Source organism: Dipteris shenzhenensis, chromosome 2, assembly GCF_047967505.1.
Source record: "Dipteris shenzhenensis isolate YYH24624 ecotype China chromosome 2, Dip_SZ_1.0, whole genome shotgun sequence".
Lineage (NCBI taxonomy): Eukaryota > Viridiplantae > Streptophyta > Polypodiopsida > Gleicheniales > Dipteridaceae > Dipteris > Dipteris shenzhenensis.
This window is the reverse complement of record NC_141597.1, coordinates 59,592,718-59,736,896: the sequence shown is the minus strand read 5'-3', so window position 1 is coordinate 59,736,896 and position 144,179 is coordinate 59,592,718. Positions and strand designations below refer to the sequence as shown.

The following is a 144,179-nucleotide window of genomic DNA, read 5'->3' as shown; positions in this document are numbered from 1 at the left end:
AATCATTATGTCCATGGAAAGCATAAGATATCCTCAACATCAAAAGTCTTATAGAAGGCAAGGGTTATATGGACAACATTTGGTTCTCCAAATCCTGATTTGAAGCGAAAGGTCACAAAAGCAGACGCCGACACACTCACGACTTCTATACTTCTTTGAGTGTAGTTGTGCCTAGGGGAACTCAAGAGCGAGAAGAAAGTATGACAAGCCTCAAGGTGGTGAGGGACAGATATGCCGACTACACTTCTATCATATTTCGTCCTGTTGAAGTGTTCAATGAGATGCTTGAAACGTGCATTGCTTGTGAGCGTGGACAGTTGACCTATGAAGCTCCTTTGTTTATCTCTGGAAAGTCAAAGGTAATGGATAAGAAGGAGTTGACGGCAAGGATGTGGAGGCCTATAAAGTACTTACCTGACAAGTATGCATCCATGGCAACACAAAAAATTTTAAATAAAGAATAGTTTTTTCGAAAAAAAGACAAAGACCACTGCATGGAAGAATGCATCAATGTACAGGTGAGGCGTGATGCAGTGCATAGTGCCATTAAGTATTTGTTGTCAGAGAAACAAATTCCACTTACTCATTGTAACATTGACTATAATGTGGTGAAGCATATAGCTTATTTGTCAACACCCAAGGTAAAGCTATGGCCAAATAGGTGGATTAAAAAGGATGAAGATGGGTCAGAAATAGTAACCTCTTATATGAGAAAAGAAATCCCACAACAGGTGGTTGCATATGTGGAAAGATTAATCAGCAAGATAAGGATGCCAACAGATATGCACCAAAGCTTTCAATTCAATGTAGAGGTTACGGTAGAGTCTGGAAAGCTTGTGAACTTTAGGGGAGTCTCAGAAGATGACTTCTTCAAGAATGAGACAGCATGGGATAAGCCACAACTATTCTTTATCAATGAAGTTTCTAGCAATGATATCCATAACTTCATTGATAGAATAGTATATACCACCATTAGCAAAGTGGCAATTTGCAACATTGTCATTTTTGTTGATAAAAAAGACAAAGAACCCATGCAGGCTACTCTAGAGCGAGCATATTCATCAGATTTGAAGATCTATAGTGGTGTTTATGCAGCAAAGAGAGGCCAGAGAGAATGTGGCATAGCGATTCAATCTCTTGAATCATTCTTTTTGTGTATGCGGAGTCCCAACCCTAATCACTCCTTACAAAAGAACATAAGAGGGAATTCAAATAATCTGAGATTGATGCTAGAAGAGCAAGATATTCCGAGATCCATACATTATCAAAAAAACAACCATGGAAGTCCCACAAAAAGTGGGAGTCTCTTGCTTACCATGATGGAGAATTTGCTACCGGCAGGTTGGGAGGTCACCTTGTGCAGGATAGGATATTTATTTGAGGATCTTCTCAGAAAAGGCAACTCCACAAATATTATTGAAAATAAACATTTCATGGCTTATTTTCAGCTTCAAGCAGATCTAACAGAGATAGACCACAAGGACACCGATGACATGGATGATTACCTTGAAGATCATAATGTCCCAGTTGATGATGATGAAAAGATGGACTTACATGACCCGTTCAGAGAGAGGTTGGTGGATGAAGACAAACATGATGATGCCTTCTTTGATAATTATGGCTCGCAGGGTTATGAAAAAAGGCCACTACGACAATACTTAGCGGTATGAACCTCTATTTCTCAACTAAATACAATTTTTTAAATAAGATTTAAATTTAAAGATAATGAATCTAATCTCTCATATTTGTTTATAGGCAATAGAGGGAGAAGAAATGGATGAAGTCAATATGGAGGCACTCCCTTCTACTTCAACAATGCAACCACCTCTAAATTTGATTGAAGAATCCCATGAGCACAAGAGCTTTAAAGACACCATGGAAAAGCAGAATGACCCCAAACATAGAATACAAGCTATGACAGAGACCCATTCTGCAAATTTAGCTGCATTGGATAAAATGGAGAGCTCATTTGAAGTTAGAATCGTTTTGAAACGAGAACCTCAGTATTTGAGCTTTAGTAGAGAGGAGGTTTCAATCCTCTCCAATCCTTTAAAAGAGGTTAATGACAATGTTATCTTGGCCATTCTCAGGTAACATTTGCTTATTTGTTGCTACTTCAATGAGCTAACATTTGTTTATTTATTTACAGTGTAGTTATATATCAGTTTTCTAGTGCAGAATGCAAGTCAATTCTATGAGCTAACGTTTGTTTATTTCTTGGTGCAGTGTAGTTATTTCTCAGCTTCCTAGTGCAGTGCAGCATCGTGTCTACATGCTCGATTCTCTCCTTTCTTCTATTCTTAGCTCTCCTCAAAAGACTATAGAAGATGTTTGTACCTGGTTAAGCCCTTTGAATTTAGATGGGGTGCGAGTCATCTTTATGCCTTATCATGAGGTGTAAGTATCAACTCTAACCTTATTTTTACTATTTCTTTGGCAAGTTTGTGTAAAACAATAATCCTTTTTATTCTAGTCGTGTAGCTCACATTGGAATCTGATCGTCTAGGACCTTAAACTCAATCGTTTGTGGTTTGTGAATTCAATGGAAGGCTATGATGCCAAATCCCCAAGGTAATTATTCTCTTAATATTTTTGATACTTTCTTATTTTGTATCTTATGATCATGACATATTAATATATTTAATATGTCATGATGGATAGTGCTGATGTATGAAACCTTATCTATTTGGGATGTGTACATCACATAACTTTTTTATATTTTTATAGCAGAAGGAGGATGTAGAAGACATAGCAAGTGAAGAAGAATATGATGTAGACTACTCTCTCAATAAGATGAGTCATGAAAATATGAATCTATTGGAGCAGATTGATCTGTTGTTACTTCTATATTATGTACCTTATGTAATAGACACACTAAGTTTTTTTAATATGTCATGATGAGCAGGTCGATTGAGAAGTTGGTATCTACTATCAGAGAAACAAGACTGTACAAAGACTCGGTAGACTTCCAAAAGTGTTTAGTAGTAGAGCAAGAAGATGGGCATAGTTGTGGGTGGAGAGTTGCCTACAACTACGTGTTGATTTTCAAAGAAATTTTCTCACTTAAGCCATAGATCTCATCAGAAGACTCTTTGGAGCTCAAATATTCAAAGGAGGATATACAATTGTTTAGGGCTGAAATCATTCGAGACCTAATTGCTGCCGTTAGAATACAACGTGCAACTAAAGCAATATCAGAGCTTGCATTTAAGGAAGAGGAGATTGAGTCTACTATGAAAGCACTGCACACTACAGAAGAAGTAGAGACTCAGTGTACACCTACAGCACCACAGCCTCCACTGGAAGCATCAGAAGAGTTGCCATAGACTCCACTTGCATTTAAGGAAGAGGATACTGAGTCTACTCCAAAAGCACTACATACTACAGAAGAAGTAGAGACTGAGTGTACATCTAGAGCACCATAGCCTCCATTGGAAGCATTAGAAGAGTTGCCACAGTCTCCACTAGAAGCATCAGAGGAGTTGTGATGCATGTATGATGTTGTGTTTGTATATATGCATGAGGAGCATATTCTCATGATGTTGTTTACTCCATGAATATTATGGTTGACATTTATTTGTTGCAATGTATGAACCATGATGTAGTTTTTGTTGATTATACACCAATTTCTAACTTATTACTTAAGTGGCATTTAGTCATGATATTTATATATTTATTTCATGCACACAATTTTATGATAAAAATGTGTGATGATGTGATTATTAGGAAATATAACCTTCTGTGATGAGAATTTTGATATGAATATGTGATGATATAATATTTGTAATATATTTCATAGCAAAGTATCAATTCCCAATGCTCCACTCACTTAAAGTACAGCATTCCCAATGCTCTGCAAAATTTTATTCAGTTGGACAGTCTCCACTCACTTAAAGTAGAGCATTTCCAATGCTTCTCTCACTTTATTCCAATCCTTATTCTTATCATAGCAAACACATCGTGCCTTAGTGCACTTGTAATCTTCCATCGTAGTCCTTCCACAAACACTCTCTTATTTCTTACATCCTAGTCCTTCTGATTAACTTGTATTCAGCTTTCACTTTATGTCTTCCCTCACTTTCTATCACTCTTGAAGGAGGGGCAGCTCACTGTGCATCCCTTGCTATTGCTCCCTCACTCTCCTTCTCCCACTTTCCCTCTACGACAATGACTAGTTACTACCCGACTTCATTTACTGAACTTAAATTCTGTCTTAGATCTCTTTTGTATGGACCAATGAAGGGAAAATCATTCAAGGAGGATATGTTACGCACATGGCTGCTTGATTTGAACTCAACAGAAGAGGTGAATATCCTTAGCTTTCTTTTTCGCTTCTTTTAATCATGTACTTCTTATGCGAATGAGTTAAATTTTTGTACAGGATATGGCGGTGGCTAGAAGCTATATTGAAAAAAATGGTGAAGATGAGGAAAGCTAAGAGAGAAAAGAAGAGTTGTTGAATGCTTACAAGTCAGTGGAAGATTCGAAACAAGTTGTGAGGAGAGTCTGTGAGGAGATTTGCAATGCCATCCCTGGTTATGCATGCCTGCAAGTTTAAAGTCTACTTGTTTTCATGAAGCCAATGCCATAGTAGGCACTTTCGAGGACATATGCTCTCTCTAATGACTTAATAGTCAAGTGATGGAAATTTAATTCCATAGAAATTTAAAGTAACTGTGAAATTTAATTCCATAGACTTATGTGTTTTCTAAAGTAACTGTAATAGACAAGAAATGAAACTACAGTTCCACAAAGACTTTTTAGTTCTCTAATGTAAAGTTTTAATAGACAAGAGAGACAAAGATGACATCTTCTAGGCTGAGCTAATGGAAGGTGTTTTTTAACACCATATGGCTTTGAGTTATATGATCTACTTCTTGTACAAATGTGTCATGCTTTTTTTTAAATGTACTCTAGTTTTTTAAATGTACTCTAGTTTTTTTCTAATTTGATTTTTTAAATTCTTACTTTTTGTCTCTTTTAACAACATGAAGTCCTCTTTTTTAAATGTACTCTAGTTTTAATAACATGTCACGTCATTTTTTCTAATTTGCTTTTTTAAAATCTTACTTTTTGACTCAAAGTTTTGTTTTATAAGAGCCTCTTTTTTTGAAATGCTTTATCCAAAATTATCTCACAAAACGAATTTGGATAGTGCACTAGTCAAAATTAATGAAATAGGTGTTGTATTGTTCTATTTGTTTTACTACATATTGCATGCACTTTATCTAACTCTCATAAATTGGGCCCACAGCAAGCTACGATGGGTCGCCTTCCTACAGATGCAGAGACAAGACACGCATTTCACATAGGAACAAAGCCATGGTTTATTGAGCAAGAGGCAATGGGAGCAATGGTCGATTGGGTTGAGGTGGCTGCTCGCACGGTATAAGTCTACTCCTACTTGTAATCTCAATTTTTAAACTGTTTTATTCTTTAAGTTCCAATCTAAGTTCCAATTAATATGATTTCACTCTTAGAATCAAAGCTCGAATGTCCCATCAACGGAGGTGAGCGGTGATGATGAGGGATTAGGCTTACATGGCTTCGACGAGGGCTAGGGATTAGGTATAGCTCACGAGGGCTAGGGAGCAGACACAACTCACAAGGGTCAAGGAGCAGGCCAGCAAGACGAGGACGAGGACGATGACAACAATTCGGATGAGCAGTAGTAGTAGTAGTAGTAGTAGTTTGCATATACTTCGCCATATATATGCTTTTGTATATCAGCTTGGTTGAGCGATTTTGTATCACCCACTAATGCTTTTTTTAAGCTTCTATTAATCATCACTATATAGTGACGTTTACTAGTGTCGCTATATAGCGACGTTTACCAGTGTTGCTATATAGTGACTTTTATTAGTGTCACTATATAGCGATATTTATTAGTGTTGCTATATAGCGATGCTTATATAGCGACTGTTCTTTTTTGATGTTTATCATGACATAAATAATGACCTTTACGCCCATCAAAAAAAAACTTTTTAGTGTAAAAAAGGTCAGTATTTTCATCGGAAAAGGACCTATGCCTTGTAGTGTGCTTTCCATGGCAGATATGAAAGTGGAGTTTGAGAAGGGTGTGGAAAACAAATACAAGCTCAATAGTTGTGCCAGTTTGTCATTACAAGGAAGGTTATTGCTAGGTGTTGGAGGCAATTTTTCATAGGCAAAGACTTACATATTACTATTTCCACTTGGGAATTGATTACTATGGTGGAGAGGCAAACTGGTGTTTGGGCATGGGTGATTAATAATCAATTACATGTAGAAACTCAAAGTGTGGCCATAGCAGTGTCGAAGGGGCAATTAGCGAACTAATCCAAAGTGGGATAAGTTGTGGGGTTGCTCTTCCTTTTACCAATTTGAATCAGGCTCCACTTCGAGCAGAGGTACAGATCGTGGCATTAGTCCCAAATGGACCTCAAGTGGAAGCAAAGAAGTAATCCTCAAGATGTCCTAGGAAGAGATAGTGAAAGAGAGGAGGATGGGTGACAGCTCTTTAGAGACAAAGGCACCAACATTGCTGGGTCCTATACCAGTAACTACCTGCTACTTTGATCACTCTAGTGGTTTTGGTGGTTGCAAGTTCAAAGGAAACACAAGTGGTGGTGACTCAAAAACTCACCGATGTGTGGTTTTGGTGGTTATAATTTTAGAGGTGATGCTAGGGTGACTTAGGAGCCCACCAATGTGGCTAGTTAGAAGGTGGAAGTGTAAAAGGGATTAGCAGTTCGATTATCATCTCGAGTTTGCAATAAAGGATAGATTGTGTTCAATTCTCTACATCATCAAGCACGATGGCAGTGTCTTCTACAACCAAAGCAATCAATTTGGTTATAGCTCATATAGCTAGTGGCCTATGTCCAATTTCTTTTACAAATGGAAAATTATTTATCGATTGTCTAAGAGTCCTAGTAGAGAGTGGCGTCGACCATCGCCAAAATGGTACCCCACCAACCATCGCCATCGACTTACCCCATCAGCTGAAATGCCCTTGAGAAGATCATCTAGAGTGTCTAGACCTCCTCATTAGTTCAACAATATCAAGCACATCAGTACATCGAGCACTGCGATTGAACTATTCTAGACAAAGAAGAAGCACATCTGGGCTAGAGAGCGCAAGTCGATCGAAGGGATTATAACCCAAAAGGAAACCGTTTGGGTCTCTCTCTCTCTCTCTCTCTCTCTCTCTCTCTCTCTCTCTCTCTCTCTCTCTCCCTCTCCCTCCCTCTATCACTCTCTCTTTCTTCTTCTTTTTTGACTTTTACCTCTGCATCCAACTTTTGCGAACTAAAAAATGTGGATAGATAGTATGGTAATAGGGAACATCAGGGACGTGAGTGTAGCAATCAGATGCTGTATGAGGTGGAAGGAGGCTAGAACAAGTAAGTTCCCTCGTATTAATTTGTTTGGTTGCTTCACATAGATTGCAGCGATAGTCAATCGGAAGCTCCTCTTCTTCTTTTTTGAATTTTTCCTTTACATACAACTATTACATATGGCTGAGCCGTAACATTGTTTGCAAATAGAAGCAAACATTGTACATAGAAGCAAACATGTCTCCAAAGAAAGAGCTTCAAATCCTCTCTCCTTATCTATTAATTTTTCATTAACAAAACCTTTTCTTACTCAATCCCCAAATATATTTTTGGCACCCTTTTGTCTATGACAATGTGAGAACAAATGGAATTAAATATTCCCTTATGTTGAACTCACGTGATAGTCACATAATTTATTGAGTGAACCCCCCTCTTGCTAAGGAGTTTAGAATACCAATAACATTTAGAGAATATTACTTAGTGAAAAGCTGCAAGGATGTAGTTCAAAAAGGGCATTATCTATATGGAATGAGTTTTATTCTTAAGTAAGTATGAATATATGTCAATTGAAAATTATTCTCTAATTCATGAAGCCAGGTAGGATACCAAAATAAATTGGGTAGGGATTGTACATGATCAAATTATGGGGAACAAAAAGAGGAATACTATCTCCTCTCTTAACACATGCTATATTGGCTAGTGCATCAACTAAAGGACCTTTGTAGTAGTTGAGAGATGCATCAAGATCATTACTTCTTCTTGATAAATGAATTGCAATGGATCCACTCAATGCAGGATCTATAGAGGATGACCTTATTTTTGTTTTGTTACAAGCTGGTAGAAGAGATTGAGGAACCTCTTCCTCCTATTTCAACAACATCTTTGAGTCAAGAGGCACCAAAGAAGGGTAGAGGTATTAGATTGAACCTTAGGAAATTCCAATGGGATAAGAAGGAAGATGTGGTAGAGAATAGGAAGTAGTAGCACCAATGATGGATGCACCAATTTGACGAGCAAAAACCTATGAGTAGGTTTATCCAAGCATGTGTTTCAAGAGATTTAAAAATTTATATTTCTTTAGGAAACATGGTTTTTACATGTTTATTTTCACTAGAACTAGATCCCTTTATCATAAAAATATACAGACTAGTCACTCATTCATTTTTACATAACATAAATTTTCTTATTCATAGACATCCCTTTGTACCCTTCTTATTACCTTAAAAAAGTGATGAAAAATAATTCCTTTAAGAAACATCCCTCATAATCACTCTCAATGTAATAATATTATACATATATAATTACTTATTAAACACATTTATATCATATGGCAATATCTTTCTAGTGTTTTTATAGCATAAATAACAAGATATTTATGCACATGTTTCTAAAGAAGTTTAAATTACTATAAATAAGTATTAACTTGGGCTTATATATCACTCTCATAAAATACACTTAATATTTAATACTATATATGCAAGCTATAACCCCATAGATGTGCCTAAATGGGATTTTCCAATCAATTTGAGTGGTTGAATGACTATATTTGGACATTGGATGGAAAGTTATGCTACTTTTAAAAGTGTTGTCCAAGGTAGTTTTGCCAATGAAACTACCTTAGAAGACCTACTTAAAAGGGGTTTCGCTAGCGAAACTACCTTGATGGCTTGCTTTAATGAGTTTTCTTTAGAGAAACCCTTTCATGAAGATCGGTTGAGAAAGTTCCCCCCCCCCCATTAAGTAAAAGTTGTAAGAAGGATCATAAGGAAATTTTCATAGAGAAATGTACTCTACATGTGGGTTTCTTCAAAATACATCCCATTATGTTCTCACCATTCCTAAAGATTCACATAAAGATTTGTGTATAAAATAGGCATTGCTATAATACTTTGCATATTTCTAAGTGAAACTATGTTTTTTTTCGATCCATTTTTGCCATATTTTTGCATAGTTGGAAGGTTTTTTATTCCTTCGCTCGGATGCTCGGAAGATTTCGCTCAAAAAATGCTCGTCCCCCACCAATGACAAACCAAACATAGGAAATATAGTGTTTGGGACCTCTATGCCTATAAATGTAGAGAAGCTCGATGTGTAGGTGATTGGAATCCTTTCACCAGTTAAAAAATCAGCAAACATACTTGCATAATTAAGTCGAATGCCATCAAGGGAACAAGAATAGGATATTTGAGAATCATAAAGTATTGTGGGAGAGGAGAAATCATTGGTGGAAGCTAAGATGCTGAAAAGAGAAACTCAAACCAAAGTGTAGGAAGTATAGGCAATGGCTCATTAGATGGAAGGGAGATGGTGAGAGTGCTCTCAACAGAAGCAAGAATGGAAGAAGGAGAGAGAGAGACAAAGAGCCACACAAGTTTTGGTGGGTGCAGAAACCACCCTAATCTTCTTTTTCATTCATTTATATATGTGTTTGAGTATTGTACATAACTGGGGTAAAGGCACAGTGACCTTTAACCCCCACAACCTCCCACTTAAAGGACAATGTGCCTTTAAGCGAGAACAACCAGTGAGCATACTATCCAATGCCCATCAATACACGACAATACTCAAACCGCTGACTAGGTAGACTCTTCGTCAGCATATCTACAAGGTTATCATCTGTATGAACCTTGACAAGCTCTATGCGCTTGTCCTCAAGTACCTCCCTAATGAAATGGTACCTGACCTCAATGTGTTTGGTCTTTGCATGAAAGACCAGATTCCGTGCTAGCTGAATAGCACTCATGCTATGCAATGTCGGTACACCTGTATGAATCCCCAAATCTCCCACTAGCCGATCAAGCCATATAGCCTCCTTGCAACCCTTTGTGGCTGCAACATACTCAGCCTGTGTGGTAGACAAAGCAACGCACTTCTGTGCACGAGACATCCACGACACTACACCACCTGCAAAGGTGATCACATAACCAAAAGTGGATCTCCTACTATCCACATGCCCTGCATAGTCTGAATCTGTGTACCCAAGTACATGCATGTCTCCTTTACCAAAGTAGATGCACATCTCCTTGGTACCCTTGATGTACCTCATGATGCACTTAACTGCCTCCCAATGCCTCTTTCCTGGATTAGCCATATACCGGCTAACAACTCCCATTGCAAATGCAATGTCTGGTCTAGTAGCTATCATAGCATACATAAGACTCCCAACCACTCATGCATAAGGAACCTTGGCCATCAATTCATGGCTTGTAACTATGGAAGAATCCCTCAACATTGCATCATGGTACTAAAACAATTAAAAAAGCATGACAAAAAGTGTACTAAACTAGTTGTGTCCAAGTTACACTCGCATATGGTTCTCTTTACCATCATGCAGACCTCACAACAAAATGTTTCCCAATATCTCTTCATGCACCTCTAGGGGGACATGGTATAGTGTTCTTTTGCCTTTAACCTTATGCTTTACTTGTAGCATTTGGAACTTGATTGCCAACACTGCATCATCATGCACTATAGCAAGTGGTTCCTCATCACATAGGAAATAACTAGTTCTTCTAGTAGGTAGCTTAGCATAGAAGATACCATATGCGAATTCATCTCCTATGTTGAGCTCATTTCCCCAACCATGCTTGACTTTTTTTTATAGGACTATTTTGGGTTGCTTGCATAACACCATGTAATAATACTCATCATCATCATTTAGAGGGGACGTGAGCACTATAAAATGGCCACCCAATCTCAAGCATGTCTGCCACCTATCTCAATCCATTGAGTATGCTATATCATCCTCTATGGCTCTTGAATTTAATCCATTGATGGGCTCAAGCATGTTCAAGGTCCATGTAACTGCATGAGATAAATTGGTGCACTCATCCCATGATTCATCCATGCAGAATGAGAAAAATAATGATAAACCTATGATCAAGTCTTGTGTAGGATCTTTGCAACTAATATGCAATGTCTTGATTGAGTCCCTTTGATGGTCTGGCAATTCCATGCTTTAGTTCTATCTACATCACCCACCTTTACTTCCACAAAGAGTCTTTTCTTCACATCTTCTCCCATCTTCCAAGTCAACCAGTCTATAACCTCATGAGCATTTTGTAGCTTCACACCATTTGCATCCAATTGTTCAATAGATAATGCACACTTTATCACACTGCACTAGGACCATCATGTTCTCCCTTGTCATGTCCACTATTAAAAAAACTATCATTCGAATACCAGCCAAAGAGCAGTACCTAGTACAACCAAAAGAAATAGAAGTTTGTTATCTAGCAGTTCAAAATATGTAGCATCTCATAGTGATGTAGAAAACAACAAGGAACCTAATACTAATGCCTTACCTTGCAACAAAGTATAACGGGTGTGCTGCCTTGAACTCGGATGTTGCCCCATCTAACAAAACCCGATTTCTTTTCAACTTCAAGACTTTGGAGAAAGCCATTGGTAGAGGAGCATTTAGCAGTGTTGCATGAATAGTGTGTCATGATGTTTGTCATCTAAAATGTAAAAGATGGATTGCTTTATAATCTCTCCCATCCCCCAATAATAGCAAATCTAAACCATGATGGTACATTGGTCATTTTGAAAATGCATTGATAGGATTTTATTCTACACTCTAAAAGTTATAGTTCTCTACAAAATTAACTACTGACACCACCACATCCTTTGGAAATTTTTTGATACACTCTTTATATTGAAAGTTCTTCCCAGTAACTATAGAAGTTGTGCATGATAAAGGCTTTTAAGTGGTGCTTGAATTGTTAGATGATGGTGGATGGAGTTGTTTACTTGTATACAAGTTTGATTCTTGTCTTTTGATTCTTAATTACATACTTGTATGTCTTCCACCTTATCAATGCCTGCATCATTCAACTCACGTGGGCAAAAGAAAGGTTTTGGGCATTGTTCACATTTGTGATGAAAGTAGTCAAGATTATGCCATTTAGTATCCTCTTTCTTTAAACATACTACTGACCTCCACATTTCAGATATAGAAGAGTAGGTGCTAGTGTAGGCAACACATGTTTCTTCTCGCATTGGCCTACAAACCTTGCATAATGCAATCACACATAGGCCCTTGCAAAGACATCATATCTTGTCTTAAGGCACTCAGTAATCTATCATGTTCCAACATATTACTATCATCCATTCTATCTTGGGTATTGGGGGAAATTCCCATTCTTTGAACACTATAAAGTAATTGTGTCAAGATTTGATTCATCAATAGAAAATAAATTGAATTAACTCTCATTTTAATGTAAGTACAACAGAAGTAGTGGATGATTTTGGGAGGTTGACACTATAAAAATCTATTTCTAATAAATTTGGAGATCATCTAGAGCATCTTTTCTATACTAATACAATCATGGAATTAGTGAGCATTAAAACTAATTTCATTGAAACCTTCCAAGTTTCTTTGATGGCAAAGTTGATCATGTTTCTATGTTTACTATTGGGTGGGGATATGATAGCACCCATTAGTTCTCTTATTCTTACTAGCATGAAGGTGTTTATAGATTTTTTATGGATAAATATTCATGAAAAATGTGAATGTGAGCACTTCAAGAGACTTTAATCTTTTCTAGATTTCATCTCTTCAAATAATGTACCATATGCAATCTCTCTCTCTCTCTCTCTCTCTCTCTCTCTCTCTCTCTCTCTCTCTCTCTCTCTCTCTCTCACACACACACACACACACACACACACGTATGCATGCACGCATGCTCACTCACTCGCTCACGTGTCTGCATATAGCTATCACCTATTGATTTTTTACTTTTGTTAGTAAGATTTCTAATTGGTCTATTGATTAAGCCTTTTCTTGCTCCTAGATAATTAGCAAGTAACTTCATTTGATTGATATTGAAATAAATTTATAGCACAATAAGTCTATTAATTTGTTTAATAATGGATTTTGTTTATAATAGAACTTGTAGATTCTGAAGGCTAAGAAATGTTATGTAGTACTATCTTGGGAACTTATGTTTAGCCTATGGTGACAATGATATGCTAAGTTCTTAATAATTCCTTATGGATACTTTCACATCATTATGCTCAATTTGTGATTCTTTTTATAATTCTATGACTCCATTCCTGGGTTAATGACTCTTTGGCACGTTGTTCATCTCCTTAATGGAAATGAAGAGATACTTTTAGTTCATTCCTTGGCTAGTTGAATAGCAATATGCTTCTATAAATTAACATGAAATATGGTTATTACAATTAGTATCGTTTTAAAATTTCCTATCCGTTCCATCTCTATACTTGAGCCTAGTTGTGGGGAATTAATAATGGCTTCCCATGTTACCCCTAATCTAGATTCCCCTACTACAAAAGCTACAGTATACTTGCCATCATGTATACTTGCCATCTACATATTCTAATTTGGTAGTGACAAAATCTAGGGTGAATCTACACTATTTCTTATGACTTAAAGTTTGTAGTATGTAGTAGCTTTTAGTTCCATGTGACTTAGGTATTAGCTCATAGTATAACCAAAGCTTCCACTCTCCAAATATATCAGATATTTTCTAGCTTATTCATTTTGATAGGAGGCGAATCCTCCCATTTTCTTTGGATCCCCTTTAAATGAAGCACATAAGGACAATTTTAGGTGGATTCCAAATGCATTACATTAAATATTTTATTTGAAATAATAGACTTGATCACATGTGACATCTCTCCTTAGCATATCTTCACCATCATTTTGTTGCTATATATTCATGCATGTGTGCATACATAAATGTATGTACATACACACACACACTCATACACACATGCATACATACATATAAACAAAAAGAGCAAATTATATATTGTCATTTATTAGGACTTACACATGGATATGTAAAGCCTCCATGGAGTTCTCCATTAGCCTTTGGAAAAGACATCACACATTGTTGCGCCTGATATAACATTGCATTATAAAAATATTCCATTGAGGGAAAGTGACGATCTTCTCAAAAATGCACAAGAACGTTTTAGTTCTATGTGAACTATATGTGAAGAGAGTGGGAGAGAAGTAAGGAGTCTCACTTGCGGCTTTCTCACATACACAGTGGGGCAATATACACAAAGGTGGAGGCTAAAAACAGTTTTCCTCTTCTTAGTTGTGAAAGCCAAAAGAACTCTCTCTAAGTACAAAAGAATAGGTGAACCCTATATATGGGTCTCAAACCAAACTCAACTAACTAAGGTGGCATACTAACTAAGCCACTAACTAGAGTACATAAAGATAGCCGTCATCCAGCTATTATACATGAGCGGTGTACCAACTACATCTGCAGCTAACAAGTCGGTGACATAAATGCACAACGGTCACCCTGGCATATCACGACTGGAGCTCGATATCTAAACACTCCACCTCAAGCTCAATCCCAATTCTTGCACACCAAGCAATTCTCTGAACTTGCATAGCTTCTCTGCACCCAATGCCTTCGTGAATATGTCAGCTACCTGATCCTCTGTGCTAACATAGACTAGATCAATAAAACCTACTAGAACCTTCTCCCACGCATAGTGATAATGCACCTCAATGTGCTTTGTTCTAGCATGATAGTCTGGGTTATTTGTGCCAAGTGTATACTGCTCATGTTATCACAATAAATGACAACTGTCCCATCTGTAGACTGATGCATATCATAAAGTAGCTTACGCAACCAAGCTACCTCACATGTAGCCATTGCTGCACCCCTATACTCAGCCTCTATGCTTGACAAGGCAACTGTAGTCTATTTCTTGCTGCTCCAAGTGACTGCAACACTCCCAAAAGAGAACACATATCCACTGGTAGATCATCTATCAGAAATACTACCAGCCCAATCAGCATCAGTGTATCCATGCAATTGTATCTGAACCCCAGTCTCATAAAATAGTCCATACTACAATGTGGACTTCACATACCTCGGTATGCATCTGGCCGCATCCAAATGTGGTTTCCTTGGAGCTTGCATAAGTTGACTTACCAACCCAACAGCATAGCTCAAATTTGGCCTGGTAATAGTCATATAAATCAAACTTCCTACTATGCGTCTGTACATAGTAGGGTCTTCCAGAAGCTCACCTACATCTATGCTCAACTTCACATTTCGCTCCAAAGGAACTGAAATAGGCTTACAGCCTCTCATTCCATATTTAAATAGCATGTCCAATCCATACTGCCTCTGCAAGAGCCATATCGCACTTGTGGATCTAATCACCTCAATGCCCAAGAAGTAACGCAGCTCTCCCAAATCCTTCATCTCAAAATTTCGCTTCAATAGCATTTTCACATGAAGGATATCTTCATCACTATCACCTGTGATGATCAAATCATCAACATAAATGACAAGTAGCATAATGCCTTTCTCTATTTTTCTCACATAAAGTGAGAAATCTACCTTGGAAATTTGAATGCCAATAGTGACAAGATACTGTCCTATCTTGTCAGACCATGCTCTAGGTGCTTGCTTCAAGCCATACAAGGCTTTCTTCAACCTACAAACAACAGCATGCACATAACCTAGTGGCTACTCCATATAGACCTCTTCTTGCAAATCACCATGCAAGAAGGCATTCTTTACATCCATATGATGTAAATACCATCCCTTTGATGCAGCCATAGCAATGACTGCTCTTATGGTTGCCATCCTTGTAATCAGACTGAATGTTTCTTCATAATCAATGCCATATGTCTATGCATACCCCTTGACAACTAATCTTGCCTTGTATCTATTCATAGAACCATCTGCATTGTGCTTCACCTTATAAACCCATTTGTAGCCAATTGCATTCTTGTCTTTAGGCAAAGGCACCAATTCCCATGTAGCATTTGCTTCCAAGGCATCCATTTTTTCATCCATGGCTTTCTCCCATTTTTCTTTTCCCATGGCTTGCTTAAAAGAAGTGGGTTTTGGTTCATGTATCACTTTGACTGTATAGGCATAGTGAATGGCTGTAAATCCATCATATTTCAGCCTATCCACAAGATACTTAACTCTGGTAGACCTGTGCAAAATAGGCTCACTACTAGGTGCTCTCAAAACATCCCTTGTCTTCATCCTTATACTAGATCACCTTTTTTGTAAAAGGATTTTCAATTCCTAGTGTTTATGAAAATGCATCAATTTATTGAGACTAGTACATTCCCAAGATTAACATGGAATAAAGGCCTCTTACTTCTCATTGTCTTAGACAATTACCCTAGTTATTCAACTTTAAACATCAATGCATCATTTTTCACTTGTGATTACCTTTAACTAAAGATGATACTATTATGATTACGTTAATCTTCCTCAAAATGGCCTCCAATTGAAGAAGAGACCAATTAATTTTAGTAGAGTGGATTTAATATAGTGGTTATAAGGTACCCTTGAGGATCATGCTAAGAAAAAAGCTCCATTGGCTACTCTCGTAAACAAATTGCATTAAGCATTCTAGAAAGTTAGTTTTTAAAGGCAACAAGAGATTCATCGTTGACATGGCTACGTACGGAGTTCAGTTTATTGAAAGATGTACGGGTGGTGGAGTTATGAAGCCAGATTTTCTATTTCAACGGACGAGCTATATACGTGCCAGTAGGCAGCGCTACAGCTGCCACTTGGACTCTGGTTTTTGTGATACTAAAACTGACTTCAAAATCTTATACAGCCAAAGAAATCTGGAAACAAATTAGCATATATAGAACCCTAGCTGGATTCTCATTCCTCAAAGCCTCAGACAGTTACTAAGTTTTTGACCTCCATGCAGGTAAATCCGTAAAGCCTGCGAAAACTCATACGGTGTTACTCCAAAATTTGTACCACCTCAAAAGCAGACAAGTTGAGCACTAGTACCGCGGGTTGTATACCTGGTCATTCGTAAAAAACAAAACGGACATCATTGCATGATATGTTCTCTTCTCCTCGTTCCTTGTTCAAAGAAGCGATTTCGATTTGATGGCCAAGCACCACATTATCAATGTCCCGATCAAGAGTTTCAATATCAGCGTCAGTTAACATCGTGGATTGCCAAACCCTTGGGGTTGTCGGCAGATGTAAGGGTTCTGTAGATTTGTCAAAGTGCTCCAGAAGCTCTCGCATATCTATTCGAACAAGATAGACAAACGTTTGAGATACATCCATGGGCTACCGAATAACATACAGCTCCGTGATACGTTAAAAGTAAGAATACTACAAAACTGCAGGCTTAGATACATGAAGGTGGGGAGCTGGAGAGACTGCCCCAAGCCATTAGGCGTGCCAGCTCATCAGAATCACAAGAGTCATGCCGTCGTTTCTCCAGAGTCCCTTGTACGGAGTCGCCCTGCAGAAGAGAACGTTACGCAGACAGTCAAGACATTTCTGCAATACACATTACATTGTGATTATGTTTGATAAATCTTCACGATGCCAGGCCGAGTAGAATAACTTCTCCATTGATTGTAGTAGTTTCGCAGGCAGAAATGAAATGCAACGTTACGTAATCAGAAAACCGGTCACGAGCAACTGTACTTGAATTTGCCCCGGGATATCTATAACTTAGACTTCCAGGATTTTTGGGTCATTTAGTTTTCGGAGAGAAGAACGTGGCATTCAGCCTACCTGGAAGGTATCAATCACATCATCAACATTGTGACTCTTGTTTGATTTAGTATAAGATTCTCCGGAATCATCCAGAAATAAAACACCTAATTCCTCAGAGAATCCATTCGCCATAGTCTCATTAGGAGCCCCTTCTGTGCTCGACAATCGAGATACGAAAGATAGATTAAAGCAAGCCCGAGAGGCTATTATCGTACATACTCTGGTTGCATCACAATAACATGTACTTAGAATCATGCACACTTTCCGTCATATATTTCAGATTTCTTTATCGTTGGGACTATTTGCCACTTTATCACTGGAGACCAAAGGCTCTTTGATGCATACCTGTGAATGTAACATCCTCGACCATGTTTGCGTTCTTAGCCGATAGCTCAGTAGCCTTAAAAGGTTTCTTAATTCCATTGGGAATCCATGCTTGCATGGGTGAGTGCGGTTTTACCCGATCGATGTGCAGAGGAGAACGCGTCACTGACGGCTTTACTTTTGGCGTGTGTGCAGAGGCGCGAGAAGAGTCTCTACCAGGATTTGCTGAAGTAGAAATGGATAAACCGCTAGAAACTGCGCTAAAGCTGTCCTTACTATGGAGGTTGCCATTGGAAGACATGGGGAGCTCCATACGAGGAGATTTCCTGCCATAATGAACCTGCACGGGAGGCAAAGGGAAAGCACCTTGGAGCGGTGGCCGATTTTCAACCTCACGGGAAGCTTCGATGCTGGGCTCTGCTGCATTATGCGATTGTGGAGAGATAATGGGTTTGGCCTGTTCTGCCATAGCCAGATGCAGTTGCTCTCGGCATGATTGGATGAGTCTTTTTTTGGTGGAGAGGCCAAGTCTCGTCTGATCGGTGATGCAATCCTTGGAGACCCCGCAGCCCATGGCTGCTAAAATCTAGATGCAGCTCGTGTAAATTTGTGGCGTCAGGAGAGGCAGAAAAGAGATGGAGAGCCGGAGGAATAGATGGAAATGCGTCGATGTCGATGGATTTGGGATGGTAGCAGAGAGCAGGGCTCGGGATGAGCTTCCATGGTGATGATCTAGGTGATGGGGAGATTGCAATAGCGAAGAAGAAATGGAGTGCGCGCGCTAGTGTAACTGGTCTGGAGAACGTTCCCATGAAGAAAACATCCATCGGCCAACCTGCATCGTTATGATCCCCATGCAACGTACCTCCATCCGCAATCCTTCACCCTTGGATCCACACCCAGGTGCACAATCATTCAAGGCCACATAAAATCATGTAGATAGCTACGTCGACTCTTGTGATAGAGGTTTTTGTAATCCATAGTTTGTTGGCCTATGGTGAATTAATTTAGAAATGCTAGAAAAGTTATAATCAAGGATTCACTTGTTTCTCTTTTTTAATGGGAGATGAAATACATGATTTTTCTTTTTCAAGATCCAATCATGGAACTTAGGCCAAAACTTTCAATAACTAGCTTTGAGTTCTCATGGGTGCCATACCACCAAGGTGCAACCATTCAGTCCCCATACTAAAAAACTGTAATGTAACGAAAGTTATCAAATACTAAATGAACCTTAAGTATAATTAGGGTAATGTCAACCACTTTAAATAGGATTAGTTTGACCTAATAATGATGAAAAAGGGCCATTAGCCTTGATTAGCAGAAGAGCTAGCATGAATCCACAATCCCTTATGAGACAAAAAGTGAAATGTGCCATCAAGAAATGTCCCTCTTATGTCCGATGGATCATAGTCATGCTTCTAAGGATATGTGGCCTCTTCGACTTGCTATGATATAGAATCATAAACTTAGCATCTTCTACACTTTGTGGAACACAGAGCATTGCCAACTTAAAAATGATTCACAATGGGATGTTAGAGTTTCCATACTACAACATGCCATGCCTTCTTCGACAATTCTTTTAGATGCAGGCTTTGAAATAAGCCCATCCCATAAGTACTTGTTCGGATAACACACCTCCAAACGTATTTTATGACGATTGTGCATAACACTAGGAACAAAATGGTGTATAATGTGCGATCGACTATGCAAAGCATATCCAATGGACACAAGACTTTGCACGTTCCTCAACCTAGGCAGTATTGACTTGTGTGCAAAGTGGCATCCCCATCCAATAAGTACTTGTTTGAAAAATACACCTAGGATCGTGTTTTTTGATGGTTGTACATGACACCAAGTCTCCACCAAGTCCAAAAACGGTATTTAATACTCAATCTACCATGTAAAGCATATCCGATGGGCATAATACTTTGCACGTGCCTCAAAAGTAGTGGTATGGTATTCCATGCAAAGTGGAACACCCATTCAATAAGTACTTGGTATGCTAATATACTTATTAAGAGCGTGTTCTTTGACGAATGTGTATAACACTAGGGGAAAAATGGTGTATAATGTGTGATCCCCCATGCAAAGCATAACCGATAGACAAAATACTGTGCACACACATCAACCTAATTGAAATTGACTTTCTTGCAAAGTGGCTCCCACATCTGACAAGTACTTTTTAGAATATCACACCTAGGACCATGTTTTTTATTGGTTGTTGTCCATGACACTAAGGCAAAAATGCTGATTTATGCTTAATCGACAATGCAACGCATATGCAATCATCACAATACTTTGCACACATCTCAACCTAGGTATTATTGACTTACATGCAAAGTGGTGTGCCCATCCCATAAGTACTTAGTCTAATAACACATCTAGGATTGCGTTTTTTGACGGTTGTGCATGAGACTAAGGCCAAAACAGTGTTTAATGCTTGTTCGACAATGCAAAGCATATCCAATGGTCACAATACTTTGTATGAGTCTCAACAATTGTGGTATTGCATTGCATGCAAAGTGGTACACCCATCTAATAAGCAGTTGGTCGGATAACACACCTAAAAGCGTATTTTTTAATGGTTGTGCATGACATTGAGGCACAAACGGAGTTTAATACGTGATATATCATGTAAAGTACATCCAATGGGCACAATACTTTGCACCCACCTCAACCTAGGTGTTATTGAGTTGCATGAAAAGTGGCGTGTCGGTTAGATAAGTACTTGATCCGATACCACACCTAGGACCGTGTTTTTTTACAAATGTGCTTGACACTAAGGCAAATATGGTGTTTTATGATTGATCAACAATGCAAAGCATATTCGATGGGCACAATACTTTGCACACACCTTCAACTAGGTGGAATTGACTTACATGCAAAGTGGCACGCCCATCCCATAAGTGCTTGATCGGATAATATACCTAGCAACGTGTTTTTTTACGGATGTGCATGACACTAGAGAAAAAATAGTATTTAATGCTCGATCGACCATGAAAAGGATATCCAATGGGCACAACACTTTTCCTACACTGCAACCTAGGTGGTATTAAAATGTTCTCAAAGAGGCACACCCATCCGATAAGTACTTGGTCAGATAACACACCTAAGGGCGTGTTTTTTTACGGATGTGCATATCACTAGGGAAAAAACGCTGTATAATGCGTGATCGACCATGCAAAGCATATCCTATGGTGACAATACTTTGCATGCACCTCAACGTAGTTAAAACAGACTTGTGTGCAAAGTGGAGCCCCCATCCGATAAGTACTTGGTTGATTAACACACCTAGGACTGTGTTTTTTCATGGTTGTGCATGACACTAAGGCAAAAACGATGTTTTATGCTTGATCGACAATGCAAAGCATATTTGATGGGCACAATACTTTGCACACAACTTCAACTAAGTGGAATTGACTTACATGCAAAGTGGCACTCCCATACCATAAGTGCTTGATAACATACCTAGCAGCGTGTTTTTTAACGGATGTGCATGACACTAGAGCAAAAATAGTATTTAATGCTCGATCAACCATGCAAAGGATATCCGATGGGCACAACACTTTTTGTACGCCTCAACCTAGGTGGTATTGAAATGTTCTCAAAGAGGGACACCCATCCGATAAGTACCTGGTCAGATAACACACCTAAGGGCATGTTTTTTACGGATGTGCATATCACTAGAGAAAAAATGGTGTATAATGCATGATCAACCATCCAAAGCATATCCGATGGTAACAATACTTTGCACGCACCTCAACGTAGTTAAAACGGACTTGCGTGCAAAGTGGAGCCCCCATCAGATAAGTACTTGTTTGAATAACACACTTGCGGCCGTGTTTTTATATGGTTGTGCATGACATTAAGGCAAAAACAGTGTTTTATGCTTGATCGACAATGAAAAGCATATCAGATGGACTCAATACCTTGAAAATACCTTTAACTAGGTGGAATTGACTTACATGCAAAGTGGCATTCCCAAAATATCACTTTTTGACCTCGGGTGTGTATACAGATCATTTGACACCCAAATCATGTCAACTTCAAGAAACATGTATTTCATAGACACAATGTATTTCACATGCACACTTTAAATGGGATAGGAAGGACAAATACAATTACCATTTAAGAAAGCAAAATGTAGAAGATATTGTGCTTGGATAGTTAAATACAATGAAAACATTAAAAAAGGTGTGAGATATGTTTGCAACTTTATATGAGGCAAATGAATACCTAGGATCTTGATGAAGAGAAAGCAAATCAATAAAAGCTTTTGACATGCGTATATAGTGAGATTCATAGGCATTAATATACAACTTGCAGCCATATGAGGGACTATGAAATATCAATAAATTGCATGCAACAATTAGCACCGAGCAACATAAAAGAAATCAAACCTTGCGTTCAAGCAATCGGAAGAGTAAAGGGGAGATAAAGGGCCAACTAAGAAGAGATAGGAGCAGGCAACAAGTGCAAACAGAGAAGAAAACCAGGAAGGAGGGTAAAAGGAGGTAGAAGAAGGTTGAGATAAGTCACGTGCACAAGCTCACTCTGAGCCATCTTTCCATTTTTTTTTAAAAAGCTCACTCTGAGCCAACAATGCTAATAATTAAGAGATGTCAAATTAGTGAACCAAGTCCACAAGCTTGCAAACCGTGAAAGAAAACGTAAGAGACCATGAAGAAATACTACAAAACCACATAACAGTCAAGACGGGACTCCACGGAGAGTAGTTAAGCTAGGCTGGCTATCGTAAAAGTGAACACCATGCTTGGATGTCTATCACTACGACCAACTAGTAGAAAAAAATCATGCAACGTAAGAAAGGAGACTTGAGAGGCGTAATGAACGAATCAAAGTCGTACATGAGCTTAGGAAAGCACCGAATCTAGTAAGAATGTTTATAAGTGCTTGAGCCACAGCAAAAACTTGTAAAAGAAGAATGGGAGCTTTGTATTAGCTCCTACCACCTGAAGCAGCGGCCACACACCATAGTAGATTGTGTAAAAGGATTCAGTGAGCAGCTCGAACAGTCGTGTCCACCAAAGGGTGTGCGAAAAGCTACAAGAACAACTCTTGCAAAAGAAACTGTGAAGCTGCTGCATTGTAGAAGACACCCGTGGCAATGAGCAAGCTATGAAAGAGCAGCTTGGAGCAACCGCCAACAAGGAGTTACTTAGATAGCTTCAAATTGACCGTCGTGAACGAAAGATAAGCCTACGTAAAGTTCCTACGTTTTGTAGATCTTGGCATACGGCAAACATGCAAATGAGGCCAAGGGGTAGAGTATGAGGCAAGAAGGGGTCATGAGGTCCAAAAAACTGCAGCAAAGGGAAAGCCGATCACCACTATGAGAAGAATGTTCATGATAAAGCTCGTGCTACAAGATTCAAATGAACGAGAGAAGAAACGAAACCTCTGAGGCTGCCAAGGTGAAGTGACGTTACTAAAGAAGAGGAGCTGCGGCATCAGTAGGGAGTAAGAGCCATCCAACACAATGTAAACCCAATGAGGAAGGCATAGCAAGGGCCAACACTCCAAGCTCCCTTTGGATTTGGGTCTACTTCTTCTTGACTTGTCGTGATGTCATAGGCTCTTTCCTCTCTCCCTTTGCCTACCCTTATTCTCAAGATTCAAAGCATTATCTGATGTTTCACCTGTGCACCAGCAACATCATCAAACTCTAAATTTTTTGACCTTGAATCAAAGCTACTCACAGCCATGACGAAGCTATCCCAACTTTCTAGCAATGAGCACAAAATCAAGAGAGCTCAAACCTCATCATCAAAGTTTACTCCTACAAAAATTAGTTGCCTTGTATTCTTTTTAAACTGATTCAAATGATCAAGTTAAATTAGCAATAAGCTTAGTTAAGTAATCTTGGAAAGTTTCCACCATAAATTTCTACACTGTTGAGGATACGTTAAGTAGATCAAATGTCATAACTTTGCAAGCATATGCACCCCACTCCATAGTCTTTTGTTGATGTATGGATTCCAATTATATTTGATTGTACCCACTATAACTATACATAAATGACTACATCTTGTATCTTGCAACTTGATTGGAAATGGATCCGGCACTATTAGACCATTGAGCTTGATTTGGCACTATCTTGTATCTTGCAACTTGATGGATCCAGCACTATTTGATTGGAAATGGATCCGCACTATTTAACCATTGAGCTTCCTATAATCAACACATCTTTAGAGCTTTCCATTCTTCTTGGGGACCACCATGATTGGAAATAGCCGCCAATTGGTCTAACAACCAAATGTAGGCAACAAATGGCATGCAACGACATGACCAGTGCAACAAACAATAGGATGACATAAATGACACAAATATGAAAATGGACGGTGATGCAGAAGCTCACTATAAAAAACCCACAGCAAGCCACATTTGACTAGAGAGAAGGAGCTTTGAATAGAATTGAGTTCTGCCTTCACTAACAATTTTCATAGTCAAAAGTGATTCTCAAGAAATTTTGAGATTTTTGGTACCTTCTTGGATATCATTATTCAAAAATATCACTTTTTGACCTCTTTGATTTGTATCTCAGTCATTTTATACCGAAATCATGTCAACCATAAGAAAAATTGATATCAAGGCTTTAGCAAAGCTAGAGACCTCAGATTGTGGTACATGAAAATATGGAATGGAAACAATTTTTTATTAATCATAACCGATGGCGGTAAAATGCTAAGGTTACATTATGTAGACCAACTACTATTGATAAAACATCAACACAAGGTATTGCAGAAGCACAATTTTGCATGGGATAAGAAGGAAAAATATGCCCATGATTTGATAAGCAAATTGCAAACTGTTATGTTTGGACACATCAAAAGATACTTGTGGAATGTTTGTAACTTTAGAGTTAAAGACATCAATTATGGACTTGCAGGTCTACAAGAGACTATGGAGTTTGAAGAAATGGTGCAAGTACTATTCAACGGACTTGGTGAAGGATATGAGAATTTACTTCAAAGCATAGCAATCCAAAAGCAAGTTCCAACATTGAAAGAAATTCAATTAGTTTAGTTGAGGACACAAGCAATACAAGCTACAAAAGAGGAGGAAAAAAATAATTATCTTTTATAACCTCTAGAGCTTGCTCATTTATGGGATGTTCCACTAGACATATGCCACATCAAATTTTGTTGGCTCTAGATGCCAAGCCAATTTGTCAAAAAAGATACAAGATGAATCCAAATTATGCCAAGAAAGTTCAAGCCAAGCTTGATCAACTAATCCAAGAAGGATTAATTTATGCAATCGATTTTATTCTTGGTTGTAATGGTACATAATACGTTGGTTTCATGAGAAATTTTTTCTTCCTCTTGGAATAGATGCATTCCTTTTTTGGGAAGTGGTTGTCCATTTCTTGATGTAGAGACCTTGAACACATAACGAAAAGCAACAACATACTAGTATTTTGATGAGGGATGCTTGCCAAGTGGTCATTATTCTACTTTATACATGTTAGGAGGTTTTTCCTAGGGTTATGATGGCTAAGACTATATTATCACTATTTCATGATGAAGCTATGATGCACTCTTTTTTTAGGTGTGGGTGTCCATTATTTGATGTCTTGTGAATTAGGAAGGGTATCAACTTTATACTAAGTTAGATCCCATGATAATTAGGTAATTGGCATCATGAAGTCTATCAATATCCCCTCGTGCATTGCACAAGCTTGGGCATCATGACATATATGTACAAGCACATATTTTTACTTCACAATGCACCAATGGACCCTATGGATATGATTTATTATAAAAATTTCTTTATTTTACAAAGCTGATATTTTGCTAGGGTGAGAATTTAAATGCTATGTTTGTGTAGTAGGTCCTTTTGCTTTTCCTAACAGCCTCATGAGTTTGGAAAGATATTTCACTTGAGGACTTGCACTTGTCCATTTTTATTTTAAAAATTCCAACTTGGTGGTCTATATGGATAGACACTTGAACCCCTAGTCTCTTTGGAATTTCTCCAGTACTCATAGAATATTTTCCTTTACAAATACTTTCAAGGGCACAAGATATGGAATTATTTGGAGGGCATGTCTTAAATGTAGATCTTTGGGGACAAGAGAGCTTCAATGGAATTCATATAATTTATAGATTCAATGATCATTGTAGGGTTTACTACCTCATGGGTAGTCTAAGAGATCCACCTCATTGATTTAACATGTGAAGGATAACTAATCTATCTCTTGCTAGGTACTCTTTTCTTTTACAATTCTCTCTTTAAATCTTAGCTTTTTGATGGCTGCACACACTAAGAAATAGAATACACTTCACATATCCAATCCATGTGTAGGAATGCCTGCTAGATGCGTTTTACTATGCTTTCCTACAATTGTTTGACATATATAAATTTGTACAATTGTTTGTAAAATTATGTCAAGATCTTCTAAAGATTTTTAAATTCATACAATCTACCTAAACTGATCATCTACTCTGATCACATGGCAAAGAATGGTTGTCTACAAAAAGTAGCCAGTTGATGCCCTTGCTATTGGAAGCAACACGTATTTCTTTATTGTACAAGAGTTTTGATCCTTTTTAAGAAAATGGAGTTTATAATCCCTTTTTCCAATTTGAAGTTGGGAGCCTTCTATACAGCATATTGTTGATAGAATTATATTAGACAATGAAAACAAGCTCTCTCGAATACAAGAGCAAAGGAACAGAATAGCGGTACCGTTTAGCAGAAGATGTAGAGGAATAGAACCTATAGAGTGAATGACGAAAAAAATGACTACATAATGGTGTTGTGCGGTGGCAATAAAGCAATAGACCTTTGCATCCCATTTCCTACCTTTGATACTAACTTCAAAACTTTCCCTTCACTGAATCATTTCCCTGGCGGGTTCCCAAGCGTTTTTAGCGAGTTTTCGAGCTTTTTTTGATGAATGGTTGTTTTTGGGATCAACTAACGAAATGGATTTGTAAACCATGCAAAATCATTATCCACTAGAATGGGATAAGTAATTCATTTATGTAATCTCTCTGAGAGAGTAGAATCCACCAGGAGTACAATAGGTATTCATGATCAATTAGCTTCAAGTATAGCTTTATGAAATATTTATGTGCATTCAGTACAACTAAACCATCCGGAATTCAGCATTTAGATCTTGTATTGGCATGCTTGAAGGGTAAGATTTTTTATGAGTAATCTTCTTTAACTTGACTCAAATTTTTTGTGAGTAATTGCTACTTTCTCTAAATAAATATTGCATATATCGTGATTAAAATGTTCTTATTTTTTAAACAAAAAATATTGGTAGTGATATGTCTGTTTTGTTAGGTTTTCACCTATATTGCTCATTAGGTGTAAATCAAGTAGTTGCAAGCTTATTTTGTTTCTAAAGGATAAAGATATTGTGGAAACTACCCTTAAGCATTGTCCAAAGCATTTGTGGCAAGGTTCAGCATGCCTTTGTTATTTGGTAGGAAAAAGAAGTACATGCTAACTTCTAGGACCAACTTCAAATCGAGTCAAGGAGGTATACATCACTTAATATAATTAAATCTATTGCAGAATGTAACAATTTGAAGTTAGGGTTAGAGGAAGCTCAAACATGAAACATAGCCTCTATCATTTGGATATCTAGGAAGTTATTAAACTAGAAGATGTCCAAATATCATGTCCAACCTTGTTTAAAACTACTTATGTAGCCTTATCCACACTGTCCTTCAAGGTCAACTTAAGTTGGCAATAGGGAAACTCCCATGGAATAACCTTCAAAAGTTCAACTTAAGTTGGCAATATGGTAGGTCACATGGAATAACATTCAAAAGGATACCATTCTTTATATGCTAGCTAATATTCTCTTGTTATACCACAAGAAATTCCACAAGTATTTGGGGGCATGCTCTTATTTTAAAAATGCCTAGAGAGAACCACTCTCTCCATATAAAAGAGTTAAACTGGGCATGTGTCATTACATGGAATCATGGAAGATCAATTATAGATGGTGCACAATCGATGAGTAATTTTTTAGGCACCCTCAAGGATCAAACATGAAAGGCTACAAGCTAGCTTGCTAGCTTGACATGGGTAGAGTTCAAGAGACTTTTCTAAGCTAAATCTACTCCTTGATTCTAATACATGGATAAATTTAGCCGAATCAGAGACTACTCCTATAGAAAGTGTTGGAATATGGGCCAATCCCCTTGTGTGGAGTGGACTCGATGTAAATTGCAACATTAAAAATGCCCCTTGGTGCTAAATAAAATGTGGCATTGGAAGCTTGAAATATTCCCATAAACAAATGTGTAGTTGGTTAATACTAGGATATATGGGCTGTAGGAAACACTTAGATGATCATTCTTTTTATAGGGCCAGGTACACACAGCCAACCAAAGATTTCCAATTGTCACAAAATGACTGAGTGTTGGGGGCCCAATCCCTTTCCTCTTAGCCATGAATTCCTCCAAGTCTCCCAAGATATCCCAGGAGGAATACTCCTGACAGCCCATATATCCAAGTTGCACATTTGCTTATGGGACTATTTCAACACCCCAATGCCATGTCATTTAGTGCCAAGGACCAGTTTTACCCTTTCCATCAAGTCCCCTCCACACAAGTGGGTTGGACCATGTTCCAAAATCCCCCCATGGCCCAAGCACCATGAACAAATACTAGCCAAACACAAAAGCTAGCACAAACACATAAGGTTCAAGGAAGACAAATCGCACGAGGTACGATAACCAAGATGTCCCAAAGTGCACACCCAAGTCCACATCACACTAAATGAGCTGACAGGCAATCACCCATGCAAGCAGCTTTCACTGCCAAAATCAAGTCTCACTTAAGCATTGCCACAGATCATGACAACTCTATAATAGACCAAGACGACCGCCACTACATAATCTGCCATGGGTCTATGGGGATTAAAGTCCAATGTACCTTAACCCCAGTTATGTACAATATTCAAACACATATATATATGGATGACATAGAAGATTAGGGTGTTCTGCACCCACCAGAACTTGTGTTGCTCTCTCTTATGGCTCTCCCTCTCTCTCATCTGCTTCCATTTGCTGAGATCTCTAAACTGGTATCAGAGCGCAGGTGTTCTAGTTAAGCCCGAGTATGGGTTTGCATTTGTTTTAAAAAATGTGACATGTGCATAAGCTGACCAAGTCTTATTTTAGTGGGTCAGCTAGATGATGCTGGTTTTCTGACCACCTTTGGCTTTCAGAGTTGGAAAATTCAGAAGGGCTCTATGGTTTTGGCAAGGGGTCCAAGTGTGGGACATTGTATCCCTTACATGTATCATGAGTGTCTAATCATGTTGTTGCAATAACCAAGCAGCTAAGTACTTCTTTGTGGCATTTCCAGTTGGGGCACATGAGCCAGAATGGAATGAAACTCTTATGCCATTTGGATTATGTACTGTATTTGAGTTTTTTTACTTTGAATTTTGTGAGCATTGTCTCTATGGGAAAAGTAGACTAAATTTGCCCATAAAAGAAGGGTGGAAAAAGAGCTTGTAAAGCTTGATTTGGTGCATTCAGACATATGTGGTCGCATGCCTACACGGTTACTAGGCAGGGCTGAATACTATGTGATATTCATTGATGATGCAACTAGGAAAGTGTGGGCTTATGCTATAGCTCAAAAGAGTGATGTTTCCACGTATTTCAAAAATAGCTAGCTTTGGTTGAAAATCATTTAGGGAGAATGCTTAAATGCCTACGGTTTGACAATGGTGGAGAGTATCTCTCTTATGACTTTCAGCAATTCTATGATACACGTGGGATCAAGGGGGACCTCACGTCAGGAAACTCCTTTGGCTTTCACAGAAGAAGTATGTTGCAAAAGTGGTACAATGTTTCAATATGAAGGGAGGGAAGGTAGTAAGTACTCCATTGCCTCCATATGTGAAACGGAGGAGACAGTCATGATGGCAAAGGTTCCTTATTCATCATCGGTTGGGAGTCTTATGTATGCTATGATAGGTACTAGATTGGACATTGCATTTGTAGTGGGAGTTGCTAGCCAGTATATGGCTAATCGAGAAAAGAGGCGTTGGGAGGCAGTTAAGTGCATCATGAGCTACATGAATGGTACCAAGGAGATGTGTATCTGCTTTGGCAAAAGAGAGATGTGTACTTGGGTACACAGATTCAGACTATGCAGGCATATGGATAGCAGGAGATCCACTTCTGGTTATGTGTTCACCTTTGCAGGTGGTGCAGTCGTGGATGTCTTATGCATAGAAGTGCGTTTCTTTGTCTACCACAGAGGCTGAGTATGTTGCAATCATAGAGGGTTGCAAGGAGGCTATATGGCTTGATTGGCTAGTGGTAGATTTGGGGATTCATTCAGGTGTACCGACATTGCATAGTGATTCCATGAGTGCTATTTGAGTGCTATTCAGCTAGCACAGAATCCGGTCTTTCATGCAAAGACCAAATACATTGAGGTCAGGTACCATTTTATCAGGGAGATACTTGAGGACAAGTGCATAGAACTTGACAGGGTTCATACAAATGATAACCCTGTAAATATGCTGACAAAGAGTCTACCTAGCCAACGGTTTGAGTATTGTTGTGTATTGATGGGCATTGGATAGTATGTCCATTGGTTGTTCTCCCTTAAAGGCAAATTGGCCTTTAAGTGGGAGGTTGTGGGGGTTAAGGGACAATGTACCTTAACCCCAGTTACGTACAATACTCAAACACATATATATACGGATGACATAAAGGATTAGGGTGTTCTACACTTGGCAAAACTTGTGTGGCTCTCTCTTCTAGCTCTCCCTCTCTCTCGCCTTCTTCCATTCCACTTTTGTTATTGAGATCTCTCTGGGTCACCGCATCTTGATGGACTTGATCAATCCAGTCGATCTAGAGACAGTCGCTATGTGTCAGTCACATGACAAGCTGCCACACAATCCATGAACAGTTCCCCCATAGCTCTGATACCATTGATAGGGCTGGACACAAGCAGCTACCAAAGACTACCAAGTGTCACAAAATGTGCCAAGTGCAAAGGGTCCAAATACCCTACTTCCTAGCCATGCAACCCTCTAAAGTCTTCCAAAAAAGTCTAGGAGGGATACTTTGGATTTTGAAGATATATCACAAAATCAAACCTAGACAATGGAGCCAAGTTGGAGACTTCTTGAGAGGATTGGAGATGATACAATAATCTTCACGAGACAAAAAAACCTCACATTGGGTCCTAAACAAATAAAAAATAATGGATTGGCCATACGTCATGCCTTTTTTGCCAATTCCACTCCTTGATTCTAATTATGATACATTGATGGATTTAGCTGGATTGAATACATTGATGGATACATTGATACATTGATGGATTTAGCTGAATTAAAGACTTTTTTTATAAGAAAAAATGATGATTTATGGAGATATATCACAACGTCAAATCTAGATGAAGGAGCCGAGTTGGAGATTTTCTTGACAAGATTGAAGGCCATACGATAATCTTCATGAGAGAAAAAAACCTCACTTTTGGAACAAAAAATAATGGAGTGGCCACGTCTAGACCATCATAGGTTGTTTCAACTTCTATCATGAATACAACAATAAATGTTCATGATTCAATTAACAAGAGTTGTTGGGTTGGTCTACTCACCCAATATATATATATATTATATATATATATATATATATATATATCGATGATATCATCATAACATGATCAACAATTCATTTTGAAAAATTAAAGAGCTCAATTAGTGTGAATAGCTACCACAAGAAGTCAACAACAAGATGGTATGAGAAAGATCTGAACAAGTTACTACAACCTTAGTGCGAGAAAGATGAGAACGAGTACTATAACCTTAGTGCAACACCTAGAAAAGAAACTATTCTTGATGAGGGTTCTACATCCTTTATGGATATTGCAAATAGCCATGCCATACAAAAGATACAATTTGGACCACAATCACTATTGGGCAAAGAATACCGGCCCAAGTCAATAAAGTTTGGCCAAACTCAATACTAGGCAAAGAACACAGCCCCAACTAGAAATCAATAGTTGTGAACCTGGCATACTTACATGTTTAGATACTTGGGGAAAAAAGAGTATGTTGATATAATCTACACCTCTTTAATGGGCAACCTGATGTCATTTAAGGAGGATCAATGTCAAATGTTTTTTTTAGTGTTGATCTTAATCATTGTATATTCAAATGTCACACAAAGTGGGTCTATTGTGTGTGTTCCATATTCATTTTGTTCAAATTATGGATCACTCTCTAATGAACACTTTACTTAAATTTGACGATGATAAAAGCAAACCACTCCATATTAGTAGATTGGGGAAAATCTAAAAGATTTTATGTGTTCTTAGTAGGAGAAGAATGGATGATTCGGTATTGTGTATCTCAAATTGGAGCAAGATCAAAGATTTCTTTTCATGATGTTCAGCATTAAAAAAACATACATGAGTTATGCAAAATTTTGTAGCCATGATACACGTGCCACAAAAGCTTAGACCAAAAGCTCATTATACTCAGTAGGAGGGATTTGTCCAATGATGAACAAATGCAAGACAGTTCTCAACCAACGATACGGAAGGCAAATCTATAGGAATTCAAATACGAATAAAGATCAAGTCTCCTAATGTCGGACAGATTACACAATGTTGGGTCTTAGCATGTGCACAACAATTATATTTGAAATAATGGTGGGCATTAGTATGTACACAACCATTACATTTAAAATATATGTTAACACAGCACACAAAGATATACTATATATTTAGTGCTAACATGTTAATCTTAATAGTTTATTTAGGTAGTCATACGTGAGGAAGCACCGTAGCATGGACCATGAAGTATTGTTCATGATAATGCTTTGTTCAGTGCTTTTAAGCACTTTCCTTGTTAACAGGTTTGTTGTCCAATGTTACTACTTGCTCTCGTTACTACAACTTCAGTATTTCAGCTCTCTCTCTCTCTCTCTCTCTCTCTCTCTCTCTCTCTTTGTGGCAACTTTTGTACTCCAACACTAACCAAGGGCACTGACACAAGACTTGGAAAGAGTATTGGCATCTAGTGTGACTTAACAAGCAATACTCTCTTGCTCATCATGAAGAGGACCTCTTAAGTTTCCTACATAGCACTAATTGCAAAGAAGTCAAGTTGAAACTATTAGAAAGAAGGTCCCCATGTCCTATCAAGAGCCCCAACCTAGGAAAACTACGTGGACACACTCTATAATGTTGTTAACTAGCCCTTACATGACCCAGAGACATCTCATGTCCCTCCACTTCCACGCTCTTCACCATAGCCCTTCTAAAAGAAGCCATCGAGAAGCCCAAGAGTGGCAAATCCAAGGATCAAGGGAGCCTCCAAGTAGAACTCCTCATTCATGGGTGGGAAGTGCATGCTCCTCACTCAAGGGTGGGAACTACTTGCTCTAGTCTTAGCCAAGCTATTGTTCAGGCCTCCCAACTTGGACCATGATCACCATCATACTTATTCACAAGGCAACGGATCCCATCATATGAGTCATCTTTGGAGATACACATCAATGAAGAGTGTGTGGTTTCAAGTGATGGGACAAGGACTCAGCCGAGATCACGCCACTCTAGATCACATCCCATTGAGAGCCCTCATTACAAAAGACCAAATTCTGAAAACATGGTATATGTTGTTGCTTTGCAAACTTTTGGAAGGCCTTTGATTTTGTACCATGACCTCGACTATGCTTTGAGCCCTGAATGCACCAAAGATGCAGTGGGTTTCATCTGTAGTCATGCTTTCACCACATGACATTATATAAGCAATCACGGCCTTATATTAGAGGATTATAAGCAAAGTGTGCACCATGAGGATATCGGAAGAGGTGAGTAGCACCATTTTGGTGAAGCAAGGTTGCCCCCCTCTCCTCCACCATCTTTCACCTTTTAGTGCCCGCCTCTCCTCCACCCTCTTTCACCTTTACGAGACAACCTCCTTTGTGGACTATCAAGAGATCGACACGAAATATTGTACCCATCTTGTTATACATAGATGATGTGGTGATTATATCATACAAAAAGCAAAGACTAAATATACATTCGAAAGCCTTGGATGAGAGGCCTTCACACTTATACTTAGTGCATTTTCATGTGCCGCAAGTTTGCCATGAAACAAAATTTGGTAGCACAAGCAACACCGCTTACAAGAGGGTTGCTTGTTTGTCAAGGCTAGAGAGACAATGTTTCCAAGTACACTTCCAATACATGAACAAGCTCACTCCTCTTTGACTCTACAGTGGAACACAATGCTTTACATGCAAGTGCACTTCGAGTAGTAGGTCTCCACAAAGATGACTGATTGAATTTGTGAGGATATAAGTCATGATTCTATCACATGTGATTGAAAGGACTAGATATAGTCCAAATCTTAAGCATGTTGGACTCCTAATGAGACCCTAGTCGAGCCCACTTGGAGCTTAAAATACCCAATATGAGGACAAACACAAGATAGGACAATACACGACAAGCTTCACCCAACACTAAAAGCTCTCGCTTGCTCGTGTTCCTAGTTTTTATTTCATTTACCAGCAGTTTTGGGAGATGAGATACACATCCCAAGTTCGTCCCCAAGGAGGGGGTACTCTCATTTTGGATCTAGTTTTCTTTGGTCATATAGGCTTTTCTTGGCCTTCAATAAATATTATTATTGTGTGTGCACACATGTGCACATGTGCACGCCCACGCATGCATGTGCTCATCTCATTACAGAGTCTAGCCTATGTTTTGTAATGTCTAATTGCACTCTCTCCCCTTTTACTTCATCAAAATACATATTGTAACCTATGTTTTTTAAAATCTCCACACAATGTCTCAATGGAGTGGCTTGGGACTAAGTGTTTCTCTACCTATATTAATTTTGATGGTGTTGAATCTTTTAGATAATAGTAAGCACAATGCCCAACTAAGGATGCTTTCTTTAGTCATCTCTTATTAATGTGCACTTAAGAGTATCCCTTAAGATTTAAAGTTTAGCTTGTAAATGCAATTCTTGTGTGATTCCCCACTCCAAAGTGATGAAGAGTGCTCCCCAATGATGAAGGTGATACTTGAATGAATCATTGTTTCAATGGAGTAGCCATTTAACTTTGGACTAATGTTCTCTACCTAAGGTTGTTAACCATGCATCTTGTGCACTAGCAATCTTATTACTAGTAAAGGCACAATTGTTCGTATATTTCCAATTATGCACTCACCCTAAAAGGGGAAACTGAGTGACAGAACACTATAGGAAGAAACACATACTTTTGTTCATAGAATGCCCCTTATAAAAAGAACATATTATCACAAGTAGCCCCTTGATTTCATGCCTTACACCTGCACCATCAACCCAACCATCAATCCAACAACTCCTTTTACTCGAAAAGCACTTGAAGACTTTGATCCCCTCATCTATCACAACCAACCTTGATGTGATTACACAATGTAAAGGCATTATATATCAACAATCCTATAGGAAAAACATTTAAGTTACACCACACTATGTATAATAATGCAAGGTTAGGTTTAGTGAATGAAGTCTAATAAGTTGGGAGAATTTGTAGGATTTAGGGTTTAAGTATTCCATGGGTTACCTTCACGAATTTGAGAGATCATCTCTTTAAACGTTCTAGCAATGGAAGCAAAAGGTATTTCACATTCACATCACCCAGGTAGAAATTAACCCCATAAAAACTTTTATCTTTTGTGCGCTTTGACTTGCTATTCCCAAGCCACATTCAATTTGAAGCTTTCTATAGGGCTTCCGAAGTACATCAACTTGTGGAAGTTTAGAGATTAAACATGGTGAAGATTTCAAAGCAAGAAATTCAACGAATCCTAAGTATAGCAACATACAATTAAAGGTGGTTTCAAGTTATTGTGGAACATGGTAAAAGTACTGTGGACTATTGGTTGTGTATATGTAGTAATCACATTGCTAAAAAGATTGTAGATGTCTAACCAAGAAGCCAGAAAACAAAAATATAGTGAAATGTGGATAAGGGCTCACACATCAGAGTGCTAAAAAGGAAAAAGGGTTGAAAACCCCAACCGTAACCCTAAAGGGTTTGTATATATCGATTCTTTACAACAAATCTAGTGTACAGTTAGTCATTTGTGGTGTGTTTCTAACTATGCCCTCTCTCCTAATCTCCACTCTTCTCGCCCTCTTCATATTTTATCATGGTATCAAAGCTATCTCTTGCTTTCAATGAGGCATTGTCATTATGGAGGAAGAAGATCTTCCTTCATTTTTCGATTTGCTTCAGAAAGCTCCTAGACCTGACATTTGGAACTCGAGTCATCAAATGTTGAAGCTTCATATGATTTAAGAGCATCTTTGAGTGAGAGATTGAGTGATTTGTCAAGGTATTTTCTTTGCGAGTGTTTTTAGTGTTTACTAAATGCTTTGAGGTTCGTGAACGATTCGTGAACAGCTCCGTGTATTATGCAAATTCTGCATTCTTTTTCAACCTGGTAGGAGTGACCTGAGGTCAGAACCTGTGCTATCTTCTAGCTGCCTCTGAACCCATACTGTTACTCTATATTCTAGTCTACTCAGACTTACAGCCTACAATTAGTTGTAGCTAGCAGACTACTCCAATGCAGACCCTTACATAGATGTGCTACTCAGCTGCTGTAGCAACTACCGACAAATGCGAGCAGTGATGCACTCACATGCAAGGAACAGCAACACAAGCAATAAGCACTCAACATACAGCCTCCAGCTCAAACTTTTTCCATGAGGATTCAAACACATTCGGGGTAGCAAGGCAGGCCAACCAGACAACCACAACAAGCAGCACGCGAGACACGATTACTCAAGACGCAAGCAACATACAGCCTCCAGCTTAACCTTTTCCCAGGAGGAGTCGATTGATCTATAAGAACATGTGACAACGATGATGCCAGCATATAATTATATTGCACACCGTAGTTTGTCTTTTCAGAGAAATAACAGACCCACTAAAAGACCAAAACAGTGATCCACACAAATCAAAACCACCCTCCCCCCCCCTCAATCTTTAAAAAGAGCGCATCATCTCCTACACATAGTTTCCTTGTTGGTTTGCCATCTCTTGGGTGCCTCCACTTACGTCCAAGAAACCTAGAAATGAGAATGCCAAGCGATGATGAGCATAAAACCTAGATACTATTATTTCACAATCCGCCACTTCTCTATGATGGGTAGTTGTCCCCACCTTTAAGTACCTCCGAGATGCCCATTCCGTACTCCTCTTCTAGCCCATAATCCTCTCCAAAATACTTATCTATTAATTCATTTGCCATACATCTCAGCTCCTCATTCTCATGGTACTCCAAGAACTCCAAAGCTGTTATCCCGTCCTCTTTCTCCACTAGCTTTTGACCTTGGCCGTTTGGCAATCCCCTCATGACCTGAGAGTGTGAACAATTGTCATGAAATCTCTCTCTCTCTCTCTCTCTCTCTCTCTCTCACACACACAAACACACACGCGCGCACCCTGTCACTATGGTCAGTTCCATGTGCCATAGGCATGCTCACTTTATGCTGAACTCCAGTTTCTCTTTCTGTCGATCTTTTTTGTAAAAGTCACTCACAAACAATATTCCCTCTCTCAAAACAATTGAGCCATACATTTACTTGGATCTCTAAGGGATCCCTATGTTGTGTTGACCTTAATCCTTGTTAGAATTATAAATTGCAGATAAACTTTGTAAGGCCTAAGGTTCTAGAGTGGTTGGTGTATTTCTACATTTGCATGCATGATAGGACGTGGTAACTTCAGGCTGCATTTCCCTGTGCTTTCTCATTTCCTCGGCTTCTTTCCATCAGAGCTGGAGACTAGATCACTTGCAGCAGCCAGGAGGAGGCTTCTGGCATAGAGATAGAGCCGCCGAGGTCTTCTCTGATAACCACCACCAGTGATAGATGTTGTGACACAGATTATGCCTATTAAGTTTTGGTGTGCTAGCAATTTTTGTGGTAAGACATTAGTAGACTTTGCTTGGGCTTGACAGTATTGAGTTGACAATTTTGGTTTGTCCTCTACCCATTTAGTTTATGGGCAGGTGTTAGAATTATAGGTTGCAGACAAACTTCGTGGGGTCTAAGGTTCTAGAGTGGTTGGGGGATTTTGACATTTGGCATCTTTGCATGCATGGTACGACGTGGTAACGTCGAGGGGCATTTCCTTGTGCTTTCTCCTTCCCCCCCGGATCTTCTTTCCATGAGAGTCGGAGGCAAGATCACTTGCAGCAGCCAGGCATAGAGATGGGTCGCCAAGATCTTCTCTGATTGGTACATGCTGCTGGCAACACTTTTGGATTGGCAGGAGAGACCTGCATGTTGCTGACATCCTCTACCCTTGATATACAAGGAGAGTCATGGCGTTTTTATCTAGTTCTCAGCTGTGTGTGTCATGGCTATGCTTTTGTAGGCCTATGTGGTGATCTACATCGATTGTGTGTCAGTCCATGGGTTATCTCCGTCATTTTATGCAGCATTGTGACTGTGTGTAGTCGAGAGCCTTTGTGGCTAGTCTTGTCTACTTGTTAACCTCCACAACAAGCCCCGTAGGTATGCGAGGAGGTCATTTCGTCCCATATCAATAAAGTCGATCACCTTGCATAGCTTTATATTTTATGTCCAAGTTCTTCCTCAAACCGAGAACTATTGCGTGATATTCAAGTCTTTGAATCTTCTAAATCCTAACAATCCTTCAACTGATTTCTCAGGTATATTATTTGCTGGGGCTTCTCTCCTCTAGAAAATCAGTCAATGCAAAATACTATGCTCTGAAGCAATGAGCTTTCGTGAGGATAAGCAGTTGGAGAGAATAATGACTCAGCCTAAAATTCTGATTGCTGTTGAGTAAAGAGGCATATACAGTGTATCATTGCATAGACGCTTAAGTATTTTAGCAATTTTCCGTCGTTCATTATGTGGAATGCTTTCTGAGGTCCACTACACAAGAATATACTTTCTGTCCACTTGAAATTATTTTTCTTCTCGATCAAAATGAAAGCCCTTCAAGACAAGTTTCTTCTTTAAACCAGGTTGCCCTGTGGTGTAAATTGCTCTCCTTCCCTTGTTTAGTCCCTAAAGTCCAAACAACTTCACTTTGTATGCCCAATCATCATAGAGCAACAGGTTGAGTTTTCAGGGATCTCCTGTGCTAACACAGAATTCATAAATTCAGGATTGGAAAAGAGGCTTGTTAAGAAACAGTTTCAGGGAAAGAAGAGTCACACGTGTCAGAAAATGTGGATCAATACTAAACTTGTAAGCCCCAAATGAGGAGAGCAATGTTTGCTGGCGCCATCATCACACAGAAGGAGCCTTGCTGTCAATCTTCACCCATCTTGGTGGAGACCTGTTGACCTGTCAGCAGTCGTTCAGAACAGCAGTTGTCACTGTCGTCTTGCTTTGAGTTATTCTGCTCTTGGAAGACTGAGTTTTGCTGCAGGTCGCTGACAAGTACACCTGACAGCATTCAATTCATGCAGATGGCAGCAGTCATCTGTCAGTTTGGAAGCCTTGCAAAGGAGTTGTGTGGACATCATTTCTTGCAGGAGACTTTTGTTTCAGTCAAGGTTTTCTGTGCATAGGAATCTGAGTCTTGAATCTTGTTGCATTTGCTGCACTTCCTGTGCAAGCCTTATTGGGCCTGGCTTGAACTATTTTTGGTACATTTTCCTTCTGCAAATTGGAGCTTCTGTTATCTCTGCTTTCGTGTTAGACCCTCATGCCTTGGGGTTTATTTGCAGGCTATTTCAGTTGTAGCATTGTGCAGGCCATTGACCTTGTGTGGTCAGAATCAGACATTTGCACTTGCCATAGTGCAGTCATTTGATCCAGTCAGATTTCTTTTGGTTCTTTGCATTTGTGCATTAGCTACAATGGCAAACAATGACCTCTTTGGCATGCTTGCTCCTAAAGACAAGCTTGATGGCACCAACTACCCCACGTGGTCATACATGATGCAACATGTGTTGTGAAATATCATTGCAGGTTTTGAGGTGAGACCTCCATCACAAGCAATTGCCACTGCACCTGCCTCTATGGGTGGTGGCGACGTTGTTGACTCTTCATCTTCTGCCCTTACTGCCCCAATGCATTCAAATCAAGAACCGTCCAGATGGGGTGGTAAAGATCCTCACACTTATGCCTTAATTGCATTGTCAGTCAATAGAGTGATAATCGTCACATCAGGTCTTGCAGGACTGTGGTGCCTTGAAGATGGATGAAAGGCAAAGCATGGATGCCTATCTGACTAAGGTCAAGGAATTAAAGAGTAATTGGCCAACCTTGATGAGGTTGTGCCAGATAAGATTGTATTCACAATAGTTAGTAGACTTCCTGACTCTTATCTAAGGTTTGCAACCATAGTGAGGCTGGAGGATCCCAACCATTACAACTTTGATTAGCTGGTCACTTTATTGTTGCAGGAAGAGCAAAGCCATGCTAATCAGAATGTCTCTACTTCAGGTGATAAGGCCTTTGCTACCCATCATAAGGGTAATGTAATAATGCAAAGCATTCTAGGAAACCCAAGCACAATTGTGAAGTATTTCGGATGCCAGCAAGAATGCAGATAAGAAAAAGAAGAGATACGACTATTGGAGAAAGACAAGTCATGATATTTCTGAATGCCAAAAGAACATAGAATCAGAGAAGCAGCAGCATCATCCTAGCCTTGCCAATACAATACTTCTCATGCATTCAGCACTTGATATTTTTGACAGTATGCTTCTAAGCACATTACTTCTTGGCAGAAGTTGTTTATTTCTTTGCATGATGCATCGAAGAGGGGCACTATGACTTGTGACCATAATGCATCTTATGCCATGAAGGCCATTGGCCAATTGAGCTTACTGTAACATCAAATGATCTTGTATGTTCAGAGAATTCAAAAGAATCTCATATCCATTTCAGCCATTGCTATTTCAGGATATAGCGTTATCCTTGATGGTTATCTATGTGCCGTCTATGATTTCAAAAATGGAAATACCATTTTAACACTGGAACATTGACTCGGGGTCAAAATAGACTTGATGCCTATGACAAAGAGAGCGACACTACAGCACTCACAATAGAGGATTATGTGGTTGCAGATACTCATTTGTGGCAACGCTTTGGGCATCTGAATTATGGCAGCCTGGTCAGATTGCATTCGCAGAATATGGTTGTTGATCTCCAAAGATGCATGCATATGAGTGACCATGTTAGAGTTTAGGGCTACTCTCCATAGCCTAGTACTTGCACTTCTGTAGCATACTTTTTTACTGTTGTTGCAACAAGACAAACTGCACAGTTTGCCTCCATTGCTGCTCCACCTTCCAGTTACTTATCAATTCCACTGAAGCATCTAAAGGCACACAGGACAGCGATAGCAGCTAGAGTAGAGCTATCATTGACAGTTAGTTTTGCTGCCAGTCAGGGCTGTAGATAGAGCGCCTACATGTGCACTTCTGTACTAGATCATCAGTCCAGTGTTTGTGGAGCATCATTGGCCTATCTTGTTGCATAATCTCCAGATCTGAGTCTTATCTTCTTCTGCTTACTTGTGAGCACATGTTGTGAATGAGAAGAAAAGTGAGGATCCTCAAGACTAATATTATGCTGCAAGGATACGTAGTGGTTTGATATCTATGTCACCGACATCGTACCAGAGCCTAGAGATTCTACTCGGAGGCAAGTTGGATGGAATCAACTATCTTTTGTCAAAGGTATAAATACAGAGCTACTTAGTGACCAGGCAGCTTTGGTACGTCACTACGCACATGGAGCTAAACCACAGATGTCAGTTGTTGGGAAGAAATGGAGCAGGAGGAACTGAAACTAGAGAGCAAACTATGAGCTTGTAAGTTATTGCAGTGGCGCAAGAGTGCAAGAGAAGTTCAAGTGACGTGATGGTACTGTTAGAAACCAGAGGTGGAGATTGTTTGCTATAGTCAACATTCCCCACAGCAGAAGATAAACAAAGATATAGTGCCCAGGAATCACAGTCATAATTTCAAATCCAACTTCTTTCCTTAGTGTGTACTAATTCACAGAGAGAGAGAGAGAGAGAGAGAGATGTGTGCAGACAGTAGTTGAACAATGCAGTGGGAGTAGAAACAGTGAGATGTACTTGTCCAAAGATGGACCAGATCATGTGCAAAATGTGGACACAATCTGCCACCATCTATCTGCATGGTGCTGCCAAGATGTGGACCCCTGCGGCTCCCAAAATCTGTTCTCCTACCTCCCGTGGCATCTTCAAAACACTTCAGCCTGCATTGCTCCCCTAGAGCTTCTGTGGGCTTCGTAGTGGTCCCCACAAACACTTCTTCCAGCCACTCCCTTGGCCAACCACAGCCCATGCAGGCAGCCACGTCAGCAACTCCATGTGGGACTGCCACGCAGTCAGCCAACAAGGACAGGGTGCAGGAACAACCATAGCAAAGGCGCCAGTTCAGCAGCCAGTCGGCTGCCACGTTGACTGGTCAGTGCCGCGTCAGCAGTCAGTCGGCCATATCAGCCCCAATCGGTGGTGCAGTAGCAAGGTTGGCCCAATTGGTCAGTATTTTGGAGCCCAAGGGGGCCTATAAAAGCAGCCGCCTTGGCCCTCATTCTCCATCCACTCCTCAGGCCTTCAAGCCTTCAAAGCAGAAGAGCCAGGCCTCCAAGCAGCAGACCAGCAGGGTAGCCTCAACCTCTTCAGGGATCTAGTGAGGATTCACCTCCTCTAGGTAGTCTAGTTTCTTTCAAGTTTTGCAGTTGAGGGTTTCAGCCCCTCCATACAATTCTATTCAGCCCTTTGGGCATTTATACATTTCATTTATATTCTCTCCTGCTCACTAACTGCAAACTGCAAGATGATGCACTCAATCCACACAAGTGTAAAAGCCCAGCTTTTTGGGAAAGCTCTTGTGAGAGCCAGTTCTACAAAAGTCTATTTCTATTGCAATAAAGACCTTCGGGGGGGTCCAGCCCTTTTTTTGGGCCCTAATGCAATGTGATGCTTCTACCCCTGTTCTCGCAGCACTCTTTCTTGAAGGCAACTGAGTCCTCATAGCTTCTTCCTATAATCCAAGCAATCCCAATGCTAGGCTTCTTCCCCAGATGATTGCGATTTGTTCCAGAGTATTCCTGTTGTGATTGCAATTCAATTGTTGGCTTCTAGGAGCTGCCCTAGTGCTGTGATTTCATGCCAGGTGACCTTGTTTGCTGCGATTTGTGCTTTTGGCTGTGTACTATGCCCGGAGGTGCTCAAGAAATATTCCCAGAGTACCCAGAGACTCTAGCGGTTTGATTGGGAAGGTGATCCTTTGCTGCCCTTTGCTGTCCAGCCAGTCCAAAGCATCCATAGTTGCTGAAATATTGTTCCTTGGTCGCTCCCACTGGAAAACTACCACGGGGTAGTTGTTGTTTTCTTCAGATGATACTACTTTGATACTTGCTAGTTCACAAGTATTACTAAATCATTTGAGTTTGGCCAAATCAAGAGTAGTTATCCAATCAAATGGTGATATGCCAAGATGGGATGTTCATTTGATGACTTGGTGATAGTAAGTATATCTCTATTAGCAATATTCATCAAGGTTTGTGATGATCAATACCCTAAAGACCATGGGTGGAGTGACAAGGAACCTACTAAATGATTTTGGTGATCATTATTGATCCAATACAAATCGATAGATTTGGTAAGATTGTTAGATGTTTACTCACCTCTATGGTCACACAGTTAGTAATGGCAAGCATGTTTCCTAAAGCTACTCAATGGATTCTAGATTGATACTCCTTATAATACCTCAAAGGGAAATTGGATAGATTCCTTAGTTTTTAACAAATACTACTTTACGAATGCTACCTCGACATCTAGTTCATGATGAGAATATAGTCAAAGAATCATTGAACACATGTTGAAAGATATTACATCTCTTGTTTTGTGCCGCCTACCTTGATTTATAACTAACCATTGGATAATCTAGGCTAAGGGCCATGTTAACCTAAGATCTGAATTGAACCTAGGAATAATTATACTCTAACTCAGTGGTGACAATGGCCACGGTTAAGATTCCAAGAAACCCAAAGATAATCCTGGAAAAGCAAGATATTCTCGAAAAATCTTGGCTTTATTGGAAAGCAAAGGCCTTTGTGGACAGTGGAGTTACTATGGGCACGGCTTCTAAAAGTTAGAGCCAAATGCTAACACTAATTAGGCTAGGCGTATCCAAGGGCTTAGTATCTAGGACGTCTAAGAATCTTGCATTTCCTAGGGACGTGGATCTATTGGCCTAGAGCAATACTTAACAAGAGCGGCATGTGGTGTGTGACGCATGACCTGACCTTCGAGTCGACTAGCTTCCACATGGTCTAGGCCTCATGCTCGAGGGTGGTGCCACGTAACGCGGCTGTAATTTACGTAGCTAGATTTCTTGTTGCGGCTGCCATGATTTATGCACCGACTCCCCTTAAACACTTGCGAGGTTTCTTGCTGTATGATGATTAGCAAAAAATCGCCAGCTAAAAATAAAAACTTGCAACATTTCTTGCTACATAAAGAAGCTAATTTGGTGCCAAGAGGAGCGGCTGTGAAAGCGTAGGTAGATTTCAGGCGAGGTGGCTGCGGCAAATTGCACACAACTCGATGAATGTGATGTCGTAAGATGCAACTGAATCGAAATTGAAGATAAAGTGTTAAATTTGAGATGAAAAAGTAGTGACACTGGTCCACAGAAACCATAGGCTGTGTGGTTACTATTGCAAGTATAGTACATGCATTGACAAATCCATAATAGCATGTGTGACGAGGCGATTTTGCCCATACATCATAGTGACTGTAGAATTTCCCGTTTCCAATCTACTTTTGAGCCTAGAAATTGATATAGTACCCTTTTTCCAGAGGACATCATCGTGAAGACATGCTGTGCTATGTAGTGGACAGTTATGAGGTTTTTAATGAAGACTGGTTGTTTTCAGATAGTGGACAGTTTGGCTAGAGGCGAGCTCACCAGCTTCAACACCTATGAGGTAATTTTCTGTGTTACTTAGACTAGTCAAATAATTCCCTTACATAACAACTCTTTATACTGTTGCACTCATAAGCTCATGCGAACTCACACTCCCTTTTCTCCAACTGCAACTGGAACATAAAGATATCACACCACGCTCCCAACTCGACCCCCTACCAACCTCCCTATCACAAACTGCTTGATGAGATTATCCTCTAGGATCTCCAACCCCACCATCCAGCAGCCTATACACTCTCCATCACCTGAAACCCCTCTTAACCCAAATCTCCAATGAAATCCCTCTTAAACCCAATTCCCCTCCTAAACCCAACTCCCCAGCAATCCTCACATGTACCTGACTTACTGGTTATAAGAAGGATGCAACCCCCTGTAGCCCCAAGCCTTGCACACTCTTTGCATGCCCTCTCCAAGGACCTAACAATGACAACTGCCCAAAGTGCAAGGTTCACCGGCACTGAGCTGTAGAACACGACTAATTTTCAAAAGCACTAACAGGGCAATATTGCCACTTATCAGTTGGCAGTCACTTGTGTATTAAGTACACAAATAATAAAATCACAAATTATGACAAAATTTAAAGTCTGAGAAGCACCAAAAGAGCTGGACACGAGAGATGGGATGCTTAAATTACACTTTTCCGCACATTTACTTACAAACGCTTGGCAGGCAACCATGAGGTGCAGCCTGTACTGTTCATAGTATTCGCTGATTTTACAAGTTACTAGGTAAGCGATCCCAAACCCAGTTCCACTCCCTGTTTGCATCAATCTCAGGTTGGATCTGGACTGATTTCTTGTTCATGTGATCTTGCATTTTGAATGATAAGAAACAAAAAACTCTTTTGTTATTGAAAGGCGTCCGCTAATCTCTGGCAAGGATGAACAGTCCTCAGCCAGCACGCATAGTGCGGCAAGCTGCAGGTCTAACATGTAGATATTTAGTCTGTGGTGCACAAAGATTGTGGAAGGCCTCCACATTCACCGAGCAATTTGAGAGATTACACACCTTCACAAAGCATTCCCTCCATCATCCTTGTCCAGAACACTCTTTAGAGTACTATTTTCTCAATTCAAGGTATGCTTAAGCTCTGAAACCAATACAATAAATGCACTCCCTGCTCCTTGATTTACAAAAACAGAACAAATCTGTCAACTATCAATCCTAGCAGAATGCAATCACAGAAACAGGACATACCAGAAACTTTACAGAGTTTGCATACACCAACTTGCTAGGTGAAGTACAGTCCCATTGATCTAATGCAGCTGGATCCATGCCTGGGCCATGAGTCCCCCTGTCCAAATTAGATGCTATCCCTACACAATTTTTATGAATCCCCATCATTGGGAACCTAGAATACATCAGTCCCATGCATCTAGCTCCAGTTCAGCTAACATTAGTGCTTTGGTCCCCAACAGCAGAGTAGTCTCTTTTCCTTTCCCTGGTCTAACAATTGGACAAATATAGTTGAGTGCCAATGCACATGTCTAATGCCTATCATAACAAATTCCTTTTTTCCACAGCTACAATAATCATCATTGCAGGATGGGGGAGAGAAAAACATAATAGACCTCATTCTAAAAAAATTCATCTCAGATTATTGCCAAAACAATCTCCAATACCCCTCTTCTTTTCATAAACATAGGAGCCAGAAGTATGTCAATTAGCTCTGATATCTTTCCTGCAGCATAAAATCATACTTCTACCCGATTGCAAAATCACATTAAGCATTATAGCATAGGACTCATGACCATTTTCAAATTCCACACATGCATACCTCAGGTGCTACAAAATCCTGCAAAATTTGTCTTTTTTATTATGAGATAATGCATTGAACAATATTTGCAGATACTGACAGGAGAGGAGACCGTTACTCTCAACATATGAAAACTTGAAACACAGATCCTTGAACAGTCTTACACCAGAATTCATGTGATCGACAACTTGCTGTAAGAAATAACCTGATAATAGAACTTACCAGTTCCAAAAACTGCAAGCCCAATCGTACGGCTTCCAAGTCAGGCGACTTGACCAGACTGATGAAGCCAGGTAAACATCCTCTGTCCACCAGGACAGTTAAGTGCTCCAAGATGGGTTGTGGTGCCTTAGAATTATCAACTGGCATCACTGACAAATTTCCTAAACAGTATGCAATCTCCTTCCTCACATCAAAAGATGAAGTTTCCAGCAAATGAAGCAAAGGTGGAATGGCTCCCCCAGAGAACACAAGGTGCTTGTGTTGCAAGGAACCAACTGCAATGTTTGAGATCGCCCATGCTGCTTCCTAGACCAACAAAAATCACCTGCTTTAACCAACCGTATGGTAAAGCAGTGCCAGTAATAACAGTCCAGCAAGTGCACATGCATAAACTACTACATAGAGAGGGAAAAGACAACAAATTCAAACCTTTTTCAGAGTACGGTGCTGACTTTCCAAACAACGTACTAGAACCCCAACTATTCCTCCTGGAATCAAGGAAATATACAGTACGGGCAACTCAATGTAGATGCCTCAGTGGTACTTTATTACTCTTAGACATATAAGCTTCATTGACACTCTAACTAAACAGTTTTCATTTCTGTTTTTCAAAAGAACTAATGTAATATTGGGACAAGTCATCTAAATGTATTGGATATACTCTATGAGCTTTTATACAAAAATTTGTGAAAGATTTTTCAAAGACAAAAAAAGGCTTGTTCACTGGTTCAAGTTCATCATCCGCCCTCAAAGAGCTTTCAGTGCCCACCATATATAGAAAAAGACCACAAGGATCACTAAACATATAACTTAATATACCCAGAGATTTCAAGAAGCAAGATCTTTTGCTGCCATGACTTGCAAACACGAAATTGCACTACCCAAAAGATGTGCTTTCAAGAAGTTATGAGAATCCGGTGGCTTCAACATCCAGGTTATTTACTTTCAAGTGAAAAAACTACTATCTCAAGGGTTGAGAGATAAAAAGCATGAATAAGTCGATACTTAGCAAACATCCAAGCTCAACAGATCAGCGGTGTTAAAACGAATACAAGTGAGATGTCTGGCTCAATCCACTGGGCCACACACAAGAGAGAGTAGCCTACAATGCACTATTTGTTAGAAAATGGAGTCAAGATGAATCAGTTTGGTGTGTTCTAGTGTGAGTTCTAGTCTAGTGTGTCCTATGGATGCCACGTGTCACATTGGGAGTTATCCCATATGCATTGGTGTTCATATGTGTGTGAGTGTGCTCTATGTAAGAGCTGTACTCAAATCAATCAAGCATCAAACCTACAAGCTCTTTGGTCTACATGTTAGTACTTTCATTTTGTTCATTGCTCTTGCTATTTCATTTCCATTTCATTATTCTCTCTTTGAGTATTATTCTCTCTCCCTAGCCTACCCTCTCTCTCCTCTCCACCATGCACCTTCATGTGGTATGAGAGGCTCCTTTCCTACCTTTCCCTTCTGCATGCTCAATCTAGAGGATGAAGGAAGCCCCCAAATGGAAGCCATCCTCTCCTCCATGATTGAGCTCCCTTCCACTCCTTTCTCCCCATCTTGTTCTCTTCTCCTACCTTAGCTTCACCTTCGGAAGCTATGGAGCATGGTTTGCTGCCCACGTGAAAAGCAGCAACTCGGTCACCATTCTTGTGGACATTAGTGGGTGTCTTCGTAGAGGAAAAAGACAGCTCCTTTTTTGCTCAAAAACAGCTCGTTTTTGTTATTTTGGGGCGTTTTTGTGAAGGAAATAGTTGCTTACTGTTGTGGAGATGTTTCTACTACTATTCGCCCTAAAAACAACCTCATTTCAAGCCTGTTTTTGAAGAAACAACCCCGTTTTTTAAGAAAGCTGCTGCTACATCGACCATTGGCTTCATTATGTGTGCCATTGCTGCTCATTGCCTCTTCTCCTCCACATGAGCTGAGCTATCCTCATTTTGCCCACAAATTGCTGCTTCATCTCCCGCATGACGACAGGTCTATCCTCCGCCACCTCTTCTGCCTTCAGTTCCAACCCTCAATTTCATCTCTTTTCCTGCTCCTAAAGTGTTAAAGACTGAAGTTGCCATTTCTCGAGGTATACAATGAGTTCTCTCTCTTCAAACTCATTGCTCGTGGAGCTAGAGCACAGGGAAATAATGATCTCAGCAAGAGCCATACAATTGGTACGGAGAGGGAGATCTCTAACCTCGCAAGTTCAAGGGGGAAGGATTCCCTACTTGGCAAACTAAGGTTCAGTTGCTCCTCATAGTAGAAAATGTATGGAATGCTATTGAGGAAGATGCTCCCACAACGGATCCTGAACAACTCAAGACATGGAAGCTAAAGGATAAATTGATGTAATGGGGTGTACCTAGGGGTACAAAGTTTGTGTGAGTTTGTGTGTACACTGTAACCACATGGTGGTTAGTGTGACTAGGTTAGGTGGTAGAAGGTTCTAGTAGGTATGATTGAGAGAATCATGGACCTGATTGAGAAATATTGGGAGAAATTTGTGGATCTAGATGCTCTAGTGAGCTCACATATGATGTCACTCTTGGATGTAACTTATGCCTATATATTAGGCATATCTCTCATGAATAAACTCTCTCTTTTCATCATCTTGGTATCTCCATCTTGTCTCCATGCTACAGAAGCAACACAACTCGAAAGCTATTGCTATCATCAGACTTTGCCTCCATGATACTTTGATTCATTACATCGACTTCAAATCAACGGCCAAGGCGATATGGGCACGTCTCAAGAATCCTTTTGATAACAAAATCACAAACTCCAAGGTTTTTTTAAAAATTATTTAAGATTACTTCATTGAAAACCGCAAGAGCAAGTTCAAATTCGGGAGTACATCATGCCATGCATGAGGGAAAAAAACCACCTCAAAAAGAGCTACCAAAATCCAAGGTGGAGCCTGAAAGTGTCACCTCAACCCTGAACCGAGTCCCAAACACCCTGCAAGGCTGAGATAATGCCGTCCCCAATCTGATCCCAAAATGAAATAAAATAAGGAGTAAGCCCATCTGAGCCACGGCACTTGCCCTTGTGAAGAGCAGATAGAGCAGCCCTGAACTCTATGTTGGTGAAGGGTGCATCAAGTGAGACTATCATATCTCCTATCACCAACATATGCATGACTAAGAAAGCAGCTCCTTCCATAGAAGGACACGGTCCCCTCTTGAACTGGGAGCATATAGGTTTAAGAAAACAACCTTACGTCCACCAATCAAAAGAATGATCCACTGAGCTCTAGAGGAAACTAAGATCCCATGTCCAATCACCAAGGGTAGCATCGAAGAAGAAACAAAAATGCAAGTACCTAGCTGACAATCCTCATCACGAGAGGAAGAGGCCGGATGCAAAACCCTACCCAACCTGGTAGTGGAGATATCCCTCTCCTGGGAAAAAGTATTCCTATCAACAGGAGGGAAGTCAACTGGGAAAAGCACTCCCACACCTGCAAAAGGGGAAGCTCTATCCACGGTGATCTGAGCAAGGTCCTTCCCAAGGGTAGAGAGTACAAACTACTACTCTAACTCAAACTCTGCCATGTCTGCCATAATTGCAAAAGAATTCCTGAATGATGCTCCTGGTGCAAGTGTGTGGAGGATCCCTGCGGATGAAGGAGTAGAAGCGATAATCCCCTTGCCTCTGTCAAGAGGTGAAGAAGTAGGAGAAAGAGAGAGGAGGCTGCTGATCGAGTTCGTCCATAAAAGTAGCATTAGCCTGGAGTAAGGTGCGGAGTTCAGCAATGGCTTGCTCCATAGGAGAAAGCTCCTTCACATGAACATCTGAAGGGACATCAACAACCTCATTAGCACAAGGAACTAGGACAGGAATATCTCATGCCTGTAAGGGAGGGTCTGTGGCGCCATCAATAGCCTCCTAACGTGGAACTGGCTCAACAACTCTGACTGGCACCCACGGGTATGACTACAACAGGACGTGCTGAAGGTCCTGTTCGCACTGTAAACGAAGGTCCAAGACCGAGAGGCTGTAGCCGACAGTCCTGGGCAAGAGATGGAAGATCCAAGAAAGAGAAAAAAGAAAAGGCCATCTCTTCCTTGGGCAATCTCTAACAAATTGCCCAGGGGTCCTGCAAATCCTACAGTGATCCTGTCTCCCAGCAATCTTGACTCTCTGCCTGAAGAATGAACCATCTGGACGCTCGAGCATGATGTGGTCATCCGTGATGTTAGGGTCAGAGACAATGATCCGAACACGTGGTACCCCATCCGACCTAACTGCCTCTGCTGCCGAAGAAGGCGTCCCAGGGAGAGGTGGGATCCCGAAAGCGGCTCCAATGAAAGATAAGAGTCAATAGTACACCTGAGGGACGCCAGGGAATTTGAGGAAGAGTGAAAACGTCCGGCCATCCAAAACCCGACGAGAAGGGTTTCAAGAAAATGCTCCTGGAGCACAGTGCCAAAGGATTGGCCTGAAGCATTGTACCTGCTACATCCGGGGAATCGAAAACCTAGACCAAGGAGACGAACATCTGTGAGGTGCACTGCAAGATCTCCAAGTAAAGCAACGAGCATTTAGTACCTGCCTTGTAACCTAGAAGGGTGGGACCCATAAATGCAGTCACAGAGCGTATGCAAATGGGCTACACAATCAGGTAAGGTCTGATAGGAGAGGTCAATGGAGGATCATGCAATCGGATTACATGTGCTCGTAACTTTGGTAGGGTCCAACAAGATTCTAACAAACTTAGCTTGCATGTGCCCCTGATTTTGATAACTCCAGCCTTAACGGATTGCAATAAAAAACTTCTCATGTGCCCAACCTATGTCAACAATCAAGGAGGATGCCTTAGTGCTAGGTTACACTCACTTCATGGTTTGAGCGGCCGGAGGTATGAATGAGATTGAGTGACAGGTTAATATGCCAGGTATAAGCCACGCATGACCTCTCTTTTGGAAACGCATGGTTCTAGCCTTGATTGATTTTTCATTTGATAGCATAAATTCGGAGCTAGGCATGCCGATTTAAACGTTCCCTACTAGTTCTAATTGCTTGCATTTCCCTACGGCTCTCCTACAGATTTAGAAAAAATGCAATCTCTTGTGCAACAACTTTCTAGCCTGAAGTGTTCCCCGGACAACGAGGACAAAATGGATGTCCTCATGAAGAGTATGGAATGACTCACTCGTTTTGAGCTCACTCTTGAAATACTTAGACTTGCCATGACTATCTTTGATGATATGGTGACTCTTCTTCTCGAAAAAGATCGCTGGAACAATGAATCTCCAATCTCTTCTTCAGATACTACAAAGGCTCTTGCCTCCACCAGCAAATGGAAACCCAGGCCTACACCAGCACATGGAAAGACAAAGCCATTCAAGCCTCTCCAGTGCACCTTTTTTAACAAGCTTGGTCATACGGAAGACAAATGCTACCAGAAGCTTACCAAACAAGGAACTAAGGACCATGCCAGTTGGGTTACAGCAGCCACGAGTAACGATGAAGATAACGATCTCCGACACAAGTTTATGCTCGTACTGCTAAAATCTGACATCTCTCTTTCCCTGCAAAGGACGATGGAGATGATGATCCATATATTTTCTAAGCATGTTCTATTTGGGTACTCTGCTCTGGAATGTTTCCTGAAAATGAATGCAATAAATCGTGTGTTGAGTCAATAAAGGTCCTTTACCTTGGATAGTCCTCCTAAAATGATGTATTGCTTTTATATTCATGGTGTATGGCTCCATGTCCCTACTTAGTCTTTGGAGCGAGGAGGGGGAAGTACTGTGGGAGCCATGTATTGGCTTTGATAGGTCTATTTATCAAGCCTGGCATGTGAGTTCCAGGATGTTGGTGCATTGGTCTCCTAGACCTCTGAGTTGGTCATGCATCCATGCATGATGAGCCTCTGAGCCATGCTAGGTGAGCCTCTAAGTCTATACCATGCTCACTAGCCTCTGAGCCATACTCACTTGCTTCCAAGTTAGCATGGGAGCCATGTCTAGTTCTAAACAGTCATTGCACAGTTCGATGACCTTCATTGTCATGTTCTTGGTTCCATTCCAATAGTCACTCACCTTTTCTCCATGGGGGGTGTTAGGAAATGAAGTCAAGATGAGTCAGTTTGGTGTGTTTTAGTGTGAGTTCTAGTCTAGTGTGTCCTATGGATGCCACGTGTAACATTGGGAGTCATCCCACATGCATTGGTGTTCATATGTGTGTGTGTGCTTTATATAAGAGCTGCACTTGTCTAGTGTCAAATCAACCAAGTATCAAGTGTCTCTCTTTGACTATTATTATCTCTCTCCCTAGCCTACCCTTTCTCTCTCCTCTCCACCATGCACCTTCACTATTGCATTATATTGGGTATATGTACACAAACTCTAAATGACAAAAACCTTATCAGAGTCAGGCTAAGCTTAGCCATGGTTAGGTTATGCAGTTTTTAATCTTGGGTTAATGTATGATGTTACAGCCCAATAAATTTCCAACCACCCACACTCTATAAGGTGTTGCATGTTTTGTGACATACTCAAAGCATGTCTTTGAAATAAGAGAACTTTTAAAGGTCGAGGGGCTTGGTAAAGATATTTGCTACTTGATCATGAGTCAAGAAGTAGACCAAGTCTATCCCACCATTTTAAAAGCTAAGTGCTGCACATGTCGCCTAAATAAGGAATCATGGGATCTCCTGTAAGAACTTCAAGTTCTGATAAAAGCCTCATAAAGCATATGCTTCACATGTGGCATTAGTAGAACCTCTACATTTCGCTCCTGTAGACAAAGTAAACACGATAGGGTGCTTTTTACTTTGCCATGAGATGGTTCTCAAACCAAGAATGAGCATACCATTTAAATTGACTTAGAAATCCTATAGCAAAAGAGATGACGGACCTTAGGGTAGTCAAATAGATCAACTACCAACCAATTAACTATGATGTGTAGTATCCAGTGCTTTCAAATTATCATGTTGTGAAAATGTTGCATTAACTTCCATTGGAATATTTATAGCGGCCACCGTTGGGGGGGCTGGCTGAGGGAGGGGCCAGGGGTAAGGGGGGGCTTCTTCTATGCATTTGAATTGGGGGAGAGGGACATTGAGAGACAGAGAGAGGGGGAGGGAGAGGGAGAGGTACAATGTACTAGAGATTTAAAGAAAATGACCAGCTAATTTAGCTTGGTAAGCTGAATCTGGACCCTCTACCAAAAGAAAGAAAAATTCATGCTCAGTCATGGAATGGCTCTCCTGAAAAGAGAATCTAGGGCCCTAATTCAGCGCTAACTTTATTTCAGCCATCTACTCTTGACTTAGTTCGAGAATGGATCTTACTCTAGCTTTATAAGCCACCAACTCAGTCAAAGCCATAAATAGCACTACTAATGGTAAATACATTGCAGGCGCCATAAATTGGCATCTGCCAATAAAATCATCCCCAAAAGAAACTGTGAAATCCTCTAGTTCCCCTCCCATACTGATTGCAGCAATCGTAGGCTGTTTTTGCCTCATCCTGGCAATTCACATCTAGTTCCTCTAGGCTGTAACACCTCCATCATTGATCAATCCCTCTACCATCTATATAGGCCTATTAGCTAGCTTGGGACATAACATCCTTTCACTAGAGCAAAGCTAATCCCAAACTTGCCACATCGTGCATTTGAGGACCATCTTATCCGTGTATTACAGCCACCTGGCTTCTTATGGCCTGCCTCTTGTCATATTTGGTACCTAAAGCTCCGCTCCCATCCGTACACAACTTCTTTGCCTCTCCCTTGCCAACTACCTCAAACTCATAGTCCAATATGAAAACATCTGCCTCTAAAGAAAAACGGTACCTATCCCATTTCCTCATGCAAGGAACCTTGATCTCCTCAAACCTAGAGGGATCTATCTCAACTTCTCTACGGCAGGCAGCTTAGGGAGATGTTGGATTTTCTCACACCCCCTTGAGCCACGTGTCATGAATCTAAGCCCTTGATCTGGTTTCATCTTATGCCCTTGATTTCGTTTGATGTAAAAGCTAAGCTTTTGAATAAAGCCCTAAAAGCATATACGTGCTTTTCACAATAAAAAGACTATATAAACGTATCAAACCTATTCGATTTAAAGAGATGGTCTACTTGATTTGCAAGTTTGGGCTTATTGGCATGTGAAGCTTTGGGGAGCCTCGCAATGACCTTAGGCTCTACACTCACAAGCCTAAAAGCTCGACTTACTATAGTGATCAAACTCCCCTTTTCTCGAGGTTGGAGAGGCACGTAACGCTAGCTAAGTTGAGAGTGAGAATGCTACGTGCTCTACTTCGGACATCCTCTAATGATAGTTGTCTTTTTGTGCTGTCCAGAGTCTACTGAACGATCTGAGAACGTTGGAATCATCCCGCTCAAGGACACAGAGAGATCCTCTCAAGGTCACATTGGCAACTTTTTCGGGTATTGTCTCTTGACATTCGACTACGATTACAACTATTGACATTCGAGTAATATGCCAGTTTCTTATCCATTCGCGAGACTTATCCTCAACGCTAATATTCTCGACGTTTATATTCTCGGCCTTATCTCGGCACCCAAGGGCTCGTTCCCTCGGATTATAACTCTTTGCGGAAGGAAACGCGCCACCTCCCCACCCACACTATGTGTGGTTATATATTATATATTATATATTATAATATAACTATTTTCAATTATTGATCCATTCAAAATTTCTTGTTTTCAATCTGAATTCTTACAACATTTCTCTCGTTTAATGCATGTTATCGATGCGAGGAGCAAGGAAATCCAAGATAGATGCAAGATTGAATGATGAATACACCTTTATTCATATGGTTGCAGTCAATGTGACAATATTGTAAAAACTACAACAAGGATTAGTTATTGTATCGCCTTATTCATGTATTTGTTGAACTTCAACTTCCAAAATATGGACATCATAAAATCAATAATAAATCACCACCCCTGACATCTACAAGGAGGATCGGGTCCTTACGGACCATGTGTCGCGCCTCATGTCCACTATTACTCATTCACTTTTTTCCTTAAACAATTGATAAAATAGTAGGATTCAACTTCAATTTCGAGCTAGTAGTTACTTTCTCCATGATGGAAAGACTGCCTGCTGCAAATCTAGTTTGGTCTCCACTATTTTACCAAATCCATAATAAATCTCACCAATGCAAGCATCATCTCTACCCACAACCTCAACATCTTCACGATGATTTTTGAAGGCAAGTGGAAGCAATGGAAGTGGAGAAGATGGAAGCCAACGTGCTGAAATCTTACTGTTGTAAATGAATGAATGAAAGGTACGAAGTACACAAAATAAAGAAACCCTAGGACAGGGTGTCCTAGTAGTACCTACTGTACTAAATGGCACGTCATAAGTGCCCTAACTATCCCAAACTACAAGGCACATACCAGGGAACAAAAGGCACCAATGGATAGCCCATGAAACGGCCTACAAACCCCCCTCCATGATATGGGCTGAAGTATCTTGGACACGTCTCAGAATACCTGAAGAACTAAAGTCATGGTTGCACATGTTTATCCTGTATGGATAAAGCAACCTATGACTGTACCGAGCAAAATATATCAACTTACAAAAGATACTAAGTTCAAAGCTTGCCGGAAAGCTTCAAACTTATGTCGAGGAAGAGCTTTCGTAAAGAGATCTACCAACTTGTCTTCAGTGGGAACATAAGACAATTGGATATCACCTACTGACAATCTCTCTCTGACATAGTGATAATGAACCTCAATATGCTTTGTGCGGGCATGGAACATTGGATTTGGTGCAATAACCAAAGCACTCGACTGTCAGGAAGATGATGGTAGGAGCTGTCTGACATACATGAAGATCTGCAAGCAACTTCCGGAGACAAACACACTCCACTGTAGCCACAGTCGGAAGTAGCAATTGTAGTCTGCTTCTTGCTGAGCCAAGAGATGCATTAAGTACCAAGCATGAAACACTTGCCACTATGTGAAACACGGGTGTCGTAACAGCCAGCCCAATCACTATCAGTGAATCCATGCATGACAAGTGAATTGGCCTTGTAAAGAAGGCCCAAAAGATGAGTGCCTTTGAGGTACCTAAAGACACGGTTCACGGCCTACCAATGGTGTGTAGAGAGGATGTGCATATATCTACTCAACTGTGAGACAGCATAATGAAGATCTGGTTTGGCATAAATATATCAAACAACCAACTGCCTGCTGATAGAGAGTGATATCACATACACCATTGTCATCATCAGATGAGAAATGAAAACCAGGCTCTAATGGTGTGGATACTGGCTTGCAATCCTTAAACTAAAAACGTTGCAAAAGCTGTCCAATGTACTAGGATGTCACATCAAAATACCCCCCTCACTACTAGCAAATTGAATGCCCAAATAATAACGCAAAGGACCAAAATCTGACATAGCAGATGACTTCTGCAAGTCAAGCTTAAATGCTGCAATTTGCTCAGCATGTGTCCCAGTAACAAGCATGTCATCCACATAGAGTATTAAAATAAGCAAATATGTCCCACTCGTGTGGATGTACTTTGTAGGGCTATTCTGAAAGCCAAGACTTGGTAAATGAGCATGTATCCTTGCATACCAAGCCCAGGGTTTTTCAATCCATAAAAGTCTTTTCACTCCAAATAGTGGTGATCCTAGAAGTGGGGGAAAAAGTTTCTTCAAAGTCAATCTATGCATAACCCTTTACAACAAGATAGGCTTTGTAACGGTCCACTGAACTATCAGCTTTCCGTTTGACCTTGTATACCCACTTAGTTCCAACGGCATTCTTGTCAGGAGGCAAGTCACACAAGATCCAAGAGTCATTCTGATGGATTGAATCCAATTCAGCTTGCATGGCCTGCAACCAACAAAATTAAACTATTGAAAAGTACAGCTGTTTCAACCATCAAGCTGGTTGAAAAAGCAAGTTGGGCAAAGGTAATAACATTCATTAAGCTATAACAAAACATAGTACATAGGAAATCACCGGGTGGTTCAGAACAATCACATTTGCCTGATGGAAAATAAACATTTGGGCACACAAACAACATCAATTGAACTAAAACAAAACACAATACATGTGAAATATATAGCTGTATATTTCTGTAGGTAAATGATCTCATCAGGACATATGTTAATATGGCCCTTGAGAAAGGGCCATATTAACTTTCGCCCTATGTGAAACACATCACATGATGCAAAATATATGTGAAATATGCATACATGTGGCTTGTGTGTGGCAACATGTGTACCATTAAGACCGATTCTCCTTCAATCATGCAGTTGTTTCAATTCTCGATCAAGAATTGGATATGTCTAAAAGTCTTCCCAATGTCCATCCAAAGATGCTCTTTTCCTTCCGATTATTGGATGTGTGTAAAAGTAATCATTTTCAAAGGCATCCTTATGGCATAGTGGCTCTTCATTGCATGTTGTAGCAACCAAATGACCATATTCTTTTCTAACAGCTGCTCTAGTATGGGCTGGCAAAGAACATCTTATTTGCTGTCTTTGAGAGTGTCAAACAGCCAACGGGGAAGTCTTTTGGGTTCCTGAATTTTAGCTCGCTCTTGGTCAATTGTTCTCTGCATAGCATCCTAATCAATCTGAGGCATATCAAGCTGTAAAATGTTGCTGATTTTCAGACTGCACAATTGGCTGTAAATGACCATTAGAACAAAGAAGAGGAACCTCAGATGTAGCATCATTATGTGGGTCTGATAGAAACAAAGGAATCAAGCTGTCAAAAATTATCTGATGCATCAACTATGGGCTGTTTTTTACAGTCCAGCAAAGGCATGGATGACGACTCACGTCTCTACTAACAAAAACTTTGCCCGTGCGGGGCTGATAGAGCTTTTAGCCCTTGCTTTCTGAGCTGTACCTAATTAAAATGCATTTGACAACTTCGTCATGCAGCTTTGTCCGTGTCTATAAGGGAACATGTGCATATGCCAAGCAACCAAAAGTCCTCATGTGAGAAATCCTGGGCTTATGGCCTATCTAAGCCTCATAAGGTGTGATGGTTTTCAATGCCCACATGACTGCATCCATCCACAATTTATTAGACAAGTGCTTTCCTTTGAGCATACACATGCCTATCTCCATGACTGATCTGTTTTTCCTTTCAGCCACATGAGGGTGTAAGGCACAGTGCATTGATGATGTATGCCACGTGATGCCAAATAATCAGCAAATTCATTTGACATGTATTCCACCCCCCCGTCCGTATTTATGTTGGCAATTTTCAGCCCACTTTCATTCTCTACCAAAGCAATAAAATGCTTAAAGCATGTGAAGACTTGAGATTTGGGCTTTAGAGCAAAAATCCAGGTGTACTTGGTGAAGCAAAATAGTAAAATCCCCCTATGGCTGCAACTCTCATGGGGCCACAAACATCACTCTGAACCAAGTACAACTTGCGGGGTGCACCAACTCTCCCATCCTTGGGAAATGCAAAACGGTGCATCTTTCCCACTAAGCATGCTTCACAGACATGCTTTGAAGGCATATGCATCTTAGTAAGATCAGCAACCATTTCCTACTTATGTAACTTCACAAGTGCTCCATAATTGAGGTGTCCAAACCTCTAATGCCATAAATGTGTGTCTGCCAAGGTAGAATCATCAACAGCATATGCATCAATAAGTCCACCATCCTCTAGACATATGTCATAACCATCAAGTCTGTAAAGTCCTCTAAGCTATGTGCCAGTCAAACAACATGGTACAGGCATGTGTAACGTCATAGACTACACACCTAACACCAATAAAAAGAACCTGATATCCACAAGTAGCTATAGCTGAAATGGATATGAGGTTTTTGCGGATGCCTAGTACATATAGTACATTGTCTAGAGTGACTAGACCACCAGATACTAAAGTAATAGCAACTTGCCCAATGCCTTTTACTGAATAAGATGCATTATTTGCACATGTGACTGATCCCCCCTTTAGTGCATTTGAAAGTGAGCTGAACGCAGGAAGTGATGTGCTTACTAGCACCATTCCGGATATCAGCTTTACGACCTCCACAATCATTTCTTTCTTAAGTGTTTGCACTTCCATATGAACCAAAAAACTTTGACTATAGAAAATAGTTGGGGAGTAGGGGAACAAGCCTTACAAGACCTCACCACTTCATCAATTATTGCCTGCTTGTCAAGCCCCTTGAGAACTTGAAGTCTAGCTGTTACTTCTGCCAATTGCATTGTTAACTCTCTCTCACCTATTACTGTCAATAAAAAATCTGTTCATGGTGCCCAATGATGAGCCAATTCAGACCTGTATGTGTGCACGTATCCTGGCTGTAACTGTAGCATATCTGGTCCCAGTGGTTGAAGTTGCAAGGGTTGAGGAAGATTTCGAAGAAAGAGTCAGCCATTCCATGCTGGCCATATCTGTAGGTACCCCGGATTGAACCTAACCCCTTGGGCTGGGCTGGGGATTCAGCCAAGCTCAAGTTTAGAAGAACGATGGAAATGCCACTTTGCATGTAAGTCAATTCCACCTAGATGAAGGTGTGTGCAAAGTATTGTGCCCATCAGATATGCTTTGCATTGTCGATCAAGCATAAAATGCCGTTTTGGCCTTTGTGTCATGCACAACCATATAAAAACACGGCCGTAGGTGTGTTATTCAAATAAGTACTTATTGGATGGGGGCTCCACTTTGCATGCAAGTCTGTTTCAACTACTTTGAGGTGCGTGCAAAGTATTGTCACCATCGGATATGCTTTGCATGGTCGATCACGCATTATACACCATTTTTTCCCTAGTGATATGGACATCCGCAAAAAAACCCGCCATTAGGTGTGTTATCTGACCAAGTACTTATCGGATGGGTGTGCCTCATTGAGAACATTTCAATACCACCTAGGTTGAGGTGTACGAAAAGTGTTGTGCCCATCGGATATCCCTTGCATACCTCCATGACCTGAGTTTTGGGCTGAGCAAACTTGTGCAGCTTGTCTTCTAGGTGGCATGAGCTGTCGTCTAGCTGTCTTCTAGGTGGAGTGCTATGCAGGAGCCTGAGGTGATGAGAAGAGGGCTAAGGTGAGGGGAGAGATCGATATCTTGATGCTTGGTACGGAGGGAGAGAGATGGAGGGGGAGATAGCTTGAGCCTTGTCACCTTAGCCCTTGGGTCCTCTTGTGGTGATGAGAGGAGGGCTAAGGTGACGGGCTTGAGCCTTGTCACCTTAGCCCTCCTCTCATCACCTCAAGAGGGGGAGACTCGTCACTCAAGAGTCAAGAGTCAAGAGGTAGAGATCAAAGCGAGGAGAGAGAGGGTTTATATGGAACTTTGTCATTTGGGAGGCCCAAATGGTCAGATAACCGTCCGTTTGGTGCAAAGAAAAAAATAATACCGGTCGGGATAGGAGGGACATGACGGATCGTACAAAACATTTCGTTTGACAAACGAGGGCAACCCTGACCCCAAGAACCACCTGGATTATGGCAGAGCTAGTGATGGGGCAGCTCAAAAGGAGCAGAGGCAAGGCGGGATCACTATAAGCTGTCAAACAGGGAAGGGAAGCAAAGGGAGTACAACTGGGAGAAACCGCCTAGCAGCGGCAGCCTCGACAGGTAGGAAAGGAGGATTGAGAAGCAGGCATAGGAGGAGAGAGGGGGCAAGTGACATGGGCACAAGGGGAAGGGTGGGGCTAGCAGGCCTTCAAGCAGCAGATTGTAGGTCATATGTCAGCTTATTAAAGACCTGAGCTAGCGACGGGGCGGCTGAAAAAGAGCAGAGGCAGGCTGATCATTGCAAGCTTCCAAACAGGGAAAGGGAGGAGTTGAGCTGGAAGGAGCCACCTGCCAGTGGCAGCTCGGACGGGCAGGAAAGGAAGGATTGAGAAGGAAACAGAGGAGGGAGGGGCCGAATGAGGACAGGCATACGAGGGAGGGCAGGGCTGCCAGGTTGTCAAGCAGCAGGTTGTAGGTTGTATATCAGCTTCTTAAAGGACATTACATTAATTATGTACCAATTCAATCCTCTCCTAAACCTCACTAATGTATTAGAAAGGTGGGGCAAGTGGCTCTAGCTAAAAATCTGCAATCATGCCTGCTGTCTGAACTATCGCATTGCTTACTAAGGGCACTCTCTGCATAACCTAATACTGGTTGACTTGAAACCAAAACAACCATACGGTAGAATTTCATCTCCATCAATTTTGCAGACATCGATGGAATCTGTATCTTACATACTTAAAAAATGGACTGGAAAACCACATTGAAAGTGCAAAGGTCTAAAAGGTATTGCCACACACCAGGAATGGTTTTCGCTGCATCAAAGACTTCGTCAGTATTTGCATTATCACCTGCTACAAAGTTCCCTATACTCCGCAAAATCTGCACATATTGATGAATTTCAAATGTGTACAACAAAGAAGTAATTAAGTATCTCGGCAATGTCCAATGATGTGACTTGCACATATCCCCAAAAGTCAGCTAAAGAAAAGAAAATGTAATTTTATATGTTCTAATTAAAGCTTTCCCCACATCTTAACATCATTAATTTCAGAATTTCCAATGCAACCTACTGCATGCCTTCTGTATCCACGAATTTGCAAGTGGGATTGTGTATTGTTTAGGGTCAAACCAGACATGGCTTTTCTCGACATTGAAGCAGCAACACAGGCTCACAGTGACAAGGATAGATGCTTAGTTACCAACATATCTGAGGGTGAATCGCAGAAAAACAAATTTTCCAACACAAAAGAGATTTGTAGAAAGGATATAAATGATAAGATGGTTGTCTCTACTTATTTCTATTAACAAATAAGTACAAGGAGGGTCTCTAACCGGTGTCAGCAAGGAAAGATTCTCTGAAGAAGCTAGCCAGCCGATAAGCGGTGGAAGAAGACCAGCTCTGATAAGTACCCCTGAATGTGTATCTACAAGAGAGGTGAGGTACACCACCACCCATGCAACCTCCACTGCAAGGTCTACATCCCTGCAGCAATATCATTAACTTAAAAACTCACTTACCATTATAATGCAGAAGTGTCTGCTTCAACAGGTGACAATTTTCAATATGGTATAGCACCACCACCCCCTTTAGTAAACGATACTTTAGAATTCATGTTTTTTTTTCTAAAACCCACGACAGCAAAAAATCAAGGCGGAAATACATCATGCGGTGCATGATAAAACCCTCCTCAGAAGGAGATAGAAAACAACCAAGGTTGAGGTTGAAAAGCCATCTCAACCCTGTAGTAGTCTCAGAGAAGAAAGGGAAGCCCCCCCACTCTAAAAAATATAGCTCTCCTAGCAGAGGCTACACATGAGGACCCTTGCATGGTCGCCCAGATGGCCATCAATGTATGTATGTATCTGTCCATATAAGGCCAAGGTATAAGAAGGGTGGACCTGGGACTTGGGACCCATCCAAAGCCACTGTGCATCTAGCTCTCTAGATATGCCAGAATTCATGTTTGTATAATCCTCCCTTGCTAATTCAGCAAGCACAGATACATAGCATATAGAAGAGGAGATGTAAATAATCTCCGATGACTCCATAACCATATTTCTATCATCTCCTTTCTAAGCCTCTCGAACATGGTGACTGAATTTCAATAAATCGTGTGAGAGTGCCATCAAACTTTTCAGCAGCATCATGCTTACTCAACTTCAGTCCCTTTTCCAATGGAGTAGTCACAAGCTTACAGTTCTCCATCTTAAATTTCTGCAACAACCCCTTCGAATACTTTGTCTGTGACATAGAAATCCCATCATGGGTCTGCCAAAACTCAATGCCAAGACAATAATGCAATAGGCCCAAATCTGTCATGTCAAAGTTGTGACATAAAGCTGACTGCACTACTGTGATTTGCTGCAAATTGCTGCCAATGAGTATGATGTCATCCACATATAGTACCAACATGACCAATTCTGCTGCAGAACATACAGATTTGGCTCTATATGAGTGTTTACGAAGCCCTGTGACATCAAAAACTGATGTATCTTCTGATACCACGCACGAGGTGCTTGCTTCAGCCCATATAGAGCCTTCCTGAGCTTGCATACCTTGTGCTCTTGTCCCTTTACCTCAAAACCTTGGGGCTTATGTAAATAGACGACCTCTTTAAGATCTCCATTGAGGAAAGCGGTCTTGACATCCATCCGGTACACTAACCAACCATAAAACGCAGCAAAAGAGATGACAGAACGAATGGTGGTCATCTTGGCCACTGGAGCAAAAGTCTTCTCATAATCTATCCCCTCCTCTTGTGCATACCCCTTGGCAACCAAAAGGGCTTTGTATTTCTCAATTGTGCCATCTAAATGGTATTTCACCTTATAAATCCATTTCGTGCCAAACCACATTTTTTCCAATGGGCGCATCAACCAAGTCCCATGTGGCATTTTTCTCAATGGATTTAATCTCAGCTTCCATAGCTTTCTACCATGCCAGATTATGCTGAGCATCCTTGAAGCTCTAAGGCTCATTTTCAGCTTCCATCACTGAGGTCATCAAAGAAAAATTGACCTTTTTTCAATTTTTCTGAGTGCTGGCCTTGGTTTTCCCCAAAGTAGGCTGATCCTTAGCATCTTGAATGGTCAACCTTACCCAACGTGGAATAGATTTCTCTGCTGTACCACTCATGGCTGCATCAACATCTTTAGTGGTCTCACGACGTTGATAATGCCTCCAAACATGAGGCTAGCCGTCTATTCTCATTAATTGGCTGCAAATCTGAAACATTTGAGGGAGAGCCATCCTCAACATGTGGCAAGCCATTTGAACTATGAGAAGTAGAAGGGGAAGCATCAAGAGAGTCCATCTCATCATCCTCAAACTGGATGATGTCCAAAGGGGTGTCATTGTATGGTGGCAAGTCTGCACTAGCGGGCTGCATGCACTCATTCTCAGCAAAGAGAACATCTCTACTGATTAATACCTTCCTAGTAGCGGGATTATAAAGCCTAAATCCCTTGCTTTCAGTGCTATACCCCACAAAAATGCATTTGACACTCGTCATCAAGCTTTGTCCGATGTGCATCTTGAACCAAAGCATATGCCATTGAGGCAAAAACTCTGAAATGACTAACCTTTGGCTTAAAGCCATACAAAGCCTCAAATGGAGTCACATTAACCAAAGCTTTGGTAGGGCATCTGTTCTGGATGTAAGTGGTTGTCACAACTGCTTCTCCCCAAAAAGCCTTTGAGACTCTCTTGAATTTCAGCATGCATCTCGTCATCTCCATGAGAGTACGATTCGTCCTCTCAGAGAGTGGATTATGCTGTGGTGTGTAAGGGCATGTCAAGTGATGTTTAATCCCATGCTGCTTCAAAAATCCCTGGAATGCATGTGACATGTACTCTCCCCCTCTATCTGAGTTGAGTGTTCCAATTCTAGAATTGGTTTGGTTCTCAGCCATAGCTTTGAACTCCTGAAACCAATAGAACACCTCACATTTTTTCTTCATGAGGAAAAGCCATGTGAACCTGAAGAAGTCATCTATAAAGGTCACAAAGTACCTTGCTCCTCTATGCGTGCGTATAGTCATGGGGCCACATACATCACTGTGCACTATCTGCAACACTCTAGTTCCCTTGACCCAATTCCTGCCTTGTTTACTAAATGGCAAGCGATGCAATTTGCCAAGTGCACACCCCTCACAGACTTCATTTGCTGGTTGCTGCAATTTTGGCATTCCCTGAGTCATATTATTGTTATACAAGTAGGACAATGCCCTGTGATGGACATGTCCAAACCTAGCATGCCATAAATCAGCCTGGAAAGTGTTTGCTACAGCCAATACCTTCTGATCATAAGGCTGAGCATCAAGCTTGTATAAGCCGCTGTCATATGTGCTTGTTGCTACAACCTCATATACTTTCTTTGGATCCTTGATCCTGCATTGGTTATCCTGACCAACATATGTTGATCATGGGCAATGTTTGAAACTGAAATCAAATTTTGCCTCGAATCTGGAACATACCAAACATCTCGGATATACTTAACTTTCCCATTATCAAGCTGAAAGGGAATGTACCCAACTCCGATGATGTCTTGAGAAGCATCATTGGCACATGCAACCTGTCTGCCATGAACAGGTGTGATGCTCTCAAACCACTCCTAGTGGAGTCATGTGCTTAGTAGCACCACTGTCGATATACCATGTATCACTTGCAACAAGGGAAGCATCCCTTGTTTGATTTTCAGCATTCAAATCCCCCCCTGGCATCCATCTTCTCATTAAATGCAGCAAACACAAAATCTCTATCACCTTGGGTAAGATGAGCTCCACCATGTGCATCTGAAGCACGAGTTTCAGTGGAGGCAACAAATTACTGCTAAAGCTGTAAAGGCCTTTTCTTTTCATTGGCAATCCTTTTCTGACACTCTGCAATGTAATGTCCTTGCTTCTTGCAATAGTTGCATTTGTCCTTTTTCTGATTTTTACTTGAACTACTTGCATTCCCCTCCTTGGGCTGAGTTGTATCGCTGAAACCGGCCTCTAATCATTCAGAGGCCAGTGGAACTAAACCTTTAATCACTTCAGCACTTATTTACATCTCACAAATCATATACCACGACCATTAACTATTGCATGATGACCATTTGGCATTTACCCATTTGTTTACAAACAAAACCACTGAAAAAGGGATGGAGGCTAGAATGCCCTTGCTCAACAAACATAGACAAGTGCACCCGATTGGCCCCAAACACCATGGCGCCCCTTTCGGTATTTCTTTATATTTCACAGTAAAATGATTACAAGTTGCATCTGGGAGACCTTCCCTGCAACTGAGCAAGCAGCCCCAATTCACTAAGCCTTCGCAAGGCTTTCAAGCATAGAACACCATCACATAAGTGCACTTGACCCATAGGCTCAATCCAAAGGCATTCTATGTGACACGATGTTTCTCGTGTCAAGTAAGTAAGACCGAGCAGGTGAAGCCACCCGGACTTTTACAGCCCTTGGAAATACCATTGAGTAAGTGGGAGAGCATTTCCATGGACTTTATTGTAGGGCTGCCTACAACCCAAGGACGGTATGATTCTATCCTTGTGGTGGTTGATCATCTAACCAAGATGGCTCGCTTCATTCCGACTAGAGAGTCTGTTACTACCCCGCAAGTGGCGGATTTGTTTATTAGACATATATTTCGTCTGCATGGATTGCCTAAATCCATAGTGTCAGACAGAGATGTCAGATTTACCGATCATTTTTGGACAGCGGTATTTGAGACACCAAGGACTGAGTTGCGAATGAGTAGTGGGGATCATCCTGAGACGGATGGTCAGACGGAAAGAGTCAACCAGACTTTAGAGGATATGCTGAGAGCATATGTGTCATTGAGGCAACATACATGGGACAAGTGGTTGCCATTGTTAGAGTTTGCCTACAATGATAGAAAACATTCCTCTACGGGGTTCAGTCCGTTTGAGCTGAACTATGGTTATAGACCAGCAAATCCAACTATTGTTGGAGTACCTTAGAAAGTGCCTAGTGCCGCGAACTTTGTGGTTCACATGCGGGAGATGCTAGCAATTGCGATAGCTAATATCCGCCAGGCTATGGATAGAGCCAAGGTGTATGCGGATGAAAACCGGTCTATAAGAGTATTTAAGGAAGGAGAAAAAGTTTTTCTCAGAGTTCCTTCGCACTCGAAGTCGTTAACTTCAGGAGAGTGTGCTAAGTTATCACCTTGATACTGTGGGCCGTGGTTAATTCTAAAGAGAATAGGCAAGGTAGCCTATATATTAGAATTACAACAGGGGTGTAAGGAGATAGAGGATAATGTGAGGCGCAAACCAACAAGAATCCTGGTGTCATGTGCACGGATTGGTATCTGACGTGTACTAGGTACACAGAACTAGCTCAGGTTAGCCTTGGGAGGCTTAGAGCTAGGCAGGCTTGATTCTCGGGTTGAGTGGCAAGGGTACGAACTATTTATAGGTCTTCGCTATTTTTGGCGCCGGGGCCCAAGTCTATAAAAGAGGCCCAGGGGGTTCAGTTCTCAGTGTGCAGTTGGGAGCAAGTCTCGTTCCCAGGTGCCAGGTCTGATCCTGGATTGAGTCGCGGACGCGCGCCTGCATCTTAGCGTAGCCCAAGGCCCAGTGGCAGATCCAGGGCTTCACAGCGCCACCTGGTGGTATGGGACACCACGCTGGTTTGGATCTGATTGGGAGTTCGTGCCAGTAGCTCAGCTCGTGGCTCGGAGGGGACATCTTCTGATTCGAGATCACATCCCGTAGATGTCACGGTTGGGTGGTGAGCAGCCTGCTCAGTTCTGATGTTGTGTGTGGTTGTTTTGCAGATCAGGGGTTTCAGGAGTGCTGGGACGTGTCAGTTGGTATCAGAGCCAACTCCTGAGGTAGGAACTTCTGATGCGAGAATTTTTGACGGATTTCTCCTCCAGGTATGCCCTAAATTTCGAAATCTGTTGCTGCGTTTTTGCTGGCTACCTGGGATAGAAGGGGTGGAGAGATATCTAAGAAGAATAGGAGAGAGAGAAAATCGAGATCCCTGAAGGCCTGTGAGAGAAGTCTAGAGGAAGGGGAGAGAGAGCAGAAAAGCAGGAGAGAGGGGCGGAAAAGAGCAGCAAGGGAGGCGTGGAAGTGGCGCCTGTGATGGTACGGAGTAGGCAGGGGCAAAGAGAGGCTTGTCAGCCTGCGCAATAGGCTGAGTACAGCCTGCGCAATAGGCTGTGTACAGCCTGCACAACAGGCTGCGAACAGCCTGCGCATAGGGCTGCCTGCAGCCTGCGCAGGGGGTGCTTTTTTCGAAAAAAGCACCCCTCCAAAGCTAGAGGGGCTTGGCCTTTTTTGGAAGCTCAGCTTCCAAATAAGGCTGCCCTGCACCCTATATAGGTGGGGGCAGGGTACCAGCCTACTCACAAGTCAGCCTACAGATTCGAGGCAGTACCTCGATTTCAGCGCCAGCCTGCCTCATCCGACCCTGCCTGCGCCAGCACTGCTCTGCATCGAGCAGACTGCAGCACTCGTACCTTGCCTGCGTCAGCCTGCGCAGCCATCGAAGGCTCTGCATCAGCCCCGTGCAGACTGTACGGAATATCTGTGTCAGCCCTGCACCTGCTGCTGCGTACCCCGACTGTGCACCTGTACCTGCAGACTGTACGGACGCCATACAGTTACGTCAGCACTGTACGGCCTCCGTCAGCATCTGTACGGTCTGCGTCAGCAGCCGTACAGCCTGCGTCAGCAGACCGTACAGCTACTCCAGCAGCACGCGCATCCGGTTGCGGGTTCGGAGAGGTCCCGGGATTCGTGGGCTTCCAATTCGCCAGGTTCCAGCATCTCCTTCCGTCAGCATCATTCGGGACGGTTTTCTTCTGCTCCATCCTCCTCTGTGCTTTGTTGCAGTCAGTTATTTCTCTCAGTTTGTATTCAAATCAGATTTCAACCATGTCTGATGCTCAAAATCCCGAGTTCACCATGGGAGAGCAGGACTTGGATTACACTCCTGTGGGAGAGGAGGATCAGGGTCTCTATGACGACCTGATAACTAAAAAAGCCTTCAGTGAATTTACGACTGCTCTTGATGGCAAATTCGAGCAGGTCAATGCTAATCAATCGGGGTTGACACAACAACTCCAGGGGATACAAGCAACTCTCACTCTTCTGGCTAGCACTGTACAGGCACTCACGCATGTGGATGCCATGGCTTCAGTGCTAGGCCCGAATATAACTCCAGATCCTTTTCCGGGTGACCAAAAGTCAAGAACAAAGCAGGTAGTTGACACTTGGTTGCACAAGTGGCAGGTACACTTCCAATTCCACCCCTATCCAGATGAGAAAAAGATTCAGCTTGCAGCAGGGTTTATGTCAGGTAAAGCCTTGCTATGGTGGAAAGAACTCCAGCCTAAGCCTGATACTTGGACAGATTTTGAGGGCATCTTCAGGAAGGAGTTCCTGAAGAAGGAGGATGACTACGATATCGTTGGCAAGCTCAAGGCCCTCGATATGTCAAAATTAAACTTGACCTTTGAAGTTTATCTTCAAAGATTTAGGGATCTGCAAACCAGGGCCACTAAAATGGATCCAGTGACCTTGTTAGGTTTCTTCGTGGATGGTTTGCCAGACTCCTATAAGTTGCAGATAAAGAACAACAAGTGCACAACGTTGCAGGAGGCCATGACATATGCACGCATATATGATGATACCATGGCCGGTACCAAGGCAACCACAGTTACCGATACGAGTGGAAAGAACAAACGCAAGTTCTTTCAGCATACGACTGGTATTGCGGAGACGAAGTCTACGGACAACGCCTCCACGAAAAGCTTAACTCCAGCAAAGAATGGTAAGGCCCGTTTCCTTCGCACTCTCAGGCTCAAGAAAGAAGGCCGATGCTTCTATTGCGAGGAGCGGGGCCACACAAAGAATGAGTGTCCTAAGCGGAAGAACCAAAAGTTGGTGCTAGGACTGAAGCTCGAGGCGGGTCCACGTACCGCAGCCAAGGGAGCGAACCAAGTCGCGATGACAGGTATTTCAGTAAATGTCATTACCTGCCCACTTTCTTGTAATTGTACTTTCAATACTTCGTTGTTTGGTTCCCATGATCTTTTCCGAGTTTATGGAGGACCAATAGGTTCACATTCTCTTTGATCCGGGCAGCTCTCACAATTTTGTTAATTACAAATTTGTGCAGAAGATGGGGCTGTCCACAGTACCTAGCGACCACACCTACAAGGTGCAGCTTCCAGCTGGGAAGCAGTTTTGGGATCGCAAGGTTGAAGCGCTTCCTATCCGGATTCAGGCCTACACGGGAGCTCTTACATGTTATGTTATGCATCTGGAGCATGTAGACTTGCTGATCGGGATAGAGTGATTTAAAACCCACAATATTCAGATCGGATGGACGGAGCACACGCTTTCTTTTGTAGATAAGGACATCCAATTTTGTATTCAGTGTGATCAAATTCCCCCTTCTCAGGGGCCTATTGTATCTGCGATGCAGCTTCGGAATATATTAAACGATTCTCATTATGATGTCTATCAGTGTGTTTTGATTCCACTTTCTTCATTTGTTGTTTCGGTAATTAACAAGAATGTGAACACCGGGAATTGAGAATGTTGTTAGATAATTTTAAGGACGTATTCCCAGCTCAACTACCGGAAGGTTTACCTCCAGAACGGGCAGTAGATCATCGCATAGACTTAGTCCCAGGGGCTCAACCTATCAGTGTACCACCTTATAGGATGAGCCAGGTAGAGGAGGATGAGTTAGCTATCCAGCTTCAGGATTACCTGAATATGGGCTATATCCGCCCAAGTAAATCATCTTGGGGTGCACCTGTCCTCTTAAGAAAGAAGAAAGATTCTTCCTGGAGAATGTGTATAGATTATAAACGATTAAATAAAGTCACAATTAAGAACCGCTATCCTTTACCTCATTCCGATGATTTGATAGACCGTTTGGTCGGAGCGAAGTATTTCACTAAGATTGATTTACGTACGGGTTATCACCAAATCCGTATCTATGCTAAACACATAGATAGGACCGCATTCCGGACTAGGTATGGTCATTACGAGTTCCTCGTATTACCTTTTGGTTTGACCAATGCTCCTACTACTTTTCAGCAGATGATGAACGATTTGTTCAGGGATTTTGTGGGCAAATTTGTTGTAGTGTTCTTAGATGATATCTTGGTATATAGTAAAACGCTTGAGGATCATATAGGACACCTCCGGGTTGTCTTAGTTGTTCTAAGACAGCATAAACTTTATGCCAAGATGAGTAAATATGACTTCTTTATGAAGGAGATCATTTACTTAGGACACAAGATTTCTTCTGAAGGTATTAGCATTGATTTGGATCGTATCCAGAAGGTTTTAGAATGGCCTATCCCTCAGACTGTGAAACAACTTCGTTCTTTCCTAGGATTTACGGTATTTCTTCGGAAGTCAGTGCGTGATTATTCACATATCACGGCACCCTTGACCAACATATTGAAAGGTCGTGGACGCAGGTCTACCCAGCCGATTTCTTGGAATGATGCAATGAACAAGGCTTTTGAAACCTTGAAGTTTTCTATCAAGGAAGCACCCGTTCTTGCATTACCCGATCCTACCCGGCCTTATGTTTTGGAGGCCGATGCGAGTGATTATGCGATTGGGGCAGCTCTATTCCAAGAGGGCAGACCTGTAGCTTTCGAGAGTAAGAAGCTAGACGACACTCAGTATCGATGGCCCACACTCGAGAATGAACTTTATGCTGTAGTGTATGCTCTTAAGGTTTGGAGACACTGCTTGTATGGTTCAAAGTTCCTTGTATTGACTGATCATCAGACAATTAAGTATGTGTGTGATGGATCAGAATTGAGGGGAAGGAAAGCTAGATGGGCAGAACTAATGCAGGATTTTGATTTCGAAATACGTTATCGTAAGGGTTCGTTGAATGGTGTGGCGGATGCCTTAAGTCGAGTTAAGTTTGTAAATGCTTTATCATTTACGGAAATATCCTCAGACCTATTTCAATCCTTGAGAGGGCTATACGCAACTGATAGTCATTTCAGTTCTTATTGGCAGAGAGTCCAGGATGGGAGCTCCATGGTTGACCAGGACTCAGGGATTGTGCCACCTAGGATACAGGCGGCGAGAGGTCAGTGGATGATTAGGAACGGCTTGCTGTTCCGGAATGAAAAGATTTGTGTGCCTGATGTTCTGGACCTTAAATCCAAGATTCTCTGGGAGTGTCATGATGCTCCTAGTGCGGGACATCCAGGTATACATAGGACTCTGTCTCTTGTGAAGCATACCTTTTATTGGCTTAAGATGCGTGCATTTATAGAGAACTATGTAGTAGGTTGCCGGATTTGTCAAGTTACTAAGGTTGAACGCCTTAGAAGCGCGGGCTTATTACAGCCTTTACAGATTCCAGGTAATAAATGGGAAAGTATTTCCATGGATTTTATTACTGGTTTACCTCGAACGCGCAAGGGTCATGACTCTATTTGGGTCATAGTCGACCGTTTGACAAAAATGGCTAGATTCCTACCTACTAGAACAACTATTTCAGCTGTTCAGCTGGCTCACGAGTTTGTGGACCACTTGTTTAAGCTGTATGGTTTGCCATCTGACATAGTCAGTGACAGGGACTCAAAGTTTACAAGTAACTTTTGGACACTTGTATTTGAGACGTTGGAAACTACTCTAAGTATGAGTTCCTCGGATCATGCACAAATCGATGGCAGTACAGAGAAGGTCAACCAGTTGGTTGAAGACATGCTTCGGGCATATGTATCTAAGAGACAGTCTTCATGGGAAGATTATCTACCTATGATTGAATTTGCTTACAACAGTGCAAAGCATTCTAGTACGGGTTACAGTCCTTTTATGCTTATGTACGGGTTTCAACCTAAGTCACCAGTTATGGTTGGATTAAAAGGGATTCAAAATGATGCTGCTAAGAATTTCTTGCTAGATATGCAAGAAATGTTGCAGTTTGCCAAGGAGTCTATTAGAAGTGCCCAAGATCGAGACAGATTTTATGCTAATAGACATCGTTCACCCAGAGGCGTTCACCCAGAGAGTTCTCTGTAGGAACGATGGTATATTTGAGAATTCCTAAGGAATCCAAGAGCCTAAGTACTAGTTTGGTTCCGAAATTATCCCCCAGATACTGTGGTCCTTTCAAGGTCATTAAAAGAATTAGACCAGTTGCATATCGACTAGAATTGCCTCCTGATGTTAAAATACATCCAGTCTTTCATGTCAGTAGACTGAAAGAAGTCTTGGGTACAGATGATCAACTTGTTTCTCCTCATGAGATTATAGAAGTTACAGATTTAACTTTTATTCCTCACGAACCTGAATGTATTCTTGAATTTCGTGAAAGATAGATTCGTAATCGTACTATCACGGAATACAAGATCAAGTGGAAGGATCGTGTTGAGGAGGATGCAACATGGGAGACATTACAAAACCTCCAAAGAACATTTCCGGATTTCTTAGCGAACTCAGGAGTGAGTTCTTAGAGGAGGGGGAGTATGTCATGTGCACGGATTGGTATCTGACGTGTACTAGGTACACAGAACTAGCTCAGGTTAGCCTTGGGAGGCTTAGAGCTAGGCAGGCTTGATTCTCGGGTTGAGTGGCAAGGGTACGAACTATTTATAGGTCTTCGCTATTTTTGGCGCCGGGGCCCAAGTCTATAAAAGAGGCCCAGGGGGGTCAGTTCTCAGTGTGCAGTTGGGAGCAAGTCTCGTTCCCAGGTGCCAGGTCTGATCCTAGATTGAGTCGCGGACGCGCGCCTGCATCTTAGCGTAGCCCAAGGCCCAGTGGCAGATCCAGGGCTTCACAGCGCCACCTGGTGGTATGGGACACCACGCTGGTTTGGATCTGATTGGGAGTTCGTGCCAGTAGCTCAGCTCGTGGCTCGGAGGGGACATCTTCTGATTCGGGATCACATCCCGTAGATGTCACGGTTGGGTGGTGAGCAGCCTGCTCAGTTCTGATGTTGTGTGTGGTTGTTTTGCAGATCAGGGGTTTCAGGAGTGCTGGGACGTGTCACCTCGACCGAGGAACAATGCAGATACGAAATCGGAAGATACCCACGGTGTTGGTTGCATGGCATGGTCAGCCTCTATCCGAAGCTACCTGGGAATCCGTGTAGTTGCGGAGAGTGTTCCCAGACTTTATCATCGAGGACGCTGATGTCTGAAGAGGGAAGGAATGTTACGCTCTAGCCGAGGTAGCATGACCTCGGAAGAATCAACCGACATTTCCCTTAAAGAATCTATGTTTGTAATTATTTGTTTGCGCTTCATGTAAATGATCGGGAGGGAATTAATGTCAAGGTCCTAGGTGAGGGCTGATAGCACCAGACTAGGTGGATCTAAGGCTAAGGGCCTAATGCAAGGAATGTGCCTAGGGGCAAAGGATATTAAAGCATCCCAAGAGAGGGGTGAAATGTTGCATTAGGAAGGCCCTATGATGATGACATGTGGCATCTAGATCCATCTAGGGAGATGGGGCTTGTTGAAGCTAGAGAGAGAAGAGAATGAAGTGTTCACGTATGTTTTTTTCAGATTCGAATTCTCTGTTAGCTCTCCCGTTTTCAACAAGGTTGGCTGGGTGGAATAACATCGGTGCTTCTCCCGTGATTCGCCAGTAGATAGAAGTTAGTGTTTAACACACATCTTTGTCTGAGAAAGCCAAGGATGCAAGGAGTAATCCATGGATTTTGTTTCACATAATCTCTCCGCCTACTCAAGCTCAATGTTTTTTTTTTCCAAAGACCCCTAAGTAGGCTATCCTACCATCCTCACTCTTGAGAATTGATAGCCTAAAATGGGCGACCGTGCTCTAAACATGGTAGAGAAAATTAGCCATACTTCATAAACTGCTTATTTTGATGCATGTAGCTGGAATTATCAATTAAAAAAAACACTGCTCACGCTTCTAGAGATATACTGATATTGAAAGAAAGAAAAGGGACTAGCTACTGAGAGGCACATACCCTTTTGTCATATGCCGCGTGATGATCTCCGGGATACTTTCCAGCTTCAAGAGCTCCATGGCTGCTTTTGGACTTGGCCCCTGAAATAGCACGTGCCCATGTTTTGAGACACAAAATCTAGCTTATGAATGACCATGAATTACATAACTCTCCCTGATGTTGAATTTAAGCATAATTAGGCGGTACTGTATTTCTGTAGCCAAGTACAGCAAAAACAAATCACATGACTACCTTCGCTATGATATTCAAACAATCCCAAACTTATAGTAAATAAGACAGGTTAATGACAGTACCTCAGCCTAAATTAGCAGCACCTGACCAAAGCATTGGTCATTAAAGCAAAACTCTTGCAAAATATTTGTGTAAGACTCTGACGTTAGAATTGTTCCCAATTGCATAATGCCTTTAAAACAGGCATTGCAGCACATATCCATAGGAAAGATTTTGTTTCCCCATTGCCCTTGGGGATTATATCATGATAATAACTTTTACGAACACCAGGAGAACGTGATTGGCACCTGCCTGCCCCTCTGATGTGCATTCAGACTCCATGGCAAACTCTATATACTCATCTAAAGTTGTCTATAGACACACCCCCTTTTGCAAAGGACATATCATAATGCCACACAGAAAATGTTGTACTACCGTCAGCCATTAGCATAACATCCCTTTAAGGCATGACACAACTTGAATAAAAAAGGTGTACAATAGCTGACAGTTCAGAGAACCTCCTACCTTCTTTAGATCTGTGACTGGTGCTAGGAGTAACATTGAATCTAGAACAGCAATCATTCATGTAAGTGCAATGATACATGTTTTGTAGAACGTACAAATTCACTGGACAATACCTTATCTCATTTCTCATGATCTAATTATAAACCGTCATAAATCCTGTGATAAGCAGTAAATTACAGCAACAGGACTGGAAGAAGAAAACTATCCTTTTTAAACAGGCACTATTGAATGGTTGTGACAAAGAGAGGAAGAACCCAGAGATATTTGGATATGATTCCTCCCAGGTGTGTCAACAAGGCATAGTGTCCCCTGGAAAGGCCACCTGTCTTGCCAAGTGGTGGGCATGCCTTCTCATGAGTGGATACAATTCCCCACAAGGGCCTCTGCATGTATACACCTTCCAAGGCAGACACACCTGTTCCTATTGTCACATTTATTCCAAATAGGGGAAAAAAACGATCAGCTCGCTCTTTCATTTTGTAGTTCTTTTGCTTTTCATTGCCTGCATATAATCTTTCTTCTTGAAACTGAATCTTGCTAGGTGTATCTGCACATACTAGTTCCTGATAAAATAAAGATGCAAGCATAGAGCTCTCTCATGGTAGGCCAAGCCACAAGCCACCTATGTTCCCTAACCCAAGCCTACAATATTTGGACTACTATGTCGCGTCGAGTACGGTCTCTATGTCCCTCGTCTAGCAATGCTATGTCGGGGCTCTCCACCGATCCATGTATCTCTCATGTCGGCTAGCTCCTCCTCCTCTACCCCAGAGTGCCTTGGAGCCGAGTGAAATGCATAGAAATCTGTGACCTATCTATGCGCTCGGTCTACCTCATTACCTTGTGGTGCGGTGGTCCCATCATGTTGCTCTCTGATATGTCGTAGTAGCGTCTCCCTGTGTTGTCGCATCTCCATCAGGTAGAGCCCAATACAGACCTGGTCTTGGAAGTGGATCAGTCGTGAGAGTGGGCCAAAGCCGTGCCCCTCTTGAAAAAGGCAGTGGTAGCTTCGTCGCATCTCATAGTAGGCTGGGCAAACACATAGAAAGTGCTCCTCTGTCTCGACCCATCGTGCACAGCCTGTAAGTCCGCTGCTCTCTGGGTATGCCTGCAGCTCTCCCTGCTCATCTGATGGGGCGAGACTCGCATCTGTCCGATGGCAATTCTCAGCACAAGTGAGACTCCTCTGTCCTCGAATACTGAGGTCTGATGATGACCCATCCTCCGATACTCTCAGAAAATGGTCATAGCAGAGCTGGGTCTTGGTGGGGAGCTCCTGGTACCCCCCCCCCAAGTGCGAGATGTGTAGAACTGGAGGAGATCTAACCGTATGATGCAGTTACGTGGGATTAACTCAGGCGATGCATCCATGCTATACTAAAACGGGGGAAGCCGATCCATCTGAATGTCGTGACTGGCAAACCATGCGATGATGCATGCATACCATGCTATACCTACCCCACTCTCTGCTAGTCGTATGGAAGACTCTAGTGCCAGCCTCGTAAGTCTCTCGCGAGGTAGGTCCCAAACTCTGTGGAGGAATGTCACTGTCTGAAAAATGGCATCAACCTGGAGAGGGTCATGGCAAACTCTGTCTGTACTATCTGATGGGGGACCGAGGGCTTACTCCGAATCATCCTAGAGCCCATAATCACCTGTAGCCACTCAAATCTCCTCCATTCCGCTGCTGAAAGATCACACCCCCAAAAAGGTCTCACTAGAGTGTCGAAAAGCCAACACTTCGTTGGTGGATCCTGGAAGTGCGCCTGGAAGCACTGTCGCTCTAGTCGGGCCAAAGCACCGTGCCCTCGTGTGAGTCGTGCTTTGGTTGCATGGGTCATCATGAAAACTGGCCCTATGAAAACTGCATCCAAGTATGTGTAGGACTGCACAATCTCCACTAGTTGACTTTGGTATGTAAAGCTATGTTGGTGAAGCTCTGTGTAAGAGGTGTTGAAGATCATGACCTTGGTCTTCCCAAGGTTAACCATCAGGTCTCTCCCTCTGCAGAACACCTCTAGGGCATCTAGATGTCTCTGTACTCCCTCTACCGAAGATGACAGAAGGACTATGGCATCTGCGTATAGTAGAATCTGTATCATCAAGTTTGCTAGTGATGGTCCCTCGCCTCCTAGACGGTCTATGAAAGATGTAATCTCATCAATGTAGAGCTCAAAGAGAGTCGATGAGAGAGGGCATCCCTACTTTACTTCGATCGTTCTCTCAACCCAGTCTGATAGGCCTCCTGAGACGTGAACTCTCCATCTGACAGACTCGTATAGGCTCACCACTCCCTAGGTCAGAACCTCAGGAATCTGCATATCCTGTAGTCTCCAGATAATGCGGGATCGCGAAAGTCTACAAAACAAGCGTAGACTTTCTGGCGTCTCGGCCTCGCCTCCTCAATGATAGTCCTTAGGATGAAGATGTGGTCTAGTGTGGAGTGTTTTCTTTGGAAACCTAATTGCCCTAGAGCACGCTACCCATGTGCCTTTGTATGGCTGCTGGTCTCCCTCTCCAGTATGGATCCATAGATCTTGGCCAGCGTGTGGCCAATCATGAGAGTGTGATAGTTTCCAATATCCATGGGGTCACCTGCCTTGTGTATCGGTACTATGGTAGCGGTACTCCATGAGGGTGGGAAACCGTGACATACGGAGTGGTTGAACATATGTGCTAGGACCGGAGCCAAAACCTCCTATCCATGATCGAAATGCTCAGTTCGTAGCCCCTCATGGTATTGTGCTCTCTAGTTATGAAGCCGACTCAATGCAGCCTGCACATTCTGTGCAGTGAACAAGTAGCAAGTGGTGGGCCTGGGCATAGTGGACATATCAGGTGGTGCCTGCATCGGGACATCATAAAGAGAGCATGCATAAGTGTGCCAAACACCTGGGTCTGTGACGGGTATAGGTGGCTTCCCCTTTGATAGAAGACCCTAGCCAATGGTGGGATCCCCAAAAATGAATTGATCACCTCGTCCATTCTGCGGGTGAGAAAGGATCACCGCTTACGGCGTATCAGTCGCCGTGAGATACGCTGTGCCTCGGGTGATGTCAAGTGGCCAAGGGCTCGCTCACGTGTGAGGTGAGCTCTCGTCTCTCTGCACTCATCATTATACCAAGGATTCTGTGGCATCTTCCCTAGTGAGGCACGTGCATATCGAGTCGTGGGAAAAGACCTAATGGCTGCATCCATGACTATTGTGGCAAGGTTGTTTGCATGGGTGAGGTCTACATCATCTCCAAGTAGTGGGGCTGAAAACCCCTTCGCCAGGTTGCTCACATAGATGGGGTCCACATCAAAGTGAACCTTACACGAAGGGGCATGGGGGGGACCCTCCCTGTGAGTGGCGTAGTGGTAGAGATACAAAAGGCTTAGTACGAGTGATCAGCACCAAGTGGGGAAGGGGGCACAATAAAGTCGTATATCTGTGAGGTAAAGGCCAAGGGACCCAATAGGTAGTCCACTATGCTTGTCCATCCGCCATGCGGGAAACAAGTGAGACCACCAGATGATGGCCATCTCTGAAGACCATTGTAAATGATCAAATCATGGACCGCCCCTAGCTCAAGTAGATTTCGTCCATACTCTTTCACCTGTGGTGCATCTGCAGAGTGTCTCACTATCCCGAGCTCAGCTGACTATGAGGGAATCCGATACAAAGTCCAATAGGCCCACCTGCCTGTTCCCTGTGCGTGCATTGAAGTCACCAAGAAGGAGGATGTCCCCCTACCTGGAGAATTTCATCCTGAATCGACTCATATGGGATGTGCCCCTCTATGGTGACCTCACGTGCATAGGATGAAGTATCTGGGGGGAAATAACACACCACTATGAGAATCGGTCGCGCGTCGGGTAGCTGGACTCGTATCCACATGTATCGTGGATGCTCCTCTCTCCGTGGCACTGATATGAGAGGTCTCATGTGTGATCTAAAGAGGATAGCCACTCCCCCTGAGCCCCGCATACCAGTGTCTCTCCTCGTCTCCTTCCTAAGAGATGACTCCCATGTATATCCTGTCATAGTGGGCAGTCCTCTCTCGGGGCTCTCATGTGTCTCATTATAGAAGACCATGTCTCTGTCAGTGTATGTCTCCGAGAAACCACCCGGATCAGACCAAAGTGTTCCATTGCAATTCCACACTGCAATTCTCAGTCCACTTTGTGTCCCATTGGCCCGACACTATCATAATTCACCCTCTTCTTTCTCTTCCTTTTCTTCCTTCTCCCCTTGGTCCTGATCTCCTCTCTCTCGGATGATCACCCTACCATCCCTGTATGCAGCCCATTTCCTTACTTCTCTCGCTGCCATGACGTGTACCATACCTTCCCTCCAGTGTTCCTGCTGTAGGAGGGTGAGGTCATCGTCCACGTAGATCCGGGTTCCTTTCAAGGTCACCCTCGCGCTCATGAGGGTCTTCCTATCCATGGCTGTTCGGAGCTTCATCACAAGTGGCCTTGTGGGTGCATCGGGCTTGCCAACTCTCCAAGCTGTCTCACATGTCAGGTTCACACCCATTTTGGTGAACAAAGCATTTGCAGCATCTACCATAGGAGTATCTCCTACTGTGAAACCTCGGACTAAAACATTTAGGGCTTTACTGTTTCTCCTTTTATCCAGCTCTAGAGCATCTGAAATGAACTCTTTCTTGGGGACAGCAGTACCTTTCTTGACCACATCTCTCCATTCCAAGATTGCAGCCTCTCCTTTATTGATCTTCTGGGTGAATTCAGCATGTTTACCCTTCATAGTGTCTTGCAAAAATGCCAAGTCTTTTCTGAGTTTTTCATTCTCAGATTTGAGCTCCCTAGCTAGATGGCTCATGTATACTGGGTCAAGAGCACGGTCAAAGTGGATCTAAGTGCAGGGGGAGAGCTCTCCCTATGGTTGGCGTGGTGGTGGCGATATGGAAGGTCAAGTATGAGTGATCAGCTCCAAGTGGGGGGGGTTATATGGCAAAGTCATGTATCCATGAGACAAAGTCTAGTGGGCCTAGTAGATAGTCCACTGTACTAGATCCACCACCATGTGGGAAGCAAGTGAGTCTCACAGAAGATGGCCATCTGTGAAGGCCATTAAAGATGATCAGGTCATAGATTGCCCCCAGCTCAAGCAGATGTCGTCCAAACCCTGTCACCTGTGGGTTGTTTGAAATTCTCTCCCTGGGTCGGTATAATAGAGTACTACAAGCAATAGAAGCCTACTTAACTCAATGGTTGGAGTGTCGCTTTCATATGGCGAGAGTCATTGGTTTGAATCCAATAGTAGGTAAAACTCATAGGTACCACAATACTTGAAATGATACCTAGTAAGTTCTACAAATATTTGCAATGGATACAAACCAATTCTTCAAGACAATTGGAATCACAGAGGGGAGAAGTAATAGACATCCGATATATTGAATAGGAGCTACTCGAACAAATCGTATGTTGATTGGAAAAAAGATGGGTAAATACTCAAATATATTTTACCTAATTCCCAACCCATTCCTCATTCTATCCCATAGGGGGTAAATCGAAACCGGTGGAGGATCGGTATCGGTAAGAATCGGGGTAGACAAGATAACTTTGTTTGTGTATCACTCCACGGGAGGAGGAGACAGTTAGTTGTATCTACAGAATGCCTTACTATTCCAAGCTCAGCTGCATCTAGTTCAGGACTATGTGTGAGTCTCTGTCATCATCTGAGAAGTCAAGTAGGCCCACCTATCTATTTCATGTCCGTGCATTAAAGTCCCCCAGCAGAAGAGTGTCTCCCTGTCTGAAAAACTCCGTGATGTCATCATGGATCGTCTCATATGGACTGTGTCCATCTGTAGTGATCTCTCATGCATAGGATGACGTGTCTGAAGGAAAGTAGCACACTGCAATGAAGATAGGCCAAGCATCTGGGAGCTGAACTTGTATCCACATGTGCCGTGCATGCTCCTCTCTCCGAACCATCGATATGAGTGGTCTCAATTGTGATCTGAAAAGGACAGCCACTCCACTGGAGCCTTGAACTCCACTATCTCTTCTCAACTCTCTTCTGTGAGCTGATTCCCATGTGTATCAAGTCACTATGGGCAGCCCTAGCTCTGGACTCTCGTGTGTTTCAGTGGAGAAAATCATCTCTATCATTATATGTCTCCAGGGAAACCCCTCGGCCAGACCATAATGTGCCATTACAATTCGATACTGCTATTTTCAATCCGGTATGTGCACACATCCTATGAGCTCAACACCATCACAATTCTCTCTCTTCCTTCTCTTCCTTCTCTTATTTATCCTCCTTATCTCCTCTTTCTCGAATAATCACCCTACCATCCCTATATACAGCCCATTTCCCTGCTTTCCTTGCTGCCATTACTTTTATCATACCTTCCCTGCGATGTTCCTGTTGTAAGAGTGTGAAGTCGTCATCCAGGTAGATCCTGGTTCCCTTCAAAGTCACCCTCGTGCTCATGAGGGTCTTCCTGTCCATGGCTATCCGGAATTTCAGCACTAGTGGCTTTGAGGGTGCCTCAGGTTTACCCACCCTCCAAGCTATCTCACAAGTGAGATTCACTCCCATTTTGGTGAACAGTATTTTGGCATCTCCCATCAGAGTGTCTCCCATTGGAAGCCCCCTCACTAAGACATTTAATGCTTTGCTGGTCCTCCCTTTTTCCTCCTCAAGTGCTTCGGAGATAAATTCTTTTTTTGGGGCTGTTGTGCCCTTCTTGACCACATCCTTCCATTCCAACATCTTAGCTTCCCCTTTGCTGATTTGTTCTTTAAGCTCAGTATGTGTGCCTTGCATTGTTTCCTGCATGGTGGCAATGTCCTTCCTGAGAGTGGCATTTTCTGTTTTCAGCTCCTCCATTCCTTTGCAATTTCCTTCCGGGGTTGCTTTCATGTCCTTTATTTGCTGCAATTCAATCTCCAAAGCATGTACCCTATCCTAGAGCTTGTTTTTCTCGCATATCCATTCACCCTTTTCCTTCTCCCATTCCTCCTTTTTGCCCCTTTCTTTCCTCCATTCCTCCTGCATTTTCCCTCCATGCTTTTTCACTTCAGCTAGTGCAAAAATAAGATTTCTTCAAATTATACGTGGACCAATTTAAAATTTCCTCCTTTGGCCAGCCAACAGTAGGAAGCATCAAACTGTTGCACAAATGTCCGAGCCTTCAATCTGTCCTGCATCCCATTGAAGGTTTCAAACTTTACAGCTGTCCCTCCCTCCTTATAATCTTTCAGCTTACCTTTGGGAGTAAGATTATCATAAACGGGGGGGTGTAAATATGGTGGAGGCATCGTGGATCCCATATTCTCTGCCATATTGCCTGTGCCCATGGTGGGGTTGACCATTCCAGATCCCATTCCCTGCATCTATGGCATACTCCAAGTGTTGCTCATCATTCCTGTCATCCATGTGCATACCGGGCTGCATCCCTGTGTTTGCATACATCATATTGGCATTTACAGGGGGCATTCCTCCCTCCATGTGCTGCTGGAAATTCGGCATTCCTGGCTGGAAACTACCCAAGTATGTACGAGGCATACTAAGCCCTTCTGTGGGCTGTCCCACCATTGCCTGAAAAACCGATCCTCCGCCAAAATATCTTGGATGCTTCATGGGCTGAGAGAGGACTTGCTGTCCTTGATTAACTGAATGAAAATTATTGACATTACCTGCTACAGGGGTGACTGTGGGCATCTCTGGTGGCTGTCCACTGAAAGATACACACCTGTGAGTCTTCTTATGCTTTGTTTGCTTCTTCTCAACTATCTTTTTGGTGGCTGTCCACTGAAAGATACACACCTGTGAGTCTTCTTATGCTTTGTTTGCTTCTTCTCAACTATCTTTTTGCTTCCAGGGGGAGCATTACTACCAAGAGAAGCTTGTATAATCTCCATGAAAGTCTGTTGCAACTGTGACACGGCTCCCATTGCACCTTGCATTCGTAACTCATTGAAATCTAACTCCTCTGCCTCATCTACCTCGTCCTGCAAATCCTCAGTGGCATGCTCAGGAGAAACGTGCTGTCCCTCATCATTTTGTTCTTCTTCACCCTCACTGGTGTTGTGCTCCTCCTCGAAGCTGTCTGCTTCCTGCTCCGAGATAGTCAATGATCTCTCGCGGTGTGACATGATTGTTGATAATATGGTTGTAACAAAAATGCAATGAACACTCCCAAGGCTCACCTTTGTAGGAAGATGGTGATGTCCCGGCAACGGAACCACTATAACCAGCCTTCAGTTTCCTGAAGGGCAGTAGACCATAACTTGCATTGCATATTCATTACTCACGGCCACATTGCATCATTTCCAACCACTTAATACCACTTAGAAACAATTTGAGAAATAACTGGATGGAGGCTAGAGTGCCCCTCCTCAATGAAACCAAGTACAAGACACCACACTGGCCCCAAACTCTCGGCACCCCTTCCAGTATTTATTTATTTCTTTAAGAATGAGATTTGTACATACAACAAGGGCTCACCCTTGTGCTCTGCCCCATGGGCAATTCCACTACAAGCCAAACCTTGGCTATAACCTGCATTCCATCCTAGTGCACACACTAGTACCCAAGTGCCAAGGCAAAGCTAAGGCATTCACCATTTGTCCATGACCAACTATAAAGGTGTCCAAGCATTCCACAAAGACTGTAACCAACTGTTAATGACAAGGCATCCATACACTTCCCAATATGCTCAAGCAGCCTCAAGGCACCCAAATGCAATACACTACCCCTCTGACACTCTCCCAGGCACACCCTCTGTAACTGAGTGTCTGCTTAAGCCTGTAAGGTCCAGAGGAAGCTCCAAACAACAAATGGAGCAACAATAAGCTTCCAAAATCACCAAATGCAATCACATGAAAGGGATAGCGACAAGAGAACTCAAACCAGCTTCAGCTGACTTCAATCCAGTTCCGAAACACCTCCAGAAGCAACAGATCTAGTGTGGAGACTAGCAAGAGGAACTGGCAACTAGGAGAGAGGAAGGAAGAGAGTAAGGACAACTGGGAGCTGAGAAATGTGAAAAGAGCAAGGCTCACTGGTGAAGAGGCAGGGCAGGGCAGGGCAGGAGAAAAGGGGCTAGTTTGCCATGGCAAGGTCCACCTACAAACCTCGAAAAAGGTGCCAACCAGTCCGTACAACAGCCTAGGGACCTTGAAATCTGTGTAGAGTTGTCCGTACAGCAGGAAAAACAGCCCATACTACATCAACAAGTGCCTTGCGAGACGTGCAAATAACCCATACAACAATTATGAGCCTTGGAATACGTGCTAACTAATCCGTACAGCAGCACTAATGGCCCGTACAGTCCGTACGGGGGCCTTGAATGAAGCGCCTGCAGTCCGTACAGCCATACGGACTGCCTCGAAATGCATGGAGATCCAAGAAATGCGAGGCCATGTACTTGCTACGATTTAACCATCTATCAACATCAGCTATTGTGCCTCAGCTCTTGTCTCCAATCATGTGATGAGTATCTCTCACCCTCTTCCCATTTTCAACAAATGGTATCAGAGCTCGGGTAGCTCCACGTACTATTTCTGCCCGCCATCGCTCAGCCCTTGAGAGTATCCTGCACCACGATTCTGGAGGAGCAACACGCTGTCACGATTTCTTCTTTTGCCATGGAGAAAGTCCCTGCGCATTTCTACACGCTCCCCCGCTCAGTTTGTCGCCTGCTTCTGCAACTGCGTCTTGTGGAGATGAAGCCACATTAAAGCAGTCGGCCTCCCTCGCAATCTGCTCACGCATCTATCTCGGCCAGGAATTCTGCCCCGACTTGGAGAAAAGCTAGGACGCCACTTTTCTCCATCGCTCCTGGAAAAGCCTCTACTGAAGACTGCGTGCTCCTCCCCCGTTTTCGCTCTTCACGCCACCATGGGAGAAGACTAAGCAGCTCTATTGCTTGTTCCTGCTAGGGCCGTGGCCATCGACTCGCACGTCACCGTCTCACCCAGCCGTCAAAACTGCATCAAAGTGCCTCTGCATGCCATCTTGGAGCTGTCGCCATCTTCTGATGCCTTGTTTCTGAGACAACCGCTGCCATCTTTTGGACAATTTCTGTCGCCACAATTTTGAGAATTTCTTATCTACTGGCTACCTGCTCCAGCCTCGCTGTTTCAGAGTATTTCATTGCCATATCTTGAGGATATCTCCTTCTACTGGCTGACCTACTTTATGAGCAGCACCGCCTCTAAATTTCTGATGTCTGCACTAGCCTACAACTGAAATCTTGCACCGACCTGCTGTTTGGGAGGCAGCGCCTGAGGAAATCTGCCCCACGCTGCTGTTTTTATGCTGCCCCAGTTACTGATTTATACCACCCATACATGGCTGGTCTGCTTCTGCCCATATTCAGTTCTGAATTTCAAGGATCTGCTGCCTATGTTCTGCTGTTCATACTCAGCAAGAAGACACGACTGAATTACATTTACTGATGCATTTATGAAGTGTGAATTTTCTGTTTTTTAGCTACTGTCGAGCATGTATCTAGTATAGCTCCATGTCTTCCAATTCCATTCCTGAAGTTATGCTTCTGAAGGCTGAAATCAGCATTCTTTCTTGATAGTCTGAGGTCTCCTCTGTGCCTATTTTTTTGAGTAAACATTGTAAGGGATTTAGACACTGGCTGTAATAACAGCTAAGACCTTCCCACCAATGGATAGCATAAAAATCTCCTCGTTCATCGAGAAATTCTCAGGGAGCAATTTCCCAACTTGGCAGACGAAACTCCGGCTTCTTCTTATGCGAGAAGGCATATGGAATATCACCAATGGCAAGGAGCCAAAATCCCAAAGTGATGATGCTAGAATCAGTTGGTGGGAGAACCAAAATGATAAAGCAATGGCTATCATAGGCCTAGCTTTAGCTGACAACCTTATCCACCATGTGGATTTTGATAAGACTGCAAACGACGTTTGGGAAAAATTAGAGAATTCGTTTGGAAATAAGATCAATAATTCCAAAGTCTTTCTCAAACAAAAACTCTTCAAGCTCAAGATGAAGGAAACTGAAACCCTCAATGAACACTTGAGCAATCTTGGTCAATTCTCCAACAATTATCTGCCATCCGAGCCATTGTTGAAGATGATGATCAAGTCGCTGTACTTCTCTCAAGTATTGAAGACATTTCCAAGTACAGTGAGATCCTTGCTGTCCTAAGAGTCAGCCGCAATATGAGCTTTAAGGATATGGTAGCTCATCTCATTGATGAGGACCGTAGGCTTACAGAGAAAGCAGAATCTTCCTTTGAATCTGACAAAGCATTCTTTCTCAAGAATAAGCCCAAGAAGAAAGGAAAACCTCTTAAATGTAATTACTGTCAGAAGCTTGGCCATACAGAGAATCGCTGCTTCAAGAAGATGGCAAAGGTACAAGCCAAAGAACATGCCAATCTAGTTGCGGAGCAGAGCGAGGACGAAGACGATGACGCTACACCTTCTGGACCTGAGGAACAAGCCTGCACTGTTGCTGTTTCTGGTCTATCCCTCCATGAGGTGATAGATGAAGAGTGGGCTTTCTAGAGTCGTGTGTGTTAGGTACTCTGCCTTGGGAAGTCCCCCTAAAATGATGTAATAATTTGTCATTTTGTGTGCCTTGTCCTATAAAAGGCTCCACTTATTTCCATGTACCCAGTTAGGAGACAGTGGGGTTGTTATGTCTTTCCTTTATCAAGCCGAGTTCCAGGATGTTGGTGTACTCCCATGATCCTATGTATGCTTTTCTAAATAAATCTCCTTGGTTTACTGAGGAGCTTTATCATACATGCACATGTCTACAAGCAAGGAACCCATGGCTAGTACACCCTAGGTTGGGAGTTTGGAGAAACATCCAAGTCCTTCATTGATTATGCTATAGGTGTGTAAGGTGGATCTACCCAAGAATCATATGCAGTAGATTTCTTAGATAAATGTCAAAGAATTCTGACAAAGATGAGTTGGTCATGCATCCATGCTCAGATTTGAGTCTCTGATCACGTTGACACCTAAGCCATGAGAGTACTTGGTTCAACCTCTGAATTATGCTCAGCTGTTAGCCTCTGAGATTGCCTGGGATGCACAGTCTGGATGATGTCATAGTTTCTCACCCTAGCTCCGAAGGAGGGTTTGTTGGAACTATCGGAGTCCTAGTGTGTGTGGTCCTAGAGTCCTAGGAGTGTCCTACAGTTGTGTGAGTGTGAAGAGTCTTGACTCTTGAGGCCACTTGTGCCACCTCATGTGGTAGGTGTGATTCCTCCCCTAGATTATAGGATCTAGATTCTCTTGTGTGTGACCCCATCTATGAGGTGTCAGTGTGGGAAGATAAGGCTTGCCCAGCCTATACAAAGGAGAAACGCTACTCACATCCTATTATTATTTTGCCAGATCTTCGCAAACCCTTCGCTATCCAAGCAGATGCATGTGGGAACAACGTAGGATGTTCCAAAAAGTCTACGCCTACTTTGTACACTTTCAAAAGACCTTTGACACTGTCCCACAAGCCTGCATGATTCGGAGACTCTAGGAGATGCAGATAACAAGAATCAAGATCTGGGGGGTGATGAGCCTATATGAGTCAGTCAGGTGGAGAGTACGTCCTCTTGATGAAAAACTGGGTTTAATGCGACTTCGACCATGAAAACCATGTCTAATTGGCATGATACTTTTCTCATGTCTCAAAAAAGTGTATATTGACATGCATGAAAAGTATCGTGTTTATTAGATCTGTGCATGTTTAAATAACACACCCCAGAGCATGTTTTTTGGTGGTTCACTTGGTACCGACACTCTTCAAGCTCTACATACAAATACTACTGTATGCAGATGGCGTAGTTCTCATCTCCTATTCAAAAGCAGGCCTACAGAGACATCTAGGGGCCCTAGAGGTGTTTTGCTTTAGCTTTTTTACTTTTAGCTTTTCTGCTTTTAGCTTTCTTATCTTTAGAAAAGATACTCTATTTATTAGCCCTAGTCTCCTATAAAATAGTGGCCTAGCCTACCCGCACAGATTCATTCAGAATCCTCCATAGCTAGGCCATCTCCTCTTCCTCAAGCTGTGCAATAACTTCCACCTTGCCGCCATAGCCTTCCAAGCTGCTGCTACTGCTCCAGAACTGAGCGCTTATTGTGGATAATAGAGGAGATCAACATAACTATAATCACTCTATCTTGACTCAATCTTAGGCCTCAACATCTAGTGTCTGAAATTCCACCCTATACATAGCTACTATTTTGACTGGTGAGAGAAAAAGAATCTTTTCAATTGTGGGTCTTGGAACTCTACTTGAAAGCATTGTCGCTCTAGCCTTGCAAAGGAAATGGACTATTCCTAGCCACTATCTTTTAAAAGGAAAAAAGCCCTGATAACATGATCCCTAGGTATACACAAGATGAAACTATCTCAACGAAGTCCCTACAGCACGAAATATCCATGTGCATGGCCAGTGTTGAAGTATTGAAGATCATAACCTTGGGTTTAGGCAAGTTAAAACCTTAAACTGTTGGCATACACATGCTTGTCTAAGGCGTTCTTAAGAGGACGACATCATGTACATAAAGTGGCGGCCAAGGGTGACCCCTCTCCCTCAAACATTTGATGAAATTGGACAGCTCATCAATGTAGATGCCAAATAAAGAAGCTGACCAAGAACAATTGCTTTGACTCCTACAATACTTATCATTTCATCTATCCTCATGTGGCTACGTGGCCCCATCTCAAAACGCTCGCATAGAGTGCGACTACATTATTCTCTTGTATCAAGCCTATATGGTGCACAATATCACATGCCTTTCTATCCACAAAGCAGCTATATGCATTTTCGTGTACAATCCTTCCTTGCTCAATGATGGCCCAGAGGGTAAATTTATGGTCAAACATAGAGAAATTGGCATGGAAACTATTTGCTTATAAGCACTCTGTCCTACTATCCTTGTCCTCAGTCTCGACTTCTACCTCCTACATGTGGGATAGTGGGCACAGCCACAACTCTCGATGGAGTCATGTAGCTTAGTTCTCTGCTATAGACTTACGCACCAAGGTAACTTTGATGGTGTAACAAATAGATCTGCAAGTAGCTCCATGGCTATTCTTGTGAGTAAGTTGTGACAAGTGCCAATGTAATATAGCCATCTTAGTACCTTTGTGGTGGTGAGGAGACCTGAGTTCTACCACACGTTCCATCGTCCTTGATAATATGATGGATGGCTTGCTAGGTCAAAAGGAGTGGGGTTACAACTTGCAGAGGAAACATGGCAGGGGAGGGAGGGGGTGGGGGGGTGACAGGCACTTCTAAAACTTCTGACGGGCTTCTTTCCTACTACGCATCTCTTCCTCAAGAGGCACAAAAGCAGCCCACCATTAAGAGTCTAAAAGCAAACAACCCATGACACAAAATACATCGAAAAGTTCCAAGTGTGTCTCTAATTTAGAATGTATGCCTTCCTCAAAAGATCCAGAAAAGCAACCCATCATGAAGAGTCAGAAGCAAACGACCTATGATACCAAAGGAGCACATGCTAACCTACATAGGTTTGACATAAAGCCTTGATCAAGATACGGATGTTTTTTGTTCCTACATTATAGAGAACTTGTGACACAATCAAACAAATTGTGTGTGATGCATTAACACAAGGCATGAAAAGCTAACTTCTCAAGTGCCTCTACAAGTGTGCCACATCAAAGCAAATAAGAGTACAATTCACATAGCAAGCAATTAGATCCAACCAATAAATTGTTAAAAACCATCAACCTTTATAAGATTGGACAATGCCCAAGCCGCAGTCCTTGCCATGGAAGCCTTATTTGAAAGAAGCAATCGACCTAGTGGGAGTAGTGCCCCTTGAGCAATTAAAGTCTCTCTCATCTGCTCCCCTTCTCCAGCCACATTTCCAATAGCCCATGCACATTGTTCTGCTACAGGTATAATACTTCGTTCTGTTCACATGGAATTACATAAAGGTCTTCTCGTCATAAGTATTACATACAAATGGATGCTTCAATTAAATGATACATTAAAAGAGCCATTAAGGAATTTAACAATTTGAAAAGATAAAGCTAAAATGAGCTAGGGAGTGAGAAACATTTTTTTGGCTCAGTATGCAATGGGACAAAATACAAGACCAAATCTCTCTCTCTCTCTCTCTCTCTCTCTCTCTCTCTCTCTCTCTCTCTCTCTCTCTCTCTCTCTCTCTGTATGTATGTATGTATGTATGTATGTATGTATATAGAGAGAGAGAGAGAGAAAAGAAAGAAAGTTGTACTAACGTCTTCGGGAGACCTCAGGGCCTATGAGACGAAGTACAAATAGAAGAACAGCTCATACAAGCCATCATGGGCTGAAGCAAAGGGCTCGCTAAGGCCCTAGCTGAGCGCTATGCTAAGCTAATGATCTCAAGAACTCAAATCTCAAATAAGAGAAACACAGTCCATGAGGCTCTCAAGAGGTCCCAACAGGCACTGCGAAAGCTCTGATGACATATCCGGGAGTCGTGGTATCTCTCCAATAGGATGCAAAGATCTCGCATATCTGTAGCTGTCGCTGTCTCTCGCCGTGGTGGAGGGCGCGGTCTCCGACATCTCTGTATGCAGTGGGTGACATCAAGGGTGACACCTCGGGTCGGTCGGTCTCCTCTGAGTAGAGCAGCAATGGGCTGGACGTCTATCGTACGTGCTTTCACCACCCTCTGTGGTGCTCTACTGCTCTGCATCGTCTCTGTCCCCTGATCCATGTTGCCCTCATGTCAACCATCTCCTCATCCTCTACTCCAATGAGCCCTGGGGCTAACTCGAAGGCATAATAATCAATGACGTACTTGTGTGCCCAATCAATGCACTGTGGTGCTGTCTCCTCCTGCTATCTTATATGTTGTAACAGAGTCTCCATGTGTCGCCGCATCTCCATCAAAAAGAGGCCAACACATACTTGGTCATAGAAGTGGATCAACAAGAGAGGGCCCAATCCGTGCCCCTCCCGAAAGAAGCAGTGATAGCGCTATCGGATCTCATAGTAAGCAGTGGCAAACACATAGGAAGTGCTCCTCTGTCTCCACTGCTACCACTATACAGTCTGCAAGTCCGCTGCTGTCTAGGTATACCTGCGGCCCTCCTTGCCTCAATCCTCAACTTGCGAGACGAGAGCCGTATCTGTCCTATGGCAATCCTCGGCGCATGGGTAACCCATCTGTCCTCCAGATACTTAGGCCTAATGATCAAGAAGTGGTCCCGGTAAAACTGAACCTTGGTGGGGAGCTCCTGGACTCTCCCCAAGCTCGTGATTGTTGGGTGTTGGAAGCAATGGAAGCTCAATAATAGAAGCACAATGGAGAAAAACGAGATGTTGTAATAGATTGCTGCAAAACTGAAGTGTGAAGGCTCAAGGGAGAGCAAACATAACAAAACCCTAGGACTAACTGACTATAACTAGGCCTACAAGGCTCATACCAAGGTATAAGTGGCATCTATGTTACCACCCTCATCAAGCTTTAAATCTTTCAACTGCCAGCGGAGATAGGCAACCCTCGCCTCATTCCGCACCTGATACAAAGATGCAAGCTAATCCCATGCTTGCTTAGCTGTCTTGCAAGACCGAATATCAGGGATAATAACCCGTTTCACTGAAAGAGCAATCAAGACATGTGCTTTGGCATCACGACCATCCCACTGAATTTGCTCCTGTGAAGGAGGCAAAGCACCTGGAGCAAGAGGTGCAAGAGTCCTGGCTGTAGCAATAGAACCATCCCCTGAAGACCCATCACCCCTGCAGAAGCAGAGGCTGCAGGTGTAGCACCAGTAACAGTGTGTGCAGGCCTGGCCTCAAAACCTGAAACAATATGCCATAGATTCTTAGCAACCAAAACATGTCCCATCATGTATGACCACATGGGGTAATTGGTGCCATCAAGCTTGTCATTGGCCCCAATCAGCCCAAACAAATCATCTTTGCCACCAGATATGGTGCTGAAATACAAGGCAAATGCACCAATTGGCAAAGCAAATGAGAGAAAGGCAACCTCTCAGAATCAAGTGCCAAAAAGCTGCCCAAGCTTCAAAGCTTACGTCTGCAAAAGACTGCTGCTGTCCCAAGGTGTACCTGTTGCAAGAAAAATCCCCAAAGGCAACACGAGGCCTTCCAAGGCAACACGAGGCCTATCCAAAATGCCAACGAAGCAGAAATTGAAAAATGCCAATGCAACAACGGCTTACCCAATGATGTAGCCCAAAAGGATAGCAATGAAAGGCTGTGAATGCGAGCAAAGGAGGGCTGGAAATGAGAATTACAGCAAAAGAAGTGCTCCCACGAGGAGGAGAGCATGTAGAAATGGAGTGAAAGAGATCCAATGGAGAGAAGCTCGCAGCCCGAGGCAAAGGGACGCCAAATGAGGGAAGGGCTCAAAGAGAAGTCTCCGAATCAATTCAACAGCTCCAAATGGCTCCAAACGCCGGCACGCAGCTCGAGGAAGCTCCAAAATGCCGGCACGTAGCTCGAGGCAGCTTCGAAATGCTGGCAGGCAGCTCGAGGCAGCTCCGAAATGCTGGCAAACCTAAGAAATGACTGGCACACAGCTCGAGGCAGCTCCGAAATGCTGGAAAACCTGAGAAATGACTGGCGCACACCCTGAGGCAACTCGCATATGGATTTTTGACACTCGTACGATTCCACACGTGCGAATTTTTCTGACATTCCGTACACTGCACATAATTTCTAAGAGATCCGTACAACTATACGAAATTTCTGACAAGTCCGTACAATGTGTATGGAATTCCGTACAGTTAGGTTTTTTCGCAGAAAAATGCTCAGATTTGCTCCAAAATGTGTTTCCTTCGCGGTAGCTGCTCCAAAATGCAATCTTCTCGCGTCAGAATGAGGTTTTTTGCGATAGAAGTGCTTGGAAAGGCCTCAAACACTCGTGGGAGTGTGAAAACCAGCAAGACCAGCAGGAAAGAGAGCTCTAGAGGCTGCCAAACAGCTTGGGAAAGCTGTCAATGGCTGAGGGAATGGATTCCCGACCTGCTCTGATACCACTGTTGGGTGTTGGAAGCAATGGAAGCTCAAAAATGGAAGCACAATGGAGAAAAACGAGATGCTGTAATAGATTGCTGCAAAACTGAAGTGTGGAGGCTCAAGGGAGAGCCAACAGAACAAAACCCTAGGGCTAACTGCCCTAACTGGACTAAGTGTCCTAACTGACCTAGATGGTACATAAACTAATTGTACCAATAGTCCTAACTGACTATAACTAGACCTACAAGGCTCATACCAAGGTATAAGTGGCATCTATGGATAGCCCATGAGATAGCCTACAGTGATGTGTATAACTGAAGTAGGTCCAACCGTATGATACGGTTGAGTTCATCGTGTGGGATCTTAAGGGATGGGGAGTCCAAACTGTACTGGAAGGGTGGAAGGCGATCCCTCTGAATGCCCTAAGATCAAACCATTTGGAGATGCATGTGTACTGGGCTTTGCTGTCCCCGCGCTCAACTAGCCGTTGAGATAAATCTACCAATCTAGGTAGTCTCCATCTAGGTAGGGTCCATACTCTGTGTAGATATGTCACTATCTGGAAGATGGCATCAATCTGCAGCGGTGTCATAGCGAACTCGGCCTGTTTGATCTAATGAGGGATTGACGGCTCACTTCTAATCAGCTTGGACCCATCAAACTTCTGTCACTCAGATATTGGCAAGACACATCCCCATAAGGGTGCTGCATACATGGCTGTTAGTCTCACTAGTGTATCAAAGAGCCACCCCTTTGTCGGGGGATCCCAAAAGTGTGCTTGGAAGCACTGTCTCTCTAGCCGTGCCAGAGTCCCCCAAGGGCCCTCGTGTGAGTCGCGCCTGAGCTACATGTGTCATTGTGAAGATAGGCCCCACAAAAACTGCTCCAAGATAAGTGTATGACTGTACTATCTCCACTGGCTCCCCTCGGTATGTGAAACTATGCCGCTGAAGTACCGCTCGTGATGTGTTGAAGATCATAACCTTGGTTTTGCCAAGGTTGACCGTCAAATTTTTCTCTCTACAAAATGCATCAAGAAACTCAAGATGTTGTTGTAGACCAGGAGGAGATGAGTACTATGTCATCTGCGTATAGTAATATATGTATCATCAAATCTGCAATCAAGGATCCCTCTCCACCTAAGCAGTCAATGAACATCGTAATCTCATCAATGTAGAGCCCAAAGAGTGTCCCTTGCTTCACTCTGATCGTGCTCTCAATCCACTCTGACAGACCACCAAGTGCACACAGCCTCCCTCTGACTGTCTCATATAGGCTCATCACACCCCATATCATGACTCCCGGTATCTACATCTCCTCAAGCCTCCGAATCAAGCCTTTCGAAAGTCAAAGGCCTTCCGAAAGAAAGTCTACGAAACAAGCATAGAGTTTCTCGGACTTGAATCTCGCCTCCTCAATAACTACCCACAGCATGAAGATGTGATCAAGGGCGGAATGCTGCCGTTGAAAGCTTGCCTGTCCTAATGCCTGCTGCCCATCTGCCTCGCTATAGGAGCTGATCTCTCGCTCTAGCATCGATCCACATATCTTGGCCAGTGTATGGACTATCATGAGTGTGCGGTGGTTCCCCGTATCCATAGGGTCCCTTGCTTTGTGTATCGGTACGATGGTAGTGGTGCTCCAGGCAGGAGGGAAGCCATGACATACCGCATGATTAAACATATGTGCCAGGATCGGGGCCAGGATCTCATGTCCATGTGCAAAGTATTATGTCCTCAATCCCTCACGATCCATAGCCTTCCGGTTATGAAGCCGACGTAGTGCAACATGTATATTCGGTGCAGTGAACAAAGAGGACGTGGTGGACCTAGGTAAGGAGGACAAGTCCAGCGGTGTCTACATCGGGACATCATAAAGTGAAGTAGCATATGTATTTCAGACCTCTGGATCGGTGATAGGAATGGGTGACTTACCCTCAGAAAGAACTTAGAAGCCCCCATGCAAAGCTGGATCTCCCCCTCAAAAAGATCTGATAACCTCATCCATCCAATGTGAGAGAAAAGCTCCTCTCTTCCGGTGAGTCACTCGGTGTGATATCCGTTGTGCCTCAATCTTTGTAAGGTGCCCCAATGCATGCTCCTGTATGAGGTGGGATCTCATCTCTTGACACTCATCATCGAGCCATGGGTTATGGGGCATTTTCCCAGTTGAGGAGTAGATCGAGTCATGGGGAAGGATCTGACTGTGGCATCCTGTACCACTGATACTAAAGTGTCTGAGGCATGGGCAAGGCCCGCATAGTTGCCAAGACTGTGGTAGTTCACACGACAAGTGACTCACGTATACTGCATCGAGGGTATGATCAAAATGCACCTGGACCCAAGTGGAGACTGGTGGCTCCTGTCCTGTGATCGACAAGGAAGCTGAGACACTGAAGGTCAGATAGGAGTGGTCAACACCAAGTGGGGGGGGGGAGGGACAATGAGATCGTGTACATGTGACACAAAATCTAGAGATCCTAAAGGTAATCCGTGTGGGAAATAAGTGAGCCCTCCCAACAGTGGCCATCGAAGAAGACCATTGTATATCATCAGATTATTGTTGGAGATAAGTGCACACTAAGTGTACTATTTCCTAGTCTACAATAGTCTAAGTCTAAGTCTAAGTCTAAGTCTAGTCTTTATGTCTTGAGTATGTGCCATGTGGCACTTCTACAATTATCCCATAAGCACTCTTGCTTTATGTCTTGTACTTTGGCCCATATATTCAATGGGTCACATCATTGTAAACTATCAGTCTAGCTTGTGTCTTGTCTACACTCTTCTCAAGGTATTTCTAGTCTTTCACTCTTGTTATTTCATTTCCAGTTTCTAGTTCTAGTTCTTGCTTCCATATTCCAACATGGTATCAGAGCATGTAGATCCCCTCTCCTCTCCTCTCACTCTGCTGCAGCCATAGCTTCGTCTTCTCCTTTCAGTTTACCTCTCCCTCCGGCATCTCTCTCTTCAGCCTCTCGTGGCACCTCTACCTCCGCACTGCCCTCTTCTACGCTTCTGCTGGCCGCCTCTTCTCCGAGATCTGCCCTCTTTCTGCCCCGCCATTGCGCTCCAGATCTGCGCGACTCTGCTGCGTGTACGCCTGCTCCAAATCTCTATGCCAGATCTGGCGCTCAGATCTGTGGCTGAGCTGCACAAATCTGAAGCGCAGATCTGCTGTCACGCCAGATCTGCGCAGCACTCTGCTGTCACGACAGATCTAGCACCCGTTCCTGCTATCCGTACAGCTCTGCGCCATCATCCGTACGTCGGACAGATCCGTACAGTTCTGCGCCGTCGTCTGTACGTCGTCCGTACTCTGCACGACATCCGTACGTCATCCGTACGTCGGCCGTACTCCGTACTCTGCTTGCTGTCCGTACAGTCCGTACAACTGTACGGAATCCGTACCTGCACAGGTTGACGACTTCTCCAGCTCCATCTTCACGGAGATCTGCATCCTTTTTACACTTCTACTTCTGCCCGGGATTAAGGTACTGAGCTTTTGCCTCTTTCAGTTTGCTGAACAGTCTCTCCTTTTTTGTTGGTTCCTCCTGCTTCGATGGGCTGTCATAGGCTATGGCCTTGACAAAGTGGTGAGAGAACCGGCTCCTGGGATCTCTTCCTCTCATTTATTTCTGCAATATTGTAAGGGAATAGACACTGCCCTTGCATCCTAGCAAGAGGTAAGACCTTCCCACATGGCATCTTCCTCTCATTCTCTCATATCTATCGACAAATTCAATGGGTCCAACCTTCATACTTGGCAGATCAAAATCAAGTGCCATCTTATGAAAGAAGGCCTTTGGGACATTGTTCACCGTGATGCTCCCGAAGGTCCATCTGAGCAAGTTGTCGCTGCCAAGAACGACAAAGCCTATGCTATCATATTGCTCGGCCTTGGAGATGATTACATTCATCACATCTCCGACATACAGTCTGCTCCTCAAAGCATGGATCACTTTGGATACTCTTTTTGGAGCCCAATCTGAAAACTCTAAGATTGCACTTATGATCTCATTCTTTGATCTACATATGCAAGAAGGAGCTACTATAGCCTCTCATGTCAATTATCTTCGCAGTCTTATGGTTCAGCTTGCGTCAGTCAAGTCTCCCATCTCCAAAGATATTGCTATTGCTGTGCTTCTCAAAAGCTTACCTGACTCCTATGCTACTCTTGTCACTACCTTCAAGTATCATAATAATCCTTCTCTTGAGGGTATCATCAATGCTCTCCAAGAGGAAAAAAGAACTCAACAACGAAAGGTAACTGACACTGCATTTTTAGCAAAGAAAGGAAGTTCTAAGGTAAGAAAGCCTTGCACCCATTGTGGCAAAACTAATCATGTGGAGAAGGACTGTTTCAAGGCTCATCCATGCACCATTTGTGGCCGTGATAATCACCGAGAGAGGGACTGCTACTCCAAAACCTCTACATCAGCTCCTGCATCTACCTCAGCCCATGTTGCTGCAACATCTCCATCAGCTGATCCTGTTGTTCCTTCCTCACATGATGAGAAGTAGGCTTTCTGATTACTTCTATGTCTTGTCTACCACCTTGACCACCGATGATGTAGGTCAAGGGGTTCTAGTGTCTTGGTCTTTCTATTTGTCTACAGTCAGTCTTCTGTCTATCTAGTCTTGTCTGTCTGTCTATTTGTCTATCAATCTGACTGTGTTTTAGATCCATCTTGTCCTTACCCTTGTGGACCCATATGAGGATATCACTTGAGAAGGGGTGTCTCAGGATCATTTGTCTGTCATGTTTTCTATCTTGTCTCTCAGTCTATCAGTCTGTCTTCTAGTCTTGTCTTTCTGTCTTACTCCTAGTGTCCACTTAAGGAGGGTGTTGGAGATAAGTGCACACTAAGTGTACTATTTCCTAGTCTACAATAGTCTAAGTCTAAGTCTAAGTCTAGTCTTTATGTCTTGAGTATGTGCCATGTGGCACTTCTACAATTATCCCATAAGCACTCTTGCTTTGTGCATATGATGATGTATCGGGGGGAAGTAGCATACTGCAATGTAAATCAAACATGTGCTAGGTGGCTGAATCCATTACCACATGTGGCGTGCATGCTCCTCTTTTCTCATCACAGATATGTAAGGTCTAATAAGCGACCTAAAAAGAACTGCCACTCCTCTTGAGCCTCGTATGCCGCTGTCCCTCCTCATCTCCTTTTTGTAGGCTGATTTCCACATATATCTTGTTACTATAGGCAATCCTCTTTTTGAACTCTCATGGGTATCTTCGTTTTTCGCTTCCTCTCCTCTTCCTCTTCGCTTTCTCTTTCCACTCCATGCTCAAACCTCCAACCTCTTAGAGGTTAATGTTCAATTAGCATACTCTTTGGTTTCTAAGATCTAACATTGGATAAGCTCACATGGGCAACTTACCAATACAATGGGCCGATTAAAAAAATTGGCCTGCCACATGGCATTATCGCATCATCATAGGAAGGCACTACCACGTCATCTAGCAATCCTAGTTAAAACTAACAATATCAGTTTGTAGACGTTTGTCAATGTGTGTTCACACACATTGTGTATGCCATTCCTCTTGTAATATTAGAGTTGATTTAATATGCAATAGAACTTCTACTACAGACTGCTAATAGTATCTCCTTTGGAGAAAGTAGAGAAGCTAGATAGTAGGAACAGAGAAGTAGTAGAAGTAGAAAAAAAGAGGTAGAAAAAAGAGGACAGTTTCACTCTTACTAGGAAGAGGACATGGGATGTGGTGTTGGCTAGCCAAGGCCAGATTCAATCCTCCTTGCAGGTATAGCCAATCAGGGCTGATGCTTGAAAGTACAAACAGTTATAGAATCTGAAGTGTATTGATCTTGAATACCTTGCAAGTAGAACTAAAGCCCCTTTTATATGTCTTGGAAAGTGGGCCATGACCTAAGTGTATATGGGATAATACAATGGTGCCAAGTCACAAAGCCCTCATGGAAGCCTAATAATACTATTGAATGTACAAGAAAAATATGAAAGGTTAAATTAGTGTGACCCTTTTATACACTATCAGGGACTATCACTAATAATACTACTGAATGTACAAGAAAAATATGGAAAGGTTAAATTAGTGTGACCCTTTTATACACTATCAGGGACTATTATTTAACTGACTCCTAAACTAAGACGGCGCTATTGTTACAGTCCTCCCCTCCTTATAAAATTGTATCCTCAAAATGGACACACAGGAGTAGGGGAGAATATGCATATGTACTGTAATCAAATGTGGGTCGAAAGAGATCCCACTCAGCTCAACAGATAGGGAAGCTCCTATTTTATACAGTCAGGCTGTCATGATGAGTCCTCTGCTAGCCCCTTCCATTTGATGTAATATTCTATCAAGAATTTATCCTGTGAATTTTGTCTCTGTATCCCAAGATCCTCTCTTGTATATACACTATCTTCCCTAATTCATCCATGGGAGGCACTTCAGCAGCTACTGGAATATCTGCTCCCACATGCTTTTTGAGCAACGATACATGGAATATTTGTAGATGAAGGCACATCCAACTGAAGGCTAAATCACCTACCCTCTTAAAAATTTTATAGGGGCCATAATACCTGTGAGCCAGCTTGGTGTAGGTGTCTCCTTTCAATGAAGCATATCCGTGTGTGTGCAACCTGAGATGTTGTTAGAGTTTGACATATCATGTATGTACAGTAGGGAGTGAGGGCTGCTTTGTGGGTGTGCCCCCACTGTGAGGTAGGTTTGGAGGGTGCGGGACCAGTGCCAGAGCAGGGGAATGTCATCACCATCTTGCCAAAGTACCGTGCAGGTCAGGGACTTGTTTCTAGGCCGGGACAGGGGCTGGATCTGGGCTGGAGTGCCATGTCAGGCCACCCCAACAGCCAGGAGCCAGTTTGGCAACCCAACCTGGTCGGGTTACACCAATCAGACCCGACCCACCTGGGTTGGGTCAGGCGGACCTGCCAAGTCGTCCCAAGGGGTTCACCCCTCTATATAGGGCCCTTTGCCCCTGTTTCATTCATCTTGGACTCTCAGAAATACATGCGAGTTTTTCCCTGATCTAGGGGTGTCGATTGTCTCTTCCTCCATCGCAATATTCTTCTTGTTTGAGTTTGCTTGGTGTGCTCTCGATTTGCTGCTCACATTCTGCTACACTTTCACATGGTATCAAAGCACTAGAAGCTGGGACCTGGACAGTGTTAGGAGCAAGAACCAGTATAGATTTCTTTACTACTGTTTGGAGGTAGCTGTTTACAGGCTTTTTGAGCTGAGGGGCGGACAGTCACAGGATACCATTTCGAGGTAGTTGCTGAGGCGCAGACAGTTTCAGGATACCGTTTTGTGTCATATCCCACCCACCAGTGTAGATATCCACCGTTACTGCATCACGCATGGATGAAACCATCGCCCATGTCTTGCTCGTGTGCACGTTGTTAGAATTATAGATATAATTATTAGAATGGCAGCGGAAGATGCAAACAAACTGAAATTATAGAGCCATACAGAGAACACTAGAGATAACAAAATGTACCACCACTGATCTGCTGTAAATCAGCCCTTAAACCAGGGCAGCAACTGAAATACAAGATATCTTGAATAAGATAAGAAAACAGGAGCTGCAGGAGAGGCTGAACTGAAGCAGAGAAAAAGGGGGGAACACAAGAAAGCTGAAGCCTGAGAGCACGGAGGCAGGAGAAGCCTGAAACGAAGAGGCAGGGGCCTGGAGTGAAGAGGCTAGAGGAGCCTGAACTGAGGAGGCAAGAGCCTAGAGAAGAGGAGGCTGAAGGAGCCTGGGTGAAGAGGCAGGAACCTTGGAACAAGGGAACTGTAGAGGCCTGGAGCGGGGAGGCAAGAGTCCTGAAGAGGCAAGATCTGCTGCGGGAGTGTGGGCAGCCAACTGAGCAGCTGAGAGGGGGCTCTGAGGGGATGGTCAGGAGCAGGCTGTATGCTGGAGCCTTGAGGAGCTGCAAGAAGTGATGGAGGAAATGAAGGGAAGGAGGCCCTTTTATAGGGCAGGCCAAGGGGGGGAGTCGGCCAGTTTGGCTGGACCGACCAGCCTGGTCGGTCAGGCCAACTGGGCCGACCAGCTGGTCGGCCAGCCTACCCCCTCTGGCCCCCCTTGCTGCATGGGGGCTGGTCGGCTGGCCACGCCTGGAGATGCTGAATCTCAACACCCCCTCTCAGCTCCAGGGTGTGGCACAAGACCCAGAGAACTGGTATGACGTTGGAGAAGGGGAGGAGAAACAGATTTGGTAAATATGTCGGCGACGTTGTCGGAAGTGGTGCTGAAGAGGAGCACAATGGTACCGTCAAGAACCTTCTCTCGCGTGTAGTGGTACTGAATTTCAATGTGTTTTGTCCGAGCATGAAAGACCGGATTGCGAGCAAGGGCAATACAGCTTTGATTGTCACAAAAAAGTGTGGTAGAAGTGGATTGCTGAAAACCACAATCGAGAAGAAGGCGCCGAAGCCACACAGCCTCACAGGTGGCACTACACATAGCCCGATACTCAGCCTCGGTGGAAGATAGGGCGACTGTGGGTTGGTGTTTACTGGACCAGGAGATAGCCGCAGAGCCAAAGGAGAAAACATAGCCCGTGGTAGAGCGGCGAGAATCGGGGTCGCCAGCCCAATCGGAGTCACTCCAACCTCGGAGAGTGAGCGGGGAAGGAGAGGAACTACCGGCAGCATAAAAGAGCCCGAAAGTAGAGGTCCCCTGAAGATAGCGGAGGAGACGTCGAGCAGCTTGCCAATGAGAAAGCGAAGGGGTTTGCATGAAGGTACTGAGGGTGCCGACAGAGAAGCCGAGATCCAGTCGAGTGTTAAGTAGCCAAAGATGAGATCCAACAAGCTGGCGGTAGAGGGAGGCATCAAGATAAGCAGTGGACCCAGAAGCAGAGAGTTTAGCGTTGGGATCCATGGGAGAGGTGATGGGCCGACAGTCAGCCATGTGGAAAGTTTCCAGGAGCTCTTGAACATAGCGTTGCTGAGAGACAAAATACCCCCTCTTAGTCTGCCAAATCTCAAGACCCAAGAAAAAATGGAGAAGGCCCATATCCGTCATCTCAAATTCAGTTTGAAGAGCAACTTTAATGGCAAGGATATGATTGGTATGACTCCCGGTGAGGATTAAATCATCCACATAAAGAATGATGAAGGTATGAAGCTGTCCTTCATGAAAAAGATAAAGATTGGGATCAGCCAGAGAGCGAAGAAGTCCTTGGCGGCAGAAGAAGGTATCAACACGCTGATTCCAGGCCGAGGAGCTTGCTTGAGACCATAGAGAGCCTTGCGAAGGCGACAGACCATGAAAGGAGAACGAGAATTAATGAAGCCGGGCGGCTGATCCACATATACCTCTTCATGAAGATCACCATTCAAAAATGCAGATTTGACGTCCATTTGAAAGATGGGCCACTGATGGTGGGCGGCAAGAGCGAGGATCGTGCGGATGGTGCTCATCCGGGCGGTAGGTGCAAAGGTCTCTCCATAGTCGATGCCGGGTCGTTGGGCATAGCCTTTAGCCACCAGCCGAGCTTTATACTTGTCGACAAAACCATCAGAGGCGTATTTTGTTTTGAAAATCCACCGGACACCAATGACGGAACGATGCAGGTGGAGGGAGAGAGGGCTCCGAGGCATCGGACGGATCTCCAAGAACAGGAGGAGAGTCGGAGGATGTCGGAAGGACCTGCTCGTCGAAAAGAACATCCCTGCTCACGGAGATAATGCGGCGGCGAGGATCATAGAGGCGATAGCCAGTGGAGACGGAGTTGTAGCCTACGAACAAGAGCTTGTGGGACTTAGGATCAAGCTTTCCACGATCAGATTTAGGAATATGAACATAAGCATCACAGCCAAATACCCGAAAATGGGAAACATCGGGCTTAGATCCATAGTAAGCCTGATAAGGGGTCATGCCTGGGACTGCTGATGTCGGAGAGCGGTTAAGAGTATGGATGGCGGTCATCATGGCCTCGGCCCAAAGAGACTGAGGGAGTTGACTGTGAGTGAGCATGGTCCGAGCCATTTCAACACCGGTACGATGTTTACGTTCAACCACACCATTATCAGAAGGGGTACCTGTGTTGGCAAATTCCCGTTTGACACCATGACTACTCAAGAACCGATCAAACTCGAGAGAGGTGAATTCACCACCTTTATCAGCACGAAGAATTTTGAGGGAGTGATTGGATTCTTTTTCCACCATGGCTAGCCAGGTCTGGAAACGACTGAAAGCCAGATCCTTGTGGGAAAGAAAATAGATCCAAGAGTAGCGACTGAAATCATCAACAAGGAGCATGTAGTACGAGGCTCCCCCAAGGGACATAATCTGCATAGGGCCACATAGGTCGAGGTGAACAAGACCAAGCAGAACAGTGGCACGGGGAGAGGCATGATGAGCGAACGGCTCGCGATGTTGTTTGCCCAATATGCAAGAGGGACAGAGACCTTGGCGAGTGCCGACGTTAGGGAGGCCGAGGACAAGCTGATCACGGAAAGCACGATGAAGAGCATCAATGTATAAATGACCAAACCGATAATGCCAAAGGTCGCCAAGAGAGGTTCCTGTAAGGGAGGGAAGGGCAACAAGCTTGTAGATACCATTAGTAGAATGGCCGGTCCAAACCGGCTGTCCGGTGGCACGATCGCGGATGGTGACAAAGGCTGCTTCAAACTCAACTTTCATATTGTTTTGACAAATCTGATGAACCGAAAGGAGATGAAAGCCGAGAGACGGAACATAAAGAACACGAGAAGAGTGTTTACCCCCTTTGCCATCAGGAATAATATCAAGAGAGCCCTCTGAATGAACAGGAATAGAGTGCTTATCGCCGATGCAGACACGACCAGAATGAGGAGTGAGATCCTGGAGCAGTGAGGAGGAGGGGGTCATATGCCGAGAGGCCCCACTATCAACAATCCATTCACGAGCATCGGAGCTATGGAGAGCCAATGACTCTGCTGCAGGAAGGGGGACCGAATTCAAGAGCTCAAGGTGAACAAATGCAGGAGTAGGGGTAAGGGAAGCATCAGCCGCAGCGGCCAGAGGTGCGTCAGCTCGTTTGTGTTTGCGGTATGGACAATTGCGCCAATAATGGCCAGGAGTGCCACAGTGATTGCAATTACCTTTGGGAGCAGGACGGTCACTGGAGGGATCTGAAGGAGATGAGTTATTGGCAGAGGACGGGGCATTCTTGGATCGTGATTTGGGACGATGGGCCACAAGAGCCTCAGAAGAACCATCAGAGGTTTTAGTGAACTGTTCCTCCTGATCCATCATCATGGGGACAAGTTCCTCCCAAGTGATGGTGCTGAGGCGGCCAGAGGTAATAAGAGAAGAATAGAATGCTGCATATCGACTGTCAGTAATAACATGAGATAAGAGAGTAATAGCCATATCTTTGGAGGAGATAGCCTTGCCTGCATGGAGGATGTCCTGATGCATGCTCTGCATTTTGTTGATGTGGTCCCGTATGGAAGGAGAAGTAGTTGGATCGAGGCGACGAAGCTGAACTTCCAAGGAAATACCTTTCATGGGAGTGACGCGAAGATACATGCCATCAAGAAATTCCCAAATAGCACGTGCAGAAGTAAGATGCTTGATAATATCCCAGATAAGAGAAGCATGTGGCTCCTCCTCAGGTGACGGACGAGGGATCCCGGGATCAACAAACTCAGCAAGATCATAAGATTCCAATACAGACGCCATCTGAATTTTCCAAAGAGAATAATTGGTCCCATCTAACTGCCGAGTATCTGGAAATGTAGGAAGAGTGGGAATACGTACAGGCTTGTCAGACTCTTGAAAGAAACTGGACATAGGGGATACGCGAAGATCCGGAGTAGAATCCTTTGTTTCATCAGCCATAACTGAAAACAGGGAATGGACAGCAACAAGGGGCTGAAGAGAACGGGGCTGGTGAAAAGATCAAGGTCTAGAACAGGGCCAATCTCAACAATCGAACCCAAAGATCAAGAGCCAATAAGTTCTGCCAGAAACCCCTGAATAAAGTCGTACGGGTGAAGACGGGAGCCGACCCGATGTGCGATGAAGGAAGGGGGGGAGAGGCTCTTGATGAAGCAGTAGGCTGCTATTGATAGCCCGGGGTACGGGCAAAAAAAAAAATAGGGAGGGGAGAAGAGAGCTCTGTAGTCAGTGGGAAGGAGAGTTGCTGACGAGGACAAACTTCTTCAACTTCATCAATATAGAAGTTCCCAGACCAGAGAGTAACCTGGTGCTCTGATACCATATTAGAATGGCAGCGGAAGATGCAAACAAACTGAAATTATAGAGCCATACAGAGAACACTAGAGATAACAAAATGTACCACCACTGATCTGCTGTAAATCAGCCCTTAAACCAGGGCAGCAACTGAAATACAAGATATCTTGAATAAGATAAGAAAACAGGAGCTGCAGGAGAGGCTGAACTGAAGCAGAGAAAAAGGGGGGAACACAAGAAAGCTGAAGCCTGAGAGCACGGAGGCAGGAAAAGCCTGAAACGAAGAGGCAGGGGCCTGGAGTGAAGAGGCTAGAGGAGCCTGAACTGAGGAGGCAAGAGCCTAGAGAAGAGGAGGCTGAAGGAGCCTGGGTGAAGAGGCAGGAACCTTGGAACAAGGGAACTGTAGAGGCCTGGAGCGGGGAGGCAAGAGCCCTGAAGAGGCAAGATCTGCTGCGGGAGTGTGGGCAGCCAACTGGGCAGCTGAGAGGGGGCTCTGAGGGGATGGTCAAGAGCAGGCTGTATGCTGGAGCCTTGAGGAGCTGCAAAAAGTGATGGAGGAAATGAAGGGAAGGAGGCCCTTTTATAGGGCAGGCCAAGGGGGGAGTCGGCCAGTTTGGCTGGACCGACCAGCCTGGTCGGTCAGGCCAACTGGGCCGACCAGCTGGTCGGCCAGCCTACCCCCTCTGGCCCCCCTTGCTGCATGGGCGCTGGTCGGCTGGCCACGCCTGGAGATGCTGAATCTCAACAATAATTCAGCAGTGACCAATGTAATTTAATAAGCTAGTTAGGGGCACTTTTCCCTCTTTAAGAGGTTTTTCCCCCTAACCGCAGTTAGTTCACTAACTATGGTTAGTGACTACTAAGGTTTTGTCACTAGGACAAAACCTTATCTCTCACTCTTGAGTTGTACTCTTTACACTCTTCTATTGCAACTCAGCTCTCAAGCTTTCAGCTTTCAAGCTCTCACTCTTTTGCTCTCTCTCTCTCCGCAATCTCTCACATTTGGTATCAAAGCAATTGATCCTGCTCCCTGCTCCTTCCCCGTTCAGCTCCAGCCTACAGCCCACACTCCTGTTGCTACCTTCCGTACCTTCAGTACCCTGCCGTACTTGCTACCTCCCGTACTGTACCCTGCCGTACTGCTCCTGCTGTGTCCGTACCTTCAGTACCTGCGTGGTCGTCGTACAGCTTGTCACCCGTACAAGTGAAGCGACGTACAGTCTGCATTTCCATTCCGTACAGCAAATCTTCAGCCGTACAGTCCGTCGCCAGACTGTACGGTTCACCGTATAGTTCCGTACGGCTCGCTGTCACCATCCGCACCTGCACGTACCTGCTTCCGTACTTGTCGTACGGTTCGCTGTCACCATCCGTACCTGCGCGTACAAGCCGTACAGCAGGTCATTGTCCCTGCTTCCGTACAAGCCTTGCTTCCGTACTGCTTCCGTACAGGCTCTGCTCCCGTACAGGTCCTAATTCCATACAGCCTGCTTCATCGCCGTACGGTTCTGTGTAACTATCCGTACAATCTGTACTCTGTCGTACATCCGCACGTGTGGCAGATCTGTACCTGCTTTTCTGTACTTAGTCGTACATTCGTACTTGGTCATCTGTACTCACTATACCAACAGACACTTGTAGTTCTTTGCTGTCATTTGGGTATTTTCAGGTTCACAGTTACTTGCGAAGCAAACATTGCAGACAGATCTAAAGATTTGGTCTAAAATTTGGGGCTTTTGTTCGAAAATTGCAAATTTGGGGCTTTTAGTGAATTTGCCCCTTCCTGATTGCAATTTCAAGCTCGAAATTTGGGGCTTTCAGTTTTGCAATACAATTTCTTGAAGAAATTTGGGGATTTTGTGATTACACTGCAATTTTGCAGTAAAATTTGGGGCTTTTGCAGACAGAGGGCAATTCTTGCAACATTTGGGGCTTTTGATCAATTTGCCCGTTTCTGGTTGCAATTTTGTGCCTATTTTGGGGCTTTTGTGTTGGGAGAGCAATTTCTGGAGATTTCAGTTCATACTGCCTTTCTTGAAGTGTTTTGCAGCACTTTTGACAGATTCTGGAGAGTTTTTGATGCTTGGACAGATTTCTGACAGTGCAAGTACAGAAATCTGAGTTGCATTTACACTTGGCTGTGTTTTTTGGGAGTTGTGCATTTCATTCCCAGTAAGGGAATTCAGTTTTGTATCTGCTTAAATCTCTTTCTCAGATATGGCCCAGCAAAATCAGAATGACTTCCAGTTCGGTGGTCTTTCACAGGAAGACAAGTTGGATGGTACCAACTACTCCCTCTGGAGTTTTATGGTACGCAGTATTCTGATTTCTCGCAATTTATGGGATTATGTGAATGGGGGTGAGATCCGACCAGCAGGTATGGCACCTAATACGCCTCCTCAGCAAGGAGGTCGTGCACAGGGTGCAGCTGCAGAACAAGTTGTTGGTGCAGCTATAGCCACTACTCCAGAGCAGAAGAGATGGGATTCACGGGATGCCTTAGCTTTGACATGCATCTCTCTTTCAGTGAAAAGATTTATCATTCCGCATATCCGGTCGTGTAAGACCTCGAGGGCAGCGTGGGATATTTTAGAAAGCATGTATGCAGCCCGGAATGATGCAAGGGTATCTTTCTTGAAAAGAGAGTTAAGTAATACACATATGGAAGAGGGTGACTCCATGTCAGTCCACCTCACAAAGCTACAGGATCTCAGAGAGCAATTATTGAATATAGATGAGATTATTCCTGATTCAGAGATGATTACTACCACTCTGAATTCTCTTCCTGAGTCTTACCTCAGCTTTCATACCTTGCTGAACTTATCATTGAGGGGGGGTGCAAATTCTCTCACTTTTCATGAGTTGACAGGACTTCTGCTTCAGGAAGAGCAGACCAGGAAAAACTTGGCTTCACGTGCAGGTGAACAAGCTATGCTCTCAAAGTTTAAATCAAAAACAAAGGGACAGGCGAAGACATCAGTAAATCAGCCTTCCAGTGGGTCAGGACAGCCTTCACAAAAGGCTAAAAATGATGCAAGCCAACCCAAGAAGAAGGGTTTTTGTCACTACTGCAAAAAGCCAGGTCATCACACTGCAGAATGCAGGAAAAGGCTTGCAAAAGAGAAGAAAAACAGCTCCGGTATGGCTGTTTCAAATTCAGCTCCTCATGCATCTGACAGTGGGGATGCTACAGCCAACTTTGTTGGACAGGATTATACCTTTTTATCTTGCATTGCAGATTCTAGGCTCGCTGCTCCAGATGCTCGGGATAGTACAGCCACTTGTAATGATGAGAGGAATACTTCCAGCCTTTAAAGAAAGTCTTTTATCACTTGTATTATGTCCCACATGAAAGAAAGGATGGGAGAGCAAAAGATAGTCCACACTCAGGCTGAATTTCAAATGCCTTCTTCTTCAGAGGATGTCTTTGAGGGGTTGCTACCCATTGCCTTGGGTTCCCCTGCTGATATTTCTGATGCAAATCAGAATCTACAGCCACCTCCCGATGCTTTAGTTCCGCCACAGGATGTCTTGCCACCTCCACAGGCAGTGGAACAAGTGGTGCAGCAAGAAATTGCAGACATACATGCAGCAAAAACAGTCCCAAACTGGCTGTTACAGACTCTCAAGGAGAGTAAAATTGATGCTCCATTACCTAGCAGGACTCGTAGTGCAGCAAGGCACATGGAAGGTGCTAATTCAGTGGAATCAGCATATGCAGGTACTCTTCTTGATGAGGAGGAGCCTGCCACATTCGAAGAGGCAAAGGACAATGTGCATTGGACGAATGCCATGCACGATGAGTTGCAGTCCATTGAAAAAAATCAGACTTGGGATGTTGTAGACTTGCCACCAGGTAAACATGCCATTGGCACACGATGGGTTTTCAAGGTCAAACGGAAGCCAGATGGCTCCATTGACAGATACAAGGCAAGGTTGGTTGCTAAAGGCTATGCTCAGAAAAAGGGCATAGATTATGAGGAGACATTCGCTCCTACATCCCGGATGACCACCATCCGATCTGTTATTGCAATGGCTGCACATTTTGAGTGGAATGTTCATCAGTTGGACATAAAAACAGCCTTCTTAAATGGAGACTTGCTGGAAGAGGTGTATGTCAAACAACCTCCAGGCTTTGAAATTACAGCAAATGCACTTCAAGTATGCAAGCTAAACAAAGCTTTGTATGGGCTGAAACAGGCCCCTCGTGCATGGTATGCCAAGATTCATGCCTTTTTGACCAGCAAGGGGCTGCACAATAGTCCTACTGAGAGCACCCTCTACATCAAGATGGATGGGGGGGGGATTTTAGTCATCCTTCTTTATGTCGATGACTTACTGCTCACACGATCCATTGAAGACAAAATTGCAGATTTCAAAGCTGATTTGCAGACCAACTTTGACATGTCAGATTTGGGGCTGCTTCACTTTTATTTGGGGATCCAGTTCTCTCATGAGAGACGTGGCACTGTTATGTCTCAGTCCAAGTATGTGCAGAAACTCTTGGACAAATTTAACATGCATGATTGTAAGCCCATAGCCACTCCCATGGAGCCGGGGCTGAAACTCACAATGCATGATGCTGGAGAATTAGTTGATGCCACACTTTACAGTCAGGCTGTTGGATGCCTCATATATCTCTGCAACACTAGACCTGATATTCAGTTTGCAGTATCTCAGGTGAGCAGGTACATGCACAGCCCAAAAACTATGCATTGGCAGGCAGTTAAGCGCATCTTCCGTTATTTGCAGGGCACGAAGTCTTTTGGCTTGCTATTTCCTAGGGGGGTGACTTGCAGATGCATGCCTAGAGTGATTCAGATTGGGCTGGTGATTATGACACTAGGCAGTCCACTAGTGGCAATTGTTTCTTTTTGGGTAAATCTTGCATTTCCTGGCTGAGCAAGAAACAATCTACAGTGGCTACCTCATCATGTGAAGCTGAGTACAGGGCAGCTTTCATAGCAACAGTTGAATGTGTCTGGCTGCAACGTCTATTTGCTGATCTTCATCTGTCTTTGGAGGGTCCTCCTCCAATTCTCACTGATAGTCAGAGTGCCATTGCAGTGGCAAAGAATCCAGTGTTTCATGCTCACACGAAGCACATTGAGGTTCACTATCACTATGTCAGAGAGAAGTTGCATGCAGGAGAGATCAGTATGATCTTTGTGTCCACACATGACAACGTTGCAGATATTTTCACCAAAGCACTACCACGTGAAAAGTTTGAGGCATTTCGCAGTGCCCTGAACTTATATCCGTTTGGTGATTGATCAGCCTTGTACATGACATTGGCACTGCAGGGGGGTGTTAGAATTATAGATATAATTCAGCAGTGACCAATGTAATTTAATAAGCACTTTTCCCTCTTTAAGAGGTTTTTCCCCCTAACCGCAGTTAGTTCACTAACTATGGTTAGTGACTACTAAGGTTTTGTCACTAGGAAAAAACCTTATCTCTAACTCTTGAGTTGTACTCTTTACACTCTTCTATTGCAACTCAGCTCTCAAGCTTTCAGCTTTCAAGCTCTCACTCTCTTGCTCTCTCTCTCTCCGCAATCTCTCACACACGTAACATCCAAGCACTTAGCTTTTGGGGTTGACAGGGTTTGCTTGAAGGAGTGGACAGATCGGATGCAGAGGAGCGCTTGAAGAAGGCAAGGCCAGTTCGGAGTCGAAGGCGATTCTTTGGAGAAGGTGTTGCAAGGCGTTGACAGCAAGGAAGTGTTGCGAGGTGTTGCAGGCAACAAGCATTGGAACAGACTCTTCTCCCTTCCCCCATTCTCTTCTAGCCTCCTCCCCTCTTTTTTCCCCAGCCTCCTACCTCTTTTCTTTTCCCACCCCGTTCTTCACAAGAGCTAGTGCTCCACCCCTTTGCAATGGCAACTTTGCTCGAGATGGCAGAGAAACAAGTCAAGATCCCGTTCTAACCACCTTTCTCGTTGATTGTCAGTTGAATGCCAACAACTACGGAATTTGGAGAGTGATGATGGAGCCTGTACTTCAGTCTTATGGCATGGCTGACTTCATCCTTGTAGGCGTTACCAAGTTGCAGAGAACCTTGGGATCCTCGAGCGGAAGGAGGCCGAGACCTTGGCCCAACTCTGGAATCAAGTAAATGCAGATGTCCATTCCTTTATATTCTTGAATTGTACTCCTCAGGTTATCAACCACATCAAGCACATGATGCTGGCCAAGGGGATATGGGAGCACCTGGTGTCCCTCTACAGTCAAGTCTCCTTCGAAGTGTAGATGAGAGTGTTGAATCCTGCCAAGTCAGCCACAATACGACAACACATCAACAAGCTCCAGGCACTTCAACAAGAGGAGCTCCAGCCAAGAAAGGAGATTTCGTCTAAGGATATGGCCATCACACCTATTGTCTCATCTTTCATCCCAGTATTCAGCTTTCTATTCTTCCCGTATCACTAGCGGGAGGTTGAACACACTCACGTGGTAAGAACTAATGATTAGGAGGAACGTTTTCAAAGCCCTCCACAAGGAGGAGATGCGAAGGCTTTGGCTGCCCAAGAGAACCAAGGACAAAGAAAAGGTAAAGGGAAGTGAAACTCTTCATCCTCATCCTCATAGAAAACTCATGCAGAGAAACAGGCCTTGAAGGCCGAGCGTACATTCAAACATTGCGGCCAGAAGGGTCACTACTCGAGAAAGTGCCCTGAGAGAAATCGACACAAGGTTACCGGTTCCTCGGCTGCAGCTATCACCCCGCCTTTGTTCATTTGTAGGCCATGGATCCTTCCTCATTTTAGGGGGAGGGGGGGCCGCCCTCAAAGTTGGTGAGACTAGAGAGTGGATGCTTGATAGCGGTGCCTCTCGGCACATGATTCCATTTCGGACAAAGTTCCAAGACTTTCAGTTGAAGTCAGGCGATGTGTCCCTCGGTAATAATTCCACGATTCCAATTTGTGAAGAGGTAGGGCTCGAGACCCTTCCGGATGGCAAAGGAGGGAAGCATTCCTCCAAGGGATTCTTTGTACCATCACTGAGCTTTCAATTCTGGTCAGTGCACGAGATATGCTAGACTGGCAAACGGGTACAGTTCGATGAGCGTTCCGTGGCCATCTCGGACATTGTCACAGGACAAGTGGTTTGGGGCGGAAGAGTGGATCATGGTGCTTACAAACTCTCCCTTCCATCTTCTCTTACTAGTGGACAAGATGGTGACGCGTGAAAGTTGGCTGTAGATATGCCATGGCATGCTATTTGATACTGATTGTGGATGGCTTGCCAGTTGATAGCAAAACACAAGGCACTGCACATGCGGGCAGAGGCATATGGACTCTGGAGCTCAGTATGAGGCAAGCTTCCAAGCAGAATCTGTGATCACAAGTGTTAGTCCTCCCAGCCTCGAGTAGACCTATGCAGACCATAGCTCCAGAGATCCCACAAATCCGGGGCTGTCTTGTTCCACAAAGACGGTTTGTACATGAGCCGCTAGAAACTTTTGGGACAGTAGATTGCCGCTGAGGGGGTCAGGCCCTGTACAACGGATGGCCCTTGTGAGCAGATTACTGCCCCGCTGTACTCAACACTTGTAGGTTCATCAAATTGGTTGCGGCATACCAGATTGGCCCTAAGTCTTCCAAAGGGGGTGTTGAGCTCGTTCGTACAGATGCCTTGGCACGCAGAGTTGCGGTTCTTGCAGAAGCCGCAACATAACAAGGATACCGAAGTGATGCAAACTGGGGAGGAGCTAGACACGAGCAGATTTGCATCACAATTAAGAGCATGTGGCTCAGTAACCAAGGCCGTCTGGCTGAGGCGGCTACACGACAGGATGGGTTTTTCCCGGACGGAAACCCAACCTCGTCGAGTTAACCAACCAAACTGGTCAGGTAAAGCGGACCAGACAAGGGAAAATTTTGCAACTCTTCCAGGATTTGCTTCTTGAAGGAAGAATGTGGCACCAAATAAACTCTATCCAAATACCTATGAGCCCATTCTTCAAAGCATACTTTGGGCAATCCCTACAACGAGGATCTTGTAAAGCTTCAAAGAAAGCAGCAGTCTCCATATATTCTTCTTGACTATTATGAATCCAATCTTTATAAATGCTAGAAACCACAGTGCATTGGAGCTTCTTCAATGAATAGTGTCCACCTTGGCTGATTTCTGGAAATACCCAATACCAATGGATTTCTCCTCGGAATTGTACTTTGGTTCAAATATCTTCCAAGGTCTTGGGTCTAGATGCCATCCCATCAAAAGCAATAGCTGGCTACAAACCATGGATAAACTTAATCATCCTCTGCTTTTCATCAACTCCCCTAGAAAATTAAGATAGCTTCCAAAACTGCTTGATGTAATGCTAGCTGAGCCACGTTGCACCGCTCATCCCTAGCAATCTCCTTTCCTTTAGGCTCAACCCTACTCCCGACTAAATTCACATCACTCCTTATAGTTCTCAAATGAGTTAAGGCATTATCAAACTTAGTCCTGCAATCTTGTTCCACACCATCAACCCTCTGCTCCAAAGCTGAGGTGAGTTGAACAAATTGACCAATAAACTGTTGCTGTTGGTCCAAGAGTTGCCACACCAATTTACTCTGCCTCTCCATCATTTGTTCCTGCTGCTCGAGCATTATTGCCATCAAGCCCTCTAAATTAAGCTTAGTCCTGTGGTGGGGTGAGAGGATGATTGACTATGAAATCGTGTGGATGGGCTCATGGATTTTATAGAAGGGACAATTGCAACTCGTTCATGGCCAATCAACTGGACATCTTCAGTAGGTGCAGCAACCAAATTTGCAGTTCCTTCTATTAGGCCGAATTCTTGAGCCTCTTCATAGTCCATTTCTGATTGCCCTTCCTGGAATTAGAAGCACACTTCCTTGGAGTCAATGCCCCAAATTTCCTCATCTTTAAATCAAATTTCCTCAATGTTCAATGCAAATCTGAATGCAAAGATTCTCCATGGGATATACAATCACAGGGAAATCCCAAAACTCCAATATTATAACCAGAAGCCCCGAATTCCAAATTCTTGCAGTCAAATTTTTTTCATTTTTGAAAACTTCAGAATTTCTAAGTGACTAGGCATATACTAGTACAGAAGGTAGCAATGAGCCAATAGGAGTAGAAACCAGCAAGATTGCACCTGAAATGCAGAAGTAGCCAAATTCATTACATAGATCGCTGTTTCATTTGAAAACCAACTGCCCAAGACTCGAAAAACCTTGATCAGGCCACAATCACGCTTGGCCAGCACTCTCAGAATAGCTGAGCAACACCTTGCACCAGAACTGGTAAAAACAGAGCTGTAAAAGTGCAGATCGCAGCAGGTTTAGATCCCGCAGCCAGAGAATTTGCTCATGCTTCCTACATATGAACTCAGATCTTCCCCAAATTCCAGGAACAGCCTCTAGAGATTAGGGATGAATTTGGTGAATCCAAACTGCAGATCGCTATCTATTGGCTTTTCTAGCAGCGTCAGACATAAAGCCCACAATGTGGAGTTAATTCTCCATATTTTCAAGATTCCAGCACTGAGGGAGAATCAGGAATTCAAGAGATCTCAATTGATCCAAAAAGCCCCAATTTCTAACACTCTGAAAATTCGACCCACTAGATGGATGACACATGGCAGAACAGGATCCCTGGCACCTCTAGCGATGAAATTTTTGCACAGCGGTAGCCTGGCTCAGGATATGATACTCCAAATTTCAGAACAAATGGACCACAAAATCCCCTTGATCTGGCACAAAATCTTCTCTGGTACCAACTGTAACATAACTTCTTCTACAGACTGCTAACAGTAACTAGTTTGGGCAAACTAGAGAAGCTAGATAGCAGGAATACTAGAAATAGCAGAAGTAGAACAAAAAGAGAAGGAAATTTTCACTCTTACTAGGAAGACGACATGGAATGTAGACAGCTCGCATGGTGCTCGCTAGCCAAAGGCTAGATTCAGTACAGCCAATCAGGGCTGATGCTTGAAAAATGAAGTCTATTGATCTTGATTACCTTGCAAGTACAGCTGAAGCCCCTTTTATAGGTCTTGGAAAGAGGGCCAGCACCTAATTGTATATGGGATAATACAACAGGGGTGCCAAGTGGCCAGCCCTCACGGAAGCCAAATAACACAACTGAATGTACAAGAAAATACTAAAGTATACCTTTGTACAACTAGAATATATCAAATCGTACAAATTTAGAATTTTTTGTTGTTCCAAACACAAGTATTAGAACATGGTGAAAAAAAGAAACCAAGCAGTGCATTAACCTCCAAGATGTGCAATCAGAAGCGGCAAAGCTGGCATGACAGCTCCAGTTTGGTCTGAATCACCAGATGCTATGTTGGTCAAACACCAGGCTGCTTCCACAAGCTGTTAACCAAGGCACAGCAAAATCAAAACACACTCCAGATATTATAAGTACCAAAATCGCTTCTCACACACCAATCATGCCTCAAACCTAGAGCTATGCAAAGAGAATAAACACAGACTAAAAGGGAGCTAATGAGTAGATCCACGATACAGCTTCTCATGGAATTAGAAATCATACCTGCTCGTCACTGGAGCCAAACTCAAGACACTTCACCAAAACAGGTACTACTCCTGCCTGTATGGCTGCATCCACAGGAGGCCTCGAATTGCAAGACAATACTCGCCTCAATCTTCTTAGTGCTTCCATCCTTCTCTGTAAAGACCCTTTAACCCTGCAGGAACATGTAAGGGCGAACTGCAAGAACTATTGATCCAAGTATCACCCACATACAAAAAACACAAATCACCGACTCTGTGAATAGTTCAAGTAATACACATATGCAAAATTATGATTGGTGAAAACCTGTCTTTTGAAAGTCAAATTCATAAGTTTAGATTACAAGTGTCTACAGTCTGAGAAATACACTGTGAAAACTGCTGACTTGAGATCTTCAACAGCATGGAAGGTGTCCTCATCTAATGCTTTGTCTGAACCTTCCCCATACATGGTAACCTCTTCATTTCCCATAGTGTCTGCATCACTACCATCAGCTCTTCGCATGCGCTTTGCACGTACAAGAGCATCTCTTCTCTCCCTGCCAACACTGATTGCTTGCTGCCTCCTCCTTTGTCCAGCAACATTTCGCACTGTAACCAGCCTGCTTTTGTTAATGTCGACAAAACTTCGCTCAAGAAAAAAGCACAACACAAGTCTAAGTAAAGGAGCAAATATCATTTCTAATCTAAAAATGTTACTGATAAGGACCTCAAATGAAGGTAAAATGTATTGTGTGCAAAGCCCCTTTGACCTGATGTAGCAGCCTGAAAATCAGAGAAAATCGGCAAATTTTAAGATGGAGGCTCATAGATGAAGACACAGATAATCTTAAGCGATCGGGAATTTCAAGGTTTCACCATCCTCACTGTGGGATTCACTGGTCCAGACCACAAGGGATTTTAAGCATGGAATTCTAAAAAGTGGTAGAACACAAATGAGACGGAAGAATAGAATGTTCAATCAAATTCCAAAAATGCAAATGCCAGACTGAATACGAAAAGTAGCTTTCATTCTTCTAAAATAGAAATGCAAAATGCAATATGCATCTCAACTCAAAGCTTACTGAAATTGCTATCCATCATCAATTCATAAGCTGAGCATAACATATGAAAATCACTAGAAATCATACCTTGAATGCAAGACTATCCTATATGGCATTCGTAGGGTACATAGCGGAAATGTAGGCATTATACTTCAAGCACTTTCCTCATCCATGCAGCTAGCAATAAGAGGGGCATGAAAGGTGGGTATGAAGCTGTGACTAGATGGTTAAAGGTTTCACTTTCGTAATATATTTGTAAATCATCTCCCTTCCTACCGGTACTTTGCACTTGACCAATAGAACTTCAGTTTCTCCAATGCAATCAATTGATTGTGGCCTTTGACTGTCAGAGAGTCTCAACATGTACGACTAGCTCAGAAGAATGACTCTGATACCATGTTTTCAGGATACCAATGACCTTGCATCAATCACCAACTATGAGCACAAATCATCCAATTCAGAAGAAATGCTAGGATACTACAACCACTTTATCTCTCTTCAATGTGTGCACACAAGTACATAGAAAAGCGCTTCAGAACTAGGAAGAGAACATTCAAGACGTACAAGATGTAGAAATTCAAGTGCAAAACCTGCCAAAAATTGTCCCAACACCTACAGCATACACTGACTAGATGACACATTTGGGACTTCTTCATTATTTCATTAGCATTGAGGTTTGGCAGAAGTTAGACATTATTTTCATCTCTTAGGATAAGTACATGGTGACTGGTATACCAAATGGCCGAGAACATGTTTTGTTTTCCACTGGGGTGGTAATCTCATGGCTCAATAAGACATATAATAGTCAATGCGGGATAGTTCTCATCTCTTGATGGATTACTCCCATAGGATTCTGTGGCAGATGAAGCCCACATTTGACGTCTAGTGTCGTTTCATCATGAAGGTGACTCAAGATGCATGCTTGTATCAAAGCAACTAATTGTGCCACTGCTCGACAATAAAAAATTCCTCCCTTTTGTTCGTGAAGGCTCTTCTCAAAGCATAGTCATAAGAGACGTGCTTCTTTGAAGAGAGAAACGTTTCAAACCTTGTAGCATGTTTCAAAACATCTCTCCCCCAAAGAAATATTTGTGTGGGTTGTGCCCTTGATTTATATCTGAGTTTTGCTAAATTTAAACATCCATTTCAATTCATTCAACACCTTATGAAACCGGCCTTCAAAAACTCCAAAGGGCAGTGAACAGATAATAACCAGCAAATACTTAATTTTCAGCCATTTAGAAATGCCCACAACAAATCAAAATAATTGCGAACACAATACTCAAGAGCTAGATTGCCTCCTCCTGCACCAAACACCAAAATGGCCCTAAACTTAGCGCCCCTCATCAGCCCAAAATCCGCCAACTGAAAATTTTGTTTGCAGGCACTTCCGTCCTGCTATGCATCAGTTTCAGTCTCAGAAATCTCCCAAGCTGCCTTTGAGGTCTTGCATGACCAAATGTGAGGAATAATGAACCTCTTGACAAAAAGAGAAATCACTGATAGAGCTTGTGCATCCCTAGAATCCCATCTTTTCTGCTCTGCTGTGGGAGCCACTGGAGCAGCAGCTCCAATTACTTGTGCTTTGACCTCTAACCCTGCCTCCAGCTATAGGAGTTACAGGTGTAGCCACAGAATCTGGCCTTGCTTCATCTCCATTGACAGAATCCCAAAGATGTTGTCTGCCAACCAAGATGTTGCGAACCATAAAACTCCACAAGGAGTAGTTGGTGCCATCCAACTTATCCTCCTGTGTGAGGACTCCAAACACCTCATTGGGGTTGTTCTGAGCCATTTTTGCCAGATAAACTAAAAAATACAGCAAACTGAACAAGTAAAATCCTTTCCTGGGATGCAAAATGCACAACCAAAATCTGCCCACAGTGACAAATACTATCACAGCCTATCAAAGGCTCAAAATGCACCACAATGCTCTACAAATGCCCAAAGATCTACAAAGAAAATTTGCAAAAAGTGGCAAAAGTCTGCAAATTGACTCACACTGAGTTCAAAACTGCTTGCAAATCTCCAAAATGGTCTTTCGACTGCCAAATGCCCCAATTTCTTCAGGGAAATTGCATCCAAAAGAGAGCAAATTAACTGAAACCCTCAAAAATGCCTGAAATTGCAGTTCAAAACCAAAAGCCCCAAATTTTGGGGTGAAATTGAGCAAATGTCACTCAAATTTCAAGTCCCCTGCAAAAGCCCCAAACTTCCACCTGCTGCAAAGAAATGTTTGCTAGAGTCCACAGCCAAACAATGGCTCAATGCACGAATGCTTGAAAATGGACCTTGCCAAAAACACCTGCAAATGTGTATGGACACCTTTAGCCTGCACTGAGCTGACAGTACGGAACTGTCAGTACGGATCCGAACGTGCAGTACAGACTCTGTCAGCAAGATGGTACGAACAGTCAATGTACGGAATCCGTACATTGTACGAATGACTGGTACGAAACTAGGACGAACCTGTACTACGCATTGGCCGCAACTGTACGGAACCCGCAGTATGAACGGCCGCGGGAATGAATGCAGCAGGCGTACGGATGGTACAGTCGTACGGATGTGCGGCAAGTTGACATCTGTTGTACGGTTGTATGGAATGCGACAGTGCGGGCTATGTGGCGGCACAGAGTGGTACGGATGGTGGCCCAAATTGGTACGGTCAGGCAGTACAAAATCCGTACATTCGTATGGGCTGTACGGAGTGCGCTGGAGCTGGAGGACAGGAGCTGAAGGCAAATGTGTAGCAGGAGCAAGAGCAAGGAGAACCCGCTCAAATACCAAATGTGAACAAAAAGAGAGCAAGAGTGAGCAAGAGAGTGAGCTGAACGTAAGTCTGCTGAATAGTGGACTGAAATGAAGTACAAAAGAGAAGTGAGGGGTTTTGTCTAAGTGACAAAACCCTATCTCATCCACTAACCATAGTTAGGGATTAGATTGTGGTTAGGGGGAAAAACCTCAGAGGGAAAGTGCCCCTAACCCACTTATTACATTACATTGGCCACTGCCTAGAATATGATAATAATTCTAACAATTACTACTCATCCTCACGGAGTCCCTTCCACTTGATGAGGTACACAATTGATACCCTATTGCGTAGCACGTGATCTCAGAAACCTACAATGTGCTCGAGAATATAGAAAATGTGACCCTCCTCATTCATGGGTGGCAACTCAGATAGGACGTGCACATGCTGTCCCACATGTGGTTTCAGCAAGGATACATGGAAAACATCATGGATCTTGGAGGTACTAGCCTCTAGGTAGCTCCAATCGATACGCTACCTCTCCAACCTTGCGAATGATCTTGTCAGGACCGTAATACTATGAGCAAGCTTTGTATTGGTGTTTCCTTTTAGTGAGGCATAACAGTTCTTATGGAAACGCAAGTGCACATCATCCCCCTCTTTGAAAGATAGATATCTCCCATGTTCATCCGCATACTTCTTATGCTTGGCTTGGGCATCTTGCATATTCCTTTGAGCCAACTGCAAAAGGGCATTCATCCTTTCCAAATCATTCCGTGCTTGCTGATTTTTCACAGCCATGTCTGCAATTGAAGAGGGCATTCCAACCTTGCATCCGTACATTGCCTCAAACAGGCTCATGCCAATAGAAAGATGCTTGGTATTGTTGTAGCAATATTCAGCAAGTGCCAACCATCTATCCCAAGACTTCTGAGTATCATGACAAAAGTGCCTCACATATTTCTCCACCCATTTGTTCACCCTTTCCAACTATCCATCAGTCTCAGGATGGTATGCAGTGCTAGGTGTGAGCAAAGTACCCACTTCTGTAAAGAACTCCTGCCACCAAAAGTAACCCATAAATTTTGCATGTCTATCACTGACAATTTCTTGAGGAAGGACATGATGCTTAAAGACATGCTCAATGAATTGCCAAGCAACCTGTGATGCTAAATAACGGGTCCTCGTGGGTATGAAGTGGGCTTGTTTTGTCATTCTATCCACCACAACATAGATGCTGTCCCATCCCTTCTCAATAGAAGGCAATCCTATGATGAAATCCGTTGCTATGTGCGTCCATCCTCAGGAATGGGTCATGGCTGCAAGAGACCTGCGGGTAATTTGTTGCCCACTTTATTCTATTGGCAAGGCAAGCATTCAGCCACGTACTTAACCACATCCTGCCACATGCCTTCCCAGATAAAGCTCTTTTTTATTCTCTCATGTGTCTTAGTCACACCCGCATGTCCAGCCATGGGAGAGTGCATTTCTTGCAAAAACAGTTGTCTGTATATGAGTCTGGCACTAAATAAATTATATCCTTGCACCACAACAGCCCATTGTGCAATTTGAGTTCCGGATTACCCTGGCTAGAAGGCTTCTACAAATCTGGAAATATGGGAGCTGCCTTGGAATTCTGCATATACTCTTCTTGAATGCCATGAATCCACTCCTGATATATGGTGGAGATAGCATATAAATTGCAAGCCCACACCCTGGACAAGGCATCTACAATCACATTTTCCTTCCCTGTCAAAATCATAAAGTTGAACTGCAGCCAACCACCTCTTCTGCTTAAATGACAAATTTGGCTCAGTGAGGAAGAATCTGAGTGTCCTATGATTTGTTTTCACGTTAATTTTGCTCCTGTACACATAGTGCCATTTCTTGAAAGCATGCAAGATAGCCAACATCTCCTGATCATACACATGGTAATTGAGTCCCTTGGCATCAAACTTTCTGCTTTCCAAGGCTATTACGCCATGTTTCGGCCTCAAAACAGCCCCCAATCTTTTGCCACTAGCATCTACCTCCACAGTGAATAATCAGGGCATACCAAGACAGGTGCACGAGTGAAGGCAAATTTCAGATCTTCGAAACTGCGTTGTGCATCCTTTGACCACATCAAAAGCATCCTTCTTCAAGAGGTCAGTAAAAGGAGCTGCTTTCTTGGCAAATTTGCGAATAAACGCCTGTAGAAGGAAGCAAGACCTAAAAAATCCTCTCAACTGAGTGGGGTTTTGTGGCTGTGACCAATCTTTAATGCATTTCATCTTTGCGGGATCCACCTGAATGCCATGTCTACTCACAATATGCCCTAGGTACTCAACCGCCTCTGCCATTAAAGTGCATTTGCTGGCCTTTGCATAAAGCTGATGCATCCTCAAAATTTCTAATGTGCTCCTGCCTATCCTTTGTAAATGAGGATATCATCACAGAAAACTAGCATGCATCTAAAAAGAAGTGGCTCCAATATCTTGTTCATCAGCACCTGGAAGGTGGCCGATACTTTATTCAATCCAAAAGGCATCACCTTGGATTCATACAAGCACCGTTCTATGTGGAAGGCTGTCTTATGCTCATCTCCTTCTTTCACCCTGATTTGATAGTAGCGCCTAGATTCAAGGACATCCATGTAAACCTAGAGTTATGCACCCAAGAAAAAATCGAGCTAACCTAAGTGTGGCAACTAGGTCTTCCTAAAGTAGGATATAAAATCTACCTGATGCACGAAGTCTAGCATCAAACTAGACACCAAATCCTTCGCGTGGTCCTCTTGGGTCTTCGTTGGTTGCCCAGGCAAACCACGCATGTTCATTATGGCTCCAAGGCTCTTGAACATGGATGCTCGAGTGGGCCAATCATGCACCTTCCTAACCAAGTTCTTAAGCCATGAATGCCGCACATGCCATAGGCAAAGGTATATGTCCACAACAAAGACAAGCCTACATTGAAACGGGTGTTAGGACAGTATGAACCGCGCGCAAGAACTATCATGCACAAGCAAGTATATGTATCACACAGCATCCACCTCAGCAAGGTACCTCAAATCGATCTTTGTGAAAAAATGAGCACCCTTGAGTTCATCCAACAGGTCATCAATCCTTGGGATTAGAATAGGTTCATCAATCCTTGGTCTTGATAGTGGCCTTCTAGAGATCCCTGTAATCAATGTACGTGTGGTACGATCCATCTTTCTTCTTCACTAGAAGCACTAGGAGAAGTGCTATGAGAGATATTTGTCCTTTTCAAGCAACTCTCGCAGCTGTATTGCCACTTCCTCCCGCTTAATTTTAGAAACACAGGATGGGCCTTTGTTTATGGGCTTACTGCCAGGCTCCAGAACAATCGCATGATCCAAATCCCTCTTGGTCGGCGATTGAGATGGCATATCAGCAAATACATCAGTAAATTCAGAGAGCAATTTTTGCATATCTGAGTCATGCACAAGGGGAACTACTAAGCTACAGACACATTCAGGGTATAGATGGCATTCCTGTTCTTGAGCTCTCTGGCCAACTGTCTTGCCCAAATGACCTGCATTTTCCAGGCTGTCATGCCCTGTAATATCACTTGCTTACCCCTGTGTGCAAAGTGGAGTGTCAAAGGTATTCAAGTCCATGCTGAATTCTCCGAGAGATCTCATCCAGTTGCAGCCCAAGACAACATCAATCGGACCAGTGCAAAAAGATCTCTTGCAAAATCATAGTCATCAGAGAGCCTGATCCTCACACCCTAGCAACATAGTCTACTGATCATATGCTGTGTATTGGCCACTTCGACTCTTAAACCGTGGTCTATCTCTGTCGCAACCAGCCCCACCTTCTGCAAGCTCTTGACTCTTGGTGTTGATGAAGCTATGAGTGCTCCCGCTGTCCACAAGCATGTGAACAGTCCGGCCCTTGATCTCACCCTTTAATCTAATTGTCTCAGCACTCCTGTCAATGCAGCAGGGGAGGTATCATATAGTGCTGGCTGAGCATCCCAATAAATCTCCTCAGCCATAAGAGCATTTCCATCCGCATCATCCCGTGCATGGAATGTCATGGCAATATGATGCTCCACAAAGAGGCTCTAGGCACACGGTGTCATATAGAGCCTCCAAAAACGCTGCAGATACTCTTGGACTGTTCCGGTCTGTGATAAGGCATAGAACTCAGCCAAATAATGCTCTAATATACGAAGGTAGTGACCATGAGTTCTTTGAATCCCTCCATGTGGTTGGCTTCTAAGGTGAATCCTGTGAGAATTGCAGCGGAACTGAACGGAAATGAAGAGAGAGAGCGAGCCAACCTCACACACACCAAACAGGAAAGGAAAGAGAGAGAGGACAAAACTGCAAGAAAAAACCCCCAAGCGGTGAGGTAAACCTCTACTATACATAGGGCCAAACAACTCCACTGCTGAGATGAAATGAGAGGCAAGGAGGGGGGCCTCTATAGCCCGCCCCTCCCCAAGTCGGCTGCAGGCAACAAAGCCAACCCCCTGCTCTAGGAGCCGACCACCTAGTAGCGTGGGCCGACACACCTCCCTTACAAATAGGGGCCTGCAAGGGCTAACGCCCTGCCCTCCAGGTCGGGTAGCAGGGCTCTAGGGCTGACTGTCTCAAGCCCTCCACATGGGCTACACCCAGCCGTACATAAGGTGGTGCTCCCCCCTCCCTATGCCCTGGACCAGCAAGCCTAGGTGGCGGACCAGCAGGTTGGTCCACCTCAGCCTATAAAGGGCCCACAGGACCTGGGGCTGCAGCATACACTTGGCCAAGCAGGCATCCCAGGCTGTCTAGTAGCGTGCACCTCCGTGAGAGCTACCATGAGACAGTAGATGGACCAGCAAGGGGCCCAGGATGGCCACACAACCCAACAGCATATCTGCCCTACCCTTGACTACCCTCAGGGGGGACGGGCACACCCACAAGCAAAGGCCCCCTTTTTGAACCCTAACCTAACCAATCTCTAGGTGGGCACACCACAACAAAGGCCCTCTCTCTTTCTAAAGTGACATTAGGAGATGTTGACATCCAACAAACCCCTCATATACCGCTACCATGTGTGAGCATAATCCTGCATATGTATGCCAGCAAAAATGATGCAATCCTCATCAGACTTGGGGTACAAGCAGAAGTAATCTTCCAGCTTCATGAGCCACTCCTCCACGTCATTAGGTGTACAAGTGTCACCTTTGAACCTGTGCATAGTGAGCTTATCCTTGACATTTTTGCTGCATAGTTCCTGCTCTGGCCTCTCTCAAATACACGGGCATCATCAGGCTTATGGTTCCCGTAATGATGGAATGGCATCTCCTCGCAGATGGACATAGGTAAAGCATGGTAAGAGCACAATGCCTTGAACAGCATCTCATCAACCCCGGGCTGCTGTCCATAGTCAACACTCTGATGAGATGTAGAGCCAAAACTCTGATGCATGGGCTATGTATGGCTATAAGTACTCATCGGTAGTGGAATGGGAGCATGAAACCCTGGCTATGTAAACCCGCCAAATACATCTCGCTCTCCAAGAACTACATAGAGAAGGATTGACCTCTCTCCCACTGCTGTGGATTTCCAAGTGAACCCCTAAAAAATGCAGGCAAGGAGCACTCATCGAATGCACACCAGTGGTGGGTCGGCCCAAAATAGATTGCTCCATCTGCAGAGGTGCGGACAGTTGTAAACTATAAATGGCATCAAGTCCGATAGCAGGGCCAGTACTGCAGAGAATGCGTCCTCAACGCCTTGATAATCCCATACTGTGGAGCCAGCTGCTCAAACTGAGGCTGATAAAGGGCTGAAATCCTGCTGAGCGTTGGGCATCTGCCATAAAACCTCCACGTAGTGCAGAGAATGCACCCTAGCTGTCCCCATACTGAGGCATAGGCTACTTGCCCTTGTCAGATAGTTAGCGCAGCTGCTGGCCAATCCACTGAGAACCCTTGAACACACAACATATGTCATAAAGGCATGACCTAAGCGTCAAGCAGTTGCACACAATCAAGCAGTGCCTATTGTTGGAGACATTATTGAGAGAGGTCCACTTGCATACGGCATTAACCTACAACTCCGAGTCTATTGCCACATTATCGTTGTGTTGCATGCGTGTCAGTTCTCATGTACTAGCTCACACCTTAAAGTCATACGTACGTTTAGGTGTGCTATCCTAGCTATTTAGCGACTCTCTGTTGAGATGTTGGAGAGACCTGGGAGTGGAGGTGTGATTTTCCATTGGTATCTGCCAGTTGTTGAAAATCTGTTACAGAAACTAGGTTAATCAATCCTGAAGGAGTCACTGAGTCAACCCCATCTTCTCAGCTGCACCTTTAGTTACAGTATTGGTAGAAGTAAGCATCCTTGACCAACACCTAGATATCTCAAAGTAAGGAAAACTTAACAATAACTAATTACTTGAGAAGGATACATGCTTTTATCTGTGTCACAATACTACTGTGCTATTGAATTAGCTGTCCTCAGCTGTAAAGCCTCAAGATAAGAGCCAACACATCATGATATTCTTGGAAAAAGTCTTGAGAGAGCCCGTCAGCCGTAGATCCAGAGTACTTTAATGGATATTGATGATGAGTATTCTCACACCAAGTGGTCTTATGCTTGTTATCTTTTGTGAACATGGGGCATTCTCACCCTTTTTGGGCTAACATCTTGTGTTTGTTTTGCACTTACAGCACAATATAGAGGAAGGACTACCTTTTGTTGAATGGATGGAAGAGATATTGGTTTCAGAACAGATTTTGTTTCAGCAGACTTTGTATCTTGATGTAGAGGCTGAAAAGCAGAACAGCAGCACCTCTGTATACTCCAGCACTTCCAAAGAGGTCGCAGTACAGAGCAGCCATCATCTATGAGCTTCCTTCCATAAAGTAAAGTAAAAAGTGCGTTGTAAAAAAAGTGCAAAGAAGTCATTTCTATGCACATTCTTCAAAAGTTCTATTTTCACTTCCATTGCAGCCAGTAGGGTGCTAGAATGAACAAAATATAGAAATATGGCAGCTCCATGTGCAAACTGAACCAAAAGGGAGAGGAACTTGTAGAATTTTACCATATAATCCTCCATATTCCATTTAGGAAGAGTTGTCTTGCATGGAGAAGCATTTGAGCAGCCTTTTGGTGAGGATAGGACTATAGGAGTGGTTCTCTCACATAGAGAAAAGTGATAGTTACAATGTAGAACTAGGAGATTCCAGACTTCATCAAATCAAGGATATTGGTAATATCCTAATACAAATGCTAATAAAGATATATAAGGTTTTGTATCTTCCAACAAGTTTGAATAAAAACCTTCTATCTGCTCGTGCCATCACTAAACATAATAAGGTGGCATTTGATGTCTTATTTAAGACAAGGCTGATGATTTCGAAAAGGGGAATTGTGGAAGAAGGCCTTTGTATACTGACATCTTTACTTGTCTTAAGGCCTACATCTCTCAACTTAGCAGGAAAGAGATCTTGTGGCATGAAAGGTTTGGCCACCTGAACATGCAAAGTCTAGCTCTAATGAACATGAAATGTTTGTGAATGGTTTGCCTCATCTTTGAGACATGAGAAGATAATTTGCAAAGGATGTTCGATGGGCAAGTACAGAATGAAAACTTCCTAAAGAAATGTTCAAGGGAAAAAGATACTCTTGACTTGATACATTCTGACCCATGTGGTCCTTTGAATGTCAAATCATTAGGAGGGTAAGTTTTCCCCCCTGACATTTATAGACAAATTCTTTAAGAAGACGTGGGGTGTACTTCTTGAAGGAGAAGTCTGAGACTCGTAAGTACTTTTTAAGTTTAAAGAATTCAATGACATGGTTGAAAATAGACTGGCAAGCATGTTAAGGCACTCAGATCAGATGAAGGAGAAGAATACAAGTCAACATAATTTATGAATTTTGTAAAGAGAAGGGCATTCAAAGACACAATACTCCACTTTTCATCCTCCTGGGGTTGAGGTGAAAGGTAACGAGAAAAAGGTCTGCAAACTACGAAAAGCTTTGTATGGTTTGATCGTGCTTGGTATTAAAAAATTGATGAACATTTTCAGGAAAAGGCTTCAATAAGAGCTCATCAGATATTTTTTTAATACATGGCATGATGACAAAGGCACCTGTCCTAACGGTCCTAGAGGTCTTACTGTCCTAACTGTCCTAGGCGACTTAAGCCCCCCCCCCCCCGGGGGAAAAAAAAAAGGGAGAGCAAGAAAGACAGTTTTCCTAGCCTCTTTTAAAAGCCTTCCACAGTCCGGATCGGACTCATTCGGGCTCCATTTTGAAGCCTCTTCATCGACCCTAGTCTCAAGCTTCTCCATCGACATTTACAGTGTTTCAATACACTGTATCAGGTGCCCTTTGCAGCAGACTTTTTATGGCAGTTTCTCCGAGTCAATTCCTCTCTTTACCTTGCATTCATACTCGTTTGTGGGGCAGCTGTGTCTGTCAGATTGGGATCTTCTTGCAGGACATTTGGTGCATTCGGATTCCACATTATCGTGACAGTTTACCATGGCACTCAAGCGCGCCTCTGGTGTTGAGAGAGCACTGCATGAGAGTGATGGGGCTGCTCAGCATGAGCATTTGCTTTCCACAGTGGGCGCATCCACTGGTGGTATAGATGTTCCTATTACTTAGCCTCTCTCTCCTGCATCTCAGGATGTGCAGGCACAGTTCCCAGAAGCATTATCCTCCAAGCTCCATGATACATTTCTTCAGTTTGGGCAGCAGATTGCAACACCAATTCCCTCTAACACTAGTTCCCTATGTAAAATTTAGGTTTTATGTTTGTTCTAACAATGTTTGATGCATACAGTTCACTCCCAACAGACCAGGACATCAACAGTTCACTCCGAACAGACCAGGACATCGACAGAGTAAAGCCCTTTGAAATCCATCAGGGTACTGATCACACTTCTAAAGACTATTTCTAGCTGAATATTGAGTTTTGGGACAGCCAACTTGTACACAAGATTGGGAGAAGACTTGGGATCAGTTTCCCAAAAACCTAGGTCACAACTTTCCTACAATTTGGAAGGTCTCAAACACTTACCAATTTGGTATCAACGGAATCAAAAAATTAAAAGAAACAGCTTTCCCTTCAATGGATAATCCGATTCATCCAATTTTGGGGTTATTTTAAAAATCAACGTTTGCGGCGGGAAACAGTTTAGTAGAAGGAGACAGCCACATGAAGATTAAGTCAAACTTCACACTCTCCATCACCTTTAGTAATTCTTCTCCTCTTTCCCATGCAGCCCTATACCATGTGGCTCCCCTTCTTTCACCCAAGGGCCTATAGAGACTTGTGCACTCGCTGTCCACCAGAGTCCCCCAAGGCTCATCCACATGCACCTTGCCAATTCTGGGGGTGGAGGGCCCATACCCTTTCCCAGATCTTGAAGGGGGTCCAACTAGCCCCACCCCTTGCAAAGGCCCAAATTGTGAGCCTCACCTGGGTTCCCACATTGCTAAGCTTCTGGACACTTGAATTGTTGAAAACCGTGGGTCGCTTTTTAAAAAAAACATTTGCAAAATCGTCAATCAGGGCATGCTGCTTTTCCTCATCGCAGTGTAATGTAAATTACTTTAAAGACGCTCGACGAAGGACAAATTACCTGAGACTTTGAAATGATCCCGCCTAGGTGCTGGAGAACCATCCTTGTTTCCTAGGTCGGACATGAGGCTCAGATTCCGTTAATTAAGCCCACGCAGCTGCTTCAATCGTGCACATCTCCCTTAACGCTTTGCAGAAAGCGCGTACAAAAGCTCTCGAAGTCGACCCCCTACAGTGGTTAAGAATGTTAAAGCCCCTTTAGAGAAACAAGGTGAAGTTCCTTCAATTGGCCTGCCTTTTGTTGTTTGTTGTTGTAGTTGAGTTGTAGTGGGTTTTATTTGTTGAGTAATGTAGTGTATAGTAGTAGACATAGTTTGTGCCTATTTTTGTTTGTTTGTTTGACCATATTTGGTCAATGGTACCTCCATGAAGTGTTGTTGGTATAGTTATTCGTTGCGGCATATTGTATTGTGCCATGAGTTGTTTGATTTTCTGTGTTGATGCCGTATTGGCGTGGTAATTAATGTTGAAGTCACCTGTGATGTACTTGGTGTTTGTTTTGTCCATTGTGTCCATTTGTGTTTGTATGTTTCGGACTAGTGTATCTATTTTTGTAGTTGGTCATTTGTATATGTTTATGATGTTGATTTCTTGCTTGTTTTGTGTACGAAATGTTGTTAGTAAGCTTGCGCATTTGTTTTCAGCTACTGTTTTTTGATGTAGTAATGTGAGGTTGTCTTTGTAATATGTGGAGAGGCTTAGGCCTTCTGTTGTTGTGATGTTTTTGAATTGCAGTAAAGCTAAAGTTGGCAGGTTTTTTGTGTGTGTTTCTTGAAGGCATAACATGGTAGCAACCAAGATGCTATTTGAGTTTAGGATTTGTAGCTTGTTTTTTTTGTTTTGTTCGTTTCCAAAATTAGCTTAGTCAAATGTCCATGGACGGCTTGTTCGCAGCCCAATTAGTATTGCTGCGAATAGGTGGATTGGTTTTTGTGGCTATAGTCTTTTTTTGAGTAGAAGGTCATCCAATATAAGCCGTTGCTCGCTATTCATTTTTTTAATCATGGCATAGTATGTCTCGTTTATTAAATTTTGATGTTGGAGTTGTTATATGTGCAGGCTTGGCTTGGTTGTATGTTGCATCATTGGTTCGTTTCCGAGGTTAAATTTCTCAGTTGATGCATGTGCTTGTGTGGATGTTGAAGATGTCTCTGCAATGTTGCTGCTATTGGAGCGTGCATTTTGGGGCAAAAGCTTCTGAAACATGTTACAGTTGTTTTCGATTATGTGTTTGTTGGCTTCATAAACATCTTTCCAAGTTTTGCACTCCTCAGTTTTTTAGTGCTCGTGCGCATCAAATGGGAGGTATAGCAAGCATTGTTCCCTGTAGTCATTTTTTGGGTCTTTTAAAACGTTGTAGTTATTGAATCTAATTATTTTTTCGCGTTTTTCTTCTTTTGGGTATTCCTTTGGTTATTGTATATTGGCTTGCAAATGCAACGAGGCAAGTGTCATCGAGTCCCTCATCCCAATTTTTATACTTGGTGATTATGTCATCAAAGAAAACATATGTGCTGTCGAGATGTAGGTGCTCAAGTTGTGCGCATCGTTTTAGTAGCATAGATCTTTGTTCGGGACTACTAGTGTTAATGTACAAGAACCCTCTCATAGTAGTTGAGAGCGGTAGTGAAAGGCAAAGATAGGATGCTTGTTGGGCGCTGATGTGTTGGGTGTTCAATATCGCATTTCTGATATTTCGGATGCACTCATTTGCGGGGTCACTACGCTTAAAGCTCTCTGTTATTACCGTTGTTTGTTTCTTTGTCAACCTTGGTAATGTATGATGTACAGTACGATGCTTCTCTGTGAGGGTTTAAGACAAACTATACGTCTATGTTTGCATCCCAAAGCTTAGAAAGAGCAGGGTTAAAGTTGTTTGTATTTACATCCTTTGGTTGCCTTTTCAAGAAAATGGTGAGTTGCGAGATCTTGCTGCATATTGCTTCGGTGTATTCAAGCTCGGACGTTGAAATTTGTTCGAGCACCTGATCGTAGTCCAGGGCTTTGTTCTTGTCATCCTGCAATGATGAATATATGTACTTGTAGTTTTGATGTGCTTTTTGAATGTTGTGCTAGTCTAACAAGGGAGGTAGCAGAGTTGTTTTGCGCATTGGTGGCCTTGGAAAGTTGAACCTACATGTAGTCTTTTTCTTTTGGCATGTTTTTCGGTGCCTATGAGTTTGTAGGTCATTTTGCGTAATGTCAAGCAAGGCAATATATGCTGCAATGTACTTGTCCACAAAATGCATTAGGTCCTCGTCATTATAGCTTCCATAGGTTAGGGTGTTCTTGACCCAGAGCAGTCCATGGTCGTGTTGGCTTTCCCTATTCTGGAACTCCGTCACAAAGAAGAAGTCTTGCACTTCGCCTAGTATGTTGTCGTCCTGGCGTAGTAATGTTTTTAGAGCTTTGTATTTATGCACATAATATTGAGCGGTAGTGATTGGGTCAGCTCATTTGCGTGTTGGGTAGATTGGTTGCTTGGGTCTTGTTGCCCTTGCTTGCGCAACTATTGCTGGCAGACCTGGTCAGCTCATTTGCGTGTTCGGTAGATTGGTTGCTTGGGTCTTGTTGCCCTTGCTTGCGCAACTATTGCTAGCAGGCCTGGAGTGGTTGCCAACGTTTTTCTATGACCGATAGCGTGATGAAGAATGTTGGTGCACCTAGTTGCCTGACCATTGCAAAGACATTTCTCTTCAAACGTTGCTTGTAGTCTACTGATGTTCGTAGGCAGGTGAAATCCCGATACCCAATGTTTGATTGTAGTAGTTTCTCGATGTTTGTGTTCTGCACAACTATCTTTGCTTATAGTTGTTGTCCTTACAATTGTCCTCTTCTCATTCAGACCCAAGACAATGAAAGTATTTGGCAGATGAGAATTTTCATAGTCTTGAAGAAAAGAGTCTCGACTGACATTGCAAACCTTCTGTCTTTATTGCATAGCTCCCACTTGGGCTATGTCCTGATAGCTTGTTCGGGGTGGAATCTTGTATGAGCGATGGTGGCCCTAAAACAGTGTTGGAAATTCTAGCTCTTCACAGTATGGGTCTTTGAAAATCCCCAAAGCTGAGAATCCTTCAGATGGTGCAACTACTATTGGGGATGCCTCATAGTCAATGACTTGTTGGCTTGAGTAAATTCCATGTACCAAAGTGTCAGTTTCTAGGTCAATGTCGGGATTTGCTTCCTCTGCGTGCAACAATGCTGACTCTGTGATTGCTTCGGCAACTTGGACTTCGTGAATGTGTTGTAGCCAAGCCATGTTAATTTGCACATTGTTTTCCTTGTACAGTGGTGTTTCCAGTATTTCGTGCAACGCGCGCATAGTTTTTGTGGGCCTGACCAACCCACTGATGTAGTTGTGGTTGTATTGTAGTCGTTGCTTAATTGCCACTGCGACTGTCGTGGCTTCACTCAAGAACGGTGGAAGAACTCGCTGGGCCCTGTCAACGTCTGTGAAGACATTTACCACACTGCCATGAAGTCCAGGTTGCCCTTCGTATGGCAGTTGCCTTATTTGTGCGAACGGTATCCTGATAGAAATTAGGCACTCCTCTATTTGATTAAGAGCGCTTGTGTGCTTTGTTTTAGGGGCCATTTGTGCATTCTTTCTTGAGAAAGTAGGTGTTCGTTTGTCTTGGATTTGTTTATGACATAAGGAGCATACTCAATGTCTATCCAGGAGGACGTCCGCTACAACAATGTTTTCTGTAGTAGCAAAGTCTTGTGCGGTAGTGTTCAAGCGCTTTAATTTCTTTTCGAAGGTGAGTCGCCTACAACATTTACATGCGTGCTTCAGTGTGTCCTCAGTTTTGGCAAGGTATGTCTTGATTACTTTGCTCATGGCCCTTTTTCTCTTTGGTCGATTATGGGTTGTTGTTGTCCAGGCCTCATTAACAATGTTTTCGCTTGTAGCAATTGGCGGCATTGTAGGTGTTGTGGTGGTTGTTCTGCTTGTGTGCTCGTTGTCTTTGAAGTATTCCTTGTTTTGCAGCTTGTATATTTTGTTGCAAATTTGTGCCATCGAGTGTGTGCTACTAGGTTGTTGCGCTTGGAAGAGCTTCGTTGTTTCTCTAGCTGAATAGCTCTCTTGGCCGTGCATAAGGAAAAATAAGGAAGCCTCTTCGTGCATGTCCCATGCTTGGTATGTATGCTTCTCCTTGTTGTTTAGCATTGGCAGAATTGTAGGTGGTATTGTTACCTCATTTAGTAGGAGCAAGCATGTCCTTTTCTTTCGGATTCCTTGAACTTCCATAGAAGTAGCTAGTGAGTCGTTGTTGTAGGTAAAGACTGTGAAAGATTGCGCTGTTTTGGAATGCAGACTTAAAAGGCAGTTGTGCAATACAGAGTAAAAAGAGACAAATTGATTTGCTTGAGTCATGCTGAGAATGTTTTTGCTGAGTTGGGAACTATAGCTTGCTAAGTCCGATCCAAAAGATAATGCAGAGAAAGCTTCTTGCACTATGTTGGCAACTGCAGCGTGCTGAGTGGCTAGGTAGAAGCTATGGAGGGAGGCTAATGCGTCTGTGTTTTGTGGGCATCGTGAAAGAAAGTCTAGGTTCCAATCAATGCTCTCAGATTTAATGTCGATGTTTAAATCCATTGGTGTCTAAATAGTTTATTAACAACTAGTGCGAGCTACTTATACATGTTTTTAAATAAAAAATTAAAAAATCAGAATGCATAGCTTTGTACAAAGAATAGTCTGTGGAGCTTTTGGAAAAGGCTATGTACAGTAGAGCAAGACAAAACTAGGGCAAGCAAGGAATCAAAACAAGCCAAGCAAGAATATGTACGTAGCAATGCGAACTACGCACTATGTCTCCGCTAAGCAGCCTTTACAAAGTCTGTCACATAGCCCAAACTGTTTGACTGTGAACTCGCCCGCTGCGTGTTTGTCTACCAACATCGATCTTGTTGCAATGACACTTCGCTTATGAACTTGAAGGAATGGACAGTGCAAACTCAGGACCTCATCTACATGTGAGCCGCGGAGCTTCGGGGCCACCAGATTATCGACGCACAATGTGACACATCCCTTCACACATGGTACCTACAAAATTGTTTAGACGCTGTCACATCTGTAGCAATACGATCTAGCAGGGTCTTAGCTATCCAACTCTTGTAAGAGACAATTCTGGGTCGAATCGTCTTATTTATGTTTTGCTTTTTCTACATGGCAATAACTATAGAAAAATCCATCATTGCTGGTGGATAGAGTGAAATTTATTGCGCTTTAAGGATTTGCGAACATTATTAAATAGAATGATTTCCAAAACTGCTTCCAAAAAAACACAACATCTGATAAGACAATCGATAGCTTTATGTTTTTAGAAACGATGTTGAATCCATAGAGGAGTTTGGAAAAAGTTTTGCTTCGAAAACAAACTTTAGAACATTGCTAAAAATTCAAGCATTGCTAGTTTCCGAGTTTGTCTCCTCAGTTGTGGGTGGTGCTATTTCTATCTCTATTCTACACTTTAAAAAGATATTGCATACTTTGCGTCGAAGCACACTACGCAATGGATAGCCAACCAAAAATTTGGCAGTAGCATGGAAAGCCATTTTCAAAGTCTTCTTCACTCGCTTGTTTGTGCCCATATTCTTAGCAATACCCATCTCTCTTAGCCGTTCCTTGGTTGGTGTTAGCTCTAAAGGCAAACTTAGAGTTGACGCAAGGGTTGGCGAGCGTGTTTTAGTCATACACGTCCAAGAGGCAGACATGAACCCTTACCTTACAAGTGCTCGAACTGTGTTTGTCATTGGAGGGCCTAGATCTAGAAGAGCCCATGCGTCTTGTTTACGAATCCCGCAACAAAGAGGAGAATAGCATGGGACAGATTGTATAATAAAGCAACACAACACTATGACAATGCCGGGTGATAGTATTCGGATACCCTCAATCACTTGCTCTTATCAATCATCCTGATAGCTTTGGACATTTAAATTCACAAATGAAGAGCTAGACTCTGTTTAATCATAACAAAAAAATGTAGACTTCGCTCCACAATAAGATATCGAATGGGAAGACGCTACTATTTCACAGGACTCCACAAAACATAGGCAACCAAAAGCTTCAACAATTTTAATTATATGTGGAAAAGATACGGTCACTTTTACACGGTTCATAACGTTTTTCAGTCTTTTAAAAGGCCTGAAAACTTTCAAAACATGTTGTAGGCACTGTTTATTCAATTCCAACCAGCAAACACTCAAAAGTAGACACGAAAAACATCTTCGCCATAACAGTTCCAAACCTGAGGACAAAAAGCTTTTGAACCTGGTGAGTTCATTTCCATCCTTGAAGCATGGCTCTGAACTTTCAAGCTCAGCAAATCATTCCACTATACCAGGCTTACACAAAATGTAACTGAAAATACTCTCTGGTTTCCTCCCGCAAGATGAAACAGTACCCAATCAAGGGCAAAAAAAATATTGTGACAAAATGGGGCTAGAGGCTCCTCGAATGGATAGCAGTCTGCTTGAAAATCTGAACAAAAATCGGTGGGCTCAGCAGACTAGTCGGTGATGAGATACAATAATTGGAATATTGAGGGGGCTGGTAGAAACCGTAACCCATAAAGAAGCATTCCGTTGGAACAACCATAGAATGAGGTTGCTCCTCCGTTACAAGAGACCCACAAGCCTGTACCTGCAACCCAAACTCCCAAGTCTGCAAGGTTTAAAACTTCACCCTGATATCTTGCCAAATCCCAATCCATTGCATTGTATTTACCCGCATACGATCCTAATGAGCGACACACCACAGATCTTCGGAGAATTCGGATTGTCCGATCTTCTCTATGCAATTAATCCACCTGGATCACAAGATGAAGCAAACATTCTGATCGAAGACAATTAGTACACAGGAATTTCTACACGATGGAGCCAAAACTTGTATGATCTGATTACTCAACCGACAAAATACACAGCAACAGATTGGATTGACTGCGCAACCAGTACAAACAAGAGCAGGTCAGCAAACTGGACGGGTAGAGATTGGAGTGCCAGCTTCAGCTAGCATTGGAGAGAATGCTGGAGAAGTCTTGGAAGTCTGGTTTTACCTTCTGCAAGTTCTAGCTCTTGTTGTGCGAACCTGGCATGCAAATATCAATGTCAAACCTCAACACCTTTGATTGATCTTTGCTGGCCATTGTCGCGCATTCCAGGGGACAAGACTGGAGTTGGAATGATAGTGGGGGTTGCGCATGATGAAGGTAATGGTATTGCAAGAAGCAAGCAGAGCAGAGGGAGAAAATAGAGAGACACAGAGAGCAGGAGAAATGGAGGCGAGAGGAACCCCAACTAAACAACACGCAATTCGCCACGTGGAGGAAACCCATTGGCCGCAACACCAAGTGGAGTACACCCATTGACTGCAACGCCAACGGACTATGAACCACGCATAAAACTATGAACCACGCATAAAACTATCTACCAATAAAAAATAAACACGCTAACGAACGTGCATAATTTTAAAAATTCCGTAATTTCGCTTCTCCTAGTCGTTGCCTTAACTTAGGCTTTCCAAGGCAGGCCAACAAAGGGTTTGTGGGCCTAATTCAAGCACGATTGTTGTTAAGAATGTTTTTAAGGTTGAGATCAAGTCAAAATTATGCAACATGTATGCAATCAAAAGCCCTCGAAAAGAGTGATTATAAGCTTAAAGAATAAACTTCACTATATAGAGAGAAATTTATTTTTACCAAAAACGATTCTCAAAACATAATGGGTACCAATGGGAAAAGAATTGTGTTGTTAATATTAACTTTAATGTAGTTGAACTAATTATAATAACTTTGCAGGGGAAAGGTGGAATCATCCTATTTGCTAATCAGGTTAAATGGTTCCATGGTCATCCTATTTGCTAATTAGATTACATTTAATCTCATAAGTGCATGATACATTCATATGAAATGACTAGCAAACATTGTGAGGGTGGAAGAAGGGTTTAGAGTTTAGGGTTTAGGGTTTAGTGGGAAATACGTAAAAGCCATAGACAAGCACATAGGCCAAAAGCACACCAATGCATATTTTTTAACACTCATGCATGATGCATGATAAGAAACAAGGAAATGTGCATTTCAAACCATGCAAATGATATCTGAAGGGTATGATACTTTATAAAGGCCTTAAACAAAGTGAGTTTAAAAGTGTCATATCCATCGGAGACAAGCGTATACACTAGAAGCACAACGAAGCATATTTTTCAACACCCAAGGATTGCGCATGGTAAGACACAAAGATTTAAATTATATCCGATGAGTATGGTACTTTGCAGAGGCCTTAAACTTACCTAGTTCAAGGTCTAATCAAAGTATCATACCCATTTGAGTAAAGCACATAGGATAGAAGCGCACTGATCATACACATTTTTTGACACTCAAGTATGATACATTGTAAGAAACAAAGAAATATGCATTCTAAACTACATAAATGATATCCGATGTTTTCACAAGTCTTAAACTAAGTTTTAAGAAAGTTTAAGCCTTTTACAAAGTATCATACTCATCGAAAGTAAGCACATTGATGCATATTTTTAAATATTGAGCTTACAAACCCATTCACTAATTTCTAAAGTTGTTTTTGATTTTGGACATGAATTTCCTTGGTTTATTATTCGCTAATATTCTTCATTTTAAACTTTATACTATATATATTTTTAATGAATATATTTTTAATGTTTTTATTATATATATATATATATATATATTAAATTTGTTTAAATTATATAAATGATAGTTAAAATTTTTCATTTTTCAAATAAATGCAAATAATTTTTTAGGTTATACTATGTATTAATATATTTAAACATAGTCAATTAATATATTAATATTTTATTTATTTAAAAATAAAATATATACATATTCCATATTACTAAATAGGTAAAGTGCTAATATTGCGAGAAATTTGCCCCCTTCAACCTAATAAGTCCCCGTGATGTTGAAAACATGGAATTAGTATTAGTAGGTGGCGGTTTGATTGCCAAAAATTGAATTAACCTAAGCGTATGGATGATTAAGGGCCAAAAATTGAATTAACTTAAGTCCCTTCGCATCATCTAGAACCTTCCTCGTTGTCACCATTTCTGAGGAAATATCTTCATCATCGTACGAAATATATTCCCTCTTTGTCGAACCTCACTACCTCACTGCCTTCTCTTGCTCTGCTTCTACTCGCTCGACCTGCTTGCTCCTGCTTTGCTTCTCTACGCTCACCACTTTCTCATGCTATGCTTCTCCTCACTCGCCCATCTCCTTGTGCATGCCTCCCCTACATGCCAGTAGTTCCACTCTCCTCACGCATCCCCACCGAGGAGTATATCTCCTCCTCAAAATAGAGGTCTATGTGCCTCAATCAAGCTTCTTAATCCATAGGCTGAGCGGTGAAAAGACGGAGGAAGGGGGAGCTAGAGGGAGCGAGAGTGAGGGAGGGTCGAGTCAAGAGAGAGAAGAGGGAGCTGATGGGGGGGCTTTGAGGTGGAGGGAGAGAAGGGAGGGAGGGGGAAGAAGGGGGGCGGAGCCGAGGGAGATGAGAGGGAGCGGAAGGGGGGGCTGAGTCGAGAGGGGGGGAGGGGAATCGACAGAGAGACATGGGGGGTTGAGTCAAGGGAGAGAAGAGGGAGCTAAAGGGGTGGGCTTGAGTTGGGGGGGGGGCCGGCGGTCTCCTCTCCTCTCCTCCCTTCCTCCTATCCTACCACCTCCCTCCCCCCCTCCCTCCACCCCCTCTCCCACCAACCTCCCTCCATGCCCTCCCCTCTCCCACCCACCGCCCCATTGCCTTCCTCCCTCTCGTCGCCCCACCCCCCCTCTCCCCTCTCCCACCTCCCTCCAGCCGCCCCACCCCCTCTCTCCCTCCTATCGCTCCACCCCCCCTCTCCCACCTCCCTCCCTCCCTTCTGCTGCCCCACCCCCTCCCTCCCTCCAACTGCCCCTCTCCCACCTTCCTTATGCTGCCCAACCCTCCCTCTCCCACCTCCCTCCCTCCGTCCCATCGCCCCACCTGCTCTCTCCCTCCCATCGTCCCACCCCCTCTCCCACCTCCCTCCCCACTTACCACCCTCTCCCACCTCCTCCCCTTCTCTCTCACCCCCCTACCCCTTCTCTTCTCTCTCTCTCTCTCTCTCTCTCTCACACACACACACACACACACACACACACAACACAAGGGGGGAGGGAAGGGGGAGGGGGCTCGAAGGGGGTGGGCAGGGAGGGAGGGAGGGGAGGCTAAGGGAGGCGGGGAAGGGGGATTCCCCCCCCCCAACCTGTTGTGCATGAACTAGATGTTTGTGGGGTGGAGGGGGGGGGCCCTCTGAGCCCCTCCCTCTACCCTCCATGCCCCCTCTTGATCCCTCCCTCCTCAACCTTGCCTCCCTCCTTGCCCTCCCTCTCGACCGACCTCCTCCATCCTCAACTTTCCCTCCTCGATCCTCCTTGGCCCTCCCTTCACACCTCCCTCCTCTTCCTTCCCTCTCCTCTCTTCGGCCTTCCAACCACCCCTCCCTCCTCATCCTCCTGCTGGCCTCCCTACCCCTCTCCTCCACCTCCCCCCCTCCCCCTCTTTAAAAAAATTGAAATTAAATTTAAAATATAATATTAGAATTTTTATACACTAAAAATGTAATGTTCATTTATAAAAATAAATAAATTTATGTAAAGCAATTTTTAAAAAATATTTAAAATTTTACTCTTATCTTGATTTATTTAAAGTTTTAACTATTTTTTAAAAGTAATTTAAATTTATTTGTTGATTACAAAATTTATATTACTTTACTTTTAAAAAATATTAAATTTTAATATCTACATACTTTAATAATTTAAAAAATTTTATATAATAAAAATGTTATGGTTATTTATAAAAATAATAAATTTATGTAAAGTTATTTTTAAAAAATATTTAAAATTTTACTCTATCTTGATTTATTTAGAAATAATGATTTTAACTATTTTTTAAAAGTAATTTAAATTTATTTGTTGATAAATTTTTTTATATTAATTTACTTTTAAAAAATATTACATTTTAATATATACATACTTTGATAATTTTAAAAATTTTATATCATAAAAATGTAATGTTTATTTATAAAAATAAATAAATTTATGTAAAGTTATTTTTAGAAAATATTTAAAATTTTATTCTATCTTCATTTGTTTAATAATAATAATTATTAATTATTTTTTAAAAGTAATTAAAAATTTTTTGTTGACAAAAATTTAAAAATATTACATTTTAATATATTCATACTTTAATAATTTTAGAATTTTTATATCATAAAAATGTAATGTTTATTTACAAAAATAAATAAATTTATGTAAAGTTATTTTTAGAAAATATTTAAAATTTTACTCTATCTTGATTTATTTAATAATAATAATTTAAACTATTTTTTAAAAGTAATTTAAATTTATTTGCTGATAAAAATTTTATATTAATTTACTTTTAAAAAATATTACATTTTAATATATTCATACTTTAATAATTTTAGAAATTTTATATCATAAAAATGTAATGTTTATTTATAAAAGAAAAAAAAATCATGTAAAGTTATTTTTAGAAAATATTTAAAATACTACTCTATCTTGATTTATTTAAGAGTAAATATTTTTAACTATTTTTTAAAAGTAAAATTTATATTAATCTACTTTTAAAAAATAGCTAAATTTTAATATATACATACTTTTACTTTTTTTAAAAATTAGGTTTTAACCTAATATAATATAATTTTATTTTATTTTAAAAATTTTAAGTAAATTATTTTAAATGAACTTAGTTTAAAACAAAGTTTAAATTCCATGATATTTAATGTTAGAAGTTTGGATCACTTTTTCATAGTTTTATCTATCTTTGACTCTCGTTCGAGAGGCCGTTCATCCAGTATCAGAATTCGAGATGCCTTATATATATAGAGGAGGGTCTTACAAAGGATGTCTTGAAGATTTGGGTGTCTCACATGCAAGTTGGGACATCATCTTTATCTCATATGGTAGTAGCCCTTTATGGTAGTAGCAATTTTTATCACACTATTGCTAGCACCAGAAGAGTAGACTATATACGGGAGAAAAACCTCAAACTGCTTGTAGCCTTGCAGAGAGAAGAGCAGAAACGGCCTACTGATGTAATGGGATCTGGAGAATAGGAATGGATGTATGTAGGACATTGAAAGAAGAGCCTCCCCTTCTTTTGAAAATTTTTAAATAAAAAATTTGACCTTAAATATGGAATTTAAGTCAAGTTTTATAATTAAATTTCAATTTAATTTTAATTAAACAAAATAAAATTGTGTAAAAGTAAAACTCCAAGTGGTTAGTTAAAGTTTGAAATTTAATTTGGATTTAAAGAAAAAAGGAAAAGCATGGCAAAGTCTAAGGCTCAAAAGCTCATTGTCATTGAGAAATACATTGATCATGGTTGGTATTGTTTAGAGCAAAATTCAAAGGTGCTCCTTGGTGATCACCTCCGAGAAAGTGTCAATCTCCACATATAGTGTAGAGACAATATGAAATGTTGATGTAGTCTCATGAATAAATATTGAAGACAATGGTTTAATGGAAGTTGTGTGCAAAAGTAGAAAATATGGTATATCAGTTACGGGCTAGCGACAAGGAGTAATTTCTAATGGCTATACCAGATTCAGTGCAAGGATTTCCAGTTATCTCGCCACACTTTGGTATTGAAAGTTATCTTAAAAATTCTCATTGGCAGACTATTCATCATTAGCAAATATTCATCATAGGAAGTATTTATGGAATCATAGCATTACGAGTGTTCATAAAATTTTAAAAGTCACACTCCTACAAAATTGTATTTTGTTGTTTTTCATGTCCTTCCTTATAGGTGATATTGTAAATGTTCCACCTCAAAAGAAGCTGATTGTTTTTTATATGAACATCAGAGGTGGTGGAAGAATGCTCCCTTACTAGTAGCCAAAGGGGATGACATTCATGAGGCAAGAAACCATATCGTGTCCTTGCAGACCGACTTAACAAAGTTTTTGGTAGCTATGTGGACTTGCTTTGAGGTCGTTACATGGACTAGCACACCCAAGAGGAATGTAGAGCCCTTGGTGGCTTTGATATACATACATACATACATACATACATACATACATACATATATATATATATATATATATATGTAAATATAAAATTTATATCTATATTTATATTTACATAAGTAAATATATAAATATATAAGGGTATAAATATAAATAAATAAATACATAAATATATAAGCGTATATATATAAATAAATAATATATATTTACATATATATATATACATATATATTATAAAAATAATATAGTATATTATATATTTTATATAATATAATATATACAATACATAAAATATAATATATTATACCCATTGCATATATATATATATATATATGTAGAGAGAGAGAGAGAGAGAGAGAGAGAGAGAGAGAGAGAGAATGAGAGAGAGAACTAATAAAACAAACACACACACACATACCCCCCCCCCCATACACACAAACTCCCTTTCTTTGGTAGAATGTGTACCCCTACCATCATGGCTACAAAAGAGCCAGTATACTTCGAAGATGCAGTAGACAAGCCAGAATGGCAAACTACTATGAATGAAGAAATGGATGCTTTGTATAAGAATAATACTTGGGAATTATGCAACCTTCCACCAAGAAAGAAGGCCATAGCAAACAAATGGGTATACAAAGTGAAGTACAATCTAGATGGAAGTATTCAAAGATACAAAGCTAGACTAGTTGCAAAAGGATTTGCACAGTAATATGGTCAAGACTATGATGAGACTTATGTTCCAGTAGCAAAGATGGATTCCATACAGTTCTTGATATCACTAACGACCTTAGC

General features: G+C 42.7%; 1 protein-coding gene across 2 annotated transcripts; it reads right to left on the bottom strand.

The window, feature by feature from the left end:
* Positions 1 to 37,056: 37,056 nt before the first annotated feature.
* On the bottom strand, positions 37,057 to 130,624 carry LOC147905071 (importin subunit alpha-9). Of its 2 annotated transcripts, XM_087389981.1 has the most exons (11): positions 130,335 to 130,624; positions 117,308 to 117,530; positions 116,962 to 117,115; positions 116,681 to 116,783; positions 90,979 to 91,163; positions 75,533 to 75,612; positions 62,897 to 63,047; positions 62,362 to 62,443; positions 47,550 to 47,608; positions 47,121 to 47,426; positions 37,057 to 37,540 (listed from the first exon to the last, which is right to left on the bottom strand). In XM_087389981.1, the coding sequence occupies exons 1-11, from the start codon at positions 130,396 to 130,398 to the stop codon at positions 37,322 to 37,324; spliced, it is 1,626 nt and encodes a 541-aa protein (XP_087246107.1). In that variant the 5' UTR covers positions 130,399 to 130,624; the 3' UTR covers positions 37,057 to 37,321. The 2 variants fall into 2 exon arrangements, with proteins under 2 accessions (XP_087246107.1, XP_087246113.1); XM_087389987.1 differs by lacking the exon at positions 37,057 to 37,540 and having other exon boundaries at positions 47,159 to 47,445.
* Between the last annotated feature and the right edge of the window lie 13,555 nt (positions 130,625 to 144,179).

Excerpts from the sequence above, each read along its gene's own strand:
- LOC147905071 (XM_087389981.1), bottom strand. The coding sequence starts at position 130,398 with ATGTCCGACCTAGGAAACAAGGATGGTTCTCCAGCACCTAGGCGGGAT. Across the intron at positions 117,531-130,334 it reads GGATCATTTCAAAGTCTCAG|TGCGAAATGTTGCTGGACAA; the intron begins GTAATTTGTCCT and ends GGCTGGTTACAG. Across the intron at positions 91,164-116,680 it reads TCTGATTGCACATCTTGGAG|AACGAAGTATTATACCTGTA; the intron begins GTTAATGCACTG and ends CCATGTGAACAG.